This window comes from Chenopodium album, chromosome 27 (assembly GCF_948465745.1).
Source record: "Chenopodium album chromosome 27, dcCheAlbu1.1, whole genome shotgun sequence".
Taxonomy (NCBI): Eukaryota; Viridiplantae; Streptophyta; class Magnoliopsida; order Caryophyllales; family Amaranthaceae; genus Chenopodium; species Chenopodium album.
In genome coordinates, this window is record NC_137860.1 from 24,137,080 (window position 1) to 24,281,258 (window position 144,179).

Genomic DNA, 144,179 nt, shown 5'->3' on the forward strand with positions numbered 1-144,179 from the left:
ATTTTTTTTAAAAAAATCTGCAAGTAATAAATTTATTTGTCTTAGGCCTTGTTTGGCAATTGGTTGTTGGCTGTCGGCTGGTTTGATTGGCTGGTTTGACCGGCTGTTTGTATTGGCTTTTTTGTTGGCTGTTTGACTTTTTATTAGTCTAAAAACATGTTTGGTAAAATTGGCTGTTTGATGTTATTAGTAACTTAGGTAGCCAAAAGCCAAAAGTCAAAAGCTACTCCAAGTAGCTTTTTCATTTTGGCTTAAAAGCCAGCTTTTCAGCTGGCTGAAAAAGCCATTTACCAAACACAAATTTTGGATGTTTGACCAAATGAAAAAGCCAAAAGCCAAAAGCCAACCAAAAAGCCAATGAAAAGCCATTTACCAAACAAGCCCTTAATTTCTGCTAAGTTATTATGGACTGATAGGTAAGTGTTAACTGCAATAATGAGCGTAAAATGAAAAATGTTGCAAGTCAAAAGAAGTACAACGGCATTAAATCAATACTTCTGCCGCTCTTTCTCCACTTGTTCATGCAAAATCTCAATCAATAATACTACAACTCAATTGTATGGACAAATGTCGAGAATTTTCTAACAATAATAACGTTATGCTTCGAATCACCAACAAATGTTGAATATATTCTAACATTAAATCGTGAGGTCCAAACAATAAAGACAAAAGAGTTAAAATATATGCATTCAAAAACAACTACACTGCCAACAAAACTAATTGCTATAGTTTTTCAAGGCCAAAACTAGGTAATAGACTATTAGGTACCTTCGATATCGCATTCATCATAAATTGATCTATAAGTTATTATTCACCGTATATTCTACCTAAAAATTGAGCACATAAATATGGTCGTTGTATGGCAATTTATAGTATTAGTTGCTTCAAAATTTGTAGCATGATCATTTGTTATACATCATGTGACTTGTAAAGGAATGTTTGTGGTATAGACAAATGACCAATGAGGCGATGACAATAAGGTTGTTAGATCAAACGGTAGAATAATGTGCAACGTTACACAATGTTGTGGCTTGATCGATTACTTTACAAGTATTGAATTGGTTGTTTTGGTGTAGGGAGAGTTATATGCAAATGATTTGATTAGCAATTATAAATTGCGAGAATGATAATGAGTTTTTTGTGTAAATTTCCAAGTCTATATACATTAATTTACTCACAAATTCTAACTCATAAATTTTTGGTAGGACTTATAATATAATGATGAATATAATAATAAATATTATGTTACAGATATCTTTGTGAGTGATAATAGACGGTAATAATGAAATTTTATGAAGAAATTGAGGTACGTAGTGGAGACGGATTCACATTACATACCATTTGATGATGACAATAAGTCTTTCTTAGAAAATTTACTCACAAATTTACTATCAAACTTAATTACAACACTTACCAATATAGAGTATTGATATAAATGAGATTCAATCCTTAGTTTTGATACCAACTTTGTCACTCTGTATAGATAACTAAGCTAGATGTTGGTTATTGGTTGCTATTGGTTTGCTACAAGCTAATAAATAAAATATGGTCGTGCCTCCATGCCATTGGGTTGTAGTTTCTTCCTTAAATTGTCATCATCGACTATTTTCATTTGTAACCCTATAATTAAATAAGAAAGTTTCTTAAGGAAAATATTATGTGGATAATAAACTCAAATATGGAGAATCCAATAAAACTATATCCTATTATAAAAAAAAAAAAAATCAATTCACGAAAATATAACCCTTGTTTAAGATAAGTGAACCAAAAAAAAAAAAAAAAAAAAAAACCCAAACAATTAACTATATATAAATGCATGAGTGGAATTTTCAATCACAAATTAAGGCAAAGCATTGAATTAATAGAATGTGGCATGGACTTATTAATTTAATAGCTTTCTTAATTCTTTATGAGTACGTTTTGCGTGAGACCGGACTCACGTGAGTCCGGGCTCATTAATTAAAAAGGCGCGGGCCTGACCAACCCGACCAAAGCCCGCGTGCCATTTTATAAATTGTCTTAATTTTGTCGTTTTCATCATTTTAATCATTTTCATAAAATTTCGAGCGCCGTCATTCACTGAAATTCAACCACTTCATTTTTCCAAAATTTCATAAAATTCAAATCTGCAAAATTCATATAATTCAAATTTGCAAATTCCAGAAAAAAATGGAGAAATCAAACAATAGGATGATGATTGAAGGAGATTCTGATTCACCTATAAAATCAATTTCCAGCTCAATTACTGCTGAAAAAGGTACAATCTAATTCATAATTTTCATTGCATGTAATTTCAAATTTCATATAATATTGATTTCGATTTATAATTCGCATGATTTCAGATTGTATTATACCGATTTTGAAATATGAATTTCGACTTATAATTCGCATGCAAGCCAAATTGAATTTCAGATCGTATTAAATTTCAATTTAATATCAGATCGTATTTAAATTGGAGTTAATTTCTACTTATTATTAGCAATTAATGCCAATGGAATTTCAGATCGTAGTTAATTTCAACTTATAATTTGAAATTTGAAATCAGGCCTAATTTATTTTCAGATACTCAGTTTACTATAGTATTCGATCGAATTCAATTTCAACTTATGATTTGCATGCAAAACTATTTTTGATAATTTCAGATTGAAATTCAAATATACTAACACTAATGATGAATGCAGCAGATAATGTTATTCTAGAAGAAAATATAAATGAAGAAAGAGATGATGCAGAAAGAGATGAAGATACTGCAATAATAGGTATACAGATAATTAAATGTTCTGTAAAAGTATACTCTGTAATTTAGCAATCTCCTTGTTTGAGGGATCTAAACTTGAGGCTAGCTTCAAATCCCAAAATGCCAAATCTCTTCTATGAAGCTCAATTTCTGCCATTGTTCTTCTAAACAAGGCTTTAACATTAGATGGGTTAAAGTCTAATATAATTATCTATTTTCCTGACTAATATAACTTTATTCCTGAATATTATAATCTAATTTCTGATTCGAACATTATTTTGATATTTTGACTATTTTTTAAAATTAAATTAATATTATTCCTGATTGAAACAAGTTTATTCCTGAAGCATACAATTTAATTTCTGATATATTCAAATTAATTCCTGAATAAAATTTAAAATACCTGACGTACATATTTTATTTCCTGACCAAAGAAATCTTAAAGCTGACAAACGTAATCTTATTTCTGATTGAAACAATTTTATTCCTGAAATATATAATCTAATTCCTGATATCATAATATTTTAATACCTGACATACAAAATTTAATTCTTGACAAAACAAAACTAATAAGTGACATAAATAACCTAATTCCTGAAAAAATAATCAACAGCATATTATAATTAGATACAAATATTATTATTTCTGACTTATATTATCTATTTCCTGATTAAATGTAAACATAATCCTGACTGAGATCTTTTATTTCGTGACTAGTATTTAGTAATTCCTGATTTAAATAATGTAATTCCTGACGACATGATGATACTTAAGTATCATAAATTTAAAGAACATTTATTTACTGTGTATAATATTTTATTTCCTGACACAAAATAAATTATGATATGTTTCATATATACTTTTCTTGCAGATTATTACAAATATGAGAAGGATGAAAACATAAGTAAATGTCTAGCAGGTTATACTATATCAGACTACAATGAGGGATTTGTTTTATACAAAGCTCATTCAAGGACTGTTGGTTTCAGTGTCAGAAAATCAACAAAGAGAAGAGATAATAATGATCAATTGTATGAGTTTTATTTTAGGTGTTCTAAAGAAGGGCATACAAAGGGTAAAATGAAGATGGCAGCTGAACAAAATTCAGTGGAAATACCCATGTTGGGTAAAACTGATGAAAAAAAGAGAAAAGATAGGGAGGTAAATGAGACAAGAACTGGTTGCAAAGCTCATATTCGTTTCAAGAAAACCAAAGAAGGAAATTTCGAAGCTGTTACACATGAGTTGGAACATAATCATGAATTGGTTATAGCAGTTCAACGTAATCATCTAAGATCAGAAAGGCAAATATCAGCACCAATGGGTGAACTAATTGAAAGCATGGTTGAAAGTGGTATCAAACAATGGATGCTTACAATTATATCACCAATGAAGCTGGAGGAGAAGGATGTGTAGGTCATACTAAGAGAGATCACCTAAACTATGTATCAAGGGTGAAAATGAGTATGGTTGAAGGTGGAGACATGCAGAATGTATTGGATACCCTTCAAGAGAGAGCAGATAATGATCCTTCACTCTTTTATAGACTGAAATTTGGAGAAGAAAACAATGTGGTGAGCTATTTTTGGCGTGATTCTCAAATGCTTGAAGATTTCAAAGCCTATGGTGATGTTTTAATCTTTGATACAACATACAGAACAAACAAATATGGGTTGATATGTGCACCATTTGTTGGTATAAACTGTCACTGGAGAACAACAATGTTTGGATGTGCATTCATAAATGACGAAAAGACTGACACATTTGTTTGGCTTCTTAAAATTTTCAAAAAGTCGATGTGTGGAATCGAACCAAAATCAATCTTCACTGATCAGGATCTTGCAATGAGTAACGCCATACCAGAGGTATGAATTTTATTCTTCATAATATATTGTTCCTGGATTAGAATAACTTAATAACTGATAAAAACAGATCAATACCTGACAGAAATTATATAATTCCTGATAAATATCTGTTTAATTCTTGACTAATAATATATATTTCATGTTCATAATTTAATGTAATATAATTCCTGATCAAAAATATATTAATTCTGATAAAATAAAGGCAATACCTGACTAAGATATATTAATAAGTTAAAATTATTTAATATTGATTGACAGAATCTTATTCATGATAGTAAGATTCTTAATCCTGATATAAGTTTTCTAATACATGATTGAAATTAAGTCATTACTAATTCAAATTTATTTAAATTATTACCTGATTGAAAATGTTGTAATTACCTGATATAAGTCTGTTTATTTATTTATTACCTGATTGAAAATGTTATAATTACTGAGTAAAATATTCTTATTCCTGATTGTGATAATTTATTTATTTCTAAAATAAATATGGAATATATAACAAATAAATAAAATTCCTGACTAAAATAATATAATTCCTGACGAAAAATTATTAATACTAAAAAAAAAATAATCAATATATGAATAAAAACCAACAAAACCACATCATTTTAAACCATTACTAAATAAATCTTTTGATAATAAAAACAGGAAATACAGAAACATAAACAAAATAGCATATCATATTTTCCATATATTTTAATGATATTGATTGTGACTAGAAATTAACAGAAAAAAAAAATAAAGAAAAAAACCCTAAAATCATAATCTTCTTTATGTTCTTCCTCAGATATTAACCTTGTTTTTTCTTTTGATCTTCTTTTAGTTCTTTCTCTTCCTTCTTGTGTTGATCTTCTTCTTTCTGCTTTTTGTTCTGGGTTTCCTGCCATATCACTTGTGCTTTCTTTCTCTTGCTTAGTTCTTCGATTTCATTCTTTTCAACCTTTTCATAGAGCTTCATCAATGCATACTTCATTCTATCTCTTCTATCCAACAATTCATTTAACTTTTTTTCAAAGTTATCAATTGCATTTTCTTCTGGATCGTTTGTTGAGGTAGAAGACTGAGAATTGTTTTGCATATTTGACAAATATTGAGGATCGTTTGATGAAGTAGAAGACTGAGAATTGTTTTCCATTTTTGAGGAATATTGCAAAAAAAGTTTGTTGTAGGAGAGAGAATATACCAAAGTACAAAAACATGCAAAATGTATGAGTAAATAATATTTTTATAGACAAATAAAAAATATTAAAAAAAAAGATAATTTTTAAATATATTCCTTTTTATTAATATTACATTGTTTTACCTATTTTATCTAATTCCTGAGGAAAAGTATGTAATTCCTGACAAAATAGTTTTAATTCCTGATTATACAAATAATCAAATTGCTAATTTCTAACTCTTATATTGTTATGCCTGAGAAAAATATACTAATATCTTGCATAATTTATGTAATTTCTGACTAAATGTTTCTAATTTCTGATTATAATAGTCATATTACTGACTACAGTAATTTTAATTTTGTTGCAGGTTTATCCAAACTCAAGACATAGGCTATGTCTATGGCATTTGCAAAAGAATTTTGTCTCACACTTTGGTACTCTAAAAACAATTCCTGAATTCAAAAATATGTTTCACAAATGCTTAAGTGGATGTGATTCTGAATCTGACTTTGAAGATTGTTGGCACAAGATGGTTCAAAAACATGGGCTAGAGAAAAAAGAATGGTTTGATAGGTTATATGGTCTACGAGATAAATGGTGCACAGCATTGAGCAAGGATATTTTCTCAGCTGGAATTCTTTCATCTCAAAGGGTAGAAGTAACAAACAGAGCAATTTCATTTAAGGCCAACAAAACCACAAAGCTTTTGGAGTTTTTTCATATTTTTGAGGCTACTGTGAAAAGATGGAGAAGCACTGAAAAGAGTGACAACTTCAGATGTACTACTGAGAGACCAAGAACAACAACAAAGATATTAAAACATGCAGCTGAAGTTTATACTCTAAACTTATACAAGGATTTTAGGCTGGAATTTGAAACAAGTCTTGGAGCATATGCAAGAAAAAAAGCCACTTCAATGCAATATGTCAAATTCTTTGATGTTTCTCTTGATGAAGATTATATGCACACCTATCAAGTCATATATTACACTCAAAACAATGAGTTTATGTGTTCTTGTATGTGCTTCACAGAGACTGGATTGCTGTGCTTTCACATTATCAAGATAATGCAAATGTACAGCATACATGCTATACCAGAGAGATACATTCTGAAACGTTGGACCAAGCTTGCTAAATCAAACATTTGGGATGGCAGTGAATTAGGTACGTACATATTTTGTTATTTTAAAATTTATTTCATGTTTATTTAGTATAAAAAAATATCTTTATTCCTGAGATAAACATTTTAACTACTGTCATAAATAATTTGCTGACATAGATTTTCTTAATGTATAATACATGAAAAAGATAATAATATTCCTGATTGAAACAAGTTTATTCCTGAAACATACAATTTAATTCCTAATATATTCAGATTAATTCCTGAATAAAATTTAAAATACCTGACATACATATTTTAATTCCTGACCAAAGAAATCTTAAAACTGACAAACTACATCTTATTCCTGATCCTTTCTAATTTATAATAACTAATTTCTGATTGAAAAATTTTTATTCCTGAAACAATCTAATTCCTATGTAATCAAAAAAATTTAATACCTGACAAACATAATTTAATTCCTGACAAAACAACTCTAATAAATGAAAAAAATAATCTAATTCCTAAACATAATGAACACTGAACAACATGTTATAATATTATTATTCATGAACAAAATATTATAATATCTGATACATTTATTATTATTTCTGATATAAAATCAGATTTATTTTACACATAAAATGATATAAATATTTAAAAACTTATACATTGGTACCACTTCCTCCTTCATTAGGAAGTCTTTCAGTACCATCAGCATTAAAAATTCTAATATAAATGTTATAATGATCATGATAAACATCAAGTCTGTCTCCAACAACTATGTTGTTTGCAGCTACAAAGTTTTCCCATTCACGATCAATCAACATACCACCACAACCTGTATTTTCTGGTATGCTTAAGACTCTTACTTCCCAATGTCTATCTTCTCTGCCATTCTTCCCAGCAAAGACTCTAACAAAGTTCTTGAATTTCAGAAGAAAAAATTTCCAATCATCGGGAAGACCCTGAAAGAAAAAAAAAAATCAATTTTGATATCATTTAATCTTTACTAAAACACAAAACAAATTTATAAATTTAAAAGTTAATGTAATATATTTACCATACTAATGCGATCAATTGGTTTAACAATAATTGTACACTTCTCCTTATTTGCGTAGAAATCAGCCATTATTTTGATGATAGATTAGATGAAGAAAAATATAAGTTATTTTTACAAGAATGCACCTTTTATAGAACACAATAGAGATTGTTATAATATAACTCTTTTAATAGAAAAAACTTAATTTAGAACATCCTTTCAACAGAAAAGAGTTATGTATGAACAGTAATAATTAATCTGTAATTTAACAGAAAAATTTATTAACTTAGTCAAATTAGAATGACTTTTTAATGATGCAATAAATGACTTTTTCTACATTATAATGAATTTTCAATGAGGCAATAAATTACTTTATTCTGTTTTGTAAGACTTTTTGCAATAATTTGACATTTCTACTGACAATTAAAATTTATCAGGAATAATATCAATTTTGTCAGAAAATTTATGGCTGAAACAGAAAATAAAAATATTATCACATAGCTCGTTGCTGACTTTTATTTTCATAATATAAATAATTATATTTCTGATATTATAATATTATTATTCTTATTAATCACAAAAATGTAGTAATCTTTTATTTTTTATTTTTTTTTTATTAGGAAATTCAACCACAGATCATTCATTAATAAACACTCCTTGGAGGCAATCAATAACAAAGAATTTTTACAACCTTGTGACAGTATGCCAAGGGAATGAAGAAGCATCAAAAATATGTGATGATGCTTTGGAACAAATGTACAAATCTGTAAGGAAAGTATTCCAAACAAATGAAGAAAAAATTCGTGAACTTGATGAAGAAGAAGAAAGAAGAAATACAGTTAAAGATCCAAAACGACCAAAAACAAAGGGAAGGCCAAAGAAGAACAAAAGAATTAGAGGACATTTTGAAAGAAGAAGAACAGCAACAAGAGATCCAAATGAGTTTGGAACAATAACTCTTAATCCACAACTCATTTAATTCATCCCTATTGCTGCCTTCTCCTATCATAAAGTCAATCTTCAAATTTTTTATTTTATTATTCAAGATAATTGTAAACAATACTATATTTTGCCATTTTGGGGTTTGATTACTCCTGATTAAACTAATTTTAATCCTGATTTACACAATTTCATGCCTGATTTAATTTTTGATAACTCAATTTTATTACTGACTATTACATTTTAATTTCTGATAACCGAGTTTTAATTCCTGAGTTAATTCTTGACTTCTAGAATCTTATTCTTAAATAAACTAATTGTATCACTGACTAACACATTTTAATTCCTGATTATAAAAATCTTATTCCTGACTAACTCAAGTTTATTCCTGACTGACTCAACTCTATTCCTGACTGACTCAACTCTATTCCTGATTAAAAAAATCTTAATCCTGATTAACTCAAGTTTATTCCTGACTAATTCAAGTTTATTCTTGTCTAAACAATACTATATTTTGCCATTTTGAGGTTTGATTACTTCTGAAAAAAATTATTTTATTTTCTGATTAGATAAATGTTATGCCTGACTAACCTTACTTTATTACTGACTTTAAAAATCTTATTGCTGAGTAACTGAAGTTTATCCCTGACTTTAAAAATCTAATTTTATTCCTGACTAAACTAATTTTAATCCTGATTTACACAATTTCATGCCTGATTTAATTTATGATAACTCAATTTTATTACTGACTATTACATTTTAATTTCTGATAATCGAATTTTAATTCCTGACTTAATTCTTGACTTCTAGAATATTATTCTTAAGTAAACTAATTGTATTACTGGCTAACACAATATCATTCCTGACTTTAAAAATCTTATGCCTGACTAACCCAAGTTTATTTCTGACAGACTCAACTCTATTCCTGATTTAAAAAATCTATTTCCTGATTTACTCAAAATTATTCCTGACAGACTCAACTCTATTCCTGATTTTAAAAAACTAAATTCTGATTAACTCAAGTTTATTCCTGAGTAACTCAACTTAATTCCTGTCTAAATGAAGTTTATTACTGACTGACTCAAATTTATTCCTGACCAACAAAATTTTATTCTTAACCAAAAGAAATTTATTGCTAAAATAAATAAAGTAATTTCCGAGAAGAGTAATTTAATTTATGACAAACATTTTATTAATTTTAAGTTTGATATTTAAAATTTTTAAAATTAAAATTTGATATTAATTTCTGACACAAGTATTTTAATATATGACTAATATATACATGCATGATTAACAGAAAATGGATTTAATAGAAAATATATACATATATAAAACAAATTTATAAGTATATATACAAAAGAAAAATAATGCCTAACTACAAAAAAAAAAAAAAAAAAAAAAAAAAAAAAAAAAAAATATGTACATGTATGATTAATTGTTTAAAAAAAAAAATCTAATCTTCCTCTTCCTCTTCCTCTTCATTTTTCTGAAGTTGTTGATCAATTTCCAATTGCTGCTTCTCTTTTTCATCTTTTTCTTTTTGTTTTTTCATCAACTTCCACTACCTCTCTTTTTCCCTTTCAATGGCTTCCTTTTCTTTCTGATATTTGGCCTCTAGCTTCTTTCTTGCAGGTTGAGCTTTCCAAATTTTAAGCTTGTTAATTGAAAACTCAATGCAATCATTCCACAATTTCTTCCGCAAAATATTCTCTTCTCTAGTACCCATCTGATAAGCAAGTTGGCATCTATATATCTTCCGATTTTGCTTCTATAAATTTATATAAAAAACAATATAAGAACACTAAAAAACAATAGTTATAAATCCAAAAACAAAGGAGAAAAAATACTTACATATTTCAAGTCGACAAGACCTCCAGATATACCATTGTACTTTTTCATACACATTAATGTAAAAAGGCCACAATCCTCATTTTCATGGCTTGTTTGCCATGTAAACTTAGGTTCATGCCATTCCAATTCTTCCAAGTTTGTGTCACCATGTCGATGTTCATGCTTTTTCAGAAAGATACCAACAGCTCTAATCTGTAATTATAAATATATAAATTATAAAATTTAAAAGCATCTAAAAGTATAATTTTCACAAATTTAATTTAAAATTAGCTTACCAGCATTCTGTCTATTCCATTTAATCTATCTCGATCAATATCAGTCTTGTTATTTATCCAATCTATTCTTGGACCAATACCATCAATGAAATTGAAAACCAGCAGAGTATGATGATTATCGAACGCAATGGGAAAGAATAGCTGCAAAATAAATAAAACATAATTTTCATAATAAGTAATACATTTATTAACTGAATAAAAGAACCAAATAACAGATTAAAAGATCATATTATCTGAGTAAAATATTTATATTCCTGACTTACAAAATTTTATAACTGACTAACACAATTTTTTTCCTGACTAAAACAATTTTATTCCTGGCTAAAACAATATTATTCCTCACTAAAACAATTTAATTCCTAACTATATAATATTTTTTCCTTGCACAGTTTAATTACTAACATAAATAAATTATTTCCTGATTATAGTAATATAATTCCTGACTTAAAATAATATAAAATCTGACTAATAAAAGCTTGAATCATACTAGGTTTAGCTTATTCCTGAATATACAATATATAAAGAAGAAATAAAGTTAAAAATTTACCAAATCGGCTTCGGCTATGTTGAATGAAGGAAAACGCCTAACCCACTTGCTAATGCAGTCATAAATGTCCTCACCTCTATGCATATTCAATTTACAATCCATCTCCATTTTTAACAATTCCTCTTTAAACTTATTATACTCCACTGGGTTTTTCAAAGTTTTCAAAATTGCCTCCTTTTTCTTTATGTTAGCAACTTCTTTTCTGTAAACTGCCCTTTTTTCTAAGTACCTCCAGGTAACATTCTACAAAACAAAAAAATATATTAAATACAGAATATTATAAATAAAATTGGTTTCTGAATGAAGTAAAGAAAGGAAAAAAAAACTTACAGCAACTTCAGTTTGAAAAACAAATCTTTTATACTGAAAAACTCCTCTGTTAGTTATTTTACACTCTTCAATGTTGAGCACAGTAGCCCAAGTATCATGAATAGCAGAATTAACCCACTCAGACGGACGAAGGGAACAGAATTCCTCCTTTACCAAAATAAGATCACTCTGTTCAGGATCTTCAGTGGGAAACTGACAGATAACAGTTCCTATATCCTTTACGTAAAGACTGTTGTTACGCCTCTTAACTCCCTCATCCTCACCAGTAGGATCTAACTCAAGCTGCTCAAAATAGTGCATAAAAAACAAGTAATCACACATGTATAATTCATGTTCAGTCAATCTTTTTAGATACAATGGCTTTTTTTCTTGCAAATTCCTACACACAATCTTGTCTTTCATCTGAATTGGAATCTTGTGAATAGGTGGTAGAACCCAATCTAAAACACCAGCTGCTGCTACCAATCTCTCCTCCTACCTTTGCTTTAATTCATGAATTCTATCAACATCAATTAAGTCAATGTGTGTATCATCAATACTAGGAGGAGCAGGAGTTTTATCTATCTGAATAATGTCACCAGTAGCAACAGTAGGAGAGTCCAAAGGAATAGAAACAATGGGAATAGGAATAGATTCAACAGCAACAGTTTTATTCCTCAGCAATTCTAAAACAGCACATGCATCCCTAGGCTGAGGTTGTTCTTCCTAAAAGAAAAAAATATATATATATATCAAACAAAAGTCTTCTAAACCATGACAATAATAATCTATACTACATAATATAAATCATAATAAAAGTAATTTAATTTCCTGACTATGACAAATTATTCCTGACTAACAAAAACTATTTCCTGACAATGACAAATTAATTCCTGACCAAGGTTAGTTTATTCCTGAATAATACAATCTAATTCTTGACTTCCACAATTTTATTCCTGACTAACACAATTTAATTCCTGACTACCACAATAACAGTGACTAGTTTATTCCTGATGAACTCAATTTAATTTCTGATTAACTCAACATAATTCCTGAATACAACAAGTTTATTCCTAACTAACTCAATCAAATTCCTAACATAAACAATGTAATTCCTTATATAAGTAATTTAATTCCTGAAAAAGACAATTTTATTCCTGACTTACTCAATCTTATTCTAATTCAATCAGTATTCCTTAAAAAAATATATAATTTTTGACATAAACCATTACCTGATGACCTTGATAAATAGCTAAAGCAAGTTCCTCTGTAGCTTTAGACTGAATAACATCATCAGATTTAGAAAAAACCTGAAAGCATATGAATAATACAAATAAAAATAAATACAATAATATAGAATAATAAACACATTTATTTATATAAAATATGTTAGTTAAATACAATAACTATTAAAATAAATTATTGAGTTAAAATACAAATATTACACCTTAGATGTGTTGTCATCTTCTTTGTTTTTATCATTTTCTTTTTCAGAAGTTTCTTGAACTTCTTCTTTTCAGTAACTTGTGCATTTTCTTCTTGGGATACTGGTGTATCTTGAGAAGTAGGAGGAGTAGGAGTAATTAAATTAAATCTAGGCAAAGAAGTATCTCCCTTGATAAAACTCTTCCCTTCTTGCACAAGCCTAGCCTGATTCTCATTCATAGCAGATGTATAAAATTCATTGAGTCCTTTGGCTTTCTTTGGTGTTCTTGGAGGTGATGTGGAACTAAATAGACCTTCATTACTAACTGAATGCACCTCTTTTTCTGATGGTATTGTGCCTTCAGCTAATTCGGGTTCTGCGGTTGTGACTTCAACATCACTTCCTTGAACATTATTCAAACCAAGATCTTCTGCTTCTTTTTCTGGTTCCATAATTCCTTGGTTTGCATCCTCTAAATTCTGCTCTGCATCTTCAATTAGATCTTCTTGCAAACCAAGATCAGAAATAACATCATTCACCTATACAAAATAAAGAATAATATCAGATATATATCTAATATGATTTTAATAAGTATAAAAAAATGATAATAAATATAATCAAACTTACAATTGCATCAGATTTAAGAATTGTTTTATCAAACTGATCCAAATCAGTAACTAAAGTTTTAGTCTGCATTGCAGCTTCAACTATTGCATCAATTTTTGCTAAAAATTCAGGATTTGAATAGTAATCATCCTCTCCTTGAGATTGAGATTCTTGTGAATATGATTTTGCTTCATCCTTCAAATCAATAGCAAAGTCTATTTGATTATCTGATACAATCTTCAAATCTCGACCGAATTTCATCATTTTCTTCTTCACAGGCTAATCAACAAATAAAATAAAAAATAAATAAGTAAAATGTATAAAAGGAACATAATTGTTATTCCTGACTAATAGTTTCTTATTAGTAAAATGTAAAAAAATAACATAATTCTTATTGCTGATAATAGTAATCTAATTTCTGAGAGGGTTTATGTTATTCCTGACTATAGTTTTTTATTTTTGACAACCAACTTAATTTCTGATGAAAGGAATTTAAATCCTAACAAACAGATACTAATCAAAATAAATCAATAAATTTAAGTATAATATTAGATAATGCTAATTTCTGATAGAAAGTATATAATTCCTGATAGTATGGTAGAAAATCCTGGCAATAATGTATTGCCAAATTACAACAAAGTAAATAAATCAACAATAAACTTAATATATTAATTTCATTTCCTGACCAAATTTACAATATTCCTGACTGATAGTTTCTTATTACTGACTAATAGTTTCTTATTGCTGACAAATACAACTTAATTTCTTATGAAAAGAATTTAAATCCTAACAAACATATACTATAATCAAAATAAAATATTAGAAAATGCTAATTTCTGATACAAAGTACATAATTCCTGATAATATAATGTTAAATCCTGACAATAATAATACATTATCAAATCAACAACTTTAATATATTAATTTAATTTCCTGACAAAAGTTACCATATTCTTGACTAACAATTTATTATTCCTGATAAAAGTATTCTACTTTCTAACTGAAATTATTAATGTTGAATAGTCTGATAACAGTTTATTATTCATGATAAAAATATTCTAATTTCTAATTAAAGAAAGCAAATAATAAAAAATCTAAAAATATAATAAAAAGATGGCAGTTTAAACTTACATCGATATCCATATTATCAATTTCAGCATCAGTAGGAAACTCTTTGGGAATCTTGTACATTACATATCTAGCTTTGTCATCTATATCCTTCAATTCAAAGCTAGTTGATTGTACAACCTGATCTTCCTTCTTTTTTTCCTTTTTTTGATCCAAATATTCATCTTCATCACTGTCTTCAATCTTAAACTCAATACTGTCAAGCCTTAAAGTTTTAAGAAGAGCCTGTTCAGATTTGCCAGCATATTGTTTTGGTGAAGCAGCAGGGTACAGTCTCACAGTACCATAATCCATATTTTCAGCAACAGACTTAATCCTCTGGTTCAAACTTTCACAGGTCCAGTTCGAAATAAACGGCTTGCGATGTAAAGTTGTCCCAAACTCAAACTTTTGTAAAAATGCAATTACAAAAGCAACTAGACAGCCATTTACTTGTTTAGATTTTGTCTTCAACTCCTTCCCTTCCTTTTTTTTCAAAACAAAGGCTTGAAAATCTGTTATTGACGCACATAAGAAGTCCATAACATAACCAGCCCAGTTGAAAGCCTTAATGAAACGCACATCTTCTAAAGACTTAATGATATTAAAATTAGGAGACTTATCAGCAATTGGAGCCAAAAATGTAGACACAGCAAACATAACAAACAGCTTTTTAAAATCAGCACCACCATCTCTATATCTCTCAAACATCATCTTATAAGTAATAATATTGACATATGTCTTCTTCTTCTTCCTACCCTGAACAGCTTTTTCTTCTGTTTTCCTCTTCTTTTGATTCTGTGCTTCATATTCATTTCCCTGTTCAGAGTCATCCTCTAAATCCAAACCCAAGAACCTCCTCCACTCTATCTTCAAATATTCATCAGGATTGATTGATTTCTTCATTTTAGAAATCTCTTTCACAGGTATATCAGTAAAAGGAATACCCAAGACATCAACAATATCAGAACTATCAATATGAATTGCATGTTCCTTTTTACCAACAATAAGATTTCTAGCATGAGGATTAAAATGAGTTACTATATAGTTGTACAACCGATGACTGATATTGTCCTGCAAATTCATTTGAAGCAATCCACCAAAACCAATGTCTATAACATCCTTCTTTTGCTCATCACTAAAATCTTCTATAATTGTACAAAGATAACCAGGACCAGATTTAGCACCAATTTCAAGGTCTGAAATATCATCTTCAGTAAGAGCACTGAAAAACAAAAAACATGAATAAGACACACATATTCCTGAAAAAAAATTATGTTATTTTCTTAGCATAATTATCTTTTAAAACATTTAATTCCTGACTATTATAAAATTTAAAATATATAATTACTGTATGTAATACTGATATTACAATTCCTGACTCTAATTATCTATTTCCTGACTAATATTATCTTAAACCTGACTGAGTATTATTATGTGAATATTATTATCCTAAAACTGACTATCCATATCTATTTTCTGACAATAACTATCTAATTCCTGACTAATATATGTTAATTTCTGAGTGTTATAAATTTTAAAACATTTAATTACTCTATATAAATACTGATATTACAATTCCTGAGCATAATTATCTATTTTCTGACTAATATTATCTTAAACCTGACTGAGTTATAATAGATGTGAATATTATTATTTGTAAACTGACTATCCATATCTATTTTCTGACAAGAACTATCTAATTTCTGACTAATATATGCTAATTCCTGACTAATGTTATAAATCTTAAAACATTTAATTACTCTATTTCAATATTGATATTATTATTCCTGAATATTATTATCTATATTCTGACTAATATTATCTTAAAACTGACTAAGTTATAATACATATGAATATTTTTATCCTAAAACTGACAATCCATATCTATTTTCTGACAATAATTATCTAATTCCTGACTAATATATGCTAATTACTGACTAATGTTATAAATCGTAAAAATTTAATTACTCTATTTAAATATTGAAATTATTATTCCTGAATATTATTATCTATTTTCTAACAAATATTATCTAAAACCTGACGAGTTATAATGTATCTAAATATTATTATTTTTAAACTGACTATCCATATCTATTTTATGACAAAAACTATCTAATTCCTGACTAACATAATGTAATTCCTGGGTATAATAAATTGTCAAACATTTAATTACTGCAAATTATATTGGTATAACAACTCCTGACTATTATAATCTATTTCCTGACTAATTTTATCTTAAACCTGGCTGTGTTAATTTTATTTCTGAATAATATATCATAATACCTGATCTATAAAATCTAATTCCTGATATGCTAATTCCTGAGTAAGATAAATTTGAATACAGACAACAACAACTTAATTTCTGATGAAAAACATCTAAATACTGAAAAACATATACTATTAGCAAAATAAAATAATACAATTAAAGATAATATAATAAAATGCTTATTTCTGATATAAATAATATAATTCCTGACTATATAATAGTCAATCCTCAAAATAATCAAAATTACAACTAATGTAATTACATCAAAAATAACAAAATCCTACACAAGAATATTCAAAGTAAAAACAAAAATTTACATTTCATCGAGCACCTGGCGTGCATCTGAATATACAAAACAATATTTTTCCGAATTTAAAAGAATTTATTTCGAATATCACACCTCACAGATCGACTTCTTTTAGAACCTTGTTTAGGACCACGCTTCTTAGAATGCTGTGAATCATCCCTACAAAACAAGAACAAGAATAAAAAAAAAAAAAATTACTGACAATTGTTTTCATAAAAAACGAATAAGCAAATAATAACTAAAAAATTTATTAACCTTTCTGGCATTTCAACTATCTTCGGAGGCTGTTTTGATGATCGTTTAGTTCGTTTCATATAAACTTTTAAAGGAGAATCATCAGTAGGAGGAAGGCCAGCCATTAATGTAGGTGAGGAAGACGGAAATTAGGGTTTATGTAAAAAAAATGAAAATTAAGTACATGCAAGTAAAATATAAGCTAGAAAATGAAGAAGTGATGCAAATTTTAGGGAAAATGTAGTTAAGTTTAGAGTAATGGAGTGTAACTGCAGAAAACGTGGGGAAGAAGAAGGAGGAGAAAGGCGGAACGTTGGAAGACGTTTTTTTTTTTTAAAAAAAAATCAAAAAATGATTGATAATTAATAGTCGGGCCGCGCGCGGGCCGAACTATTAAAAGACGGGCCGCGCGGGCCTGTAAGTAGAACGGACTCACATGAGTCCGTTCTACACAATATTTTTCGATTCTTTATTGTTAATTTAGATTCTATGTTTAAAAATATTATTTTTGTGAAATTTGCTTGGTTCACATACTTAATTACTCTATATTATTACTAATATTAGTATGTGTTTTTTTTTTTATATATTTTTATTGAACATTAGTTAAGTACTCCGTATATGCAAATTTATAAATCATTTAATTTTTTTGTTGTTGGAGGGGGTGAGATTTTGAGAGTGTACATACAATAATAAATTGTGATCGTTTAAAATCTACCAAGAGGGCAAAGGGTTCTTTATAAAAAGCTAGAGCTTTCATTATGTATGTAGATAGATAAGAATATTGAATATAAATGGTCCAATTTCATTAATCAAAACCAAGGATACCTCTAAGGCTATAAGAGTACATAGGTTTGCTCATCACCACATATAGCACCTACCTTGATTCCATTGATTCCATCAACATACATTATCTTTTTCTTATTCATTCTACACAAATCAAATCTACCATCAAGATTTATAAACACTCTATTCCTAATTAATAATTCAATTCGCTTAGCTTTTATTTGCATGGTACATAACGCGCGTCCTTGTCGATTTATATCTTTAATTATACATACTAATGTAGGTGTAATTATAATTATGAACATTTGCATTAAGATACATTAACAAGATCTCTCATATATTAATTATTTTCTATTGTAGATTATTAATAAATCCTAGAATATGGTCAATATTAAGTTATTTGACCACATAATTAATGAGTTCAACTTTTAGAAACAAATGTATTGTGTATGTGTGTGTAAAACACAACTAATGTACAAATTTTATGGTTTCGTGTATAAATTTCTAATTGGATCCATCATCCATGGGCACCCTTTAACACTTGAAAGATTTTTTTATTTTAAATATTTTTTTGAAAAATAAATGATCGTAATGCTTACTTAACCCATTGATGTAGACTTCTTCGGTTGTGAAAAGGGGGCAAGTTGGAAATTATTTCATACCTAATTAACTAATAAAAATGAAGAAGTTTATAAATTGCTCTTTAGGGTTCACCATTTTCTTATATATCATCTTCATCACTCATCATCAAAAGAGTTTTTCAATTACTTTGACAGCTAAGCTAACAAAACATATCTATTATTGTAACTTAACATGTGCCTATGACTCTATGAGTATATCTTAACAAAAAAACCCATTGACTAAGTGCTGAGTTGAGAGGAGCAAAAGATAGGTGTTTGAGCCTTTGGGGTAGAATAAAAGAAAATTTGACGGGAAAATACAAGTTAATCTGCCAGATAAACAAATTATTGTTAATCTGATGGCATTTTTGTAAATATATTGAAAAAGCAGGATCATTTATTAAGTAATGTATAAGTACTGTTCAGTTACTGTTTGCTTTTTGCTTTTACTGTTTGTTGAGGAAATTACACATGTACCCCTCAACTAGTACATGAAAAGACGCATATACCCCTCTACTACTACATAAAAACACAATTATACCCCCAGATAAACAAATTTGTTTATCTAGGAAATTGACTGGGTATCCCTCAAATTTGACTAGTGCAAAATTTTAATAAGATTGACCGGTTAATTGAAAGCATAAATATTATTGATCAAAAGAATACTCTGTTTTTAAATATTTTACACAATTGACTTTTTACCAGTATATATTTATATACTAAGTTTGACCATACTTTGTAATAACGTACATATAAACACAAAATTTTTATCGGATCATGAAATATATTATTAGATATTAATATAAAGTTTCATAATATCAACTTATAATATATAAATATTTAATCATAAACTTCTTCTATTTCTATTTACTTGACTCATGGTGTTTGGCACAATATTTTAGGAGAGGAGAGAAATAGTAAATTGTGACCCTTATTTGTAGGGTGCTTTTATGATGCGAGTCGAGTTCAAGTTTGGGATCGCTCGACTCAACTTGCTAACAAATCGAGTCGAGTTTTGACCGAGCTTTGACCGAGTCGATCTCAGTTTGGCTTTTGTATTATTATACATAGTATATTCTCTTTGTTTTTAGATAATTGAAACGGTTAAATTTGACACATTGCATATTGTAATGCACTATTTTGACCTCAGATATGCTTCTTTCATTTTTATTTACTTGACTAACATTTTTAAACTAGATATGTCATATTACTTGACCTATACTATATTTGATAAGCTTTTGGTAGATAAATTCTCTAAATTACCCTTATAATTAAAGTGCACATAATAACAACTTTTGAGGGTTATAAGGTAAGCCATGTGCAACAAACAAGTAGGGGTGTTTATGAGACGCGAGCTACTCGAGTTCGACTTGGTCAAAACTCGACTTGAGTGAGCTCAACTTGAGCTCGAGATTGACTCGAAATGTTAATGAGTCGAATTCCCTTATATAATGACACGAAAGCTCATGAGAAGCTTGAATTCCTTTATATAATATTCCCTCCGTCCCTTAATACAATACCTCTTTTGAACATTTATTCCTCACATAATAAAGAGAAAGAGGCATTGTATTGAGGGACGGAGGGAGTATTAATCACTAAAAATTATAATATTTTGATTAAAAAAAAACTATATATATATATATATATATATATATATATATATATATATATATATATATATATATATATATATATATATATATATATATTATGAGGAATAAATGCTCAAAAGAGGTATTGTATTAAGGGACGGAGGGAATATTATATAAAGGAATTCAAGCTTCTCATGAGCTTTTGTGTCATTATATAAGGGAACTTGACTCATTAACATTTCGAGTCAATCTCGAGCTCAAGTTGAGCTCACTCAAGTCGAGTTTTGACCAAGTCGAACTCGAGTAGCTCGCGTCTTATAAACACCCCTACTTGTTTGTTGCACATGGCTTACCTTATAACCCTCAAAAGTTGTTATTATGTGCACTTTATAAGGGTAATTTAGAGAATTTATCTACCAAAAGCTTATCAAATATAGTATAGGTCAAGTAATATGACATATCTAGTTTAAGAATGTTAGTCAAGTAAATAAAAATGAAAGAAGCATATCTAAGGGCAAAATAGTGCATTACAATATGTGTCAAATTTAACCGTTTCAATTATCTAAAAACAAAGAGAATATACTACGTATAATAATACAAAAGCCAAACTGAGACACAACGAGATAGTATAGCCCGTCCATACTATAGTTTAATGGAATTCGCCGGCATAATGGCGGGATCGTTGGGAAAATCATTGTCTTTTTCGGCAATTGTATTGCACCGGCAATTGCCAACTTATCACAAGATGACATTTGTCGATATTGACATCAACCACTCCCTTTACTTCCTTTTTTTTAAAAAAAAGGAAGAAAAAAAAAAGTATTCTCATGTACAGATACTAATATTTTTTTTTTAATGCTAATGTTGTAATAGACTAATGCTACTATAATTAAAATCAACAAAGTCGTTGTAGTATAGTGGTAAGTATTCCCGCCTGTCACGCGGGTGACCCGGGTTCGATCCCCGGCAACGGCGTTATATATTTTTGTCAAGTTGAGGTTGGAGGTTCTGTCCTCATTAGAAATCTTTTGAGGATAGGGATCTCTTATCCTTTTCCATCACCTTTAGAGGGTGTTTGGTATAATAATTTTAGATTTAAGAAACAGATTCAATCAAGCGTTTTCAATTCTAGTTGTTTGGTATGTGTTAAAAGTAACAAATACCCTTTCCTAAGGGTAACAAACTCCCCCAATTTGTTACTCTTGACAAACTAGTGGAAACAAAATACGTTTCCTTACTCAATCACAATCTACTAATATTACTCCCTCCGTTTTTAAATACTTGCTTCATTTCTCTATCAGCGGAGTTTTAGGAGAAATTGAAGAAAATAATAAAATATGGAGGTAGTGTGGTTGGTGGAAGAATAAAAAATTGTAAGAGGCAAAAGTAGTAGAGAAATTGGAGGATAAAGAATATAAAATTAATAAAAATATGATATTTGTTGGGTCTACTAGGTGAGAAAATTGAATTAAATATCATAAAAGTTGTCCAAATAAGGAAATATAGCAAGTATTTAAAAACGAGCGAAAAAGAAAAGTGGAACAAGTATTTAAAAATAGAGGGAATATCACGTAGTGTCGTATCGTGCCGTGCTTAGTGACGAGCCAACCTATTACTAGTACCAATTTATATTTCATCCACGTGCATCCATGAAATTTTTTTTCCCATCCACGTGAATCAATGGTTATTAACGAACCAACCTAATTCCAAATTATTTTCAACCTAATCCCAAATTATTTTTAAACCACGTTATTCATTGATTATACTCCCTCCATTGATTATACTCCCTCCATTTTGTAATAATCGCAATAGCAAGCTTTGCACAAAGTTTAAGGAATTTTATGGGGATTAAAGGGTGAATTTTATGATATAAAGTATAGTTGGTGAACATATATACTTCGTATATAATTATTAGTAGGAGAGAGAAATAATATTTAAGTAGTATAACCGGGGTTTGTGAGAGAGAGAAATAATAAAATAGTTGTGAGTCCTTATCAAATTAAAAAGTGTTGCAATTATTATGAATCAAAAATATAAGGAAAGTGTTGTGATTATTATGAAACTAGGTTAGTTCCCGTGCCATGCACGGTTATTTTAATTACCCCATATTTTCTTTTGACAAATTAATTTATTTATAGCATAAAATATAAAAATTGTTTAAAATATTTTGAACAAAATTGAATAAGAATGGTAAATATTATTGCTCATTTTATATAGTTGACAAAAATAAACATTTTTTTAAAAATAATTTCCTTAAATAAACTATACTTCGTAATAATTAATTATTAAAAAACAATATATTAAGGATACACCATAAATTGACATGTGTCATTGCTAGTGTGTCTATTGACCTTTTATTATTATTATTATTATTATTTTAATCTTTGTTAAGTCTTTTATTGAAGGGTATCCTTCTTAAGTCTGCATATTTAAAATTGAATTTTCCTTTTGTTAAATCAAAGATTTTTTTTAAGGGAAAAATTGCATAATTATATATCACTGTATATATGTTAGGATAATCATGGTATATTTAGTAAATATTTTCTTGGTGATTATTATTGTTTCCTTAATTCTGTGAGATATGGTGTGTCTTTTAGTATATAGTTATTGATTATTGATTGATTGATGGTGGGAGTAGAATCAGTAGATACAACTTCATGAGCTTAGATAGAGCAACTAGAGGTGATCAACATCGACCCAACCCACTAGCCCGAGCCGATTCGGCTTGGAAATTGGGTTAGTTTGGGCAAGTCTAAAAACCTAAACCCGTCCCATAAAAAGCCCGAAAAGCACGTTTTGACGTGATAAGCCTACTACTTTTTCGCGAGTTTGAACACAACGTATCATATTAAGGCTCTGTCTAATTTTTTGATCACCTCTAAGATCAACCCATTAAAGTGTATCCAAAACTTTTTACATTTCCTCTCCAAAGTCCAATCATTATTTAAAAAAAAATAAAAACTTATAATAAAATAATAATCATTAAAATAAATTACGCGGTTGATATAGACAGCAAGTGAGAAATTGCCTTAGCTAAAAACCGCGACTATAATTAATAAAAATTAAAAATAAATAAATAAATATATAGGACCCACATTTCCTTTGATTTTTCACTCTCACTCACTCCCTATATATACCTCTCCACCGCCCCTTTCATTTTTCCATCTCACACTCCCTTTTTCCCACTCACACACAGAGAGGAGAGAGAAAATCCAAAATCCCAAAATAATTTTGTTAGAGAGAGAAAGCTTGGTTAGAGAGAGAAACGAATCAACAATGGCGTCCTCTACCAGAGTAGATCTTGATGGAAATCCGATTAAGCCGCTTACTATTTGCATGATCGGTGCTGGAGGTTTCATTGGCTCTCACCTTTGTGAGAAGCTCATGTCTGAAACTCCTCACAAAGTTCTTGCTGTTGATGTTTACAATGATAAGATCAAGCATCTTCTCGAACCTTCTACTCTTCCTTTTGCTGATCGTATTTCCTTTCACCGGATTAATATTAAGCATGATTCTCGCCTTGAAGGTCTCATTAAGATGGCGGATCTGGTATTGCATTTAATTTTTCGATTCATTTTTAGGTTTTTTTGTTTTTTCTTTGTTGATTTTTTGTTTGAATTTTGATTAATGTTTGCAAAATATGAAATATGTGATTGTTTATTAACTTGATTTTCTCGGATTTGTGAAAATTTATTTTGTCGGTGATTGAATTTTTGCTTGATTAGCGCATTTTTGTTGAATTATTCGGCGAATTGAAGCGCCAAAACTTTCATTTCGACGAATTTTGGTGTCGGTGTTGCAATTTATGCTTGATAAATGCAGTTTATTAAATGATTTGTTAATTTGAACTTCTGATGCAATTTTCTATGAAATTAATTATCGACATTGCTGTTTATACTTGATTAACACGATTTTGGAGAATCATTTGATGCTTAGAAGTTGCGATGTTTCACATTTTTACTCAATTTTGGTGTCGGCAATCAGATTTGTGCTTAATTTCGTATAATTTGTTGTTTTAGACCATCAATTTGGCAGCGATCTGTACTCCTGCTGACTACAACACTCGTCCACTCGACACAATTTACAGCAACTTCATCGATGCATTGCCAGTGGTACGAGTTGAATTATTTTAATCTCATTTTCGCCTCGAATACGATGACTGAATCTACATGATTTTGATTTTGATGACATTGATTTATGATAATGATATTGTAATGTAGGTTAAGTACTGTTCTGAGAATGGCAAGCGTCTCATTCACTTCTCTACTTGTGAAGTCTATGGAAAAACCATTGGTTGCTTCCTTCCTAAGGATAGTCCTTTGCGCCAGGTAACACGTTAGCCTTTTGATGCAGATCTGTGTTCTTCCTCATGGCTTGTATTATCTCATATTCCTGCCACACTAGCTTTTCTGTAAAATGATGCTTTTATAGATTTGATTTTTTAATTTTTTATTTAATTTGGTCACTTTTTTTTAGTTAGCTTTGAGTGGGGTTGACTACTAGGAATATAATATATGGAGGTGTTTACTGCTTAGATATAACTAGATCATATAGAAAATCAGATACTAGTGTTTTTATTTGTAATTAAGAATTATAGTCATTACTCAGCACAACCATTAATCAATTGGATTCGCGATTAGCTTAGATTCTATAGCCAAGGATTGGATCCTTAGACGGAAAAAATTATTGGTGCAGTTGATGGATAAGTCTCACTCTTGGTCTGATGTTGGAGTGGCCTTATTGAATCATGCTTTTAATTAATTCCGAAGATGCTTTCCTGTGGTTGGTAGTAATAATACGAGTCACACAATGCTAACTTATAGTCTTGATATTAATACTATGTGATGAGGTATTGGCTGGATCATAGATCTAATGAATTAATGTGGAACATAAACATAAATAAAAAAAAAAAAAATTTAAATTAATAAAAATAGATCTTTTAGCTACAACTTGCATGGCTCACTTATGCAAGAATGGAGTGGCTTTGTTTGCCAATGCTATTAACTTATACATGCAGGTTGCTTCATGACATTTTGAATTGATTTGATTTTGTCATACCTTGTGCCTCAAAAATCTATAGACATGATTCACATATCAAAAATTATATTTTTAATCATATAGCCGGGCATATTGCCAACATTAGTGCAGCAATATAATTTTAACATCAACCAAAGCTTATTATTAATCATATAACTGGACATATTGCCAACATTAGTGTCACAATCGAATTTTTAAATCAACCAAAGCTTTTTTATCCTTCCTGAGTATGTCCTTGTCCTTGAAATTTTTGAACGGAATTGGTCTTGTTTTTTCATGGTGATGTTTATATTATGTTTGTGTTTTTTTTTTTTTTTTTTTTTTTTTTTTTAATCTAGTTTGATTGTCTAGACATGTTTGTTTGTGTGGTCAACAAATGTATCTAAATTACAAGTTAGCTTTTTAAAGTCATGTAAAAGCTTTTGCTGCCAACACTGAGGTTTTTATTTTGTTTCTAGAATTTTAGGGGCATGCAGATGTCAAATAAGTGAATGATGTCATGGCTTTCCTATGCCTGTAATTGTGGAATAAAGGTCGTTTACTTTTTACCTTCAAAAAAGGTGGTCAATAAGTCTTTTTGAGGCTTCATTTAACAACTATAAACTGGTATACTCTGGTAATGCATGTAAGTTCTGATAAGAAGACAATTAATTTAGATCACAGAAATGTAGGAGAAAAGATAGAAGCCACATTTTTTTAAAAAAAAAAAAAATTTCCCGCTGCTCTCCTACCTGATTTACTTGAGATTTAGTTTCAAGGATCAAAATTTTGTGAACCTTTATAAAAGTTACTTCTTTTCCCCAGTTTCTTCTTGTGGGGGTGGGGGAGTATAAGTGGATTTCCACCACAACCTCATTTCTATATCCGAGCAAGGGAATACAAATCATCACTCAAATTTTCCTTTCCCCTCCAAATTCATCAAACACTATGAAGTGTAAAGCCCTACCTTCTCTATTTCTCTGGTTGACTGTCACATCATGTATACATATTTTTGGGTCGTCTTGTCTCGTGGATGTTGAATTGAGCAAAATTAGTAAGATATCTTTCTAATACTTAGGAAGTGATGGAGTTGTATTTTAAGGAGTTTAGAGAAATGCAGATTTGTGTATATATGGGGAATGGAGGTTGCTTTAGATATTGCCTGAAATGAATGACAGAAGGGTGTAAAATAACTTTCTGAAATAATCTGTAGAACTGGTTGAATATGAGGCCATTGGCTTGTTCCAGTTTATTCATCCTTGTATGTTGTGGCAGGATCCTTCATACTTTGTTCTCAAAGAAGATGAATCTCCCTGTATCTTTGGTCCCATTGACAAGCAGAGGTGGTCCTATGCATGTGCAAAGCAACTGATTGAGAGGCTTGTCTACGGTAGATATTATATCTCTAAAGTTTTTCCTTCTGCTGGATATTTTTTCCTGCTTTGAATCCTATTCTTCATCTCATTGATTTAATCTTCTTATATTTCTGTGCTACAGCGGAGGGTGCTGAAAATGGTCTCGAGTTCACAATTGTGAGACCTTTCAACTGGATTGGCCCCAGGATGGATTTCATTCCCGGGATTGATGGACCTAGTGAAGGTGTTCCAAGAGTTTTGGCTTGCTTTAGCAATGTATGTTATCTCATATTTGCATTGCTTAGATTCTGTACTGTTCATTTTTTGACATCTCATCTCTTAATGGTTAATCATGGTTTTTTCTTTCAGAACCTACTGCGTCGTGAGCCACTGAAGCTTGTGGATGGTGGTGAATCCCAGAGAACTTTCGTTTACATCAAGGATGCCATTGAAGCTGTACTTTTGATGATTGTATGTTGATATTCAACCTTAATGATTTGTCCTCTGAAATTTTGAAGTCGTTAAGTAATCTTTGCTTGGGATCATTACTGAACTATGGTGTCTTTTTCCAGGAAAATCCTGGCAGGGCAAATGGGCACATCTTCAATGTTGGCAACCCTAACAATGAAGTTACCGTTCGACAACTTGCTGAAATGATGACCAAGGTAAATGTTGTTTCCATGGCTCTAGTGCACATCTTGTATGTGTTTCATACCGAGCTTTTGGCCATTAGATTGTCGTGTAATTGATCCTCTTCCAATTATTTTTTGTAGGTCTACTCGAAGGTGAGTGGAGAGTCAGAATTGGAAACACCCACTGTTGATGTTAGCTCCCAGGAGTTCTATGGTACAGGATATGATGACAGTGACAAGAGAATTCCTGACATGACCATCATCAACAAACAGCTTGGTATTATATCTTATTTCTATTTTTTCTTGATAAATTTCTTCCATGTTGTGACATTGTCCCAAGTGCTGCAAAATTTAGAATATGAGATGATTTACAATAGTTGAATCACCCATATCTTAATTCATGTAGTGGTTTATTGGAAAATCTAAGTATTATATAAACTAAAACTGTATATCGCTTATTCCAGATAAAAGAAGTATATGTTTCCACCCTCATCTCTTATCTGCACAAATAATTGAAAATAACTTTATTCCACAAATTTCAGGTTGGAACCCCAAGACATCTCTATGGGACTTGCTGGAATCGACCCTCACATACCAACATAGGACATATGCAGAGGCAATCAAGCAGGCCATATCGAAACCAGTTGCCAGCTAAAGATAGAAGAGAGAACAAATTTCATTATGCCTGAGTATAAGTTGTGATGCTCAGGGGGGTCACGCTTTGTTTAGCTGCTGTCTTTAAATTCTTTTAGAACTCTGAAATATGTCTAAAATGGTTGATTCACATATATCTTAATTTTTTCCCCTTTTTTTTTTTTATTTTTTTTTATTTTTGTGTCGTTCTTATGTGGGTAGAGAGTCATGTTCGTGTTATAATCAGTTGTAATCTGGGGAGGGTACTTTTAAAAATTAGGGGTACTATAAGAGGTGCTGTAATGTACTTGATAGGGGACTAGGGGTATTAGAATGTTGGCATAATTGGGGACTATATGTGGCGAAACTGCTGAAATGTTATTAGTCTTCAAGAACAGGGTCGTGTTTATCTGAGATATCAGCTATATCTGTTTGTCGCATGGAGATAAGAAATGCAATGTACTACTATATATTTTGATTACGTTAAGAACGGTGTTCTTTCTTTGATCATGAATTGTAGATAGATAATGTGCTTCAGATGACTTTCGCAAGACATATAAGTAGTTATATATGTGTCAATTCTGTTTGAAATATTATAGCAGATGGTGTTTGTAACTTCTTATCTGGAAAGTTAGTGACTGTTTTCCTTTCAAACTAGTCGGTCTAACCTAACTAACTTATGCTTTGCTAATTTTTCTTTATTATGATTTGAGTCAGTTTTAAAATTTAATTTAAGTGTTTTAATGTTTTATTTTGATGGGCACTCTTGTAAGTTGTAACTGTTGATTAATTGTTGACTACTGGTTGGTGATTACAGTCAAAGGAGCTAGCATGACGGCTTTGTAGTCTATTCTCTCCAATTTATTTCGTTAAGTTCAAATTATTTTTAAAAAACGTTACCAATCTTATTACAATTATTACACGGTGTAGCCACATTGGTTTATGATTAATTTTTATTTACTTTCTCCGTTTCTTTTTACTTGCAACACAGCCTTATGGCACGTGTTTTGAGGTTGGGTTTATGTAATGTAAACGGATAAATTATTCATTATAATTTTTACAAATGATACTTAACCCTATTCTAATCTTCGTGTAAAAATTATATTGATAAAATCGCTCGTTTACCCTCACTAATCATCTCCTAAAACTGCGTGCCTAAAAGGTGTGTTGCAAGTAAAAGAAAACGGAGGAAGTATATGTTTAAGTAATTTCATTTTTTTCATAAGAGTAACCCCTTGAATAACTAATCCCTTTTTTTAAAAAATTGAAAGTCACGCCCGGTGGGACTCGAACCCACAATCGTCTGATTAGAAGTCAGACGCCTTATCCATTAGGCCACGGGCGCTTGATTGTATCGCTTTCTCAAAGTAAATACTACCTCCGTTTCGCATTATCTGCAACAAAGGGGTATTATTTGTGAGATATAAAATATTCCTTTGTTGCTGATAATGCGAAACGGAGGTAGTAATTAGATTGTCTATGTGGGCTTGAGTAAAATGGCTTAGCCCGAGTTCATTGGGCTTGGATTTTCTTCTAGCAAAGCCCAACACAGTTAGTGAATTCAATAAGGCTTGGCCTAAGTTTTAAAATCAATATGCATAATGCCATATAAGTATTTAACCATCCATTATAAAATTGATCATAATTAGGTAATATCAATAATTGAAGTTATATACTCATCATTGAGGTGTCAAACTTGCAATTGGATAGGCATCAATAATTTACCCATTTTAGGTAAGTAAAGATATTTCAGCTTCAAAATGTGCATTGGGATACGTAAATCCCTCGTAGTGTAATAAGAGCAAACGAATGAAGTAAATGAGTTTAACAAACTCTATGGATATCACACTACTGTAGTGTTTCTATATCTTTCTCTTCTCAAAACTTTTGATCATTGGGAAATTCGTTACTCTATCAAATAGAAAATCAATAAGCCAATTACACAACAAACGCATAATATTTATATACGAAGTATATTTTTATGACGATTTGTATTATACATTGTAAACATGTAAAATTACTTCATTCGTTGAGCCCGACCCGATTTTGGATGGGCGTTGGAAAACTTTTTCTGGTCCAGAATTCCGGAATAGGGTCAGGCCCTACCCAGCCCGATTTTTTAAAAATTTTGGGTGGGCTTGGAAAGTCAATTTTATGCAATTTTAGTTGTTTTTTTTGCCCGGCCCGAAAAGGCCGCATGGCTCGCCTAGTTTAGATGGGTTTGAACACACATTTTTCGGTCCGAAGTTTGGTCCGCTCGATCCGATAAATAGGCAAATTATTTTAACCTTGGCCCAGCCCAGCCCACCCATTAATCACCTCTAAAAATTCTCTACCTTCCCCATTCTTGCATAAATGCATTAGAAATTTCCTATATGATCATCACAACTTTTATGGTTTAATTTTAACGGGCCAAATATTTGAAAATAGAGGTATGATAAGGTTTCACACTCTCACACAATAGATACTCCCTCCATTTTTAGACACTTGTTTCACTTTTTATTTTCGGTCGTTTTTTAAATTCTTGCTCCATTTTCTTATTTGGAAAACTTTTACAATATTTAATTCATTTTTTTAACTAATGGAACCCAATTAAATTATATTTTTTTTACCTTTAGGTTTTCTCTCCTTCAGTATACCTTCCACTAACACCACTACATCCATATTTTATTACTTTCTTCAATTTCTCTTAAAATCCGCGCATAAAAAAATAGAGCAAGTATTTTAAAATGGCGGGAGTACAAAACAAGTACGTACTTCGTAATCCCTATATTTTTTAGGATCTTGCTAACGAGTTAAAACATTACCTAAAGTGGTATAAATTTGAGAAAGTAGACAAATTTACGCGTCGAGCCGTCGATCAGTGTAATTAATATTAATTTTATTTAACTCTTTCGACTTTTAGCGAACTTATCCACCATCGGGGCGTTCATTAGCGTTTGACATTCGTATTTAATTTTTCAAATAAGGGGAGGCATACGGAACTTAATTAAAAAAAGGAGCGTGACATGTCGATGTTGGTCGTCAAGGATCCACATTACCTCACCACCCCATCTCAAATGGACCCACCTCTTCTTATATTTATGGAAAAATCCACGCGTCATTTTTTTCCATTTCAACCTTCTTCTTCTTTCACCATTCTCTCTCTCCTCTTGTCCTTAAACTTTTTTTTCCTCCCTAAATTCGAAAAAACAAACTTATTACTTGGGTTTTCTTTAATCAAATCAAAATAATATAAATAAAAATGATTAGAATATTCAAATAATTTCTGCAATAGTTGCTTGTTCTTCTCAACATTCTTCAATAAAAGTATAAAACCCCACCTCAATTTTCCATTTTTTGTCGTTGCTGTAAAGTTCAACTCAACTTCCTCCCCACTAAACTCTCTTCTTCTTCTTCCTTTTTTTTTTTTTGAAAAACAAAAATAAATAAAAATGAAAATATAGTTAACTTCTGGAAGGGGGACCCCGAGTTGACTCAGTAGTGTGATGTTTGTTGGCTCAGACAGACATTAAAGGAAGTATTAATAAATAGCATCTTTGTTTGATTTTGTAATTAAATTCCAAAAATACTTTCCAAATTTATTGGTATTGTTTTGGGTTTTTGGTAGTTTTTTTTATTTTTCAAATGTGGGTCTTTTTGTGGTTGGTTGAATATTACTTGATGCTTTGGTGTTAGAGAGAGAAAGAGAGAAGGTTTGATTTCTGGGTTTTTGTGTTGAAGAATGGCTGAGTTTCAACGTGAAGGCAGTGATTGGTACTTTCTCTTTTCTCTCTATTTTGTTTTTGTTTTTGAACCTTTAATTCGTTTTTTTTTTCCATGAAATTTATTGGATTAAATTTTGGTTATTTTTGGGTTGAAATAATGGGTTTGAATTGTGTAAGTTTAGAATTAAGATTGAGATATCTGTATTGGATCCTTCTAATTGATACTTCGTATCAAATTTATTACCGCGTACTAAACGGGTCGTTATATATTTTGTATTTAAGCCATGTTATTTGTCGGAATCACGGTATTGAAGTTCTAAGATTGTCTGATGGTGTGTGCGTGATTAAGAGAGTATGATTATTATGATATTATTATTATTATTTTTTAACTAGAAATGGGCTTTTTGTGTTAAATTATTGAACATATTAGGTGTATATTAATCATTTATTATTAATGTGTGTTTTTGTAATGTTATTTTTCATGATTATGACAGGTTCTGCAATGCAGGTTTGCCAAGCGATATTACTGTTATTGTGGAAGGAGTAAATTTTCATTTGCACAAGGTAGTAGTCACTCCTCTTTTTATTTATGTCTATATTTTTGCTAAAGATTGGATTTGTGCTAGAGCTTTGTTACTTGGACTTGGGTACTCGAGTAGGACATGGGAAATTAGTTAATTGCCTGACTGCCCGTTTGTGAAAATTTTGCATAATTTTGGCTAAGAATGAAGTTTCGAACTAGTCGAAGTGTCCCTACTCATGTCAAAATATCGAGGTTTAAGTGTGAAATGAAGAGTCTAAGTTGGAGTGTTGATTCTTCTATTCTTGTTTGATTGTATATGAATGTGTGTTATTTTTAGGAGTCTATGTGACATTATAGTCGTTTCGTTGGGTGTTCCAATGAGTCGGCCTAGCTATACATAGTACTAATGGTGTTAAAGCGAAATCAGATTTGGGTCATTTGAGTGTAATAATAAATGTAATTACGAGTAATGATGCCTTAAGAACACATGTAGGGCCTGTTGTAGTTCTGAAATTTTTGTGCAGCTTTCTTCATGTGAAGGTTGCTTCAAGTTCTTTCTAAGTCTTCAGTTTGCAACTTACAACTAATCATTTTGTCCTGCTGCTTGCTTTGTTTGCTTTTTTGAGCTTGCTTTATTTTGAAGGATTCTCTTTACTATTAACTAATATAGATAAACAAATGATTACCCATAAGGCAGGAATATTGTTCTATTTAATTCACATACTGTGATATGTAACTGAGTATATTCTTTATGGGATTAGTTTCACTATGGAATGTCAGAGCAATAGGTTCTTGCTGTTCATTACTTTCCTGTTGTCCAAGCTTAACAAGAGTGGGCCATTTTTTTTTTTTTAAAAAAAAGAAATTACTATGGTGGCTGCTTTTTCTTCAAATGTTTTCAATCGCTTTACATTATTCTTATGTTCCATGAAAAACAAAGAATCCCCTAACAGACATATGCAATGGTTTGTCTGATGGGAAAAAAACATAAGAGAAACTAAAGGTACTGCAGGAGTTCGGTTGAATGTTTCTGTCACGATATAAAAAACTTTTTCTTCTTGTTTTTCCTGTGTAAATTTGCATAATTCTTTTTCCTGAAGAGCAACGCCTTGAATTAGAACAGAATTGCAAGAGATGACCGTGGAATTGACATTGTTGTAATTATATTTTCTATCATCCGAACTTGTTGAATTAGAACACTCAAGGGCTCTTTGTTTTAGTGGTAACTGAGTTATAGGAGGGATAATTGCATATTATATGGGAAATTTTTGTGTATTTCTTTTTAAAACATTTTGTCAAGTAATTTCTGAAGCTATCTCTGTCTAGTAAGATATACTCAAAATGAAACCACTTTAGAAACCCCAGTCATCCACAATGGCAAAAGTTACAAGAATTTTGGATGCTATCAAACTGATCATGAGTTTTGGGACTTTCTACTAATGTTTGCATCACTGTCCTGCAAATTCTCTACATTTTATGTCAATACTATTGATTTGATACTTTGATAGTGATTTAATAAAAAGTGTCGATTTGTTGAAATCTATAGCTTGTTTTCTGATACATTTTACTGCTTTATGGTTTCATTCTGTCATGGCTGCCAAGATGGTGAATGTGTTGCTCTTATTGTACCTTTGAGTTAATAATTTGTTTTATTCTCAGTTTCCTCTTGTATCAAGATGTGGGAAATTGGATAAAGAATTTGAAGCATCACAAAATATACACAAAGAATCATTCACCATGTTACTGGAAGGATTCCCGGGGGGCCCCGACACTTTTCTCATAGCTGCTAAATTCTGCTATGGACTTCGTATTGATTTGACTCCGAGGAATATTATGATAATCTATTGTGCTGCGGACTATCTAGAGATGACAGATCAATATGGCTCGGATAACCTGTTGTCTAGGTGTGACAGCTTTTTCCATAAGAACGTACTTCGTAATTGGAAGGATTGTATTGTCGCCCTTCAGAGTGCTGAACCTGTTATACCATTGGCAGAGAAGCTGCAGCTAATTGATAAATGCTTGAATGCTGTATCCACAATGGTTTGCACAGATCCAAGTTTGTTTGGATGGCCTATGATGATGTATGGTAGCTTACAAAGCCCAGGAGGGAGCATACTCTGGAACGGAATTAACACTGGAGCAAGAATTAGAAGTGCAGAGTCTGATTGGTGGTACGAAGATATATCATATCTTTGCATTGATCTATTTGAAAAACTTATTAAGACAATGCAAGTGAGAGGTATAAGACCTGAAAATATCGCAGGTGCTATAATGTACTATACTAGGAAATTCCTACCAGGCCTCGGACGATGGCAGGGTGGGCATGGTGGTAAAACTCGAACAGTTGCAAGCTTTAGCTTGACTCCTGTAACTGTTGATCAGAAGGTTCTGTTGGAAACTATTGCAAAGTTGCTCCCAGAAAAGAAGAGCAAATCTTATTGTCGCTTCTTGCTGGGAATTCTTCGCACCGTATTGATTTTGGATGTTAGTGAAGAATGCAAGGACTATTTGGAGAAAAGAGTTGGAATGCAACTTGATCTAGCAACTTTAGATGGTCTACTGATTCCTACTTACTCAGACTCTGATACCTTGTACGACACAGATTGTGTTCAGAGGATTATCCAGCATTTTGTGTCAACAGAGCCAAGAGTTCCAGCATTTTCCCCTTGCTCACCAGATATGGAAGCATCACCATCATCTGAATCATTAAGGAAAGTAGCGAAGTTGGTGGATGGCTATGTTGCAGAGGTTGCTTCTGATGTGAACTTAAAACCAGACAAGATACGTGCCCTTGTGGAGGCTCTTCCAGAAGATTGTCGACCTTTCCATGATGGCCTATACAGAGCTCTTGACATATATTTCAAGGTTTGTCTCTTAATTGAGGTTTGATGCGCTGTCACAAAATGCTTTATCACATCTGTTCAACCATTTTGCACGTTTAAAGGGATTTAATCAATTAGTACAAAACTGTCAAGGTCCTAAGATTTCTATGAGTATGGATACTTGTATTACAGTTCCATTAACTGTAGGAATTCTGTAACCCAAGACGTGATTGTGGCACTCACTTTTACGGTCAACATAGCTTAGTATTATGTAAGGGTATAAGTGCTGCTCTTATAATATTTCCCTTCCCACAAGATTTGCTTATTCTCTATTGCCTTGGTTTCAGGTTCATTATGGAAATTTATTGATAATTATTGAATGATGCAGGATCATCCTTGGCTTTCTGACAAAGAGAAAGAACTACTTTGCAACATGATTGACTACCAAAGACTCTCCATTGATGCGTGCACTCATGCATCTCAAAATGAAAGACTGCCCCTTAGAGTTGTTCTTCAGGTCCTTTTCTTTGAACAGATGCATCTAAGAACTGCTATTGCTGGTTGTCTCCATGTTGATGACCCTGAAAATGGCCCAACCAATCTTGATACAGCCCAAAATGCGTTGGTGGGCCAGATAATTCAGAGAGATGGATGGGTTTCTGTTGTGCGTGAAAACCATGGTCTTAAAGGAGACATGGACAGAATGAGATGTAGGGTTCAGGAACTGGAAGAGGAATTCAGTAAAATCAAGCAGGAGATGAGAAAAGTGAGTAAATCACATAGTTCACTTAGCTCTCCCCGCTTTGTTGCTTGGAGAATTGGTTGCAAGTTACTCCCTCGATCTTCTAATGCTCAAAGAGATGTAGTTGAAGTTGCTGAACCCAGTCCAAGGGCATCAGTCGACCAACCTAAATCTTCCCGGTCTTTGAGGCATCGTAAAAGTCTTTCTTTCCAGTGAAAACTAAAAGAGGCATTACTGGTAGACATGTCAGGTGGAAAGAGTGTATGAACAAGAACACCTGGAATTCTTTTGGTGAAATCTTGGTTTACAGGGATTTGATATGAGTGATAACTCAAGTATGGGAAACATAAGAATTTTTGGCCTATTTCAGTCAAACTACAGTTCTCATGCAAAAGATCCATTGTGGGAATAGCTGTGTGCTTGCCTCTAAAGAGGACTGGATCGAAAATGGAGTTTTTTTTGTTTTGTGGCTGGCTTCTGGGTCTGGATTTGAGCGGAATTATTGGCGTCGTAAGCCTTCAATTCCACTTAATTCCATTTCCAGCAGGAATGAAGTTATACATTCAAAAAGGACACCTGTAGCTGTGAAAATTTGAAGGTGTTGAAATGTGACTTGGGAAGTTTACATAGGAGCTCATGAACTATAGCATTTTGAAAAATAGATACACATTTTTCGTTGGTGTGAATCGTGTGAATATATGCTCTCATGTACAGAACAATTGCACTTAGGTATTTTACTTGTTCATGAGATAATAAGATCTATAGGAATGCTCTTGTTCTCGCAATCTTGCATTTTGCATCTTTCCTGAACTAACTATACCAGAGTTCTTAGAAATTTTCAGTTGGAATTAGTAACCAAACAATATTATTGTGTGCGTTTTATATGCTAGATTTAGCTGGCACGGGCTTATTTGAGTGGCTTGCATATTTATGGAATATTAAAGAGTTAAAAGTATGATATGATATTATTTGGTAGTACTTTTTTGAGTACCAAATTTGTTAAATTGCAACTCGAAATCTAGTAGGGCTGAATTTGAACGCTTATATCTCTCAAACTACAACTGATTTTGAGGTGATTCAAGTTGGAAGTGATAGCTTGGTTCAAGAGCTTTCCAACGATAGGTCATATGCCCAATTCCGATAAGAAACGAGAAAGTTATGACCGTTTTACGAAAACCTAACGAAGCTGGAAATTTGCAACGAGGCTGCGAGCTATAGCTCTATGCGAGTGAGCTATAGCACGGCCCTATGAGGACTTACTGCAGGCATGAGCTAGCTGCCGAGCTATAGCTCGGTAGTTAGGTTATTTAAGGATAATTGATGGAATATTTCATAAAATTATATCTTTTCTATGACGGCTATTTGAGTATACTTGGGGAACAATCTTAGGGTTTTATTAGGGTTTCCTTGTGTTATAAAAGGACCCTTTAGTTGATCAATTAGATCATACCTTTTGAGCCATTAGATTTAGGACTCCTTGTATTATTCTCTTGTTTCTTTCTCCATTATAGTGAAGAAGCTCTCGAATCCCCACCCGTGGATGTAGGTCTATTTTGACCGAACCAAGTAAATCCTTGTGTTCTTTGTTTGTCATCTTTATTGTTTTTTCTCTTCCTTAATTTAATTGACTTGTTCCGCATTAATCAAACACAATTACACCCAAATTTCCTAACAAAATTATATGATTTTGGTACAAATTGGCGCCTCTCCCTACTCTTCATGCATTACTATCAATTTTTATACTCACTCAGGGTGAATAATTGAATTGAACTGAAGTGATTGGAGCTGAATAGAACTGATTGGAGCTGAATTGAACTGAACTGAACTGATTGGAGCTTAACTGAATTGAGCTGAAATGAATTGTTTATGAGAGAGGAAAATGAAGAACTGAACTGAACTGATTGGAGCTGAATTAAACTGAACTGAATAGAGCTGAAATGAATTGTTTATGAGAGAAGAAAATTAAGAATTGAACTGAACTGATTGGAGCTAAACTGAACTGAAATTAAGCTGAAGAGAACAGGCCTGAATCGCTCTATCATTTTTTTTTCTCTTTTCTCCTATGTCATTTGTACATGATTTTATACAAGTGAAAAAGTATATTGAAAAAAAATAGGTGAGTGAACGTGAAACCCAACTTAAAAGAAAAAATAGGAAAGAAAAATTTACTCCGTAAGTAAGTAAATGAGTTGCATGTGGTTAATCACCAAGATAATTCGTTTAACAATTTGTTAATAAATTGCAAAAAGAAAAAAAAAAAAAAAAAGAAGTGCCAAATCATTAAATAAATATTTTTAATTAAAAAATGCAAATAAAAAAATCATCGTTCACAACCATTATGACGAGTTCATGAGAAGCTTCAATGGAGAACACTTCATCTTCGTCCGGCGATCCCTACCTGCCTTCATCTTCTTCTTCCACCTCCGCAACCAATTCCGATAATAAAGTCGCCAAATTAAACGAAATTCCTAAAAACAGATGGATAAATGAATGACATACTTAACCCCAAAGGTAGGTGTGTCGTCCTCTTGAATTAATTTTCTCATCGAAGCCTAGTCGTGAGCTCCACTATAGCTTCTTCGATCATCCTTTCCTCAATTCTATGTAACTTTCAAAATTGACCTTATATTTTACGGGAAAAATTACAAAGTTACCCAAGAATAAATACTAGACGTTTATCCGGTGATTAACTTGTATTTTTTCATAGTAAATTGAGATGAAGGTAATTATCCCTATAGGCCTCATTTCTGGAAAATAATTTTCACAATTTTTTTGTTTGGTTTGTAAAGGAGAGGAATTCAATTTTTCCAATAGTAGAAATTATATCCTTAATGGTGGAATACATTTTCCCTTACCTCTTTTTTTTTTTTTTTTTTTTTTTTTTTTTTTTTACTTTCCTCTCCACTATGCTCACATTTTCACCCCTATTTATAATTTCTCTATAACTTTTCTTGATGGAACCAAATAAAGGATTTATAAATTATAATTGTGATTTTTCATTGAAAGCATTTTACATCAAACCAAACTTGTTTAGGCCCCGTTCACTTCACCTTATTTTTACTGAACTGAAATTATTTTTAGTGAACTGAAATTATTTTTGCTGAATTTAAATTATGTTTACTGAACTGAAATTATTTTTACTGAACATAAATTATTTTTGCTGATTTTCTATTTTATTTTTTCTTTAAGTAAACTGAGTTTTGCTGAACTGAAATTATATTTGCAGAACTGAACTTATTTTAATGAACTAAAATTATTTTTATTGAATACTACTTTTTTTTTTTTTTTTTTTTTTGGGGGGAATAGATTAATGGAGTAGTTAGTAGAACTAGTTTGACACTTTGACTATGAGTGTCCCACATTAAATTAATTAAATTAAATTAATTAATAAAAAAATAACCACACGTTTTTAATAAAAACCTCATAACTCCGGAAGTGTTCCTAATTTGCCCCTCAATACCCCTCATCGCCGCCGTACTCACTCACTATTTCTACTTCCACACTTCATGCACCCCATTTCCTCTCTGAAACTTTCAATCTTTCCCATTTTCAATCAACAATCAATCAATCAATTATTCCCCCAATTTCTTCATCAAATTCAATCCAAAACCCTACATTAATTCCCAAAATCATTCATAATATTCAACACAGATTGCCATGTCAGTTGCTTCATTGAGCTCCACTCTCCCACATCTCCCCAACAATGCAATCAATCAATGGAGTTCCAATTTCATCCTCCATTGTAGGGTTTCTGGGTTTTCTCAACCCAGACCATTTTTCTCTCTTAAACTCGTGAATTCGGCCAATTGGAGGAGAGAGAAAGTTGGGTTTATCGTCAAATCGTATAACTCGGAATCTACTGTGACGATTCCAGATAATGATGTTCGGGTTTTGGAAGAGAATGTTTCGGCTCGGCTCGATGATGGTGGTTCTGACAATGGTAATGGGAAGTTACCCCCTGAAAATGGCGGAAATGGCGGAGGTGGTGACGGAGAAGGTGACGGAAATGGGGATGATGGGGAAGAGAAGGAGTTTGGTGCGATATTGAAGTTTGAGGAAGTGATGAGAGAGACTGAGAAATATGGGGCGACTCTTCCGAATGATATTCTTGAAGCTGCGAAAACTACGGGGATTAGAGAGTTGATTTTGATGCGGTATTTGGAGTTGCAGGTGATTTGTTCTTGATTAGTTAATACGAATTCGAGTAGTTTTTAATAATACTTCCTCCGTTCTTTTTTTATTGCAATGTTCGGACGTGTACCCTGTCACATACGAAGTATATATATTCAAAATATCGACTTTTTATAATTTAAACTATAAGATGATTTAAAGGTGTTAATGGTATAGAATGTGCATTGAGTAGCTTGAAACTGTAAACATTGGAGTGGTATATAATTTGTATTTTATTGATTTGTATTCTTGTATTATTATTATTATTATTATTATTATTATTATTATTATTATTATTATTATTATTATTATTATTATTATTATTATTATTATTATTATTATTATTATTATTATTATTATTATTATTATTATTATTATTATTATTATTATTATTATTATTATTATTATTATTATTATTATTATTATTATTATTATTATTATTATTATTATTATTATTATTATTATTATTATTATTATTATTATTATTATTATTATTATTATTATTATTATTATTATTATTATTATTATTATTATTATTATTATTATTATTATTATTATTATTATTATTATTATTATTATTATTATTATTATTATTATTATTATTATTATTATTATTATTATTATTATTATTATTATTATTATTATTATTATTATTATTATTATTATTATTATTATTATTATTATTATTATTATTATTATTATTATTATTATTATTATTATTATTATTATTATTATTATTATTATTATTATTATTATTATTATTATTATTATTATTATTATTATTATTATTATTATTATTATTATTATTATTATTATTATTATTATTATTATTATTATTATTATTATTATTATTATTATTATTATTATTATTATTATTATTATTATTATTATTATTATTATTATTATTATTATTATTATTATTATTATTATTATTATTATTATTATTATTATTATTATTATTATTATTATTATTATTATTATTATTATTATTATTATTATTATTATTATTATTATTATTATTATTATTATTATTATTATTATTATTATTATTATTATTATTATTATTATTATTATTATTATTATTATTATTATTATTATTATTATTATTATTATTATTATTATTATTATTATTATTATTATTATTATTATTATTATTATTATTATTATTATTATTATTATTATTATTATTATTATTATTATTATTATTATTATTATTATTATTATTATTATTATTATTATTATTATTATTATTATTATTATTATTATTATTATTATTATTATTATTATTATTATTATTATTATTATTATTATTATTATTATTATTATTATTATTATTATTATTATTATTATTATTATTATTATTATTATTATTATTATTATTATTATTATTATTATTATTATTATTATTATTATTATTATTATTATTATTATTATTATTATTATTATTATTATTATTATTATTATTATTATTATTATTATTATTATTATTATTATTATTATTATTATTATTATTATTATTATTATTATTATTATTATTATTATTATTATTATTATTATTATTATTATTATTATTATTATTATTATTATTATTATTATTATTATTATTATTATTATTATTATTATTATTATTATTATTATTATTATTATTATTATTATTATTATTATTATTATTATTATTATTATTATTATTATTATTATTATTATTATTATTATTATTATTATTATTATTATTATTATTATTATTATTATTATTATTATTATTATTATTATTATTATTATTATTATTATTATTATTATTATTATTATTATTATTATTATTATTATTATTATTATTATTATTATTATTATTATTATTATTATTATTATTATTATTATTATTATTATTATTATTATTATTATTATTATTATTATTATTATTATTATTATTATTATTATTATTATTATTATTATTATTATTATTATTATTATTATTATTATTATTATTATTATTATTATTATTATTATTATTATTATTATTATTATTATTATTATTATTATTATTATTATTATTATTATTATTATTATTATTATTATTATTATTATTATTATTATTATTATTATTATTATTATTATTATTATTATTATTATTATTATTATTATTATTATTATTATTATTATTATTATTATTATTATTATTATTATTATTATTATTATTATTATTATTATTATTATTATTATTATTATTATTATTATTATTATTATTATTATTATTATTATTATTATTATTATTATTATTATTATTATTATTATTATTATTATTATTATTATTATTATTATTATTATTATTATTATTATTATTATTATTATTATTATTATTATTATCATTATTTCATTTTTCTGATAATGTATTGGGGATTGATTAATTGTAGGGAACAGCTGGGCCGCTAGGATTTTTGATGAGACATTGTGCTATGCTCCGAAATCGAATGTTGGCTGATCCTGCATTCTTATTTAAAATTGGGACTGAGGTAAGCTAGATTTCTCCATTTAGTTGCTAGAATTAAAGGTGTTGAAATGATGTTGATGAGCTTGTTGAGGTTGAAGGAAGTATGTATATGGGAAGTAGGAATTACTCGAAATGATGCAGAGTGCATATATGCTTTACTTCGAAAACATTGGTAATGGACATGACAATGAATGTTTGTAATCTTTGTATTGGTGTATAAGAATAGACTTGTACTATTGCATTAAAATTTTACATTGGCAATGACATCCAACAATATTGCATTAATATTATGACAGATGATGTGGAATAAGAAAATCTGCTTAAATAGTCAATTTGTTTTGAAATGGCAACTGATACATGAACATGTTGAGAGATAATTCTGACCAGGCTGGTTTATGATGATGGTGACTACCTGCTTAATAGCTGGTTGTTAATAATGCTTGAATCTGATTGTGCTATATGAAATTGATAAAAGCTTATGACATGTATTATGCCATGTTTGTTGGAACCATGCAGATTGTAATTGATTCCTGTTGTGCAACATTTGCGGAAGTTCAGAAAAGGGGAAAAGATTTTTGGACCGAATTTGAACTTTATCTTGCTGATCTTCTTGTCGGTGTGGTTGTAAATGTGGCCTTAGTTGGCATGTTAGCGCCATATGTCCGTATTGGGAATCGATCTACATCTGCTGTTGGTTTTCTTGGAGGCATCAGACGTGCTTGTAATGAACTTCCCAGTAGGTTAGTCGAGCTTCCTGAGATCTTAGGATATAAGGCGCTGCATTTATTTTTAAAAGTTCTAAATTTCTAATTATTCTGTATAGATTATCTGCTTAAGTTAAATTTAAAGTTTAGAATCACTGAAATTGAGCCTGTCTACTATGCTTTTGTGCTGTATCGGTTGGGATGGAACAACAGGTGTTTACAAAAACTAATTAATTTACTTAATCTTGGCTTTGTAGCGTCTTTGAAGCTGAAAGGCCAGGAAGTCGATTTTCAGTGAAGCAGCGGATGGCTTCATATCTTTACACGGTATTGGGACTACATATGTTAGAAGTCTAAATACAGTTTCTGTTATCCTGGATGATTGTCATGACTTGCATCAATTCTGACTTTTATTATAAATGCCAAGGTTCAGTATTTAAACATGTACATCTTGTACTTCTCATTCCAGAAGTCCTTGCAGAAGTTTGCAAGGACTAAATCATGCACCCTGCATAACTGAAATAGTGATATGGCTTTCAATATATTTCCTCTGTTTTTTAATAGTTGCAACACACACTTTTTCACGTTATATAAGAAAAGTGGGGTTTACATGATGTAATACACTTTAAAATAGGGTGAGAGGTTTTTTGGAGTATAATTTGGTGGGCCATGTTCTTTACATAAGAGAAATAGTACAACTTTTTCCCAAAAACCTTTCCATTTATAGTGAGTTGCAAGTATTGTGACATTTCCATCTTAGGGAAGTGTTGCAAGTATTAAAAGACGGAGGAAGTATGTCTTTTGGCCGTTTGGGCCTTTGCTTCACTAGTTTAATTTATTGGTTGACATTTGAGAATTGAATCCTCTAAAGTTCTATATACATACTCTTAATAGTTCTAAACAGTTTCTTAGAGTTCAAGTTCCTTATGGGCTGTTTTCAATGTGCATTTGGGCTTATTTTGAGGTTTTTCTGAGAAGAAGTTGTGCTGATCTTATTATTTCTTATTATTGGGACTAAGGCTTTGTTGTTGTTGTCAAGCTTCAATTATTATTGTAATAGGGTGTCTGCTCTGCGAAATGGAGTTACGTTGATAGTTGCAATGTAATAGGGTGTCTGCTCTGCTTTTTAGTGTTCATAATGTTTCTTGCAACTTTTGCAATACGAAGTATAAACTATTAAATTGTCCTTACAGGGAGTACTGCAAGGGGGAGTTGGATTTGGATGTGGCATTGTTGGCCAAGGTATTGCAAATCTGATCATGACTGCTAAAAGGTAAGCTTTCTAACAAACTATTAAGTATTAACATTTTATACTATGATCCAGTGCACTTTTCATGTATCATTGCTACATCTTGGATTGCAGATATAAGTCAATTTGTTCATTGTAAATGCATTTTGTTTGCATATATGAATTGATGATTGATTGTGATGTTCGTTGAAATGTTGGAAACATATGTTATTAAAATTAATTGGTCTTTGTCAAAAGCTACTTGGATTCAGACTTAAACTTTGGTATTACAAAGTTTGAAGAAGGTTGAGGCACTTCATAAGATTCCGTCACTCATGAAAATAAATATCCGAGCATATGTCTATCTAGGCTGGTGGTGAAATGTTGGTTTTGTGACTCAGAACATGTGGTCTACTTGTTCTCATCATGCAGTCCAAAAATATACACTGGCTATTTTAAATGTGAATCCAATAGCTTACTCTTTTTTTTTTTTTTTTTTTTTGGCTGTCGAAAGGTAATGATTTTAGAGTTACATAAGCTTTTTACACCAAAAGAGAAAATTATTAGAAAAAAGAATATCCTATCTGGTACTTATGGTTGGTAAATATTACCATCTTTTTGTTTATATTTTTTATGAGTTGCAGCATATTATACACCACTTTGGAAATCATCAAATAATTCCCAAATTCCCCATATCTCTTACGTCCTTCAAGGTATAAATGACAATTAGGTAAAAGTATGGAAATAATAATGTTAGTCTTTGCTCTCTGCGCATAAGTGTTGTATTACAACTTTTTTTAGAAGGTTTTATATAATAGCTAAATTGAAAACAACCAACTTGTGTGTGGGTGTGAAAATTGAAGAGACGTCAACCATTGAGGTTTCATTGGGGAAGGTTAGCTACCTTTAATTTATTTTAATCTGAAAAGTTGATGCCTTGAAAAAGGGGGGAATAAAACTGAAAAGTTGATGTACAAAAAAGTAAAGAAATTTGATTCCAGCTCAAACTTGTGAAGTTCTTTGTCCAAACACCAATGCAGTAACTCTATTCATACAATGTCATACCAACTTTTAAGGTTCACCTGAATGAAGTCGAACTCTTAACATATGATGAGATTTCTCAAACCAGGACTAATTAACCTAAGGTTAAGACATCAAACCAGGGCTAATCAACTGAATTTTCTTGCTAGAAAACCATCATTATTTCATAAGCTGCTGGATGTTTTACCTATAGTTTGGGTTAGATTTGCATAGATTATTCTGGTGCAATAACTGCAATCTTTCAATTGTTATACTAGTAATTACCCTGAATTGATGTTCTTGTTATAGTACTCTTTTTTGGTGAGATTGAACTTTTTTAACATCCTTCTGTTGTTTTGTGTAATAGGAGCATAAAGAAGTCTGATGAAGATATACCAGTCCCACCTTTAATAAAAAGTGCAGTACTCTGGGGTATGTATGATCTAACTTGGCTTACCAAACTCTTCATTAATCCTTTTTCTTTGGTTTTAGCGGACTTTCATACATTATCATTTTTTTATTCTTGAAATATATGCATTTTTAGAATAGTGATCAGTGAATATCTACTCAATTTTCATTAAGAGATAGTTTACATTTTTAACCTTAAGTTGCAACATCTGATTCCTTTTCCACCTCTTACGAATACCAGGTCATTTTTTTCTTATTTAGTAGATAAACTTTTAGCTTTTGTTGAAAATCCAAACTGTTATCCCCGTGTTGTTTCTTATAAATTTAATCAATGGAATGAAGATATGAAGCATCTAAAAAATTATTCGAATACTGTGCTGTCTAACTTAAGACATGATTCTCCCATGTGCATGACTAATGTTTCATTATTCCCCTTAATATTCTCCTCTTGCCCCCAATCCCCTGGTCCCAATAATATCTTTAGTTTGCCTTGTATTTGGGAAATCTGTGTTGTTACATCTCTTGGCCAATCTTGTGCTAGGTTTAAATAGCTGTTTGTGCATTTTCAACAGGTGCATTCCTCGCCATTTCATCCAATACTCGTTACCAAGTTATTAATGGACTGGAACGAGTGGTTGAGACATCACCGTTGGCCAAGAATTTTCCACCGGTTGCTTTGGCTTTCACTGTTGGTGTGCGATTTGCCAACAATGTCTACGGTGGTATGCAGTTTGTTGATTGGGCTAGGTGGAGCGGTGTACAATAGATTTTCCCTCTCATCATATGGGCGATCCCTCAACCCCATCCCAGCCCATGCCCTGCCCCCTTTCCTCCAGATTTGACGACACTACTACTTGAAGCCTGGGCATCATTCCTCTGCACATGTACACTCAGCTTTGGTAATGCTACTTACATTGCTGATCACATTGTACAAGAGCTTGTAACACCCACTGGGCAAAATTCTCATGCAATGCCGGAATCCAAATGGTGAGATGCTCATTCTTTCACCGAGTATCTCCCAATAAGAATCTGCTTTGTCCCTAAGAAACAGGCAACATCAGCCTTATCTTTGAGCTGTATTATATTCAAGCCTATTAGATGTTCAAAGTTTGAGCTTCTTGAATGTATCAAGCCCTAGGGTTCTATCTATATTTAAGACTTAAGAGTACTGGCTTCCTAATTATGAGCTTTATTACTCCGTAGTGATTAGTTGAATCAGTTAGCAATAAATAAGGAAGCTTAGATATCAGCTCCTTTTAATTTAAAGTTCGTTGCACTTATTATTACTTCCTCTTTCTTTAATTGCAACATAAGAGAGTTGCATGGTATTTTAGGAGAGGAGAGATAGAAAGAGAAAAATAAAAGGTGAATCATAGGGAGAGAGAGAACATTATTGTTGATTGTCCAAATAAAGCAATGTTGCAATTCATTTATAACTTTTCTGAAAGGAATATATTGCGATTAATAAAGAACGGAGGAAGTATTACAAATACTATTGTTTTATTGCAAATATTACCTTTGTTACTTTTTCGTTGCAACAAAAGGGTATTATCTATGTGATATAAAATATTCCTTTATTGCCACTAATAAGTAACAGAGGTAGTAATAAGAAACGGGGGTAGTATGTAGAATTATTGTCTCGATCTTTGCATCAAATAATAATGCACGACTGAATAGGCTTAGGCACTAGGCAATGTAATTAGGCATAGTCGACTGGGCCATAGGGCTCGAACAACTCGGCCCAAAATCCGTTCTTTCTGTATGGGTTTAAGCCCATGTCCTTGCAAAGTTGATCATAATACCAAATATGCAATGCTCCCATACAGAATCTTCTGAAGTAGCTGCCAGAGTATCTCTTCATGAAGTTGTTCCATTCTAACACATCTTTCTCCATGTCCCGAATGCTCGGCAATCTGAATTTTCCATCAAGTAGCTCAAATAACCAACGGCATCTCATTTGTGAAGTGAACAAGTTTCCGGCACTCTCCGAAAAACCAATCACTGCTACTTGTAAAATCCGTGGACGGACACATTCCCTACAAATATTACTACGTATTTAGCATTATTAATAACTAGCATTGAGACACTAGTCTAATTCGTTTTAGAATAGAACTTCACTCGCGATATTATATCTAATCCTCCTTCATTCTTAACAAAACATTAGACATTCACTATGTTATTTATTTTTATGTGGAATTGTTCACAAGACGTATTCCTATATTAGCCATATATAATGCTTTCTCCGTTTTTTTTAGATGCACCACTTTTGAAGTAAAGAAGTTTCAATTTAGATGCATCACTTTCCTTTTTAACTAATTAATTTTTCCTATCTCTCTCCTATCACATGAACCCCATTTACAATTTCTCTCTACCTCTTTCGACTCCAAAAATTGCTTGTGAGTCTGTGAAAACCAAAATGATGCAATTAAATAAAAACAGAGAAAGTATATATAATGTACTCGTATTGATAACGGACATGTACAAAGGAACTGTATTGGAAGGGGAACCAAATATATAATCTTGAAATATGGAAGATGCAAATATGTCTTTGAGCTTCTGATCCCCTTTGTATCCAGTAGCAAAAATAACCAAATCACATTTAATATGAGTAGCTTCTTCCATCTGAACAAGAGTATTAGTACTATTTTCAAGTAAAACACCCTCTTTGTAGAAACTAAAAGTTTTTTATCTTTTCAAAATGATGCTTCCATTCTCAACTTCATCATAGAATCCGGCTGGGACAGTCGCCACCGAATAAGAGTTCATCTCTTGTAGGAAGCTATGGTCTGGCATCATGCCATATTTCTTTATGGGACGCATTTTATTAATGTCATTCTCTACAAATTTACTAATACCCCATCTCTGCTTGTAAGAAAAAAAAAAAAAAAAAATTATAATTAATGCCCTCTTCTATATTCTTCTTACCCTTCACAAGGTCACAAAAACTCTAAAGGAAAATTTGAAAATAACACGTATGGAGTATGAACGAAATTGAAAGTGTATAAAACATATTCCTGAACGTCAACCGTCAATTTAAGATGATTGATTGATTTGAAATTTATAAAGTTTTACACAAGCTTAAACTGATGGTTGAAGTGTGGAAAGATGTTTTATATTCGATCAGAAATTTTATATTAATTTGAAAAATTGAAATTTTTATGTATTCTTATCTACTTTGTTAGAAAATTATTTTGTTTGGAACTTATATTTTCTTTATAAAGTTTTTCCTCCAAGTCAAGAAAACAAATAAATACTCCCTCCGTTTTTTTTTAATGGATCATTTGAGATTTTACACTATTCATATGTTACCCTTACTCAATTTTATACTATTATAAAATTTATAAACATTATTGCTGAATTTGTTATAATGTCTACTTTTATAACAAAATTTTGTTTTATTAATTTTTACTAATACCTAATTAAATATATTAATGGTTATAATTATGCCTCAATAAGTATGAAAACTCAAGTGATACATTTAAAAAAAAAAAAAATTAACCAAAAAAGGGTACAAAAGCTGTGTAATTATATACCAACAATACTTTAGATTATTTATGCAATTATTCAATAATTAATGATGATAAAAACACTCATATGCATACATAGAAGTAATGAGGTTATCATTTTGATTTTATTTAAATATATATTTTTTTTTAATATGAAAAGACTACATACTAACATACCAAGGGAAAGTAATGAGGCAAGTATTGTTTTAACACGCATCGTTAACAAGGTATTAAAGAATTCTTGAAACCTTCTTTTATAAATTGTCTATCTAATTCTGACTAGATATGAAGCATTGAAGATACTTGCACAGGTACGTCATACTCATTCGAATTGTGATGAACTTTTAACCATGGAAAAGGTGTCATTGTCAACCTAAAAATCTCAAAAGATTTTAAAAAAATACAGTACATATTTGTGAAGAATTATTGTTAGAAAATTACAAATCACTCAACACAAATAAATTAACTAAAACTGCATACAATACAGAAATAAAATGACAAAATTAATGATAAAAATACCCAATAACTTTGGAAAATAAGATTCTTAATCATTATCTTTTCAAAAACAGGATAACTAAAAGTAAAACTTATTCGTAAAACTTTTTTGTCAATTAACAAATTACGTAAAACTTGTATAAATCTTAATGACTTTAAAAATATTAATGGACCATCCACATGGTCATTGGGTCCGCATATAAAGCTCGGATTGGATCCAGTTAAGTATTTTGGTCATAACTTCCTTATCATTCATCGAAATTAGACAATTGGTCTTATGTGCATGCAATAAACTAGGATTCTGAGGTAATTTGTATTAAACAGTAAAATAGAGAAATAGAGGAAAGCTTGAAGGATTTGATTGAAATTGAAGATAACGGCTACAATGTAGAACAGAGTACTACAATTCTTGAGAGAAACTCTACTACTACTACTAGGCTAAGCTATTATCATCCAAAAACATGCCCTCTACTGTTGCGTTGCATATCCTTATATATCAAGCTTTCCCTACAAAAGTACTCTTTACATTAACATTCTTTGTCATCTACTGACCGCAGACTATTCACCCCCCCCAAGCTTAGTGGAACATTAATTTCTTTTGTCCTCTTCCTGATAAAATTGCTGCAGCCCTTCCCCTTGTTCCTTGTCCTTTCGCTTGTGCCTCCTTGCATAAACCTTGAGTGGTTGCTGCCCCTTTTCCCGTTCCATTGCAATACTCCCCCCCGGAACATCCACCTTGTCCTCAAGGTGGAAGGATGGAAATCTGAGGTTGATCGCATCAAAGTCCTCCCAAGTAGCCTCGAATTCAGGTAGATCCCTCCACTTAAGTAACACCTCAGTGCGGTACTTGCCTCCTGTACTCAAACTTCGCACTCCCAGCACAGCCTCAGGCTCTGTCACCATCTCTAGCTCCTCAGTGATTTGAGTGGGAAGGGTTGGATGGACAGGAACACTCCCTACAGCTTGCTTTAATTGAGAAACATGGAACACCGGATGTACTTTACTCTCTGATGGCAGTCTCAATCGATAGGCCACCTTACCAACCCGTTACAAGACCTCAAAAGGTCCATAGAACCGAGCAGCCAGCTTCTCATGTGGCCTCTTGGCGATGGTTTGCTGTCGGTATGGCTGAAACTTCACAAATACCCAATCTCCCACCTCGAATTCCACATCTCTTCTCTTGCCATCAGCATTCAGCTTCATCAATTGTTGGGCTCGATTGAGGTTCATTTTTAACTCGTCCAAAATTAGATCACGTTCCAGCAGCCCTTCCTCCAAACTCTTCACACCAGTCGCACCTTGTTTCACTTTCCATATTTTAGGAAGGTCCCTCCCATAAACAACCTTGAACGGGGTCATCTTTGTAGAGGTGTGGGGGGAGGTATTATAGGAATACTCCGCTCATGGAAGCCATTGAGCCCAAGACTTCGGTTGACTAGCTACAAAGCACCTAAGGTAGGTCTCCAAACACTTGTTAACCACCTCGGTTTGGCCGTCCGTTTGAGGGTGGTACGTCGTGCTCCTCTTAAGGTGGGTGCCTTGCAATCGGTATAACTCCCTCCAAAAAATACTCATAAAAATCTTGTCACGATCCGAGACAATTGATGAAGGAAACCCATGTAATCGCACCACTTCCCGAACAAATAAATCAGCAACCTTAAGAGCATTATACAGGTGTTTCAAACCCAAGAAGTGGCTATATTTGGACAACCTATCCACCACGACTAAAATTGAATTCACCCCCTTCGAGAGAGGCAACCCCTCTATAAAATCCATGGTGATGTCGTCCCAAATCGCCTCCGGAATTGGAAGAGGTTGCAACAACCCCGCGGCAGCCTGTTGCGACGGCTTACTTTGCTGGCAGGTGGTGCACTGCTGCACATGCTCACTCACCTTCTTTCTCATGCCCGACCAAAACCAGTCACTAGCCAATCTCAAATAGGTCTTCACTTCCCCTTCGTGACCACCTGTGGGTGTATCATGATATTCTCTAAGCAGAGCCGTGATAAACTGGGAATTCTTGGGAAGAACTACTCTGTTTTTATACAGGACACGATCCCCCTCCAACTTAAATCCTGGATGACTGTTAGGTTCACTTCTCAAAGAATCCCGCAACCCACACAACCATGGATCGTGTGAGAGTTCCCTCTCCAACTCAGCCCAATCCACTAGAGGTGTGGATATCAAGGCCCCAAGCTGGGCTGCCATTTTTCGCGATAGAGCATCAGCTACTCGATTAGATGGGCCAGGCTTGTATTGGATTTCAAAGTCCATTCCCATCAACCTTCTCATCCACCGTTGGTATTCACTGCCCACTTCATGCTGCTGAGTTATGAACCGTAAACTCTGTTGATCCGTTCGAATAATGAAATGCCTTCCAAGCAAATAATGCCTCCATTTAGTCACTGCCAAACTTATTGCCATCAATTCTTTTTCATATATTAACTTGGCTTGATTTCTCACCCCTAGAAGCTTGCTATAATATGCGATCGGTCTCCCTTGTTGCATCAACACGGCACCAAGACCAAATCCCGAAGCGTCCGTTTCCACTACAAACTCAAGATTAAAATCCGGCATACGCAGCACCGGAGCACTGATCATGGCAGATTTAAGGGCTGAAAATGCTTCGGTTGCTTCCCTTGATCACCAAAAGCTATCTTTCTTCAATTGAGAGGTAAGTGGCTCGGCAATTTGTGCATAATTGGACACGAATTTTCTGTAGTACCCTGTTAAACCGAGGAACCCACGCAACTCCTTCAAACTCCTTGGTTCCTCCCACTCCATGATAGCTTTCACCTTGTCCATATCCATGGCTACCCCTTTTTCCGATATAACATGCCCCAAATAGGCTACCTCCCTTCTTCCGAACTCACACTTCTTCAAATTCGCATACAACTTATGATTCTTCAACACCTCCAACACTACCCGAACATGCTCCTTGTGCTCACCTTCCTCCTTGCTATACACAAGGATGTCATCAAAAAATACCAATACAAACTTCCTCAAATATGGTTTAAACACTTCGTTCATGAGAGATTGGAAAGTGGCCGGGGCGTTGGTGAGCCCGAAAGGCATTACGAGGAATTCGTAGTGGCCCTCATGAGTGCGGAACGCCGTCTTATGAACATCCTCCGGTTTCACTCGTATTTGGTGATATCCGGACTTCAAATCTAACTTGAAAAACCATGTAGCTCCATGCAATTCATCAAGTAGTTCATCTATGATCGGAATAGGAAACTTATCCGGCACGGTCTCCTTATTCAAGGCCCTATAATCGACACAAAATCTCCACGATCCATCCTTCTTCTTTACAAGGATCACCGGGCTTGAGAATGGACTAGTTGAAGGTTGGATGATTCCAGCTTGCAACATCTCATGTATCAATTTTTCAATCTCATCTTTTTATATTTGGGGGTACCTATAAGGCTGCACACTAATTGGATCACTCCCATTCTTCAAGACAATCGAGTGCTCGTGCTCTCTTTGGGGTGGCAGCCCCGATGGCATCTCGAAAACAGAGTGAAACTCACTCAACAAGCCCTCCAAAAATGTTGGAGTTTGACAGAGCTGCTGACTTCCTGCCCCTATTCCTCCACCTCAACTCTATTCATCTCCACCATAATTCCTTGCCCTTCTTTACACAAACTCCTAATCATCGCCTTCAAACTGACCCGAGTAGTTTCGAGTGACGGATCGCCGGTGAGAGTGACGGGCATTCCCCCCACCGTGAACTTCATAATGTGCGACTTCCAATTAGTAGTCACTGCTCCAAGCTTCTCTAACCACTGCACACCGAGAATCACATCCGCATTGCCAAGCTCGAGAGGTAAGAAATCCTCAACAATGGTGATTTCTCCATTTAGCTTCAACCGCACCCCTTTACATACCCCATGGCCTTTAATCACCTCCCCATTCCCTAACGCCACTGCAAATTCGCCCCCTTTAGTCACCGGAATTCCCCGTTTCCGAACCACCTTCCCCGCGAGGAAGTTGTGGGTGGCGCCAGGATCTATCATCACCACCACTCCTCCGCCGTCGATCTCTCCCTTCAACTTCATTGTCCTGGGATTCGAAATTCCTATCACCGAGCACAGTGAAACCCCCGCTAACTCCTCTTCTCCGACATCCGCCTCATCCTCCGACGGCGTCTCTTCCTCCCCTGCCACCAAGAGCACGCTCATTTCTTTCCTCTTGCACCGATGTCCGACCCCCCACTTCTCGTCGCACCTAAAACACAAGTTCTTCGCCCTCCGCTCTTGAATCTCCGCCTCAGTTAGGTGGCACGTGTACCCAGATCCGCGGCTCTGCAAATTTCCCGAGGACGGGTTGGTCTGACTTACCGATGCTTGAGATTCAAGAGGTTTGGTCCAAGTTTTTGCTGGACCCGTATGGCTAGGAACCCCATAAGTTTGGATCAATCCGGATCCACTGGGTTTAGTTGGGTTAGGAGTAGGAAATGAGCTTTGGGCCGGCCCAAACTTAAACCCGGTAACCCGCTTTGACTGATTGACCCGATTCTTCTCTTCTATCCGACCCGCAAGTTCCATAGCACCCTCCAGGTTAAACGGATTTAGCATTCGGAGCTCCGTTTTCACCTCCTCTCTCAGCCCGTTGATAAATTGCGCCAACAACACCGCCTCTGGAAGTCCATCTAACGGAGCGGCTTTTTCAATATAGCTCCTCCTATAATCCTCCACCGAACCTCCGCCTTGACTCACCGCCAGCCACTGCTCGTACAACGACCCGGAGTGTGAGGGTCGAAATTCGTGCAACAACCGCTGCTTCAACTCCAACCACCCCACTACTGGCCTCCTCTTCTTCTCCCATTGATACCACTTTAGGGCGGCGCCATCTAAAGCCACCACTGAAGCTTCAAGTTTCTCCTTCTCAGACAACTGATAAAAATCAAAAAACATCTCTGCCCTCGCTATCCAATTATCGGGGTCAACTCCTTCAAAAACCGGCATCTCCAGCTTGCGGTGTCTCCACTGTCCTCGGTTATCGCCACCGCCGCCGCCCTGCCACTGCCGGGACTCCGGCTGTTCCTCTTCTCCACGGTTTTCACCTCTCCAACCCCTCATAAAGGTGCTGCGCACCTCTTCTTCTCCGTTGTGGCTTGCCTCGGCGTCAAGGTTGAAAATGGGCTGGATGACGGGCTGTGGTATTGGTGGTCGGTTGCCCTGACCTCCGGCTGCCAGTTTCTTCAGCTCTTCCCGCAGCTTTTGATTGTTTTCCCGTTCTACCGCCGCCATCCGTTCATGGTCATTCCGAAAACGATCCACTCTCTCCTCTACCCGGGCAGTGGTCCTCGCCAGAGCCTCCTCTGTCCTTTTCCTCTCCATCTCCAGGATTCCGGCCACCGCCGCCTACACAGCCCGCTCTATGGCGCTCTCTTGCGCACCCATCTTGTCAGCAATACTCTTGAGATGGGTCTCTTGAGCATCAAACTTCCCCTGAATCGCTGTGAGTTGCGTTTCCAGGATCTCGAGTTTGCCCTCCATGGCATCAACCCGAGTCGACATACTGCCCACCATGATCGTACCGCTCTGATACCACTTGCAATAAACTAGGATTCTGAGGTAATTTGTATTAAACAGTAAAATAGAGCAATAGAGGAAAGCTTGAAGGATTTGATTGAAATTGAAGATAACGGCTACAATGTAGAACAGAGTACTACAATTCTTGAGAGAAACTCTACTACTACTACTACTACTAGGCTAAACTATTATCATCCAAAAACATGCGCTCTACTGTTGCGTTGCATATCCTTATATATCAAGCTTTCCCTGCAAAAGTACTCTTTACATTAACATTCTTTGTCATCTACTGACCGCAGGCTATTCACCCCCCAAGCTTAGTGGAACATTAATTTCTTTTGTCCTCTTCCTGATAAAATTGTTGCAGCCCTTCCCCTTGTTCCTTGTCCTTTCGCTTGTGCCTCCTTGCATAAACCTTGAGTGGTTGTTGCCCCTTTTCCCGTTCCATTGCAGTGCAGTAAGGGAAGGTCCAAAACGCGTGGCCCAAATTAATAACCCAGACAACATATCCGTGATCCGCCAAAATTAACACTACGCTCTACAAAATGAACATTTAGTAAAAAAATATGAACATGAAAAAAAATGAACATTTAATAATAAAAAATGAACACGAAAAAAAAAATTGAACATTTAATACTTATAATGCATATGTTTCATACTCATATTATTTTTTATTTCTTCAAATTTTTATGTTAATAATTAAATGTATTATATTTATAATAATATTATATATGTTCATATATAATTTCAAATATTCATAATGTAAATATGTGTTTTTATGAAATATTAATAAAATTTGTTTATGTATATGTTGTCTTTCTTAAATGTTTATGTTCATATTTTTTACGTATATGTTCACTTTTTAAATGCTTATATTCACTTTAAGAACACTAATGCTTACGTTCATATTTGTTAGGATTTTTTGACATTTGCTACCACTAAAAACGCCTCTCTTCAGATTCAGTACCAATTTTTAAAAAAAATTTACTTTGCTACCACCCTAAACAGAGTTTGTTAGAAATTACTACCTTATGCCTTACACCGTTATAATTTCCGTCAACGGGGCTGTACCACCTTCTTGCCACCCTCCCACCTTCAGCCACCCTCCCACCTTCAGCATCCCTGCTACCACCAACAATCAACCACCACCAATGACCCTTGTCTCACCACCGCACACAACACCTCCCTCCACCGTCACCACCCTTCCATCACCACCGCAAAATCTTGCAGCACCATAGCACCCACTTTCATCGTTGAGGCAACACCACGCACCGCACCTCCTCCATTAGCACCAGCACCGCAAAACACCACCACGCACAGCGTCACATCCCCCCTTCGGCAGCAGCACCAACATCGTCACCAAATTGAACCAACCACGAATCCAACCCCCCCCCCCCCCGAAAACCCGATCCAAGCCCTGATCCCAGCCCCTTCCCCTTGAATTAGGGTTTGAGATTTGCTCAATTAGGGTTTTTGGCTGGGATCAAGGCGAGTTTTCGAGGGGAGGGGTTGTTACAAAATTACAAATAACAACACATGTATATTTTTTGTATCATGTATATTTTTCCTGGGAACAAGTAACAACACATACAGTCAAGGTTGGAATTGCTTACTAAACTTGGCAGGGATCAGTCAAGTACTCAACTAACTCGACTACTAGAGTATAAAGCATGGAGAAAATAACAGTACAGTACATCTAGTTTTTTGAAATCTCTCTATACAGCAATGTTTGGTGTAAATTGTTCACATGAAATTACAACCCCCTGCCCAGAAGAAAATAAATAAATAAAAATATGTATATAAATAAAATAAAAATAAAATAATGTGAAAAAACTTGCTAGTATATGGTATATCAGCCTGATTGTTTGTCCTACAAAATCCTATCCCTGTAACAAGTTTTTCCTTCGCTAATGCTGAATCCCAATATCACATTACTACATAATTAGGAGCGCTGGTACTGAATTTGTAACTTCTGAGGATATAACAGAAAAATCCTTCTAATAGACCGACTGGTACTGCACCCTCACACAGAATTCGAAGGATTTTCCTTTTTCCAAAGATATGATGTTGGCCATGATACTTGCTCAAGTTTGAGTTGGAAAACCTCAGAAAATTCCTGAACCAGTGATTTCTGGGCCATGTCAATTAGTACAGAATCATCAGTACCAAGTTGATCCACGTTTGATTCATGGTGGGATGCTTGGACTTCTCCAAGTAGTTGCTTGATGCTTCCAACTTCACGGTCTCGTATTCCACAAGGTACAATGTGTTGGAAGGGTGTCAGGTCTACAGAAACATTCAGTGCTAGTCCATGGTATGCTATCCATTGAGATACCCGTATCCCAATCGCTGACAGCTTCTGGTTTCCTACATTGATGTGAAACTGCAGATTAAAGAGGATTTCTATAGGTAACATGGAGACTGAAGACCATCTAACAAAAATGATATTGCTCCCTCTGTTTACAAATGTACTTAAGGGGTTTTTCCAGTGCCAAGAACATATAATTAGGGAACAACTAGACAATGGTACCTGTATTTTAATAACTATACAAAACATTACAGAAAAATCGACTTATAAATATGAAGCTATGCTCATAGTAGATGATTGCAAGGTCTTTACAAAGGCTAAACTAAAATGATGAACCATTATGCATTATAAAAGTCAAATGTCCATTTCATTCATCTTATCAAGATCCAAACTTCGACTACAACATTATTAAGTTATTAACCAACATTATCAAGCACAGCAACACAAGCATAGTAACATATATTGCTCAAATATACTGGATGCACCCTATTGATGAATGACCTGGATAATAAGGTAAATCAGTTTAGAGGATACAATTCATACCAACCCAAACACCAGTAAAGCCCTTGAGTCGAGAAGCCTCGATTGAAAAAGTTGAGGAAAGAGCACGAATCACCACCTCCTCAAGAGCCCTTAGGTACCAATGTAGATCCTTCTTGTGATTTCGAAGATTGATAATAGGGTACATAACCAACTACATTAAAGATGAAAGAGTTAGAATCAAGACAGGGATGATTTGAATTCAAATAGTAATTACAAAAGAAAAAAAAGTACTAGATACATCTATTGCGCCAAACAAAAAAAATTATTTTTAAAACTTGCAACCAAATATACGTGCAGAAATCTGCACATTCTTATTCTGATTTCAAGTACTTTTCGGACTTTCATGTTATCTCTTAACAGAGATATTGACATTATTGTTAGCCCAAGGATGGAATCTTGGTAATGTAATTCAAACAAGCAAAAAATAAATGCATAATCATTGTCAGGAATGAATACAATTTAACACATAGCACAAGACAAATTTCAACAATAAAAGACATGATACAAGAAAAGGTTACAGAAAAGAGACACATTCAGTATATTAAAGAAGAAAAGGTTACAGAGAAGAGACACATTCAGTATATTAAAGAAGAAAATGTACCTGTCCAGGTCCATGATAGGTAACTTCACCACCACGTTCAGTTCTAATCACATCATAAGGGGAACGTTCCATATTAAATTTCAAGAACTCCTCAGAGCTACCAGTGCCCAGAGTATACACAGGAGGATGTTGCAGCATAATTAGAGTATCAGGGCACTCTTCATTCCTCTCAATCAAATATTTTTTTTCTTTCACAATGGCTTTTTGCAACGCCAACGCCTCACCATAATGTACAAGATCATTGTGGAGGTCAACATATTCACATTTTTTGGACAATGGTGACTCTACCAATTAAGAAACAATGTTAGCTCCAACAAAGTTTATCAAATCAGTATATTAAGCTTGACAAAATGAGTATTGAAGGTGTTTAACATAATCTCACCTTTTCCCAATGGAGCATTTTGACAGAAAGTTTTTACTAATGGAAACCTGGCTTGGCAGCGTGTGCTCAAACGACAAGCATAAGAATCGCGGTTACACTGTCATTGATTGTGAATTGGGTACATTATTACCTAGTCAAATCACTCAAATGTATGTTACACACGCCATAGCAAAACCCTGTTCCGGCCCGAAACCCCATTAATTGATCACCATCATAACCAAATTGGAACCACACAAAATCAAATTTGCCAATAATATTCAAAATATGATGGAACTGTACAAAAATTTAAGCTCAAATTCAATTGGAAACACAGCCATTATTCATTATTTATACAATTTGATCTCCAATTTCATAATAAGTCTGCATTTGCAATGAAAAATTCACAACTTCCACTAAAACAATCAATCAACGGCCCAACTTAAAACATTCTAATTTCCCCAAACATTTCCATTGTTCAAACATCACCAAGAAAAAAAACGAAAGATGAACAACCAAGATCAAAATTCAATATGCCTTTACAAAATTGACAACTCACTGTTGTACAAATAAGAATTGCAACAAGCATCCCCAAATTGAGCTCAAATTCTAAAATTTACACATCAAAATCACTAAATAACTGCTTAGAATCTAAAAAAAAAAAGTCGAAAAAGATAACAAATTTAAAAATGAGAACCCTAACCTTACGAATATTTCCGAACTTCTTGTCAATCGTAAGACGTTCTTGCTCTTTATTCTGGCAATTACGAATGTCGCTAATGAAGACGGAGTGACCTCTCATGCAGGAAAGCGCCATGATTGGTGAGAGTAAAGGAGGAAAGAGAATGATAGAAACCTAATCTGCGAATTGTCGTCGCATTTTTTGGTTCCTATAGGAGAGGAGATCGGAATGGAGTGTGATGGAGGAGCGAAATTGGAGGATCGTTGGAGAGAAAAATTCCAAGTCTCTCAACATTTTTCGAATGCCAAAGACTAATTGAAAGTCTAATTAAAATACTCCGTACAAGTTTATGTCCGTGATAAAAATTTTAAAAAAAAATTGCATTAATGCAGCCATTTGAAGTTAGTATTTTGAAAATTGCAGTTATTATAAAAAAATTACAAATTGAAGTTCAAAAGTTATTACAAAATATAAATTGCAACCTAATTCAATCTTTTCATCGGTTTACGTGTCGAAAAATGTTTGTTTAAAGTTTTAGGGACCATCTGGCCTTAAGGATCTGAATTGAGCTCGGATCGAAATTGGAAAAAATATAACGTAAGTATCTTGTTTTGCATAACAAAAATGTATCGTTTTGTGGGCAACTTTTTTTTCTAGTAAAACGAGACACTTACGTTAATTTTTTGTCAATTCCGAGCTCAATTTAGGGTCTTAAGGAAAAAAAATGGTCACTAAAACCTTGACCGAACATTTTTTTGACACGAAAACCGATGAAAAAATTGAATTGAGTTGCAATTTACAATTTATAACAACTTTTGGGCTCAATTTGCAATTATTTTTTAAATGGCTGCAATTTACAAAATACAAGTTTTAAATGGCTGCAATAATGTTTATCTAGTGTCATTTCTATAAATCAATAACTTTTATTATATGCGGGTTTTATAAATGTTGGTTTATTTACAAAAAATACCATGCTGAATGAGATATTTTGTTGATTTATTTACAAAAATGCCAATATTTAACAATTTTTTTGTTCATCTCAAAAATTAACTGGGGCTCCCTCGTAAAATCGCTATTTTGTTTGGCATCATTTTTTGTTGTTTTTGAAAAATAAAAAACCAAAAACAAAAAAACAAGAATAAGGAAAAAAAATGTTTTTAATTTTCTATTGTTAGTTTTAAAATTATTAAATTAATTTTTAATTCATTATAGAACATATATAATACTCCCTCTGTCCCCTTTTGATAGTCCCTTATGAGCATTTTTCACGGGAATTAATAAACACAAATAAGAATAGTAAAAGTACATTGAAGAAGTAAATTGACATTGGGTATGCAAAAAAGTAGAGAGAGAAAGTAATAAAAGTACATGGAAAAACAAAATTTACAGAGTAAGTATTACCCACTACCAGGTATGGACAATACTACCCAATACCACAATATAATTTTTTCAATTTTTTTCTTTTCCCTTTTTTTTTCCCTTTCCCTTTCCTCTTCATCTTCTTCCTCCCTTGAATCCTTTACCCACCTCCATGGATAGCTCCCATTGTCGACCAAACCTCCACCCACCACACCTTCACCTCCTACAGCAAGAAACTCACCCCACCAGCTACTACCTTGGTCGAAATTCAAAAACACGCAACTACCTCCGTTAAAAATCACCGGAAATCACCCGATAAAACGTAATCCAAAAACGAAAGACACAAACTTATGGCTATAGCCATTAAAATCGGTGAGTTCTATGCTGGAATCCGTTGAGGTCGGTCGAAATTGACGACGGTACTTGTTTGTCGGTGCTCAGTTATTAGTAATTTCTATACAGTTATTATTGGTTTGTGTACTGTTATTCTTTGGTTGTATACTATTATTCTTAATTTGTATACTGTTATTGAGAGGAGAGAGACTGCATTTTTACAACATGGGTAGGTAATACGTAAAATTACATTTTTGCCCCTGGTATGGACCCAACAAGCCCATACCTGGTAGTGGTCTATCACTACTCAAATCTACATGGGAAATTTAAATTTGCACAAGTATTGTTGCAAATTGGAGGGAATTTTGGTATAAAATTAATATTAATGGTTGTTGGAAAAGGCAAATGGGGTAAACATTTTGGGACTAAAATTTGCCCATAATGGACTATCAAAAGGGGACGGAGGGAGTATGATTTTGAAAAACAAAAAATTGAAAACCACAGTGATACTAAACGAACTCTAAGGGCTTGTTTGGCATCATTTTTGGTTTTCAGTTTTCAGTTTTTTTTTTCAAAACTAAAAACCAAAAACAAGAAACAAGAAAAAGGTGTTTCCACTTTTTTGTTGCCAGTTTTCAAAAATATTATGATTTTAATAAGTTTATATAATTTTTGATTCATTATGTGGCATATATCATATACTTTCATATAACAAAAAACCAAAAAACAAAAAACCACAGCAATTCCAAACGAATCCTAAATTAGCAGTTTTACCTACACTTATATAAATTTTACCACTTGGTTTTATTTTATTTTTTTTTATGAACTCTTGAAAACAAATTTTGTTTCTCATTTTAAGAAACTGGGCGGCCTCCGTTGAAGATGAGAAAATACAAATTATTCAATAGGAAAAATTTGTACTTTCGTAGTATTGTTTATCTCAGGGTATTTTCGATATTTTACCCGTGTTGTATGGGGGCATGTTTAGAAATCGAAATATTTGGAATACGGTAGAAGTTGACAGTGTTAACCTGAAATCGAAGCAACTTTTATGGGAAATTGAAGTTCACGAGCTACAACAATAGAGAGGAACGACACCCCTATCCTTTGGGATTAACCATGCCCTTAATTTCTCCATTTGTTCTTAGGATTTTCGTTTCATAATGGTTCTTGGCATTGTCTCCACTTAAGCGGCTTGAAATAATGAGGTTTCACCCTCCATTGAAGTTGGTTATGACTTATGAGTTGTGGCTTACAGGCTTGAACGGAGGCCATGGGAGGGGGGAAGGGGTGAAAAAAGAAATAGGGTTAAATAAATTTACATATATTTTTTTAAGGTTAAAATGGTTAATTTTGTTAAAAAGGTGCGCTTGTTTTTGCACATTGTTACAAGATTGGTATATATATATATATATATATATATATATATATATATATATATATATATATATATATATATATATATATATATATCAATTACCTATACTAAAAGCGAACCTAAAATGACACTTGTCATAATGTCATTAACAATTTTCCCGCCCATTTTACTTTCCGTTTTTACGAAGATTCTGTAAGGAAATCATTTTATAATAATGAAATATATCTTTCTTCCAGTTAAAATTCTTAACAATAATTACTCTCCATATAAACCCAACTAATATATTTTTATATTTACTTTTGAATTAATATTATGAGTATTTTTTTTTATATAAAATTCAATACAATAATAACTCTTTAAAAAATTAATAACAACCGTGCATTGCACGGGATTTAAACTAGTATATATATATATATATATATATATATATATATATATATATATATATATATATATATATATATATATATATATATATATATATATATATATATATATATATATATATATATATATTTATATATATATACATATATATATACATACATATATATATATACATATATATGTATTATATTATCGTATCTTGTTATTGTATTTAACTAGACCTTATTTTATTATTGCACTTATGAAAATATTATGGTGTACCTGGAAAGAACATGAGACATATCTTAAAGAACATGGACAAAAAGAAGAACATGCTAGTGTTTGAAAAAGAACATACTTGTGTGACAAAAGAACATCTTTGTGTGACAAAAACATGACATTACAAAGAACATAAAGTATTTACAAAAAGAACATGTTATTTTTCATGGTTACTCGGGTGGTTGAAGTGTTTGAAAAAGAACATTATATTTGACACACACACACAAAAAAAAAAAAAAAACATGTTTGTGTTTGACAATGATAGAGGTGAATATTGGGCAGGTCGGGCCAAGGTTAAAAAATTAGCTCACTTCTCCTGCCGGGCCAAGTTTTAGGCCGAAGTTTTGTGCTCAAACCCGCCCAAAATGGTCTGGTCGTGTGGGCTTTTCGGGTCGAGTAAAAAAAAAACAACTAAAATGCATAAAAACGGATTCTCAAACCCGCCCAAAAAATTAAATTTACAGGTCGAGTCGGACCCGATTTGGGGGGGCGAAAAATTCTGCCCAAAACCTGTCCAAAATCGGGTCGGGCCGGTCTAACTTTGATCACCTCTAGCCAAAAAAACATAAAGTTTTTACAAAAAGAACATGTTAATACATTAAAGAACATGTTATTTTTCCTGGTTACTCGAGTGATTTTTTTTTTTAATGTACATTGAAGAACATATTGTATAATGTAAAGAACATACAGTTCAAACTCAAAGAACATAATAATCAAACTTAAAGAACATATCATGCTCACGATCTATAACGTTCTTTTTTTCGGCCATGTTCTTTTAAATATATCTAATGTTCTTTTCGGGTGCACCATGCGTATGGTACACCCGGGTGCACCAACCACACATTATTGCACTTACTAGACCTTATCTTATTAATGCACCATACTAGCTAGACCTTATATAAGGTGTTATTACATCTTCTTGGAACTTATTAACCTTTATCCTACGTTGTTATAACTTATCGTAGTTATCGACCCTTATTTTAGGGATCACAGAATATTTAAATTTATTAGGTCATCTGAATTTATTACCCTTATACGAAGTACTCCCTCCGTGTTTTTTTAAGTGACACACTTTCTCTTTTAGAAATTCCTTACATTTTAATAATATATCTTCACCCCACTATCTCTTACTTTATCATTTCTCACTCCTTTCATGGTCCCCACTTCCTCCCACATTCTTTTACTTTATCATTTCTCACTCCTTCAACCTACCCCACTAACATCTTATTTTATTAAAGTCAATAAAATCTCCTAAAACTTCGTATTGGTCAAACTATATCACTTAAAAAAAACACGGAGGGAGTATCATCTTATTTGAATTTATAAATCTTTAAACACTACAGTGTACGTAAGTTAAAATAAAATGAAGAGAATAAAGCCTAGGTACAACCTCCATGCTTACCACTTACCAGTACTCAGTATCTCATTTAAGCATGTCGCAGCAAAGGCAAAGGGAGCTCCGGGTCAAATTTGGCGCTTGAAATATTTAAGTACTCCATTGACTCGGCTACCTATAAAAAAATTAAAAAGTACTCCATTCACTTAATTTTCTAACAACGTCAAATTTCTTTAGGGATTATAAAATTTCTAATGATGGATTTTGTTATAATCTGCATTGCTACTTGATAGTGTGTCCATTTTCCTAGCTGGAAGATTTTAAATTTTTGGTAGAAATGTAGAATCTTAGCTGGAAGTTAATTTTCTTGTTAGAAACCTTAGCTGGAAGCTTTTAGCTTCTTTCTATTGCAAAAATATTTTAGACAAACCTTGCCCAAGTGACAGATGAGTAACAACTACTAGTAACACTTTTTATCATAGATTTATACCAATAGATAGTTGTTTTTGGTTTGTTGCAAAATTTAGACTCTTTATATTTCCTTTGTTGTTTTAATACATACGAAGTATAAAATTAGAGGTGTCAAAAATCTGACCCAATCAACATGATTCGAAACCGACTCGAAAATTATCCGATTCAAATTTTAACTTATATAGACACCAATAATTTAGCATAACTCAAGTTTGAAATTAGACCTGACTCAATCCAACCACACTAATCCCGACTCGAACACCTGAATTGACACCTCTACTTATTACATTACTTTTAAATACATGAGATGAGTGCTTTAAATTTCAATAACATATTAATCCTTCTGTTTCCATTTTTTTGCCCCATTGCAAGTAAATGGGACAAACTTTAAAAACTTTGATCATAAATTTTCACTAATCAATAGTAAGAGATAATATAATCATGTGTGGTCTTGTTAGATTCGTCTCATGAAAATGGAGTTATATACATTTTAAGACGCGTTTTGGAGACTATAAAAAGTCAAATTAGGCAAATAAAATAGGAACAGAAAAATCCTCTATCCCACTTTTCATGTTCCATTTGTGTTTTACTCATATTGATTGGTTGTCATAATTTTTTTTTTTTGTCTATTAGATTTTGAAAAGTAGATCCCTGTAAATTTGACAACCAATCGAATTAAGTGAAACACAAACAGGGCATAAAAAGTGGGACAGATGATTTAAACCTATAACACATATGATAAAACAATGTATACTTATGAGTATTAATGAGGTGCAAGTCTAATCAAGTCTAAGGAGTTAAGTTTAGATGAAAAAATGCACTTGAAATTTTTAATGATACACAAGTAAGAGTGTAAAATGTTTTAATTAGATAGGTGTGCCTCAGCCCACTGCTATTAATATCACCCTATCCCGACACTACAATCTTAATTAAAACTAAAATCTTTCGTTTGGCATCACTATGGTTTTATGTTTTTTGCATTTTAAAGTCATATGATACATGTCATATAATAAATAAAAAATTAGTCAAACTTATTAACTTATGATAATTTAAAAAACTGACAACAAATAATTGGAAACACCTTTTTCTTGTTTCTTTTTTTTTTGTTTTTAAAAAAACTGAAAACTAAAAACAAAAAACAAAGCCAAACAAGCCCTTAGAAAGAAAAAATCATAGTCTAAAATAAAAAATCAATCAAATTACTAATTAAGTTACAAATGATACTTAATTCTTTAAACAAAATAATTAATTTGCAAAAACTACCAGGGACCACTTGATGATGGCCTTGTTTGGTAAAAAGCTTTTGGAAAACTTTTAGCTTGTTAAACACAAACAACTAACAGCTACTCATATCTATTAAAGACTTCTACATCACAAGCAACTATTTACAAATAGCTAGTCAAACAAACTAATGTAACCAACTAGTCAAACTAGTTAATATAACTAACTATTAATCAGCTACCAGCTAATTACCAAATAGGATCAATGACTGACATGGCAACAAAGAAGGTCGACACACGACACAATTCAACCAATATTAAGCCCAATTTGATTTCTTAATTTTTTTAAAACCAATTTCTAATTAAAATGTTTAACGTTCGACTTTAGTTGGACAGGGGCAATGGCAATGGCTATGGCTATGGCTATGGCTGACAAGTGACAAGCTAAGCAATCTAGTAGTAGCGACCATGATGGTGGCAAGTCTGGGGAGGGGATGGAGAAAGAAGAGGTTAAAGGAGAAGATAAGGTGGAGATTTAATTGATAAGAGAAAGTGAAAGTTTGTTATTGCTAATAGTGGTGGAAATTTTATGTTTTGAGGAAAGGTGTAGGATGAGGATGAGAGTAAATAGCTTAATCATGGTTAACTAACCTTAGATTCAAGAAAAATTTCACTAATGTCAGCACGTAAATGTCAAAAGTAAAGTTCTATCGATCATTTTTTTTTCAACCAATGAAAAAAGTAAAAAAAAAATATATATAAGTCTACCAATGAGAATTTTCTTATTGACTTCTAATTGAAATGATATTTATGAATATTTTAAGCTATAAATTACTCCATATATTATACGTAGTACATAACTTTAATTAAAAATGTAATTTCAAAATCTATTCAATAAAATGTTAACTTTCCTCATTCCCTACCTCTCGAGGCAAACCTAATTGATATCCTATATTAACAAACTATGTTAATATCACCAATTTTTCCTAGTCTTCTTCCTCCACCACCACCAAAATTTCCTTCTCTCTCACCCCCTCCCATGGCTATGCCGGCAATGAACCACCTTGGCAACTATAAATTGGTCGGTCGGCCAAATAAAAGACACCCTAATTGCAAAGCTGTAAAGTGAGCCCATATTAACCCCTTAAGGAAAAAAAATTTGCTTGTGAAATGGTATTAGCTGTGCGGCGGTGCTTACTATCGTGACGTGGTGCGAATGATGGGTGGCTCTAAAGGTCGTGCAGTGGTCGCGCGATGGTGTTAATGGACATGTGGTGGTCGAGCGGTGGTTCTAGTGATTGTGTAGTGGTCGCACGGGTGGTGGCTATGGTCGTTATGTGGTGAGTGGTGACGGTGATGGCCTGCGGTAGTGTAGATATAGTAGAGAGAAAGGTATGGTAGTGTAGATAGAGGAGAGAGAAAGGGGATATTGGTTGTGAATTTACAAAATTATTCCTAATATTAACAACTTTTATTAATAGAGGATATCAAACTATATTTTCTCCTACCTCCCTCTCAGTCTTAGCCCTTCCTACCACCACATTGTTCTAATCACTCTAAAAGTCCTCCCAACAACAAAAGCCATCACCATCAACCACAAATCCCAAATCCTCCCCCCTCCCGGAAATCCCACTCAAACACAATTTTTCCCTCAAGTGTGGTGTTTGTAAGTGTACTAGAGCGGAGCTGTTGGTGGTGATGAGAGGCCTAGTAATTACTTGGAATGCTGGACATCGTAGAGTGCAAGTTCGAGTAGACTCGGAAGTAGTAGTTCACATGTTAGAGGATCCTATTCAATCTAACTCTCCATATATTCACATTCTCTGAATGTATAAAGCCCTAGTTGCTAGACAAGGATGGGAAATTACAATCGAACATTGCTACAGGGAATCTAATAGGGTAGCTGACTGGTTGGCTAACTATGGAGTAACCATAGAGCATTCTTTGATTATCTTTGAGACGATCCCGAAAGATCTTCAAACCGTTTATTAGAGGATCTAAGAGGTGTAGCGACTCCGCGAAGGGTGGCTAGAATTAACTAGTAGTAATTTGTTTTTGTTTTCTTTCGTGTTCTTTTTGCACCCAAAAAAAAAACACTCACTCATTCATGCACATGCCACTTCACATTCTTATTTTACCTTCGCCCTATCACATATATATACTTCCTCTGTTTTTTTTTTAGTTGACACGTTTGTATTTTCACGCTTGCCAATGCATGTGTTTAACGATCAATATCTCTAATTATCAACATTGTAAAACTATAAAAAGTGGATATTAATAAAATATACATTGAACCGATTCAAACAAAATCTCACATGAATATGTTTTATCGTATCTATAAACTACAAAAGCGAGTCAAAACATGTTGTGTGAATAGTGTAATCCATTTGCCACTATCCAATAATCACCCCCTTAAAACATCAAGGCCACTGTGTCACTGTTATTCCCAGTGACAATAAAAACTATTAATACAAGACTTGATCTACAGCTCACCGTTGATTAAATATGAATTCCTACATTCATAACTATCTGTAGTTATAATTTCTTGTTCCATTTTTTTGGAAAAAATTTCTGCTTAAATTAAGTTGAAGTGGATGAGTATTTTTTTTTAACTAATTCTTGTATTTGATTTATTTATTAATCAATAAGGGGCTGTTCTCTTCCGTTGAAATTCAGTTCAGTTCAGTTCAGTTCAGTTCAGCTCAGTTTAGTTCAGTTCAGTTCAGTTCAGTTCAGTTCAGCTCTTATGTCTAATGATATTGCTAATGATATAAAGCCAAATTTCATTCTTTTAACCTCTTATTACAACGACGCAACAAATAATAATAATAATAATAATAATTATTATTATTATCAATAAATAATAATAATAATCATGAATAAATAATAATAATAATAATAATAATACTAATAATAATAATCAATAATTAATTATAATAATAATAATAACAATAATTAATAATAATAATATAATAATAATAATAATATCGATACAATTCATTGTTCAAATGGTTCTATTTTTTTGATACACATTTCTATTGTTAATCTTATTGAGAAAATTAGAGTACTACACAACTTAAACTAATTTTCATAGTCAGTTAGTTCTTCGTCTTCTTCTTGTCCACCAAGCTCCTCCATTACCTCGGCATTCCTCTGAACTGACTCCCATATCTGATCAGTTATTTCTTGTCGGACAATATCCATAGCTGCTTTTCTGCTACATGTAAGTGTTTTGTATTCTTTTGTCATAATACTATTTTATTTTAAAATTAAATAGTATATGTGTTTAAAATATTTAGAGGTTTCAAGTTTTTAATATATTTTCCATAAATTTATAATTATGTCATATGAAATAGTACATTTGTATATACACATAGGTATAGTAATATATAATCAAAGACCACTAATCCGTAGTTAAAAATCACTAATTAATAAGTTCAGTTCAGCTCAGTTCATTTCAGCTCAGTTCAGTTCAGTTTAGTTCAGTTGATTTCAGTCAATCAGAACAGGCCCTAACTTTCACCTAACAATTTTTTTTTTTTTTTTTTGAAATCATGGACATGGTAAAAAAAATCAATGAAATGATGCCAAGTTGGAACTATTGGGATTTGGCAAAAGTTTTAAAAAAGTAAAAATAAAAAAGTCTCCTCCTAGGCTCATACTCTTCTCTTCTCTTCTCTGTCCGACGGCCCATTTTTTCCCAAAATTTCCAAATTTTCTCTCTCCTCCCCCTTTCTCTCTCTAGATCACAGTCCTCCATTGTCATCTCCTTCTTCAAACCTCCATTGTTGTTCCTTCTTCACTGCAATTCCATCTCCTACGATCCTCCATTTTCTCTCTCCTCCATTACACTCCACTCCGATCTCTCTTGAGGAGAGAGAAAAGGCGTCGACAATTCGCAGATTAGGTTTCCGCCATTTTTCTATCTATTCCTTGGATCTGAGCTTCCATGGCGCTTTCCGGCATGAGAGGTCTGTCTGTCTTCATTAGCGACATTCGTAATTGCCAGAATAAAGAGCAAGAGCGTCTTAGGATCGATAAGGAGCTCGGCAATATTCGTACCAAATTTAAAAATGATAAGGTTAGGGTTTTTATTTTTTTAATTTGTTATTGTTTTTGATATTATTTGAGATTGTAGGTAGTTAGTTAAGTGATTTTGATGTGTAATGCTGTTCAATTTGGTGTAAATTATTCAAATTTGAGCTCAATTTGGGGAATTTTTAATTGTAGAATAGTGAATTGTCGATTTTGTGGAGGCGGAAGTCGGCACTGATGCCTGAATGCTTGATCTTGATTGCTCTTATTCTTAGTGATGCCTGAACAATGGAAATGTTTGGGAAAACTAGAATGTTTAGAGTTGGTATCCTTAGATTTTGGTACTTTTCAAGCTGTGCTGCTGTTATTCGGGCATTAGATCACTTAATTACTTTTTAGCTAATCGAAATTGTGACCAGCAAGGTGGGGAGGGGGAAATTGAGCTTTATAAACACTTAAGGTTTAGTACTTTAGTGTTTTGATGATGGCATTTGTGAATTCATGTAGTGTATGTATGTATTGCACATTCCCTCCGTTTAAAAATTAAACCTCGTGCATACTTTTTGGAATGTCTGGAACGATGTTTAATTTTTAAAGATATAGATAGAAAAAGATTATGGTAGATTTTCAAACATACTTTGTTGGGAGATGTAGAGAAGGAGATAACTATTATAATGGGTATATGTAAATTATGGTAAATGTATAATTTTTTTGATGTTTTTATTACAAACTTACATTGAAAAATAAATCTCAAACAGAGGGATTACATGCCCTTAGATTTCAGATACATGCTTTGAGACACCAAAAATTAACTTAATTTTAGGGTTTACATTATGAGATGAACTCCCGAGCTGTTTTGTGAACTTAAAGAGTGGCAGACAGAAAAGTGAGTCTGTAGCTTCATCTTCATCCAATATATTCTAGGTAAGGACTAGGCCTATTAAACTCCACCCTCATGCTGGCAGCATATGCTAAAATGCAAAATTGCTGAATTTCATGGTGCATTTTTAATTTCTACCAGTTAAGATCTAATTGAGAGAATGTGAATTCAGAAATGTGGGGAGAATCTTGTGGGATACTGAAGATCTAATCTTACCAGTTAAGATCTAATTGCTGAATCTTTGTCGTTAACCTTTAGTTTTGGCAGATTGGCATTTGTATTTTGCCAAACAACAATCAGTTGTGAAAAAGTTAGGAATGACTGAATAAATAGTGCAAAGATGGATCCATCATGTGACTTGGGAGTTGGGGTGAAAGTCATATCTGTTATTAGTATGGTACTATGGTTTATTCTGATGTAAAGACAGTGTCTTTTGTTATTTCCAGCAATCAATCTATCAAATTTCTTAGGGTTTTTTGTTTTCTCCCCATTTTGGAGTAGATTTTGAGGATTCGATGGATAGGAGATGTATCACAAGAGGATTCTAGTGGTTAAGATGATCATCTGTCTTTGGGTGGCCATTAATGAAATCTAATTTTTGACTGTGAATGGTGTCTTTGAAGGGCCAAAAGGGTCAAGTTATCTTATGGTAGTTGTCAATCTCTCTGCTTTTAAGGGAAGCATTAGGCCCCCCTTTTTGAACCTGATTTTGGAAAATTGATGGATAGAATCTATATCATAATGGGATTCTGGTGCTTAAGATGATCTTCTTTATTTAGGTGGCTGTACAGTGTTGTAGACAGGGTTTTAAGTAACATGAGAAATTTTCAGGGTATTATCCTTTTCATCCACCAAACAATGTAGTTGTGTCATCATTTGTTTGGTAAGCAATTAATTACTTTCTCGGTTCCCCTGATATTGCAACATGGAGAGAAGGCACATATTTAAGACAAGGAGAGAGATAGAAAGAATTAAGAGGCTCTTGTGATGAGGAGATAGATAAAGAGAAAGCATGTGCAAATAGGGAAATGTTGCAATGTTAGTGAAACTTTTTAAAATGGTAATTGTTACAATATTAGGGGAATGGATGAAATATTTTGCAAGCGCTTAATCCAAGCCTTTTTTACAACCTAAAGCAAATTAGAGTGGTTAACTAACATTCTAGGAAGGTCCCCCCACCAACACTCATGCTACCCAATTAGCAGGCCTTGTCAAGGCAAAACATGCTAAGTTTCATCTTCTTTACAATTGCAAGAACCACTCTTTATCCTACTATTTACCTTTCTTTCTATCAAAGAACTAATTTTTTGTAAAATAATATATTCCAAGTAATGATATATTGAATGTGCTTTACAAGAATCTCAGGCCTCATGGCAGATTGTTTTCAAAGCTAGTTGTTTCTAATTCTCCATATGCTCTTTATAGTGCAGCAAAGCCAACAATAGCATTTAGAGCCACTTTCTCATCATAATTAATTTCATCAAAGGCTATGCAAATGACTAATTCTATGCTAGCGTTGCTTTCTTTGTTTTTCATATTCCTATTCGCCTCGGTTTGTTGTATACTTGGCCCTTTTATCAATTCTTAAGTGTTTTACATTCATTTTCTTTTTGGTATTGTCCTTTTATTCTTTTGAGTTCCGACTGTCAACATAGTTTTATTTTATTTATGATCTTATTTCCTATCATTGCTAGCTACTAAGTTTAGTATTTGTGAATTCTAGTAGTTTGCATTGATTGTGATTTCCTAAATTACTTCAAGGAGTTTTTGAGCAAACATTTAGGGGGCATTTGATTTGATATTAGGTATGAGGTATGAGTTTGGAATGAGTAAAACCTATACCTAATGTTTGTTTAAGAAAATTTCATTTTCTAAACTCATACCTCAAAACCACAAAGTATGGGCTTCAGAAACCATGAAAGGAGGTGGGTGTGGCTCATACCAAACTTCTAGATGTCAAATAAAAAATAAATAAAAAATCCGACATCTAAACACAAGGTATATGAATCAAGTTCCAACCCTCATACCTCTTTGATTTCATTCCTATTTTCAAAGTCATACCACTTTGTGAGCCAAACGCCCCCTAAGGGGTTTTGAAAGTAAATTGTGCAACTTTTTGTAAACATGTGGTGTTTGGACATTATACAATTGATGGTTATCCGTTGTTGTTTGCATATAGACCACAAATATTTGTTGAAAATGAGTATAACCCACATAACCATGAGGCTCTGTTGTGTCAATTTTGTTTTAGGTTGTGGCTAGTTGGCTACTATTAGTTTTTAGTTTGTTATATCCTATGTTCCATAGTGGTTCACTGTTGGGATTGTCAAGTAGATTAAATATCTGTTAAATACTTCAATGAAAAATTGAAAAATTGAGAGAGAGTGTGAACTTAAATTCTGGGATGGATGGAGTAGTTCAATTGGATATACTTCCCTAAAATGTACCAAGGTGAGCCCTTTTGTCAAACTCATGCTTTATTGGTTTTATGCCAAATGCAAGCTTCCTGATTCAACAAAGAAGAATTCAAAGACCATATAGTGGTAATGAAGAAAAAAATAGGCTCTGGAAATCCTCTTTTTATATATGGTATCATCCATGCGGATTTTTCTTTTATAACCTATAGGGTCAAAGACATATCTAAGACCACAAAGTCAAAATGTACAAGTTTTGTGATTTACTAAACTTACTCTTATTTTCTTCATCCTTGTATCTCTACTTGGACCCATAGATTTGACTTCCTACCACCCAAGTCTCTTCCTTTTTATCTATGTTCTGCATAATCCCTACTTTTCTTTCAATTTTATTTTGTGAATCAGCCCTATAATTATCTAATTGTATTGCCTCTTTGTGTTTACATGCACTCACTTTATGCCATAGTTGCTGTATGCTGCTGCCTTGCTGACCGTGGCACATCTAGGATTGCCACTAAATTCAGACCTATGTTAATTGGACACAACATTTGGCCACTGTACATGTGGCTATGATCTAACACCAATCTGGCAAAATACGGGTCGGGTTAGCACTCATATAGGGGTGGGGAGGCATGAAGACTTGTATCTAGCATTTAATTGACCTAATTTTCCAAATCTAGGTTTAATGAAAAGATCTTAGAGCTACAAATTAAAAGTATTTTCCATCATATCAAGAAGACAATTTTTGGGGCTTTTGTTCGCGGGGCCAGGTAAATAAAATGCAATGGTTGATACTTGTGTATTGACGTTTTGTTCTCAGGTGACGGCCATTGTTTAAACTTTTCAATTTAATAGTTTCTCATACATATAATTCTTTGAAAGATTTAAAGATGATGTACGCGTCCATGTTCTAAATTTTACTCTCTTTGGTTTTATTCTATGTTATTTTTTTCGTTAAAGTGCATCCCTTGTCACAAAGTTTTAAAAGGTTGATTTAAATGGAGTTCAATTTTGTCTAATAGCTGGACTTTACACTATTCACCCACTCTCCTTTGACCATCAATTGTGATTTATACATATGGAAATATATAGCCTGGTGAGATCTTGTTAGATTCGCCTTAATATATACTTCTTCCGCTTTTATTTATTTGCAACACATTTCTTTGACACGCATTTTAAGGGAGATATTAGACTAGATAAACGGATAAATTAAATCGCAAATTTTTACCACCGATAAGAAGAAAGGGATAAGTTGCTACGGTTAAAATTTCATAGCTTAATTAATTCGTTTACCTAGTCTAATCACCTCCTCGAAAAGCGTGATAAAAGGTGTGTTGCAACTATTAAAAAACAGAGGAAGTACATCATTGGTTAAAGTTGTGTTGGAAAGTGTAGTCAGCATGTTGCAATATTAAGGGAACAGAGGAAGTATTATTTGATGAGATTCAAATAAGAATTTGGGTCATTATCAACAACCAATTGGGTTCACTTGATCTCATATTATACGATGTAGCTCCACCCTTGCTTCCTAGTTGCTGTCAGTCATCAGACTGATGAATCAAGCACATCATATCATATTATCAATAGTTTGAAAAGTGTTTTGCAAATGAGGCGGCATCTTTTGGGTCAAAATGATTCCGTTTCCCACCCTAGTTTCTTTATTTGATGACGTTAATTTTTCATCAACCACCCTGCTCTTTTGTTCTGCTCATGCTAAAGAAACTTTCAGTTCACAACCTATTCATATGAACTTTTATCCTTAAGCGTGTGACATTTCTAAATTTGAGCTACCACCTTTTTTAAATTTGTAGGTAGTTGTTTTAATCTCATAATATTTTTGCTTTGACAGGTTATATCTCCTTATGAGAAGAAGAAATATGTTTGGAAAATGCTTTACATTTATATGCTTGGTTATGATGTTGATTTTGGTCATATGGAAGCTGTTTCTCTGATATCTGCACCAAAATATCCAGAAAAGCAGGTAATCTTGTCTTCTCTTTCTTCCTTCTTGTATACTTTGTGCAGCCTGCACAAAGGCACTAGATTTAATATATTGTGTATTCGTTCAGTCTGATAAAATTATTGGCTTTCATTCATGGTTTATTTGGAGGAACTAAATAATAATTATATTTGTGTTCGATTAAGCATGTTGCATTGTTTGTATCATTTTTATGTCTTCTGTTGGATATTGTAGGGTATAGCTTTATAGCCTCACTCATTAATGCCCGTGTATGATTTGGTTTCAAGCTAACCACATTATTTGTATGCTTTCCACAATAAACTGCTGATTCTTTGAGCCACTTTTGTTGATGACTGATCTGGTTCTTTATGGCTGCAGGTTGGTTATATTGTGACATCATCTTTACTCAATGAGAATCATGATTTCTTACGGCTAGCTATCAATACCGTACGCAATGATATCATTGGACGCAATGAAACATTCCAGTGTCTTGCCTTGACCTTGGTATGTTGCTTAGCTTGCAGTATTTAATTTATTATTTTGCCATAATTTACAATTTTATTGGCTTTCTGTTAAGGGTTCCAATTTGGGCTCACTACTAGTCTTCAACAGAATGCTAGGGCTTCTGTCTGCAGTGGATACATCTTTTATCTGCACTCTTGCATCATGTTTCAAATAATAAATTAATTGTTATACGAGTAATGCCAAACTGCTTCCTAGGATTAGACTATAAATTCTTCCATGAGGGTGTTTGGTCGAGGAATCTAATTGTAGATTGGACCCTGAAAAGTAGATTCGACAAGTCCATCATCTATCAATGGTTTTTGGTATCTAATTGATTGTATGTAGCATATCACGATTATTTTGCTTTATAATGATTATAAGTTATATTGAACAATTACTTGTTTAAATGTAAATTAGTTTTTTATTTTCTATTTGCGCATAACCTGGTAACTAAGCCTTCGAATGGAGGCATTGATCTCATAGCTACTCCTTGATGGAAAAATGATATAACCCTAGAATATTCTGTCTTTATTATGGCTGCCCTTTACCATTTCTCATTTGATTTGATTAAATTTTTAATCAAATCCCTAGTCCATTCCAAATTATAATCCTCATTTGTATAGCAAATTGTTTTTGAAAAAAAAAAACAGAAAAAAAAAAAAAGGTTAAACAGTAGTTACTCAAATAGTGATTTAACCAAATTTCAAAAACCTAACAGAAAAGATTAGTGTGTATAAGAGTGTTGTATATAGGTTGATGGAGATAAGATTAGTATGAGAAAAAGTGAAATTATGTGGGTGGGTGTAACTTGTAAGGAAAAGGTGAATAGAGTAAGAGAGAGTGTATGAAAATTTGTAAATACCGGGAGGTAGGAGGGGTAAGATGGTAAAGGGAGTTTGCCAAACTAGAGTGAGGTAAAGTGAGTAAAACTAAAGGCACAACCATAAAACCAGGTACACCCTCTGTTTCTTTTGTTCCTCTTGTATTCCCTATTAGGAAAAAAATTCTATCACTCACTGTTTTTTTAGTGCATCACTTTTCTAAATTGACAGTTTTTTTTAAGTGCATCACTTCCTTTGTTGGACATCTTCTCTTATTATTTTTTATATATCTTTCTCCTCACGTGGTCCCACTTTTTTTTTTTTTTAATCATGTCTCTCCTCTCACATCCCTTAGATTTTAATAAACTATTACCCCACTATATCTTTTCTAATTAATGTTAATTCCCATCAAACCCTTCTTAATGTTCTACTCCATTCAATTTACCTTCTTAAAATACTTGCCGGTTAAACCAATGCACTTATAAAAAACGGAAGGAGTAGGAATTTTCTTACTATTAGCAAATTTTTGGACCGAAATAGCCTTATTTATTTTAAATTCTTATTATTTTAGTTTTAAATGCACCATTATTTATGGTTTCCTCTATCCCTAAGTGTATTAAATGCACAATTATTTACTTTTTCCACTATCCCAAAGTGCATTAAATACAGTTGTTCTCTTCTCAAATTATTAAGTGGAATCTATATTTTATTTTAATTTTTTTTTTTATTTGAACTCTTTACCTGATATTTACTTAACTTAAACTACTTTAGCTGAACTTTACTTATTTTTATTGAATAAAACTTATTTCTAATTGCTTTACTAATATAATCGCTCTCTACAGTTAATTAATTTTTACTGAATAGTATATTTGTAAGGTGAAGAGAACAAGGCTTTACACGCTTAGCACTCAATGTTTTTAATGATGATTTTGGTAGTCTTTTGCACATAAACTTTACCACAAGTTTCATAATTTTACCGAATTGCCCAAGTACATACCAGTACATAGATAAGATAACATCAGAAGAGAGTTCATAGATCAAAGATGGAGAAAAGAAAGAGAAAAAGTTGAGTGGGTGTGGATGTGGGTTGGAAGCTGCTCCCTCTGCCCCAAAGATATCTGCGGCCTTTCTATTTTTATTTTGCTCCAATTTGTTGGACTCTCTGTTGAATAATTGTATGTTTTTAATCAATTTCCCTATTCTCCCTATGCTAATATGCTACTGGTTGATACCCACACATATGTAGTCTGCAATATTTGTACATGTCAACGTGGACAATATCTCTGTGACGTAGTAATTTTATCATAGAACTTGTCCTTGCAAGTGGATTCTTATTCTGATGTATATATCCAGTTTTGTCAATTTTGTGAACTGGATCAGATTTGGAATTTAGGTCATAAAAAAGGTAGAATATCCAAGGAGTTTTATAAAGCTAAATCAGATTGCTGAATCTCTGAGTTGTCTTTTCATTTTTTTGTCAATGTTGATTTCTGTTGTTTCTATTCAGGTTGGGAATATTGGTGGCAGGGAATTTGCAGAATCTTTGGCACCTGATGTGCAGAAACTACTGGTAAAATGCAATTAAAATTTCTGCATTTTCAGCTTGGTGGTGTTCCAAAATTCTTGTTTTGACTGTTAGTTTCTCTTAAGATGTCAAGCAGTTGCAGGCCCCTTGTGAGGAAGAAAGCTGCTCTATGCCTCCTTCGGTTGTATAGGAAAAATCCAGATGTTGTAAACGTAGATGGCTGGTATGCCTCTTCCCAGTATCCTCTTTACCTGTCCTCCTTTCTATCTGTCCTTTGTTCCATCTTTGTGGATTTGGGTAGAAATCTTTTAAATTTTTTTTTTTTTTAAATCTTAGGGATGCTGGGAGATTGGAACGTGATTAATTTATTATTTTGATTGCTTGTTTATAACACTTATGTTATCATATTATCAGGTCAGACCGAATGGCACAACTTTTAGATGAACGTGATTTAGGTGTTCTGACAGCTGTTATGAGCCTGCTGGTTGCTTTAGTATCAAATAATTATGATGCATACTGGAGTTGTGTTCCCAAATGTGTCAAAATCTTGGAAAGACTTGCTAGAAACCAGGATGTTCCACAGGAGTACACATACTATGGCATCCCATCTCCCTGGGTTCAGGTTTGTCTTCTTTCTTTTTCGTTTTTGTTCTTTTTTTTTTTTTAATGTATAATCTATAAAAACAAGGGGACAGGGTTTTTAACTGGCGACAGTTGTTTTCTCGCTCTCTTCAGCCTCCGGCCTGCGCTATTGCTTTTCTGTCTTCCTCTTTTGTTTTCCTCTTCCTTTATCTAGCCTTTAGTCTTCTTGCTTACTCTCTTCCAGTAAAGGTCTCTGGTAGCTAATGTTACTCAATGTTTGATACTGGATCTGTTGTAATATGCTGTCAAGTACAAGATTAGCTCTTTTAATATTGATGTGTGTTCATTTTGGCCGTTGTGGGGTAGGATTAAATTTTCTGTAGGGAGTCCTTTTCCTTGGGACCTGTTTTATGCTCTACTCCTTTGCCTCTAATTGATAGTCCAATTCAGAATCTTTTTAGATTCCAATGAAAATGGAATACACACACTCTTGATATATATAAGAGCACTCATGTGAGATATTACTTAATTCTTCTCAATATCGAGTTTCACAGTATCAACTTTTTTTAAATACATATTTAAAGACATTTATGCATACACTTTGAAATTGTAAAAAAAAGTATCTAATTTTTCTGTTGATAATTGTTGTTAAACTTGGTGCAGGTTAAGGCTATGAGGGCCCTTCAATATTTTCCTACTATAGAGGATCCAAATACCCGGAGATCATTATTTGAGGTTAGTATCTAATGATGAGCTTGAGCCCATTTCTTATATGGTCGATCTGACATCTTCTTTTTGTAGGTTTTGCAACGGATATTAATGGGGACTGATGTTGTCAAAAACGTAAACAAGAACAATGCGTCACATGCTGTTCTCTTTGAAGCCCTTGCCCTTGTAAGCATCTTTTTTACTTACATAGATTATAGTCAAAGCTGTGGGAAAGTGCATTCAGAATTTCAGGTTACCTTTGCTTTTCTATTACTTGATTCTATTACCAGTACCTGTCTGTGTGTTTAGCTCACAAAGATTGACTTACTAATGACAGCCAAAAAGGGTGTATGGCTTTACCCTACCGTATGAAACTTTGATGTCTGTGAAACTTTACTTTTAGTAATAAGTAACAAGGTCAACGTGAACATATATTGTAATTTGGAGTATATGTTACCTGTTACAAATCAAATTACTGTTATCTGTAGAGAATTAATAGTTGATTCTTCTCTTTTCGTTGTCTTTTCTGACTTTTCTCTATCACAGGTTATGCATCTTGATGCTGAGAAAGAAATGATGTCGCAATGTGTTGCTCTGCTTGGGAAGTTTATTGCTGTTCGTGAGCCAAACATACGATACCTTGGTTTGGTAAGTCCTGGGACCTGTAATTTGTAATTCTTTTCTTTATGTATGAACTTAAACTCTTACGGTGTGATTGGATTGAATGAAATGGAGGGAAGGGAAGGGAAATGAAGAGATGGTTTATCTTTCATTTGGGTAACAAATGAGGAAGGAAGGGAATTGGAAGAGAGAGAAATGGAGGGATTAAATTGTAGGAAATTGATCCCTCCAACAATGGAGAGATTTGGAAGGAAAACTCACCATTCTTCCCTCCCCTCCCTTTCCCTCCCCGCCTCTTCTCCTCCCTCCCCTTCTTTTCCTTCCCCTTTCTTTATCCAAACACACTGTTAAGGATGACTCCAGTCAAGCTCCAAGTGAGCTCGTTGTGCTTTTCTAACGTCATATCATTCTTGGAATTGCTGTGTTGTAGGAAAATATGACCCGAATGTTGATGGTTACAGACGTGCAAGACATAATTAAAAGGCATCAAGCTCAGATCATTACCTCACTGAAGGATCCTGATATCAGGTTGAGCTTCAATGAGTTTATTTACTCCTCTCTGTTCCTCCCTTTACCTCTTTTCCTGTTGTGTGCAATATTGGTTGGCTGCCAATTTGCTTTCATCTGATTGTTACTGCCTGCTTTCACTGCTGTGAAGTTTAAGTAATAATTTCTTAATTAAATCAGATGGAAGACGTCAGTCAAATCAACTTAGGGGTATTTGGTTATTTTCTTTGCTAACCTTTGCAGTCTGCTATATCTATATAATGATAGCCAATGAAATGGAAAAACATATTAAACTATAAAAGAACTTTAATCCAACCTCTGCTGTTTCTTTGTCATAGTACAGGCTTGTGATATCTGATTCTATAATTTGTATGTTCCTTGGTTAATTCAGAGTTTATATGCATTCACTTTCTCTTAAAATGCATCTATGAAGCTTGAAGCCTATACCTTTGGACCATGTCACATAGTTGTGATTCTTATATGTGCATTTTCTTTCTTCGCCTTTTTTTTTTTTTTTTTTTGGTGGGGGTGGGGTGGGGTGGGGTGGGTGGAAGGGGCTAAACAATTGAGCAATTGACAGTATTCCCCAAGAAATAAAAAGTACTCCAAAGAAATAAACGAACAGTGTTAAACTACCATCACGAGGACATGTTTTCTTATTCAAGTGCTTAATAAGATTGTTTATCTTGCCAGCATACGGAGGCGTGCTCTTGATTTGCTGTATGGAATGTGTGATGTTTCAAATGCAAAGGACATTGTTGAGGAATTATTAGAGGTTTGAATAATTTTTTATACCTTTGATTCAGTTCTCATTAGCTAATGTATATTGATTCAATAAACCAACATCAACCTTGAACACCAACTTGCTCAAAAACACATGCTCAAACACCATTCTAAAGCTTGTTACAATTCCTTCATCAGTATCTCAGTACAGCGGAATTTGCTATGCGGGAAGAATTGGCTCTGAAAGCTGCCATACTTGCGGAGAAGTTTGCGCCTGACTTGTCATGGTTAGGCCTCTCTTTATTGTGTCTAAATGATGTTACAAAGCATTATATAAATAATATAATAGGGATTTTAGATGGATGAGTCTCTAAAAGGGAAAGGTGCAGTTTAAGTAAACTGAGGTTGTTTATCATAAATCAGAAATTTATAGTTTCTTTGGATTGTTGCTAAGTATAAGCAACTTGGTTAAGGATTATCATTAAAAGATGTCATGTAGAATTAGAGTACACTTTTATTTAGTGCTTACTTATGCTTTCTCCTTTGATATTAGTATATTACCATGAGGGTACTTTTTCTTTGATTTTGGCAGAAGCAATTAAAATTCTTTTTTCCTTTTACTATTTTAAACAACTAATTCTTTGATGAATCCTATTGAATTGGGGCCAGATAATCGACTCAGGTAGCCTTCTTGTATTTTTTTTTTTCCCCATGACACTAGATGATTGCCTTTTCCTTTAACATAAAATTTAGAGAGATTTTAAATTAGCTGAAGGCCATGGTGTGTCATTCACTCATACCTTTTGTATTTAGACTAGATTAATGAATGTTGGATGTTTCTAACTCAGCACAGTCATTGATATGATGCTGTGTGAATATAATACATATACAAGGTTCATTTTCTGTAGTTGTATATGGTGTATATAGGTTTTTCCTCTGTCGTGATTCAATACATATTCAATCCAGTATCTTTGCTTCGTTACTATTCCTAAGGTTTGGCTGGATTCAGTGTTATGCTGTCAAATTTTAAGTCTCTGTTTTCTTTTGAAATTTATTCAGGTATGTGGATGTGATCCTTCAGTTGATTGATAAGGCAGGTGATTTTGTTAGTGATGACATATGGTTCCGAGTGGTGCAATTTGTTACAAACAATGAAGATTTGCAAGTGAGCACTGCATTACATATACTTTGCTGTTTGCATTTGGTTGGGTATCATTTTCTATGGAAATAGAGTTAACTTTATTTACATTCTATATTGTTAGTCATATGCAGCAGTGAAGGCCCGGGAATATCTTGACAAGCCTGCTATACACGAGACAATGGTTAAGGTGTGTTTTCTGACAGCCAACTAAAATAGAAGAAAAGTGAATATAAAGAGAGGTGTTTTTGTTCCTTGAAGATGTTATTGTTACATAGAAAGTATTTTCTGGATAAGTATGCACTGTGGAGAACTCAATAGTTCATTTTATTTCAATTTTCAACTGACAGAGTATTCTAATTATAAAAGCAGCTCAACAGGTTCAGCTTCTGAAATGCTTGTAGAAATTAGGGTCGTTTGACCTTTGAAGTTTGAACGATCTATCAGTTCTTGCTATGTATTTCAGGGAAATTTTTAGTAAAGTTTTGCTGTACGCCTTTCTAATTTAAAGCTTACTTATCTACCGTAAAAAAAAAACTCCTTTTCTCTCCTGATTCTGATCCTTTGAGTATTCACTATTACTACTTTACTAGTACTACTGCTGTGCTCCTTTCTCCTCTTTAACACATTTGCTTTTTGGATTTTGCCTGTTACTGTCTCTCTTTTATTTCTTTTATGTCTTATAATTATTCAAACTTATCTAGGTTGGGTAGCAGTTGTGTCACCTTATCTGAACGAACTTCTTCTGAAACATTTTTGACAGGCGAAAGAAATCCCTCGTAAATGTGCATATAGGGTTTGTTACAAATGTTAAGTCTATAATATAGGTAAATCATAGCATGTGATTGTCAAATTATTCCAAATCTAGACAATTAGGACACTTGACATTCTTAAAGAGAGATAGAGAGAGGAGATGTGCTAAAAGATTATTTTTGGGACATCTGCTAAAGAAAGATTGAGTATTGGGGATGAAAGGAGTAAATGACATCTATTTTTAATTCCCCTTTCTCCTTGACTCCCTTCTTTTTTTAAGAACAACTTCTTGCTGAAAAGAGAACTTATTGTACTTAATGTCTTATGGCTTCTTGCGTCAGGTCAGTGCATATATACTTGGAGAGTTTGGCCACCTTTTGGCCAGAAGGCCTGGTTGCAGTCCCAAGGAACTTTTTAGCCTTATTCATGAAAAGCTTCCTACTGTATCGTAAGAAAACTCAACCTTTTTTTCTCTTATGTTTATTTGTAATCAATGTGCCTTTGTATCATAATGCTGAAGGAGGATATATTTTCAGAACTTCCACCATTCCTATACTGCTTTCAACATATGCTAAGATTTTAACGCACGCTCAACCTCAAGATTCCGAATTACAGAATTTGATTTGGGCAGTGTTCCGCAAGTGAGTGGTTGAATAATTAAATTTCAGTTAACTTTAAATTTCCTAGAAAGTTTGAGTTTGTGACTTTTCTTTTTTTATTTCAGATATGAGAGTTGCATTGATGCAGAAATACAGCAACGTGCTGTAGAGTATCTCACATTGAGTAAGAAAGGAGCTTCTTTGGTGGATATAATGGCTGAAATGCCCAAGTTCCCTGAGCGACAGGTACATGCTTTTTTCAATTTTTTTTTTTTTTTTTGGCTCTGCGGTAAATGTTCTATTAAAGTACTTTTCCTATTGTGAGAGAATCCAATCTTGATGCTGACATTGGCTGTGTATACATAGTCTGCTCTGATTAAAAAAGCTGAAGATGCTGACATTGACGCTGCTGAGCAAAGTGCTATCAAATTGCGGGCGCAGCAGCAGACGTCAAATGCCCTTGTCGTTACTGATCAACAGCCTGCCAGTGAAGCCCCTGCGGCAGTACCGCTTACCCTTGTAAAAGTACCTAGCATGAGCACTGATACGGTTAGAAAGTTCCAATGAAAGCTTGCTTTTCTCATTTCTTTTAGCCTTCAAATACTCTTATTTTTAGCTATATTTGATTTAACACTGTTGAAACTTTTAAATAATAGGATCATCAAGGTGCACAAAGTGCACTACCTCAATCGAATGGGACTTTGAGTGAAGTGGATGCCCAACAGGCTGCTCCATCTCCTGATCTTCTTGGTGATCTTTTGGGCCCTCTTGCTATAGAGGGCCCTCCAGGTGCATCCGGGCAATCAGAGCTAGAAGGGGTGCCAGGAGCTGAAGCTTCTTCAACTGAAGTGGATGCTTTGGCACTGACACCAGTAAATGAGCAAATAAATACTGTTCAGGTATCGGGTCCCTGCATGCTGCTTAATTCTAAACAATTGTGAAACAAAATATTATTCACTTTATCTTATACTTCCTTCATTCCGAATTAGATGACGAGTTTTGACTTTTGACACTATTTTTTAACTTTTCTTTGATTAATATGTGTGATTTATATATATACAGTCATGTGGGAATCTTTTTAGATTTGTTTCAATGTGTACTTAATTAAATTCAATTTTTAGTATTTTTTACAATTAAGGTATAGGCTTTTCCAATTGAATTTTTGCATTGGCAAACATGATAAAAGAAACGTGTCATCTAATTTGGGACGGAGGAAGTAAGAATCAGCATATGGCTTTGTTTATCTGCAAGGACTGCAACTTTGAAAGACTTTTTTTTCATAATTTATATCCTTTATATGTTGCCTAAATTTTAATATATCCTATTTCTTCTTTGTTTATTTTGTGTGTGGAAATGTTGGTAAAGAGTAGTCCCTGAGCCACCTTATTGTTTGGTTTTGTATCCTTATCAGACATTTGACTCTCCCACAAGGTTACAGAGTCCTTATTCAATTCAATACTATAGTGTTCATCCATACTCTTCATAGTGATAAATGTAAAAAGAGTGTGAAAGATCATATAAAGTGACACTCCCACAAGGCTACAGAGTCCTTACATGATACTTCATGGATACAATATGTAAAAAGAGTGGAAATGATTTCTGAAAAATGTGATATATGGTCACTAATGGGCTTGAGATTATACCATTAACAAAACTAGCAAACAAATCTGCCCAATGTGTGTGAGTGTGTGAGTGTGCGAGTGCGCGTGCACGTGTGAGTGTGTGCGTGCGCACGTGTGTGTGTGTGTGTGAAAGTTACATACAGAAGTCTTTCAAAATCAAGATTATGCTTCAAAAAACTGCCATTTCTCCACACCCATGTCTACTTTTAGAACTGTCTCCTCATTTCCAAACCTTTGGGCTTTGACATGCCTGACAATTAGGTTTGTACCATACTTAACATTCCTACCCATGGTCTAAATAACATAGATTATGGGGACTGCATTCTTTGAATCGTTTTCTAAATGCAGTAACATAGCTTGTCTCTGTTCCTAGAAGTATTGCTTTTTGAGCAACTCTGCTAATAAGATATCCTGAGCCTTCTATTCTGTGGTTTAGATATACCTTTTTCACTAACTTTTATAGCCTTGATAGCTGATTGCCTATTTCTATGTTTTTTCATGCAGCCCATAGGAAGTATTGCTGAAAGATATCTGAACTTGTGCCTCAAGGATAGTGGCGTATTATACGAGGATCCTTACATTCAGGTTGGAAATTTGTTCTAAAGCTCCCTTGAGTTCTCCATTATTGACGTTCAATTGCCCCTTTATATACATATATATATATATAATATATATATATATATATATATATATATATATATATATATATATATATATATATATATATATATATATTAAAAAAAAACAAAAACAAAAATGGGTTGGGGGGTGGGGGTGGTGGGAAGGATTATCATTAGGACTCTAGACTTAAGCTGACCGATATTCCTTTTTAACAGATTGGAACTAAAGCAGACTGGCGAGCCCATCAGGGTCGCATGGTCCTTTTCTTGGGAAACAAGAATACTGCTCCGCTTGATTCAGTTCAAGCAGTAATCTTGCCTCCTGCCCATCTGAAAATGGACATTTCACTGGTACCTGAGACTATTCCTCCTCGGGCTCAGGTGATCTTAAATTATAATTCGCTGCTTTCAGAATTTGTCCTCTCTTGTCTTTATATTCTCAATAATTATCTAGCACCTAGTTGTTGACAACCAAAAACATATGTTCTTTTGTGCTGTTATGTTTCGTAGGTGCAATGCCCACTTGAAATTGTGAATCTCCGTCCAAGTAGGGATGTTGCTGTTCTTGACTTCTCATACAAGTTTGCAACCTCCATGGTACATCTACTTGACTCATATCTATTCAATATGTCTTGGAATATGCGATAGTTTGTGAAGATCCAAATTTGTAATAATTCACTCCTGAATCACAGGTGAATGTGAAACTCCGCCTTCCTGCTGTCTTGAACAAGTTTATGCAGCCAATACCTGTCTCTGCAGAAGAATTTTTCCCTCAATGGCGGTCACTTTCAGGACCACCTTTGAAGCTCCAGGAAGTGGTGCGCTTTCAAACAGTGTTTTTCTTTTATGTTATTTTATTGTTTCCTGCCATTCTTTAACCGTACTTTTTTTTTCTTTAACTGTACTTGATTTCAGCTAAATTAAATGGATAAGGTTTTACTGAATATTTATGTAGCCAACAGTTAAATTATTTTACTTTTGGGGGCTGAGTTTCTAGGTTTAGGTTGCTGACAATAATGATTATATATCCAATCTAATTATACCTGGAATCTCATTTATTTTAGAAGTGAAGATTCTATTTAAATTGATTTAATGGTAGTGTTTAAACAGAGGATACATATCTGATTTAAAAAAAAAAAAAAGTGTGTGGTTTGTCATTCTATCTATGATTTTATTACTATGATCAAGTTAATTTACTAGTATAGAAACTGAAAAGCAGACAAAAAAGTTTGCAATCACTGCATAGTAATGCAATGGGTTCTAAAAACTGTAAAGCCATTGTTTATGGTTACTATATAGGGGGCTTCATTAGAAGTCTGACTTTCCAATGGGCTGTTTCCCTTGTTTGGTTGGAGCATATTGATAGAAAATTCTCTAAAAGTTAACATTATTTATAACTACTCTAGAAGAGTTACTCTGTATAACATGATCCCTGTACAATTGTAGAAATGACCATTTGCTGTCTGTTACTGGGTCTTTGGCAAGCAGATGTAATTTGTTTCTACATTCTACAGGCCCCTCCCACCACCACTTCTCTTGCCCCCCTGCCCCCCTCACCCACAGAATCATTCTGGATTTTTTTTTTTAGGGGTGCTGTGCATGACTGTGTATAGACCAAAGATTATTTTGCAAATTTGATGAGATTTTCTTGAATTTACTGCTTTAACCCTTTTGGTGAATACTGTTACAGGTGAGAGGTGTTAGACCTATGCCATTAATGGAGATGGTAAATCTGTTCAATAGCTATCACTTGATGGTTTGTTCAGGACTTGTAAGTTCCTAAACTCTCTTTTTAGCTGAACTGTCTTCCATAGGGTGTTATTATTAATTTTGTTTTGCGTTTCAGGATCCAAACCCTAATAATCTAGTGGCAAGCGCAACATATTATTCAGAACATACAAGGGCCATGCTATGTTTGGTATGATTTCCATGTGCTTATTATGTTATTCGTTGATTCTGTTCCAGATTCAAGGCCCCTCTTGTGTACCAATTTTTTAATTCTTAAGGGTACTTACAGCTTTGTCAGCTTTAGTTTCTTCTCTGGTAATTCAATTGACACCTTTTCCATGATATACAGATTAGGATAGAAACTGATCCTGCCGACAGAACTCAGCTGCGTATGACAGTTGCCACTGGAGATCCCACACTGACTTTCGAGTATGTTTGTAGCATGAGATTATTAACATGTAACTTAAAACTGGCAGATTACTCACTGGTACTATTTTACAGGCTGAAAGAATATGTCAAGGAACAATTAATTGCCATCCCAGCAACTTCCCGAGGAGCGCCAACTACACCAGCACCTCCACAGCCTACTAGCCCCGTGGCAGCATTGACGGATCCTGGAGCTATTCTTGCCGGCTTGCTGTGATAAAGGATGCAGCTATTGTGTTTAGATGATCTCTTCGTAATATACATGTACAATTGATTTACAACCAAGCCTCAATTCATCTAATGAACAAAGAAGTGATATTAAACACCATCATGCCAGGGCTGGCGGAATTGAGAATGAGCTTATTTGTGGTCAGCTACATCATTGGATATAAAAAGGGAAGAGGGGGGCGTCGGGGATAGAATTCTTTCTTCAAGGTGCTTTGGTGAGATTTCTTTCAGCTTAGTTTTCCCCCTCTTGATTTTGTTTTATCATTTTTTCCATTTAGGATGCATTATTGGTGTTGGTTCCTGTAATATTGTAGTACTTAGCTTGTAAAAGAACTGTCGTGCGGTTTTTTCTTTTTTTTTTTTTTTTTTTTTTTGCCCCTCAATTTTTGGGTGAGAAAGGGTGTTGTAATTGGAAATAGAGAATTAGAGTGAAATATATTTCTTTATTATTGCCAACCATAAAGTTGTAACCAGCAAAATTTACCTTAGAAACATTGTTGGTACGGAGTATATTATCTACTAGTATTACTGTTTGATATCGTAGATCAATGGTAAAAGGAGTTTTTATCCAAGTTCTAATTTGTGTGCGTGAGGTAATCCACTGATAAATCAAAAGTTAATAACGGCATAATTATTTTGGACATTGTGTTTCATATGTTACCTTCCAAAAAATGACAATGTGCTTTTTGAATACTGAAGGTTATTGTTTTATAACCTTTCGTTAAACAAAAACTATTTACATTATCTAGTACTCTCTCAAATTGTCTTACCTTCCCTCCACTCACTAAAATTTATCCAGTTTGCTAACTTGAACCGGGTTGACCTGTGAGGAGTTTCGATGGTAGGGCCTTTTATTGTATATTGAAGACTTTGAGATAAATTTCATTCAATTAGGTAACTTGGCAGAGTTGGCACAAATGTTATCCATCAAATCAATTTTCAAAATGTATGGTTTTTGTTGACATGAAAATCTTCTTGATAACCATCATTTTCCTTCAGTTGTGGACTTGTGGTCTTTATTATAAGGAGCAAATTGCTCTGTTTGCAATGTGTCAAAAAAATGGGGAGATGGCAGAGCGCTTTCTTGGCTTTGCACATGTGCTTAAATATGCAATGACATGATTTATGAAGCATAGTTTTATTATTTTTTTTTTTTTTTTTTTTTTTTTGAAACATATGAAGTATAGTTTAGTACTTCTAAAGTTGAGACAAAAGTTATGGTAGATCGAGCGAGAAATACAGATCGAGCAATCTATAAGCTCAATTAATGATCTCAAAACATTAAAATCATTCGTTTGTGTACTTACTAAATCTCTTGTTTTGCTTATCAACTCCGGTTGCTATTCAATATTTCTAGAACAAACTCCGTTTGTATTTATCAGCTCTCCTTGACATAACCATTTTTCGACAAAAATAAACTGAATGATTGTAGAAGGCTTCTTGTGAACTTAATTCAGAATTAATTGATAACTTATTGGGGATCTCAATAAAAGATGAAAGAGCTCACCATTATAGGGGATTTTTTAATATTACAATTTTTTAGTCTCACATAAAAACAGAAAGGAAGAGAAAGAAAATACAAGCTAATATGGGATCAAGAGTTTGAAAATTTTTTAAACTGCTTGCTCAAATGTTTACTAAAACCCATAAACTGGAATTGGTGTGGAGGACTTAACTGATTTAACTCTTAGACTTTTTTTTTTTTTTTTTTTTTTGGGGGAAAGAACTCTTAGACTTAACTATAGTGTATCTATTTGTACTATTTATTCTATACTCCGTATGTTTTAGCAAACAAATTTTAACCATTTGACTCCATTGCAGCTTCATCCCAGTACTTAATTTATTTATTTATTTATTTATTTATTTTCATATTCACCCACCTATTTATCTGTGCCGATTTCTTACACCTACTCACTTCTATAATTAAGAGTACATTAACTGGGTACAATTTTTTACAAGAAACACTATTATAACAAAGATGATGTGAGTAAAAACTCAATTGCTCGATTTGGTGTAATATCACAGTATCACTCAAGAATACAGTGATATAATTAATCCAAACAGAATCTCAGATGTCATTAGCAAAAAAATTACTTGTGATTTTCCATGATCATATTACACAAGTAACTCAAGCAAGATAAGCACACCAAAAACAAGCTTATCTTTGAGTATAGATTAACATTAGGCATCACCCAACACCCCACCTCCAGGAGAGCCAAAAATCTAAGCTAACAATTAGTGCAACCCATTCCCCACCCGACCCACCTCCCCACACCCCGACCCCTCTCTATCTCCTGTTTGCTCTATCGAGAGAGGCCCACATTTCAAGAGTAACACACCAAAATCCCTTAGAACATCCATGTATAAAAGCCTGCCCACTATCATCAGAAGAGTAATGAGTTATAACCAGGAAGACAACAGCCGGCTGAGGATCTATTGAGTGACATATGATCTATCAGAGCACAAGCATTCACATCAACCCCAAAAACAGTATTGAGCAAAAATTTCCAATTGGACACCTACTGACGTTGGAAATTCTGCCATCCGTCCAGCTTCCTAGTGCCCCAAAAAAGAAGCAAGAACTGGATCAAAAATCTGCATCTCTAGGAGACCTTGATAATCAACACCATCCCCTGCAATTACCGCACCTCCAGCTGTCACCCTGAGAGACTTCTTCCAAAGGTGAGCATTGGCTGTGAATCTGTAAACCACATGTATGACAGGCAAGATCAGGAGCCGGTGTTGGTTGTGAGCAGATATTACAGCTAACAGCTGTTGCAGATTCCATACATGTGGCTGGTACATGATCAATAACGGGCTCCATTTCATAATGCTCTGGGAATCCGCTCTGAGAATATTCACATTGCAAATCCTCCCAGGCATCTCCAGACATATCAACTCCTTCCAACTGATTTCCATCATCAGCCTCTAACAACTCTGTAAAAGAGAAGTAGGTTTGTGGTTCATAATCAGTGTTTTCATAGTTGAAGTTCTCATAGTCCAATGCTGTTCCATCTTCAAAACTACCATTAGGGACATCCCACTCAGAATGAAAATTGGAAATGGTTTTTGTCTCATCGGATGTAGGTGGCTGTACAACAGGATAATCATTCCAGATAAGCCCATCATCATCCCTCTCATTCTTTATATGCCTTCTGACCGGAAGCTTTTGGGGGCCTGGCCCAAAAGGAGCGTTCCAGTCAAACTGCAATTCTTCTTGTGGCTCAGGTATTTGTTCAACTTTTGAAACAGACATAAGAAGTGGATCATCCACTGGAATGAAAACATCATCCTCCATCAGAGACATTGGAGTTGAAGGTACCGATTCAGCTTGCTCTGAAAAGGCTTCGGAAACAGAATCGGCTAGCACCGTCTCTTCCTTCGGACCTTTAATGAGTATTTTCTTTATCTGCGGCTTTTTGTCTGCGTATGGGCACGTTGGAGTCTTAATTCTGCGACAACGGCAACACTTATATCCCAGCACATTGGAAAGTTTCGACTCGTCAAGTTCAACAGCATCAGCATGGTGCCAATCTGCAAAAGCACTTCATTATAGATTTTTACATTTAGAGAGAGAGAGAGAGAGAGAGACAGAGAGAGAGAGAGAGAGAGAGAGGGAGGGAGGGGGGGGGGGGGGCTGCAAAGAAAAGAGAGCCTTCAGAAGCTTACTTTGGCATGATTCACAACGGATGTACATCAAATGTGGAGTATATGGCTTCTGACACAATTGACACTCTGGGCCTACTGAATTCATACCATAAGCGCCCCTGAAAAGAATATTATTAGACCGAAATTCAGATCCAGCACCATCTACAGACTTCTTCTTCCAGATGAGACCCCAGTGCTGTTGTCGTTTTCGATTCTTAGACAAACTAGAATCAGATGAAGCAGGTTTCTTGTCAGTCTCCAAAGTTCCAACAGGTGGCAGTACTTTGCCATTAGTTTTAGCCTTTGAACTTTTGGAGAGAGTCATAGAATTCTGATGATGTTTCAGCTTTGCACTTTTAGCAACGGTGGCAGAATTCTGATACTCATGCCCCTGCACCACTAAAGGACTTGTTGGCGATTCAACAGTGCCATTGTTTAGAGTAAGAGGTTTGCCAGAAGAACACTGCTTGCAAGTGGTTACGAATTCAACATCATCATTTGTTAGGACAGTTGAGCTTATGGTACATCCCTTGTGGCAAAAACCTGAACAAAGAAATCACAGTCAAAAGCATCAGAACAATAGCAATAACAATATAACTATGAGGAAGTCAAAAGGGTTTAGTGCTTTAATTGAGTCAGTCATTCATAGACATCAAAGAGTGCATTTTATATTGTTTGTCATGAAATAGACAACTCTTTGTGGCATGGATTAGGAATAATAGTGTCAAACTGTCAAAGGTGCATGGAATTTTTAACTCAATTTAAGTTTCAGTATGAGGGCGACAAGAGATCGACAAGAAGGCGCAATCTCAAGCTACACCAATTGCCATGACATGTAATATACAATGAGGCGCATTTTTGTTATAAAAAGAGGAGTGCTACATGGTGACATTGTAAGAGACAATGCCTTATAAATCTAAAAGTACAAAATGACGGGTTAAATCATGTGTGACCTTGAAATGACAAATGACAACAAACAAGGAAAATTGACAATATTGAGACCTAAAACAAGAAAACAGCTCAACATAGCTTACCTTCACAAGCACTGCACACAACAGAAACCCTGAAACCACAACAGATAACTTATCATCAGTATACTAGAGCCTGTCAAAAACAACCTTAAAATGTCAATAGACAGTTAAGTGAAGTGAGGAAGCTTACCCAAGTAAAACATCTCGGTGACAAGACGCACAAAAACACATTTGCAAGTCATCTCTCTTTCGTGTAAGATAGAGAAATACAGCTCTCTTACGAGAAGCTTTCAGTTGTCTCTTTTGATGTTTGGTATAACGATCAGGTTTCTTCGAAGGTGGCAGACAAGTTTTCTCTGCATTTTCCTCATACTCTTTAATCAGATACAAAGGAATCCGTGTTTCAATAAACCAATATTTTTCCTTTCCATCTTCGGTTTCTTCTTTCTCAATAATGCTCTTCAAGAGGCGAGAAGAAAGATGTTTCTGATGTCCAAAGACTACTCCGTACAAAATCTTATTTTCCACAATCTTCTTGCCACAGACCCGGGCATTTCTAAAAGCAAAGGCTTCTGTTTCTGGACCCTTCCCATCCTGAAGATTTTGCTCGGGACGAAGAAGATCAGTCCACTTTATATGATAATCTAAATATCTCACCTGTAGATGTCATTTATTTCAGCTTATTGAACTACAAAGGAAAGTTAATTGTGAAATACTATGACATTATTCTATCTTCGTCAGGAAGTAATTGTCACATGTTTTTATAGAATGTCTGGAAAAAAGGAGTTACGTTTCATAAAATAACAGGTGTTTACAATATAAATTCTCCAGAAGTCAAGATAACACCCCCCCCCCCCAACACCCACACACACAATTAAAAAAAAAAAATTTAAAAAAAAAAGAGAGGTGGATAGAGCAACCTGTTAAAAAGACAATTTCAGTAAAATCAAGCTATTAAATGGCAGGTTCAAACAATGTGACAACTACTTTCAGGAGTAATTTAAAAAGAGCAATAATTATTATGTACAAAATATTAAAGATGAGTGACCTGGAGTGCAAGCCCTGATGCATTCATAGACATCTCAACAGCTGCTCTCCATAAATATTGTCTGCTTCTCTTAGGAACGTCGGATCCTTCTGTATAATATATTCCTGAAATCCGCCTTGAACCGCCTAAAGAGTGAGTCAAATTAGCATTAGAGATCTGTCTGAATAACTCTCCTTAATAATGCTTAAAATCAGAAAACCCAAAAACTAAGGGCTTGTTTGGCATCATTTTTGGTTTTCAGTTTTCTGTTTTTTTCAAAACTAAAAACCAAAAACAGGAAACAAGAAAAAGGAGTTTCCACTTTTTTGTTGCCAGTTTTCAAAAATATTATGATTTTAATAAGTTTATATAATTTTTGATTCATTATGTGGCATATATCATATACTTTTATATAACAAAAAACCAAAAAACAAAAAACCACAGCAATGCCAAACGAACCCTAAATGAGCAATTTGTACTTGAAAAGGTATAATAATACCTTGACGAGCCACTTTCCTAAGGACTGAACGAGGAAGTGTTGCTCTCTGGAATACAAGCTTTGATAGCTTTCCACTCCTCCAGTTTATATCATGCAAACTGTCATTAGAGTCCTCCGTTGTAATTTCAGCTGTAGCAAGATGCTTCCTACGTTTCCCGGGACCTCGTTTCTGTATCGACGCAGTTGCACAAGCGCTTTGAGACACAGATGATTCATCCATCCAACTATCTACTAGCTTAGTCCAATCTGAAGAGAGTGCATTGATGCAGAGGTTTTCCTCGAGCTACAGTCACAAAACAAAACATAAGGTCTCATGAGTAATGGTAGATATATATATATATATATATATATATATATATTATATATATAATATAATGTAAAAGAACAAGACAAAATCAAGTCAAGACATCAATTCCATAACAGGATTAATTTGACAATTTATTCATAAATTTCACTTTATTTTGCTTTTTCTCCCAAACGAGAAGATAGAAAAGATTTAATACTAAATATATTTAGGTATAACGCTCCTGAATAGCACCGGAAGCAGAAACTACAAAACCGTTGTAAATGCTAAGTGTAAAATCTATTTGGAAATTCATGAATGCATTAACGTATCAAAATCCATGTAATTACTCCAACCAATAATATAGTGCCCGATTCTCAGTTTTCACGGATATTAAGGATAGTGGTGCCTAAAGGAAGTGTGTAGTATTCTTAAATGTAGGGGTATTTGTAAGGGAAAGGTGAATACTAAATAATGGCATTTAATAAAAACTTGAAATATATGAGAATTTATATGGGAAGGATGAAAAAACAAATAGTGCCACGAAATATGGGGAAACGTAGGGTTATTTAATACGGGAAACGTTAACAAAAGGTAATTGAATTACAGTAGAGGTACAAGCACAATATTTTGGGACACCCAAAAAGGAATACAGGCACCAAATGATGGGAAGGAGGGAGTATACAGTTTTTGACAATTTAGTGGCACCTCACAGAAATCCTGTTGCTAAAAATTGAACCATAGATGTTTCCTATTGTTTCTCCCTCTTCACAAAGCCTAATAAGATGTGGAGTCTTTAAAAAGCAAAATTAAATAGTGAGTGTGTTTGTAACCTACAACACATAATGGATTTTAAGGGAAAATATGGCAATTGAAAAAATACTAAGCTTGATCCAAGCCACAAACTAAAAACAAAGGCGGGCCTTAAAGTTTCATTATCGTTATCATTAGCAGATAAAAAAGAAAAAAGTTATAGATGCAAATTTGAAAGACAAACTTACTTCAAGCAAAAGAGATTTCATTTCACTGCAGGTAGAAGCCTGCTCAACTTTCTTACGCCACAGTTTTTCATAACTTGCACTATGAAATGGTCCAACTATTAACCCGCGCAGGCTTTCTTCCAAGTACAAGGTATATGCTGCTATACCATAAAGGCCACCCTCTACATTTTTCACCAGCCTAAGGCCAGAGCAGAATTTCATTGCTGCTCGTGTAGCATTCAGTACAGCTTGATTTAGTAAGCAAGCCTTTCTGCTACAGCCAGTGGCTTTGCAGTTAAGACACCAACTACAGCGCTCTCTTGGAATTTCAAATAATTTTTTTTCGGTACTAGGCCAGAAAAACCGAGCAGCTGCAGAAGAGAAAGCTTTTGCCTGCAGCGTAACTTTAGCAGACATGACTTTCCTGGGATCGGATGCATGAAGTTCAGAAGATTGATTTTCATCAGATGAAAGCGCCGCAAAATTAGCAGCAGCAGATGCCGCAAAGTTTCCGTGCACATAATGATTTATGTACGCAAGAGGTTTAAAAACAGATCCAATGTATAAGCAATTATCCTTCGGTCGCTGAACTACTCTGCCACCAGATTGATTACGATCTTCATTTCCGTGCAAATTAACATTTCCAGGCAGACAAACACCATTCTTCAGCCCTGCACTACTGCTGTTGTACCCATAGGTGACCGATGAAATTCCCGTCTTAATAGATCCATCAGCAAGCCCTTGCTGTGATGAGCAATGAAGCTCAGCATGCTCAAAAACCTTGTTGGGCATAGTTGAAAGCTCATTCATTGCAACACCATCCATTTTTGGCACAGAAATATCTTTTTGTACCGAAGCACCCAATGAAACATCATCGCAAACAGGTGTAAAAGCACACTTTTCATTGCTTAATTCAGACACAGAATTTAAAGCACGTTCCCCTACAAAACTGGCATAGTTTTCAAGTTCACCCTTGTTAAGAGCCTGATTTCCAGTCTCATCAATAAGCAACACGAAGTCGCCATCTTTCTTTTCCAAAGTCAGGGTTGGTTGACTACTTATAAGAGCTGGAAACCAAACCTGCGGCAGTTCCCAGTACTTCAATATTGCCTGACAGATGCCTGAGTAAGAAACTGCATGATACTCCGATGAACAAAGGGATGCTACAACATTAGGAATATCATTACAATTGTAGTATCTGACAAACGACGATGCCTTTAAGGAGACTTTCAGCCTGCAATAGTAGATTTCCAAAAAAAGGAAAGACAACATTAGTTTACATATATGTATGCCGAAAAGAAATGACGTAAGTAAAGAATGAAAGAGCGGATATTACGCCAAATTTATTCAGCTGCATAACAACTATATTGACAATGCCGCAAATCTAAATATTCTGCTTTCCTTATTCAAATTTATTAGTATTGATTAATTAAAATACTTCTATTCTCCAACAATAAATACAAATCTAATTATTAGGAATTTACAGAATACTCATACCACAAATCTTTCCTCACATACGTTCTTAATACTAGTTATATATACCATATACAAATTTCACATCTTCACACTTGTACATGTCTATTGTTACTAATTATGTCAACCACGAAAAAGTTTAAAGTATATCAGAATCCATTAACACTTCAGTCTTTTGTTAAATTTCAAAAACAATAAGGAAATCATGTAGAGATATGATGAGCTATGGGGAGCTAAAAACCTACACCATCAAGTGATTGCAAGTACCCAAGAACAGCTGTCCATATGGATCGACACCAAAAATTTCAGCTCCTCTCAATGATGTTTTCATTGTGATGGGTGGACTGAGCCTGCTAATTTTACATTCAGGACAAAACCAGTTCCCATCAGGTATAGATAACTTGTTCACACCTATACATCGAGAGTGATAAGCTGAAGGGCAGCCATCACAGCAAAGCAAAAATCCGTCCATTCCACAAAGCCGGCACTCATCCCCATTTACATCCTCATTAATGCTATCAGGCTTGGTATCTTGATCCTTGCCCTTCACAGTCATAGAATTAGATCCAAACGAAATACTAGTTTCTGCCTCCGGATCGACATTTTCCCTGTTCTTGCTAATGGAAGTTTTGGCAGATCTGGGATACACCTTCCTAGGCCCATTCTCAAGAGGATTTGATAAAATCCCATCAAAATCAATCCCAACTTCAGATTCCTCCCGCTCATCAATATCTGCCCTTATTTCTTCAGCAACAAGAGCATCATCACACAAAATCTGTAGAACCATCAACTTTGTCCCAATAGACAAGGTACAATAATCTTTCTGCAAGGCATCAATGTAAAAACCTTTCCACTCTTTTCGATCCAAATGCCCCATTCCCATCAAATAATGAACCAAGTAAACTGACCAAGTCAAGATATCAAGCAAACCCCAGTCAATGCATCTGCAGAAAGAATTAGATATAACAGTATGAGACGATGCATGGAGGGCAAGTAAATAATTTATAACTATAACTAAAATAAAAACCATTGACATCACTTTCTTGTAAAATTGTACATGTGTCGCTTAACTATGTAAAATTTTCCCGCCTAAATGCACAAATGATGTCATCTTTTTCCCTCATAACTGATTAGGTTCTATTTTTTGAAAAAGAAAAATTACAGAGCACTAATTATGATAATCTCTTCAGAATTATTTAAACACACATTCAAACTACCCATAATTATTCAATATTTAGCTAAAAGTTTATATGTTCATGTTTTTTGTCTAAAAGAAATCTATCCTTAGATCAAATTGCCACTTGCTCATACGAGTATATTTTAATCTTACAGATGTGTTTTTATAGCTTACCTTGCAACCGAGTAGCAAGTTTTACCTTAAAATAAAATCTCAATTAATTTTGTAAATTGTGCATTGCATGAGACTAATCTAGTTCATCTAACAAATTGACCTCCAAACAATTATACAGACCTCCAGTATAAATGAATTAATGTAACTCTGTGCTTTTGGAAATAATAGTGAAGTTAAACAGAATGATAGGTCAGCATGTGGAGCAATATAGCAATATACATTACCTCAGGCATTTTGATGCAAGCTCCGATCCATCAGAAGCTTGCGCTTCAAGATGTCGTTTCAAGGCCTTCAAGAGAGCAACATGAATAGCATCCAATAATGTGTTTGGAACAGTGCATCGAAGACAACCAACGAGATCATCCAGAGTGAAGGGGCTCAAAAACAAGCGAATGCTAAACGAGCGAAGAAACCCATAAACTGAAAAAAGATGTGACACATATTCCTCTGGCACACCAACTGACCCAGAAGATGGGGGCAATTCTGGAGGGGGGATGTCAGGGATCTCAGTCTCTGCCCTGGTGTCCCAACCCTGACCATATTCACACGAATCACTAGAAGAATCAGAAACATCGTCGTCATCATCATCATCCACTTCACTCCCGCCAACCTCCTCATCAAGGCGCCCACTTGATGTTGGCACCTCAACCTTCTCTGTATCATTCATCATATTTACAGAATCCGGCTTGTCAATAATATCAACTGGCTCTGCCACACTTGCCTTCCCCGATTCATCTACCACCTTCCTAACATCCTCCTTTTTACGACCACTTTTACGAGCAACTTTACGATCAGTTTTTGACTTTCCACCTGTTTTTTGAGCAACATTCTCATCTGTTTTCGATTTCACATCAAGTTTTTGGGCAACATTCTCATCCAATTTCTTTTTCCTCTCCAACAATTCACCCACAAACTTCTGCCGCTCATCCCCAATCAAAAACTCACGCAATTCCCCACTATCCAAATCCTCGAAATCCCCATCTTCATAATCAACCCTATACAACCCAGAATCATAAGAAACAATCTTACCTAAAAACACACCATTACCCTCAAAATCCTTCAATACATAACGCCCAACCACTGCATCCCCTTTAACCTCGACGGCCCGCCTCTTCGGAGGCCGGCCTCGTTTACGAAAATTCCCGGCATTCTTACCATCCTCCCCTTCATTATCACCATTACTATTTTCCACCATATCCTGCACATTTCCTTCACCATCAACATTCTCCCCATTTTGCCCATCTCCCCTTCTCCTCTTTCTCGGCCGACCCCTCGGCTTACCCCCTGAACATTCCATCCCAATAATCCCAATCCCTAACACAATCTAGGGTTTCAAACACAAATTCAAAATCGACCCTTTTAATCGAATTACACTATAAATCGATTCGGATCCAACAGATCCTGAAACACGAAAAAGCAATCAAATTCAACCAAAATTAAGCACAAATTCAGGAAAACAACAACAAAAAATAGTAGATGAAAAATTCAGCAAAAAAGGAAAAAAAAAAAAAAAAAAAAACAGTTGTTGTGACGAAGAAAACGTGGTTTCGAAAAAAGAGGGGGGCATACCTTGATGTTGTTGTTGACTAGATGTCGAAAACCGCCATTGAAGGATTGATTGGGAAGAGAGAGAAAGAGAAAGATAAAGGGAATTGTAGAGAGAGAAAGGTGGTGTGAAGTAGGAAGGACTCTGTGGAAATTTTTTAGCCCTAATTTTTTTTTTTTTTTTTGAAGACACTACTTTGAATTTGGACTCTCTTTTTTATTTTTACACTGAGTTGTGAGTTGTGATTTCCTGGTTGACTCGGCAACTCACTCAATCTTATCGAATCGACCCGGCTAATGGCTCACATCATCAAATCTACTATTTTTTTTTTTTTTTTGAAAACATCAAATCTACTACTTGTACTAGGCTACTAGCTTGTTTATTTTATCCTATTTTTTATTAAGAGTTTTTTTTTAGGGAATAAATTAGTTTAGACAAAATTATATCAGATGAAATAAGTTTTAGGAAAATAATATCAAATAAAATAGGTTTGGAAATTTGTTCAGACAAAATAAAATAGATTCAAATAATTCTTCAAAAAAAAAAAATAGATTCAAATAAAGTAGTAATATTTAGTATGTAAATCAAATAGAGCTTTCAACCTTAGTATTATTTCTAATGTTTAAAAACTAAGGAGTATCATATCTATTAACTATTACTAAAACAAAAAACAAAAAATATTGACAATTACCACTACCCACATGTCGCTCTCTAATGATGATGTCAATTTTTTTTTTTTTTTTTTTTTTTTTTTTTTTTTTTTTTTTTGTAGAGCTACCACATTTAACATTTTTGAAATTTAAATATTAGAAACTTCTACATTACAACTAAAACAATATAAATTATTAAATTATAAATAGGTTTTATATAAATCGTGCTAGCCTAGTATGACTCTATTACTCCTTATTTAACTATTGCATGTGTTCCACTTTTGGAATTCCGATTCCTTGATTAGTTATTTAGTTCTCCATTATAGATTTTTATTTATATATAAAGAAAATTATGATATTTTCCCAAAAAAAAAAATTATGATATGACCTGTCGTCTAAGTAGATATAGTTTCACACTGTTAACTTTTTATAATCTCTAGTCTTATACAGTCTTATATGGAAATAAATGAATGATGAGATTTTAAATTTTGGAGCAATCAAATTAGTGTTTTTGGTATAGTATTTGAAAAATAGATGATTCAAATTAGATTATTTTGGAACAATTAAGGGTCTATTTACATTTACTGAACTGAGCTTAACTAAACTAAACTGAATTAAACTGAGGGCCTATTCACATTTACTTAATTTCAGTTCAGTTCAGTTCAGCTCTAATCAGTTCAGTTCAGTTCAGTTTCAATCAGTTCAGTTCAGCTCTTAATTTCCCTCTCACATAAAATATTCATTTCAGCTCAGTTCAGTTCCAATCAGTTCAGTTCAGTTCAACTCCAATCAGTTCAGTTCAGTTCAGCTCAGTTTAGTAAATGTGAACAGGCCCTGAATTGATTGGAGCTGAACTAAAATGAACTAGACTGGTTGGAGTTGAACTGAACTAAATAAAGTTGAAATGAATATTTTATGAGAGAAGAAAATTATGAGTTGAACTGAACTGATTGGAGCTGAACTGAACGGATTGGCTAGATCAGCTTTTTTTTTCCCTTTTTTTTTACAACAAGCAACTAAAAGAAAACTAAACAATAGTAAATCAGCTTTTTGGTATTGTAAAATAGATGATTCAAATAGCTTATAAAGTTATAAGAGTTTTGTAAATATGTTCATCCATATCCCTACCTCCCTACCTTGTAAAAATAAAAAGTATAAATTAAAACTACTCTTATGAATAGTGTGCTGCCAATTATACCCTTAAAAATATGCATTTACATATTTACTTAAATTACTCTTATTAATAGTGTGCTGCCACTTATACCTTTCAAAATATGCATACATGTTCTCCCTAATTAATATGTACAAGTTTTTATTATGCATTCATTTATGTTAATTGTTTTTTTGCCTTTATTAATGTTGATTGCTTTTTAATTTTAAGTATTTAAATTAAAATAGTGTGCGGACATTTATATCCCTAAATTATTGTATACATATTTTTCTTCATGCATTAATGTAACCAACAATTTTAAAAAACTTCCCGAACAAGGCTAGCTATGGCGCGCTAGCCACCCTAGTGACTCTAAAAAGTTGTTCAACATAGTTTTCCATATGAGATGTAGTGTTGACCAATTCTGGCAATGAGTTATAATTTGATGACTGATTTGCACACACAAGCTAATTGGCCTCAACAAATATAATTTGAGTAACTAATGTGAGAATGCATTTGTGTCATGGTCTTTCTATGGAATGTAATTAATGTGTCTACGGTTATTTTCTATTTTGACTTTTTCATGGGATAATCACTATACAAATAGGAAAAACTTATAATGATAGACAAATGGACTGATGGAGTATCATATATAACATGATATTATTAATAACCTTGATTAATTCACTTATTTCATGATCCTATTCCTACCCTCAATGACCCTGATTAATTCACTTATTTCATGATGTTATTATTCATTTTTTATTTCAAATCGGCCAATTAGACAAAAAAACAAGTTTAAGCAAGAAAATTAATAAAAAAAAAAAGCAAGAGAATAAAAATTTATTCATATGAGATTAGGTTACCAATAAAGGTCAAAATAAAGTATGTGAATACATCACTGCCAGTCTGCCATATGCAACTGAAAAATAGAGGAAGCATATGTATCACACAAATTGTTATTAAATACTTTATGATGAATAGAAAAACCAGTGTTATGTATTGCACTACAAATTGAAATGTGCAAAAATGTCATTGAATCAACCAATGAGGTCTTGACCTAGCGATTAAGCTAAAAGCCTTTGTAAAACAAGTTACATGATCAAAATACCCCATCTTAAATTTATAAATTTGTATTGCTCTTGTAACTCATTCAATTCACACAAAAAAGTCATTCCTCTACATTTGAATAAGTGCATTACTTTAACTTTTACAATTTTTTTAAAGGAAACTTTAGGGCTTGTTTGGCATCATTTTTGGTTTTTAGTTTCCTGTTTTTTTGAAAACTAAAAACCAAAAACAGGAAACAAGAAAAAGGTGTTTTCACCTTTTTTGTTGTCAGTTTTCAAAATTATCATGATTTTAATAAGTCTAAATATTTTTTTATCCATTATGTAACATATGTACGTAATACACTTTTAAAAAACAAAAAACCAAAAAACAGAAAACTACAGCGATGCCAAACGGACCCTTAACTTTTACATTATTCACTTACTAGGCTTAATTCTTTTACTAAAATCTAAAAATCAAATGTTATCATGTTAACTTTAGTTGGACTGTCAAGATGCATATTTGCACTCTATTATTTTTTATAATTTTATTGCATGCACAATATAAGGTATTATTAACTATCAAGTATGTGCACCAGCTAAATAATGCATTTATTTAGATACAGAGAGAGTAATTTATAATCAAATATTGAAAATTTGAAACAAAGAATGTGAAGTTTTTTTTGCCTAAAACAGTTGGACCGGTTGATTTACATACAAAATAAGTATAGAAAAATAAGAAGGGACCCAAACCGAGTTTAGTATGTCACACCGAGTTATATTATGGGATCGTCCGAGTCAATACCATAATAAAACATGCAAATGTGATGCAAGTCATTTGAAAACGTGCCAAAAATTAGTTACACAAAGCATAATAATAGTAAGAGGCGGGAAATCTGTTTTATTTTCAATCCTATTACCCGCCACTAATATTTGGTCTTTGAAATTTTCATTGTGCTCCTTCTTTGATGTTATTGGCGCCAACCTATTTAATTTGTTGACTATTTAAGTACAAAGTACTTAACTTGACAACTTTCTATAGGTGACTTGAATTATCTACTTTTGAATTTTTGATGTGTACATTATTATGATCAAATATTTCTAAAGAAGAAAAAGAAAGCTCTCTCGACTTGAAAATAATTATAATAGTTTGTCCTGATACAATTTTTTATTCACAAATTTGACTATAGTTAGATGTAATATCGAGAATATTCCAACATATTACAAAATAAGATTTGATTTTACATGTTTATTCATTTTTTTTCTTTCATTGACTTACCTTTTAACAGGATCTCTCAGGGCGTATTTGGTGCTAGTGTTTGAGTAGCTTTTAGTGGTTTGACTTGGTTAGACCACTCTGTGAGTGTTTGGCAAAGTAGTGGTTAGAGTAGCTATTAGTGGTGGAGCCGTGAAGGTAGCTTTTATGAAAAGTTATATTAGCTTTTAAAGTTAGAGGTAACTTTTGAGATAGCTGTTGAAAATTTAATCTATATTTTAAAAACAAAATATTGATTTTTATATGTAACAGCTAGTCAACTGCTACTTTATCGAACTATCATACCTAAATTATTATCTTCACAACTAACAGCTTGTTGACAACTAAAAACTACCTACAAAACTAACAACTACTTTCACTAGGGGTGAACATGGTCTGGTTTGGTGCGGTTTGAATTTTGGTCAATTTTTCAAACCAAACCAAACCATATTAATTAGTATAGAAACCAAACCAAACCAAATACGGTTTGGTTTGCGATTTATGATGGAACGACATTTTTTTTCAAAATATTGTCAAATAATACTTCATTAAAGGCCCGTTCTCTTTAGGCTATTTTCAGTTCAAATAAGTTCAGTTCAGTTCAGTTCTTATCTTAATTTCCTTATCTCATAAAATATTAAGTTCAGTCAATCAGAACATGCCCTAATTCATAATAAAGTTTGAATAATTAGTCCAAAGAGATTAAATTGTACTACAAAGTTATAATAAAAATAACAATCAACTAATCAAGTGCTAACACATAATAAAAATAATACATAACAATCATAAATTCATAATACATTTGTCAAAAAAATAAAAATTAATTCATACTAGATTATAGTCATTAATATTTGGCAGCAACAACAATTTGGATAATATTTGGCAACAACAACAACAAATTGGCAGCAAAATATGACCTATGGTTATTGAAGTATTGAGTTTACTGCATGTATAGTCTTTTTTTTCATGTTTTTTTTTAAAAATATTTTTTATAATATATAATAATTAATTTTTATATTTAAAAATTATATAAATATTAAATACGGTTCATTGGTTTACGGATTGGTTTGGTTTATAATTTTTGAAAAACCATTCCAAATCGTAAACCGTATTTACAAAAAATTCGAAACCAACCACTAAAATACGGTTTGGTTTGGTTACAGTTTTGACCAAACTGTGTACAGCCCTGGCTTAACCTTCATAGCTATATTTTGCCGAACACACTGTTGGTTTATTCATATATTTGCCTACAATTAGGGCATGTTCTCTTCAGCTTAATTTCAGATCAGTTTAGTTCAGTTTATCTTTGTTTAGTTCAGCTCTTAATTTCTTTCTCTCATAAATTATTCATTTCAGCTCTATTTAGTTCAGTTCAGTTCAGCTCCAATCAGTTTAGTTCACTTCAAATCATGCCCTTAATATACAAACATTCTCCTTTGTCTTAATTACTTAATTAGTGTTTATGTAGTAAGTAAGATTTTTTCTACTCCCTCTGTTTCCATAAGTGCTACTCCCTTGCATTTTATGTGGTCTCCATTGCACTAAGCTACTTTGACCATTAATTTTTGACCTTATATTAGTAAAAATTATACAAAGTTGATTGATATATTGAAAATTCATAACAATATGAATCTAATAAGATCCAAATTGATTATGTTTTTTCCTGATATATACATAATTATATGTGACCAAAATTATAAAAACAACTTAACAAGTACATTGGATAATTATTTAGGAAAAATAAGGTATTGTGTGAGGTCGAGCTCATAGTGAGTCTAATTTATGGTATCAGCATTAGAGTTTGATTTTTTTAAACAGGTTTTGTTTATTCCATATCATATTTAGGCCCTGTTCTTTTCACCTTAAAAAAAATAATATTAAGTAAAAAAAATTTCATTTCAGTAAAAATAAGTTCAGTTCAGTAAAAATTAATTTCAGTTCATTAAAAATAAGTCTAGTTCAATAAAACTCAGTTATTTTAAAGAAGAATTATAATAGAAATAATTTCAGTTTAGTAAAATTAATTTAAGTTCAGTAAAAATAATTTAAGTTCAGCAAAAATAATTTCAGTTCAGTAAAAATAATTTCAGTTCAACAAAATTAAGGTGAAGAGAACGGGGCCTTAGAAGATTTTACATCAAATTTTAGGGTTTTTTTAAACAAGATTTTGACATTCTAATATTAAATTGACTTATAAAAATCATAATTTGATATTTTTTTACATTAAATTTTGACTTCTAGCTTTATCAGATTTTGATATTTTAATATCACTTTTTGACTAATTTACATCAAATCTAAATTTTTTAATTTCAGATACATTCTAATGCCAATTTTTAACTTCATTATATATTTACATTAGATTTATATATTTTTATATCAAATTTTGGCATTCTCATATCAAGTTTGAAATAAGCCTCGTGCATAATCGGTAAATTCAAGGGTCCAAATCTACTAAGTTTCAATGTTTTTTGTTTTAAGTTTGCAAAACAAAAAAAAAATTGAACTTTTATGGCATGAACTAGGGTTCATCTAGGAAGTAATCTTTATTAGGATTCCATACTTGAGGTCCTTGATCAATGAAACTCAAAGCCTTATCTGTCTAATTTATGCAATTTCTATGTTCAAAGCTCGAGTATTTAAGGGGTTGTAACACCCAAAAATAAAATTTCGTTGATTCGCGTTAACCTTGACATATTTAGGGGAGATCCAAAGGGTTGACTATAAATGTGGGGTATTTGACTTTAAGTATTGGATAATCCAACGTTGAATGGACCATCGTTATTCAAGAGAATGTTGAATACAGTATCAATAACGTTGAATGGACTTACGTTATTTTTTTGCTAATTCCAAGCTCAATTCGGAACCTTAAGGAATAAAATGGCCCCTAAAACCTTAACCGAAAATTTTTCGACATGTAAATCGATGAAAAAGTTGAATTGGGCTGCAATTTACAATTTATACGAACTTTTGGGCTGCAATTTGCAATTTTTTTTAAATGGCTGCAATTTGCGAAATACGAACTTTAAATGGCTGCAATTCGCAAATTTTCCTTATATTTTTTTTTTTTTTACAGAAATCAGAGACTTTTATTAACTAGAAGTGGTAGCATCAGCAAGTACATGGCAAAGTGCTTCTCGAGGAACTTCCTCAATCCACACCCTTAAATCCCCATAACATCTACTAAGGCGAGCAAGGCAATGAGCCACCTTGTTACCTTTTTCTGCTAATGTGGGAAAATTTAATGAAGTTTCAACATTTTGCAATTTCCAGAATATCATAAACTATATGGCCAAAAAAACTTGCTTCCTTAGTTTCCTTCTCATGATATTTGAAGAGCTTCAGGTTGTCCGTCTCGAGTTCGATTTGCAGAAAGCCAGCCTCCACCGCAATGCTGATGACGTGCCTAGCAGCCAATGCTTCTGCCACGCCCACATCACCATTACCCGGCATCATTACACAAGTGGAAGCCATAGGGTCTCCCACTCGACCCCTCATAACACCTCCCAACTCAATTCTACCACCTTCGAAAACCGCAGCATCGGAATTCACTTTGTAATTGCCCAAAGAAGGAGGCTGCCAAGATTGTACACTCACAGCAGGGGGGAGATAGAAACAGCAGCTGACTCAATAGCTTTCTCATAGTCCCCGACAATACCAACAACCTTTCTAATAACCTCACAATCCTCAAGTCTCTTTTATCAAAAACCCAAGCGTTCCTTTTCATCCACAAACCCCATAACAGTGACCAAAACATGCTCCACCAAAGCTTATCAGAGTGAATTTTCTCTAAAGAACTGAGACTCTTTACAGGAAAACATATTACAAGTGCTAGTATCAAGTCTCAGGGGGAAGCATACCAGAGCGATTGAGCATTTCTACACTTAAACAATGCATGAAGAAGGGTCCCAGGCTCAATACAACACATAGGACACATTTCATCCACACTCCTACCTCTTTGCTTCACGTTTGCTCTAACTAGGACCCCATCATGAAGGACCTTCCAAGCAAAATTTTTTATTTTTGGTAGGACACCAGCATCCCACACCTTCTTCCAGATGCTTTCATATTGCTGAGCTGACATGGAGACTTCAGCATTTTTCCTCGCTTTCAGTTCATGCAGTGAAGTAGGCACTTCTCACACTAAATTCCCCATTTTTTGTATGGTACCAAGACCATTGATTCATGGTCGCAAACTTCATGACAGGAATTCTGCAAATAGCATCGACTTCCCACTCAGAAAAAAGGCTATATTCAACGTATCAAGCTTCCAACCATTCTCATCAAACAAATCAGAAACCAACTTAGGGCCATCATCATCACTGCTTGATCAGATAGAAAATAAAAGAGGAAAAGTAACTTAATTAAGAAATAAAGGGGCCTTTATATAGGCAACAAAAAAACTAAATTCAACTAAAATAAAGGAAAATAAAGTGGGAGCATAACCCACGAAACTTACTGCTATGCTAATACTTAGGAAGTAATTCTTAGGATTCCTAACAAATAAAAAACCACTAACTTATTAATCCTAAATTAAAGCAAAGTCAAATAGTCAACTTTGAAGCACTACTTCCACTAATTATCCAACATAACCCCTTGATTCAAAGTTGCATACTCCCATTTGCAATCTGAAGTATTCTTGTTTCATGGAAGCAAGTGACTTAGTAAGTATGTCTGCTACCTGTTGATTTGTACTACAGAATTTCACTTCAATATCACCTTTTGCTACTAAGTCGCGAATGAAGTGGTGTCGGATGTCAATATGCTTCGTACGACTGTGGAAAACTGCATTTTTCGTCAGATTGATTGCTGATTTTGTTGTCACTGTATAACTCAGTAGCACCTTGTTGCTCTTGAAGGAAGTCTGCTAACAATCTTCTTAGCCAGATTGCTTGATATGCTGCTGAAGTTATGGCTGCATACTCTGCTTCAGATGAAGATAAAGCCACTGTACTTTGTTTTTTTGATGACCAAGAAATAACTCCAGACCCAAGAGTGAAGACATAGCCAGACGTGCTTTTTCTGTCATAAATGGAACCAGCCCAATCACTGTCACAATAGCCGACTAGCTTCATTTTATCAACCTTCGTATACCAGATTCCATACTCGGATGTACCCGCTATGTAGTGAAATATTCTTTTCACAGCTCCAAGATGATACTTTGTTGGACTATGCATAAATCGAGAGACAAGACCAACTGAATATGCAATGTCCGGTCTTGTGTGAGATAGATAGTTCAAACCACCTACCATGCTTCTGTATAGCTTTGCATTTGCTGCACCTGTATCATCATTAGCACATAATTTCTCATTAATATTCATAGGAGTACATGCTGGAGTGCACCCTGTCATCTGGAATCTTTTCAGAAGGTCTTCTGCAAATTTTTTTTGAGATAAAAAAATGCCATCAGCTTCTTGCTTCAACTCTAATCCGAGAAAATAATGCAATAACCCCATGTCTGACATCTCAAATTTCTTCATCATACTACACTTAAATTCAGCAACAATTGATTCACAAGACCCCATATAGATCATATCATCAACGTACAAACAGACAACCAGAAAATCAGCATTACCCTTCTTCTTCAAATAAAGTGTAGGCTCATTTTCACTTCTTTCAAAACCATTCTCCAAAAAATAAGAATCAATTTTTTTATACCATGCACGCGGGGCTTGTTTAAGGCCATACAATACCTTCCGCAACCTATAGACTTTGTTTTCCTTATTTTGAACAACAAAGCCTTCAGGTTAAGCAACAAAAACTTCCTCCTTCAACTCTCCATTTAGGAAAGCCGACTTTACATCAAACTGAAAAACAGGCCAACCAAGTTGAGCAGCTAAGGCAAGAAATGTTCTTATAGTTTCAAAACGAGCCACAGGAGAGAACATCTCATCATAGTCAACACCTTGCTCTTGTGCCTAGCCTTTAGCCACTAAACGAGCTTTGTGTTTTTGCACACTTCCATCAGCTTGATACTTGGTACGGAACACCCATTTCAACCCGATTGCATGTTTTCCTTCCGGAAGATCAACTAGCTCCCATGTTTTGTTCTTCTCTATGCACCTCATTTCTTCTGTCATTGCATCTTGCCATATTTGTTCCTGTGCAGCATCATCATAGTAAATAGGATCTGACACTGAGAGAGCAAAGTTAGTTGTCTCATATAATTCTCTGAGTGAACGAAACCTCCGTCGAGATTCTGGTGTACTCTCTGGTGATGAGGTTGTGTTTTTGTCAGATTGTGAGCTTGGACTTGCTGGAGGAGTAGTGTTATTGTCCCCTTCATGTGTAGCATCAGGTACAACACTCGCAGGAGCTTCACCATCATCAATAAAAGGAACCTGCTTTCCTGCGTGATCAGAACTCCAGGACCAACTAGCAGACTCGTTAAATAACACATCACGACTGATAATGATTTTGCCACTTATTGGATTGTAAAGCCTATAAGATTTGGATTTCAAGCTATAACCAAGAAATATACATTTTTCCACTAGGCGAAAAAAGGGGTTGGCCACCGGTTCAAAACCCCCCTTTGCCACCGATTTTGAACCGGTGGCCAGTGGGGGGGTGGCAAAACCTAGGACAAAAGGCCACCGGTTCAAAACCGGTGGCAAATTAATTAATTGCCACCGGTTAACCGGTGGTATTAATTAATTTGGCCACCGGTTAACCGGTGGCAATAACCCTTGGCGCTTTTTTAGGTCAGGTTTATTGGCACCGGTTCCTGTTCAAAACCGGTGCCAATAATGGCAAAAAAAAATAAAAAAAAAAAATTTTTTTTTTGCATTTTTTTTCACTTAAATTGATGTATAAACACTAACATATACATAAACTTACATATTTTTATTAAAAAATGATGTAATATTACAATTTTTGTCCAAAAAAATAAAATAAAATATAAGGTTACAAACAAAGTGGCTGCACAGTAGCAGCACAGCAACACAGAAGCAGATTAGCATAGAGCAGATTAGCAGCAGCGAGAGTCGAACAGCAGTGGTGTAGAGCATAGCAGCAGCATCAGGAGCATAGAAGCAATAGCGTAGAAGCATGCAGCAGCAGCCATATGATTATAAAAAAATTAAATGATTAGCATACCAAAAGTTAAGAAATTAAAGCCATATGATTAGCATATGATTATAAAAAATTAAATGAGTAGCATAGAACCTGCAGCATACCAAAAGTTCCAATCAAACATGAAGCCATATGATTATAAAAAATTAAATGATTAGCATAGAAGAAAAAGAATATACGAGGAAAATAATATAGGAGGAAAATAATGGTCATACAAGAGGCTATAAAAGCCTAAAGCTAATTCTCTCCTCTCCTAAAACCCACCTCCCCCTCCTCCCATAATTACTTTGCCTTCCTCAAAGGTTATAGATTAACAATCAAGCAAAACAAGCAGCCTCGGCAGAGTAGTAGCAGTTGCCGCCTTTCTAGGGATGCTGCAACAGCAGCCTTGGCAGGGCAGCAGCAGCTGCAACCTTTCGAGGCCAGAACAGCATCAGCAACCTTTCGAGGCCAGCAGCTGCAGCAGCCTTAGCAGGGCTGCAGTAGCTGCAACCTTGCCAGGCCTGCTACAGCAGCAGGCTCGGCAGGGCAACAGTAGCTGCAACCTAGCTTGCGAGGCCAGCTGCAGCAGTAGCCTTGGCAGGGCAGCAGTAACTAAGTCAGCAAATTCACCCAATGAGTTACATATAGCAAATTCAGCAAGATAATTTTTATTTATTTATATTTTTACCAGAAATTGAAGTAGCAAGAATTAGTATCTTATCTCAAATTACACTAATTTCTACAAAACTTAATAGAAAAAATCAACAGAGCTAACAGAATTTCAAAATGCATCATTAACACATGTTAATAACAATAAGATGACAAGCCAAATTGAATGTGATATTGGCATTTACTCAACTCAAACTATACCAAAGCATAACCAATTCAATTTCATGAGAGCCAAATTACACCAAGCATAACAATTCAATGTGATATTGTCTCCCTTTCTACTCAAATTACCACCCCCAAACAATTTCAGGAACTTTTGCCTTAATCACAATGAAATGAACTACTTAATATTATACGAAGTATGTTCTAAAGCTAGAATTCACAATGCACGAAGGACAATTTAAACAAGAAAAATTGACTCTAAACTTACAAGACATGATAAAATCTGCTAAAGATAAAAATTACAAGTTTCATTTCCCTTTTGCATGTGTTCTAATTTAAGGAAGGTGAATAAAGGAGAATAAAAAAAATGACCCTTTACAATCCTTAATATTTGCAAATCAATAATAGCCAGAGTCACCACTTTGCAATTTTTTTTTTTAAAAAAAAAACACCCGCTCATGAAAGAAAAAAAAAAACAACAATAAGTTACATTATACTACGAGTTATATATTTTACTATAAGAAGATTTGATTACAGAAGAGATATCACAAAAAAAAAAAAAATGAAGGCGAAAATGTAGTTAGTAATCACACTTATTATGCTGGAGAAGACTAAACAGCAATACAATAAAGAATCCAAGATAAGAAATTTACCCTGCTACAGCAGGACCAGCACTCTCCATGAGCCTCGCCCCTTAAGTCCTTAACGCCTCATTTACTTTTGCAGGAATCTACACAATAATCCATTCTTGAGTAAGGAAGCTAGTCTGATTTGCTACAAAATTTATTACTCTCAAGAATACTGCTTTAGAAATTCCTTAATTATACAGCTAGAAACAAAACTTCAATCATTTTGGAAACAAAATCTAATAGATGCGAATGCTTTCTGTTCGAGGTTCAAAGGAGTTGTACATGCTAGTAGAATAATAAACTTCATATGCTTAGTTAACACACAATGCAGCACCATAGAGCCATCCTAAGCTAATCTAACTCCTGAATAACAAATCATCTCCTCAGTACCCACTAACACCTCCTACCTATTAGACCGTGTACGGGTGGGTGCATCTCATCAGTTCAAAAAGTTGCATTTTGTTCATCAAGCGAAGCTTAATTTAGAATATTATTCACAATAAATCATGATCTAAGATAGTTTCTGCCAATACTCCGCTTCGATATGCATGCTCAATCCAATGACAATGAAGCCAATTTCACAATAAATCAAACAACACAAGACCAAAAACAAGCTTAATTCAGAATATTATTCACAATAAATCAAACAATATAAAATTTCCACCTTCAAATAAATGCAAGCAGCATAAAGATTATATCTTTAAATAGACATATTGAACAAATTTCATACAAACAAATGTACAGAAGAGCTTAATTCAGAATATTATTCAGAACATTTCAAATAAAATTCAAAAAAGGCAAAGTCAATAAATATACCTTCAAAATCTTCATCATCTTCAATAGGAAAATCCAACCAAGTCCCAGATGATGCGCAATATTCTCAGAAAATGTCAAAACCTCAATAATTAATCCCACGGCTTTAGTAATCCAATTATCATCCTCAACTTTCTGCAATAAACACTAGGCCACACATACATCAATACCAATCTGCACAAAATTAATTATAAACTAAGGAATGCTCAATGAGGACAAGTATACATTCCACAAAAATCAAATTTCCAGCAAAAAAAATACGAACTTACCTTCTGAAAAATGGGATATTCAGCACTAAATCTGGTACAAGCAAAATTTGCAGCATCTTCACTTGTCCCAGGTTCTTGCTTGAGAAATTGATTGCAAGGAAAAGCCAAGACTTCAAAACCTGAGATACCAGATGCAAAATAACTTTTTCAATTAAAATGGGTGACTAAAAAGTTTCAGCTGAGTATAAGGAGCTCAAAATGAGAAAATAACTTCTCTGAATAAAGCACACCTGATTTAATAAAAACAAAAACAATTTCGATTCACAATCACTCGCCTACCTTTCCTAATCTCTTTTTGTGTCCCTTCACATGCCTAGCTCTCAAATGAAGGCATTAACCTCCTCTTAAGTTTAAATTAAAGTGAGTACCAAGATACTAAAATGTCAATTATCATTTCAGACATCCCCTTCAACCAGCCAAAGTAAAGAAAAAAAGAAGAAGAAGAAGAGATATCTATTATACATCTAATAAATTATGATTTCACATGAACACACTAGCTGGCTAAGTTATTTGACCAAGAAATCATTCTTTTCATGCCTTACATCTATTCTCTTAAAAATTAGTCACCGCCAATTATTAAAGCCTTTAAAGGCATAATTAAGCATCTTCTATTCTTAAAAATAGCAGCCCCTAGTAAGATTACAGCAGCATATTGCATAACAAAATTGCTTACAACCAACCTCAAATCCATAATCAACCTTAACCCATTAACATACATACTCTAAAAACATAATAGGTCATGATAGGCACAAGATTAGGCATAAAAATTATGAAATAAATCAGTTAAAACCATTCAATTCACATAGTTCACTAATTAACCTGACAGCAGCACTTTTGCTTAGGTTTAGGCTCATAATCATATCGAAACTTACCCAAAACATGATAATTTAACTTAGAGATATATCTAACATGATGCTATACCATATTAGGCACAAAAACAAACTAAATAAAGACCAAATGAGGCTGTAAACCCACTGAACAACTACAGCAATTAGAGCAGCAAATTCGTGAACATTATAGTACAATTAATACTTAAAAACCACCACAAAACACTACAATAATTAATGGTACCAAAGCTATATATATATATGTATATGTATATATATATATATATATGTATATGTATATGTATATATATATATGTATGTATATATATATATATGTATATATATATATATATGTATATGTATATATATATATATATATATATATATATGTATATGTATATATATATGTATATGTATATATATATGTATATGTATATGTATATATATATGTATATGTATATATATATATATGTATATGTATAAATGTATATGTATATATATACATACACACTACTTCTAGGCATGATTATACAACATAACAACCAGAAAAAAATAAGTAAATTATTAAATAAAATCAGTGTAATTCGTAGAAAAAGGAGCTTACAGTGTAAATTAGATCAATGATAACAGACTCAAACTATTATTAGCTAACAAGAGGACAAAATCGAGCTCAAAATCAAACATCACATACAAACTCAAACCCAAACACATCAACCACATCACAAAATCCAAAATATAACCTTATAACTCAATGAAATCGAAATCAAAATCAAAATTCATATTATCAGCTGTAAATACCCCAAAAAAACCCACTAAACACTCAAAAAACACCCAGAAAAATGCCATAAAAAATCGAAACATGTCTGTCACACATTAACACAACAACCTAATCAATTCCAAATCAATTCAAACAAAAAAAAAAAATCAGAATTTCAGTAAATTGAAGCCCGATCTGAACCAGATCCTAACCCTAAAAACACAATTCAGCAAATAAAAAACAAAAAGAAATCGAAAACAATCGAAAAAATTACAAATACAAGTACCTTATTCTCGGATTTAAGCAGAGGACTCGAGAAGAGATAGAGATATGGAGTGGGCTGGCGGATCGCGACCACCGTCACCATAATCACCTTGGCGCCGTGAAGAGAACAACATGTTCATCAACCTCATCACAACATAACCCCAACTAATTCAATCAAACGCCCTATTCATTTCAATTGTTCATCATTAATTACAAAAAAAGTAAATAAAAATCAGAAACCCTAGATCTTAAATCGAAGAGCACATACCTTCGTGAAGAATTCCACCACATCTGCAAAGATCTGGCAATTACGATGGCGGCAACAACATTCACCACCGCTGTCATCCTCAAATCTTGAAATTCACCACCGCCGTCATCCTCAAATCCTCAAAGAAAGAAAGAGTAGAGTAACATTCACCACCGCTGCCAAGAGAGAAGTGAAAGAAAGAAAGAGTAGAGTGGCGGCGGTAGATGGAGCAAGAGGAGGCAAGTGAAGAGAGAGAAAGGAGGGTTTGAGTAGAGAGAAGAGAGAGGAGACGGAGAAATCAAGAAGCAAGAGAAAGAAAACAAAGGAGAGAGTTAGAGAGTACGAGAAGAGAGAGAAGGCTAACCTATCATTAATTATAATGAGGCGCGGTTTTTTTTTTTTTTAACAAAACCACCGGTTCAAAACTGGTGGCCTTTACCATTTATGCCACCGGTTCGGTTTGAACCGGTGGCAATTTAAATATATATAATCCCGCCCACTTTTTAGGCCACCGGTTTTCGAAAACCGGTGGCCATTGAGCGGTGCCCTTTTGTATTTTTCTACTAGTGTTCTGATTTATTTTCGAGTTTATGACGAGATGATTTAACCAAAGCATAGGCAATACAACCAAAAACTTTTAAGTGGCTTACCATAGGCTTCACCTCATGCCAAGCTTCGTATGGAGTCTGATTCATGACTGCCTTTGTAGGAGAGATGTTGCGAAGATACACAGATGTTGCTACTGCTTCTGCCCAAAACTCATCAGGAAGTCCTCTTGCCTTCAACATGCTTCTAGCCATCTCTACAATAGTTCGGTTCTTCCGTTTAGCAATGCCATTTTTCTCAGGAGTATATAGTGCAGTGAGCTGCTTGGAAATTCCAAGCTCCGCACAAAAGGCATCAAAATCATTTGAGCAAAATTCACCACCATTATCTGTGCGTAGCTTCTTAAGAGAACACCCTGATTGCTTCTCTACAAAGGCTCTAAACTTCTTAAACATGTTAAGTGCCTCAAACTTGTATGTTAAAAAGTAAACCCAACTCATTCTAGTATAATCATCAGTGAATAACAAGAAGTAACGACTTCTATTCAAGGACTTTGTATTCATTGGCCCACACAAGTCAGCATGCACCAACTCAAGACATTCAGATGCTCTCCATGACTTCCCAACAGAAAATGGTTTCTTACTATGTTTTCCCAAGACACAACCCTCACAAAACCCCAGAGTATCGATGTTTGGAAGCCCCAAAACCATCTCTTTTTGACTTAACAATTTTAAGCCATTACGATGTAAGTGACCATAACGCAAATGCCATAAGTCAGAGTCACCACATCCCTTAACAATAAGAGCTCGGTTTTCTACAGTGGACACATCTAATGGGAACATTCGATTTTTAGTCATACAAACATTCACAATATTCAAACCAGACTTCTTATCTTTGATAACACACTGACTATCATCAAACACAATAACTAACCCACCATTCATCAATTTTCCCACACTCAACAAATTATGAGCCAAACTAGGAACAAAGAAAACATCATGCAATAATTTCTTTTTACCGCTACTAGTACAAATAGCAATAGTACCTTTCCCTTCGATATGTACCTTCTTGTTATCACCAAGTCGAACCTCTGTTTTTTGTGAGACATCCAAGCTCTCAAACAATGAACGAGAATTGGACATGTGGTTGGAGCACCCACTGTCAATGAACCAGACATCTTGAGCAGGAGCGTTGCTGGAAAAGTGTGCCATAAACAACGTCTCTGATGTTTCTTCTTTCTCAACCAAATTCGCCTTTGGTCCCTCAGCCTTCTATTTTGACCAGCAATCTGCCTCTTTGTGGCCATATTTTTTTGCAATAATGGCATTGAATGGAGCTCTTGTGGGTAAAGTTTCGTTGCTCCGATGATCGGCCACGTCCTCTGCCACCAGTATAGTGACCACCGCGTCCTCGACCATGGTATCCACCCCTGCCGGTTCCTCGTCCACCCGAATCAGATTTTTCTTTATAGGCCTCCCCTTTTACTTGGAATGCCTTTTTGTCAGTGCTCTCTTTCCTTCTATTCAACCTCTCTTCATGATTTTGCAAAGAACTCATCAATTCCGCAAAAGAATAAGTAGAGAGGTCATGGGATTCCTCAATTGCAGGAACAATAAGATCAAATCGATCATTCAGAGTGCGCAAAATTTTTTTGACAACAGTTTGATCAGTGATGGTCTCTCCATCAGACCTCATTTTGTTGACAATTGAGCTGGCTCAAGATAGATAATCTTGCACAGATTCTTGCTTTTCCATGTTTAAATTGGAAAATTTAGAATGAAGAGATTGGAGCTTTACCTCAATCACCTTTTTAGAGCCCTGAAATTCAGTTTTTAGAGACTGCCAAGCGTCCTTGGCTGTTGTTGCAGCAGCAATCCGTGAGAAGAGAGAGTCACTCATTGCTTGTTGAAGAAAAAATAAGGCTCTAGCATCCTTTTTCTTATTTTCCTTCAATTTCTGCTCATCCTTTTCCTTGGCATCATACCCATCTTCAATATACTCCCATAAATCTTGGGATGTGAAGAGAGTTTTCATCTTAATTGACCAAAACTCATACTTATCCCCATCAAAAACGGGAATTAACGGCTGGGAAGTGGTGGAAATCCCATTTGTTGCCATTGATACTCTCAATTTTGTGGATAATCTCACTGTGTTTCACTCAAAGAACCCAATTGAAACAATGGCTGCGGTGCCCACTTGTTTCTCTCTCTAACTGTACTCTTTTCTCTCTTTTTCTTTTTATTTTTTTATTTTTTTTGGTTAAATGAAAGAACTAACCTGGTTTTTTTTAATTCTTTGATAGTGGATGAAAGAACTAACCTTCCATATACTAATCAAATTTCCATTTTCGACAATTCAATGCTTCTTTTTTAAGCACATCTCTTGCCTCAAGGATCGCTCTCTGATGAGTGACATTTTATGTCACTCTTTTGCTCTCTTTTTAGAGTGTTTTTCCCCACATTATCCTTTTGTTTGTGCCATTTAGTGCATTTCTAGTACTCCTCTCTTTAGCACCTTTTCTATATGCTTTGTACGGTTTTAGATTCGTTTCTTGTTTTCATTTGTGTTGCCTAGGTATTTTTGATGATACTCGAGGTTTGGATGGCACCCTAAGCTCACAATTGGACTCCAAGAATGAGAAGAAGAGGAAGCAAAGAAGAGAAGAGATATCAAGAAGAAGAAAGGAATCAAAGAGAGCTCAAAGAGAGCCTCTTTGGTGAATCGGGCTCCTAGCAGGCCGAAGCGGGACGCTTCACCAAAGAGGGCCGCTTCGAATCAAAAGGAGCTTCCCCAAAAAATCTCTGAAGAGAGCTCCAAGCGGTCCTGAATTGCGAAGCGGGCCGCTTGGAGGAAGCTTGAAGCCGGACGCTTGGGAGAAGCGGACCGCTTGTTTCTGGGTTTGAAATTCCGTACCCAGACTGAAGCGGGCCGCTTCGTTCTGTTATTGCCCGATTTTTGAGACTTTTATAAATACTTTTCTTCTTCGAATTTAAAGGGGGGATCGATCATTTTACAGCTTTGGATCAAAATTTTAGAGAGAGAAACTCCATTTCTAGAGAGAGAAACTATTAGAAATCTTGTTTTAGTTGGATTCAAACTTCATTTAATTAAGAAATTTTGTTCTTTCATTTGGTAATCTCTTTCCATTTCTCTTTCATTGTTATTTGATTTTAGTTTTTACTTTTCTTGAGTAGTTTGATCAATATGCTTATCTTTATGCTTTCAATCTCTAATTCTCTTGTTAATTGTTTGAATTGGATATAATCTTGATTTTAATATAGTTTTTGATATAATCTAGCTATTATGATGATGGTGATATTGTTTGATTGTTTGATTTCCATTGATATCATGAGTTGTGAGTAGTTCCCTTAGCTAGGGATTAGGTGATGGCTTGCCTAATCTCTTGAGATAAGCTAGAATTAGGATTTGTGATTGATTGTGATTAAATTCTCCTTTTGAACTGATTTCTACCAATTTCTCATGTGATTTGCAATAAGCATGTTATTTTTGGGTAAGTTGAACTAGGCTAAGAACCGAAAGGCCGGTCTAGGGACGCTTATTAGGTGATCGGTATTTCTTTACCTCTGTTTGATGCGCTTAGGACCGAAAGGATGAGTGTAGTTGAAGTTGAGAAGTCAATTAGGCTTGAAAGAGCTCTAGATTGAAGTTTAGGATTACCGAATTTATTTCGCTTGGTTCAAATTCAACTCGCATCTCCTAAAGCTAGTGGAAGTTCAAGAGTCAAGTCAAGTCTAGCCTAATCTCTAGTGTTTTTATACCATCGAATTTGTTTGATTTTTGCCTTGTTTTTACTTAGTCTAGTTTGCTATTAATCTCTCATAAAATCGCTTTGAATTAGCTTAATCAAAGGAATTAATTGATAGTGATTTGTAGTCTCTCCGTGGTTCGACCCTTACTTACTACTGTACTTGTGTGCATTAGTTTTAGGTTGAGGTTTATATAAATTGTTTTGATAGCGTGTTTTAATACGACATAAAATACCTTTTAAAAATTGGCGCCGTTGCCGGGGAGGCAACATCCATTATAGTTTTAATTCCTCAATTGAGTCTAGTTCATTTTACTATTTGATTGGTTTTGATTGTGGTAGTCATTACTAACCCTTTGCTTAGCTTTGTTGTATGCAAAGCAGGAGTGACAAATCTCAACAATTAGTGCCAATTAATCCGGAGATAGAACGATTTCTTGCTACTCTTAGGAAGGAAGCAAGAAGCAAGAAGCAAAGCATCATTGGTTCGAGTTTGGGTGATAGTGAGGAGATTGAGGTTCCTTCTCCAAGCATAAACCCGAATCAAGAAGCTACGTTTGATTTTGGAAGTGAACAACCCAACATGGGTGATCAAAAGAGCCTTGAAACAAAGAGGCACTCTCGATCCTTACACGCCCCAATGTGGAATCCTTGCTCCAACCACCGAAGCTAATAATTTTGAGATCAAAGCTAATTTCATCCAACTAATCGAGAGGCGGCAATTCTTGGGTAACAAGTCGGAAAGCCCATATGAGCATCTCTCCGAATTCCTCAAGTATTGTGACACGATCAAGGCAAATGGGGTCACTCAAGAGTACATTCGGCTCAAGATGTTTCCCTTTTCATTAGTGGGAAGTGCCGATCATTGGTTAACAAAAGAGGTGCCACCCGGATCTCTCACAATATGGGATGAAGTTACCGTTGCTTTCCTCAAGCGTTTCTATAATCACAAGAAGACTTCGGAGGCCCGGTTTAAGATTCAAGGTTTCCGCCAAAGGGGAGGAAAATCATTGTGTGAGGCATGGGAGAGGTACAAAGATCTCTCATTCCCAAGCCACCTTCCTTCTTTGACAATTGCACTTTATGCCAAGCAATCCAAGCTAATCTCCTCTCCTCCTTTTTTTTGGCCCCAAAAGAAATTCCTACAAAGCTGTTCCACCTCATTGAGAATGCTAACCGAGAGTAAAAAGCATTGCATAGCATACGTTGGTATCGCTTGAGAAATGGATTTTATTTAAATTTCCTTTCCCGCTTGGGATAAAAAGTCTTCTTTCCAACCTTTAAGCTTTTTCCACACTCTATCCTAAATAGATTTAAAAACCCGTTTCTTAGAGCTTCCAAGATACATTGGAAGACAAAGATATTTTTCATGTGTATCCACAGCCTTAAAAGTGAACTTCATCTGAAACAATTCTTTTTTTTTTTTCAGAGCTCACATTTCGGCTAAAAGACACCTCGGATTTTTCTATATTCCGTTTCTGACCGGAATCCGCCTCATAAGTCGAACGGACATCTAATACATTCTCAACTTCATCTTCATTCGCCCTTCCAAAAAGCAAGCTATCATGCGCAAAAAAAGATGAGAGATCGGTTCAAATTACTTCCCAATTTTCACCCCATGTATCATTTTCTTTTCTTCCGCATATCTCAAAAGAGTAGACAAACCCTCCCCACATAAAATAAAGAGAAACGGAGACAAGGGATCCCCTTGTCCAAGTCCTCTCGTTGGAGCAAAATGGCGGAAAGGCTGCTCATTCACAAGAATGGAAAAGGAAGCAGAGCTAACACAACTCATAATAGAACTAACAAAACGCCTAGGGAAACCAAGTTTGAGCATCATCTTTTCAAGGAAAGGCCATTCGACTCTATCATACGCTTTGCTCATATCCAACTTTAATTCCATGTAGATCCATATTTTCCTTTTTTCTTCTTCCGGAGATAGTGAAAGAACTCATACGCTACCAAGATAATATTATTGGTAATTAATCTACCTGGGACAAACCCACTTTGCGATTCGTGAATAATCAGGGAGAACTAATTTGAGCCTATTCGCAATCACTTTAGCCACAATTTTATACAAGACATTGCACAAACTGATCTGTCTAAAATCAACAGTAGACATACATTCCTTCTTTTTTGGGATTAACACAATGTGTGCCTAATTAATAGACACAATTTCACCATTATAATTCAAAATGTCAAGAACTTTATTTATCACATCCGCGCCAACTATATTCCAGAATTATTTTGATAAAATAAGGTGCACATACCATCCGGGTCGGGGGCTTTAGTTAGGTGCATTTGACAGAGAGCTTCATGAACTTCCTGATCACTGTACGGGGCAGAAAGCATTTCGTCCATTTGATCAGTGAGAACCGACTTAACTTTGTCAATCACTGGCTCCACATCACCTTGATTTGAAGAGTCGGATAGCTCTTCAAAATGTGACACAAAAAGTTCAGAGATCACATTCTTGTCCTCGCACAACACACCAACCTCGTCAATGATAGAAGAAATCTTGTTTCTTTCTAGCCTTTGTTTTGCCTTCGTATGAAAAAAACTAGTATTCTTATCCCCGTGCTTCAACCAATTCTGCCTGCTACGTTGTCGCCAATACTGCTCTTCACGTTCTTCAAGCTCATCCATTCTCTCGTCCAAGGCTCTCATTTTCGCTAAATTTATCAGCTGTTTGTGGTTCTTCCATCAGCTTTCCCATACTCTGCCTGTTTTCACACATCTCTTTAGCAAAGTTTCCAAAGGTGGCTTTACTCCAAGAACCAAGTCTGCTTGCAGTTTGTTTAATATTGGACAAGACATCTCCACCCCCTCCCAAGCTTTCTCCACAATAGTCGCACACGAGTCCTCTCTCAACCACATCTCTTCGAATCTATACATATTGACTCGTTTTTTTTCTCTACCTGTGCAATTCTGCTTCGTATACTAAGTAGAATAGGCAAGTGATCCGACTTTCTCTTCTCTAAGTGAGTCACATAGGAGCACGGGTACATTTCCTTCCATACTTGATTCACAAAAAATATGTCCAGTCGTTCCTAAAGGTTATCTACCCCTCCGCTATTATTAGTCCATGTGAATTTATGACCAATAAATCCCAAGTCCTCCCATCCACAAACATCAACATCTTTTCTAAGGATAGCCGCCTCACCAAGATTAAAATCATCACCACCTTGTTTCTCGGTCGACCAAAGAATGAGATTAAAATTACCCCCACATAACCAAGGTGTATAGTTGTCCTCACATAAACTTTCAAGAAGAATCCTAGTCTTATATTTTTTTCTCCTCCGGGAAATCGTAAATGCCAGTGAATCTCCATTCATTAGAGTCATTGCATTTGATCATCACATCAACATGGTTTATGGAATAAGACCGCAAACTCACCTCCCAACCACTTCTCCATAGAAGAGCCACCCATCCACTTCTTTTTCTACCTACACCTTCACAATCAACTGCCACTATACCCACACATTTCATCTTACATTTGGTTTTCTCCATTTCACTGCTTTTAAGTTTAGTTTGTTGGAGGAAAATCAAAAAGGTTTTCAGTCAAAACAACGCGTTTTAGAGCATTGACTGCACGGGGGATCCCCAACCCCTTGCAGTTCCAAGAGAGGACATTCATTCGTCACCGAGAGCCCTATGAGTGGGGCCCGCCACATTTAGAGAGAGCAGTTGGTTTTGATCATTCGCCAAGATCAAAGCAGAGGCATCAAGAATACGTTTCTTTGAGATGTGCAGGACATCTTCCATCACAGTATCCTCACTAGAAGGAGCTTCCATAGATTTTCTAGTGGTCCCAGTCAACACTTACTGTCCCCCTTTATCTCCTTTTCATCCTTTAGTTTTTTTAAATCTCCTCCCTTTTTTATGATTCTTTTCACTTATACCCTCCCCTGTCTCTCCACTCTCACAGTGTTTTCCCCCCACACCTAAGCTCCTACCTCCCTCACTAATTATTTTCCCCTCCCCTCCTTTATTATTTCCCCCCTTATTTGGATCTTGCTCAGTTTCTATCCTCCACACTTAAACTACAAGAAAAACTCTTTTGGGCAAAAAACAAATTTGTCGCCCTTACTTGTTAATTCGTCACCCATACTCTTGGGCAACGATATTCAGGTCTTCGTGGGCTCGTCGTACAAGGGTCGACGCCCATTCTTATTTGGGTGACGAAAAGGTAGTTGGTTGCACATAACCAAGCATGGGCTTCGAATAAGGTTGTCGCCCTAGTTACAACTTTGTGCTACGAATTCTTATTTTTGTTGCCTTTGTACCTGCACTTTGAGCAACGACTAACATATTTTGTCGCCTAAAGGTGATCTTGTCACATCGCAGACAACGTTAGGGAAACCATAATGGCGTCGCCCAAAACTATTTTTGGCAACGCTAAGTTACCTTTGTTGCCCAATTTCATAATGTAGAACCAAATTTAAATTGTAATGTGCGTCGATTTTGTTGCCCAAAACCTATAATGGGCAACGAGTTATGTGATTATTGTGTTGTCCAATAAATACAATATTCGGCAACGAGTTTTGTGTAGTTTTTCAGCTACTTTTTACCTTTCTCCAGCATGTTTGACATACATAATATGCATATCATTATACTATTCATATAGGAAAATAGTAATGGCTCCCTATTTCAATACATTTATATTTCATAGATCAAAGTTATGGCATAAAAACCCATAACAAAAAGTACATGAGTTTCTCCAAGTTCAATCCAAGAAAATCAAAATTACATTAAACTTGTTTTACTAAAAAACATATGTAGTGACCATTTAAGTTAAATTCAATAATCCTAAGAAATTACTAGATGTAATAAAGAGTAAAAATATAAATGTAAGTCCCACCTTTGTTACCTTTGTTGCCCTACTTCTTTATTTTTTTCATGTAAGTCCCACCCACCTATCTTTTCCACAACCTCATCTACAAAGTTATTTTCAACATCTCTTACACTCATCTTCTTCTTTGGTTTGGTTGTGAATAATTCTTTGGCGCACTTCAAAATTTGGCTGGAATTCTTTATTGCACCTTCTAATATGCTTTGCTTCTAGGGTGAAGCTTTAATCCATTCGCCATATCGGTTTTAAGCCTCATCTTTATCTCTAAAATCTTCACAGCTAAGCATGCTTTCTAAAGAAATATAACGATTAAACAACTTACTTTGTTGCCTCGTATCTCTTTCTATCAAAATAATACACACGTTAGTAACTTCAAGGAAAAGTATTAAACAGTAAATCTAATCAAAGAATTGAAATAAGATTTGGGACCAAACCCTCAGAAATTATCAACCTTTGACGTCTAGTGCGAAGGCAACTTCGAACTTGGCTATGTGTATCTACGACTTGTGAATTCGGTATCGTGTTTGAAAAGGGTAGTCTTAGAAAGAGAGAGAAAGAATAAGCTTCTAGCTTAGAGAGAGAGAATTGATGATTATTTGAAAACGGAGAAATATGCCCCTATTTATAGAGAAAACATCCAGAACGCTTAGAAGAATTTGACTCGAAGTAAAACAGCCTCTATTGCAATGCGATAGAACTATCGCGACGCGACATACCCTAACGCGATGCGATAGGCTCTTCGCAGCGCGATGGCGCGATTATGATAAAAATCCTGTACGGAGTCCTTTTCCCAATATAATTAGGTAATTAGACTCCGTAATTATCTTAATTAAAATAAGTTTTATCATTTAAAACACTTGTTTTATTTCAAATTAAATTCTATATCTTTTCTAACTAAAATAGAAGTATAATTATTAGACAAATTGCTCCCATTAATCTGAACTTTGCCTCGTCCGCCCAAATTAATCAATACTTTCGATTATTATTATCTATCACTCCTAACTTTAGGGGGTATTAATTTCTATTGCACCCAACAAGTCATCCAACCTGATGTAGCAGGTTACCTAGACACGTGTCAGCGTATGATTGGCTTAATTTTTTTTTTAAAAAAAAAACAAAAAAAAAAACCCACAAACCACCCATGCCCAGCTCCATCCCCGAAAACCCCTCCCCTGCTGCCACCACACCCCACCCCCACCACACCCCCACCTCACCGGAAAATCAGCCCCACCCCCTAAAACCCCTCCCCTACTGCCGGAAACCGCCGCCCAGCTCTCCCCCTCCCTCGAAACCCACCCCTTCCCTTCCCCCACCCCCGAAAACCCCTCCCTCGATCCCAAAAACTGCTGCCCAGCCCTCCCCCTTCCCTCGAAACTCAGCCATTCCCTTTCCCCACCCACGAAAACCCCTCCCCCACCCCTGTTTCCTCCGTCGCTGCCCTCTCCCCCGCCGTTTAAAGTCCCCTTCCCCTTCGTTTCCGACCCGAATCCACTTCCCCTTCCCCTTCGTTTCCGCCGTTTCCCCCCTCCCCGCCGTTTCCGCCCCCTTCCCCTTCGTTTCCGACCCGAATCCGGCCTCCCCTCCTTTATCCTCCCCGAATCCGGCTGCCATTAACGGTGGCTGCCGTTAAGGGGTGGATGTCGTTTTGGTTTGCTGGGTTTTTTTTTAATTTTGTTTTTTTTTTTTAATTTTGTTTTTTTATTTGACCATTCATGTAGTGACACGTGTGCAAAAAAATCTAACACACAAATGTTGACCGGATTAACCGGTTGCAGGTAAGTTGGGTGCAATAGAAATTAATACCCCCTAAAGTTGGGAGTGATAGATAATAATCGAAAGTATGGATTAATTTGGGCGGACGAGGCAAAGTTCAGATTAATGGGAGCAATTCCTAATTATTAATCATAATTCCATTAGAATTTAAAAGAACCTCCTAGATTGTTCTAGAAGATTAAAGTCAATCCTAGATCATTGGGCTGCATATAAAATTCATTTTGGGTCCAGTTTAGTATTTTGGCCATAACTTCCTCATTATTCATCCAAATTGGGCTTATAATATATCGTTGGAAAGATCTTTTTGAGCCCCATCCAACTACACCATTTTTGGACCCTCATCTTGGACCAATTAAAGGAACCCAATTTGCTGAATAAGGTCCACATAAAACCAATATGGGGCCTAAGGAAGTGCATCGCTGAGGAATGGAGTCAATCGCTTGCTTCCACATGCCTTCGCAACGCGCTAAGCCGCATCGCGATGGAATCGGGTTTTTCGGATTTAAACCCTTTTTCCTCATTTCCGTTGCTGCTTGTTTCAGTTTTTCGTCTTTTGCTCGAAATTTTCAATTTGCTCGTTCTTTCTCGTTTCTCAACGAAATTCACTCAAACTTCTTGCAAATCAAAGCTTGTCATCTCTACTTTGCCGATATATGTAAGTTTTGTTCAAACTCACTCTATTTTGTGTCAATTCCATGTGTTTTTGCTCGCGGGTTTTCGAAAATTTCAAAAACAATTTTGCTAGTTTTGCTTTGTTTGTTGAATTTCTTGCCATGAAACCACTTGTTTATGTTTGTATATTGCGTTAGGAGTATTTTGAAACTTGTTTGGCTTAATTTGGCGAAGAAACGAGCAAATTCCCATTGTTAAACACCTTGAGTTCGTGAAGACAATGTGGCTTGTTCTTCATGTTTGTGCTTGCTTTTCACTCTTAATTTGTCACAATATTTGTCATAATATTGCAAGAAATTGTTTGATTGCTAAAAAATGCTTGTTATTGTCAAATCAAAAACATATTCTGTTTTAGTATTACATACTCTGTTTTGACGAACATAGTATCATGCAGCACCTTAGGTACTATAGAACCATTAATTTAATGTTTTTCATGTCTTAAACATAATTAGAATGACTCGTTGTCGAGGTTTTGGCTCTCGTTCTCGCGGGGCTCACTGGGAGGATGAGCCTGTCGACGCAGGCGAGGAGACTTCCACTGGAATCGGGGAGTTCCCTGAGTGGGACGGTCGTACTTTGTACTTTGCGCCCATGTTCCATATCTCATAGCGTGTCTGGCGCGGTATGACCGACGAACGAGTTCGTTGCCATGGTTCGGGAAATGATACCATTGAGCACTTGTACAACACCTATTTCACGAACAACGTGGAGCTGCGTGCGTTGTGGGAGTCATATGGTCTGACTCCTTTGCTGCGGGCCACTAGGGCTCTATATTCTTTGCGTTCGAGCCGCTTCATCATTCGAGGTTTGGTAGAATTCTTTTGGGACACCATCAACACGTTCCATTTTCCATGGGGTGAGATGACCATCATTCCCCTCGACTTTTCTGTCATTACTGGACTTGAGTTCCAGTCGACTGCGGTTCCTTTGGGTAAGGATATTACCCTTACGTCGCTAGAGGTGGATGAGCTGCTTGGTCATATTGTTGTTTGGGCCTGTGCTGATTCGAGATCAGTGTGGATGAATGGTCGATCTATTCGTTGGGATCTACTAGTAGAGGCCTTCCGAGATGATGTGACCACCCTTGAGCAGCGGGTGCGCATCTTTGTTTTGATTTTGCTGTAAAGTAACTTTTCCCCTAACAAGGGTAGCCGAGTGTTACTCTAGTATTTGTCTGCTCTTCGAGTCCTATAAGAGGTCGGGTCATTTGATTGGGTCAACTTGGCCTATGCTGACTTCCTGCTTGGATTGCGACTCGCCTGTCGCCATCGAAGCTACGAGGAGGAAGTCACACTCTCTAGCTTTTGGAGGATCGTAGAGGTATATTCTACTATAGAGACTTATGTTTGGTATATGTTAGCTTTTGCTGACCCTTCCCTGTTGTTACAGGTGTTGTTCTACGAGTATCTTCCATCCTTGTCGCCAGCCAGGCCTTCACCACGAGGGCTACCTATTGCTGCTAGTTGGGGAGGTTGTTATCCTAGCCAGACCACTGCCAGACTCGTTCGAGAGGCACTTCTCTCGGTATGCATTGTTGTCGCTATTTCTACTTATTTTGTTCAACATGATTCTGACTCATGGATGTCACTTCTACAGGACCCTGAGCCTTTCTTCCGTCCATGGGCTGAACTAGACGTTCTTGCGCGAGCTGTCGCGTATACAGATCAGCGTCATTATTCCAGAGGACATATGACGATGTGGTGTATTTGGGCGAGAGGGTAGCGATTCAACACTCTACAGAGTTTTTTGTGGTTCCGAGGCGTCCCCCACCTCAATGATTTGATCGTTAGAGTTTATTTTTGCAGGCTGCGATAGCGGCTGTTGCGGAGTTTGTACCTCCAACTATGTCCATCACCTACCAGGGGTCCTTTGGGCCTATAGAGGAGATGATACCTCCAGCCCACGAGGAGTGGCGTCTGGTGGAGAGATTGATTCCTCGACGTCAGACCTCGGTAAGTTATTTCTTGTCTTTTTCTTCATGTATATTTTGATTGTTTTTTACCTCTTTGGCTTTTGCAATTTTCTCGCGAGGTGATGACAAGGATGGCGAGAGCCATGGATGTCTTTTGCTACCAGCTTGTGAGATTGAGCCACCAGGCTTCATGTCGTCGTGATGGCGGTGTGGCAGAGGCATGTCTTTAAACTTGTATTGATTTAACTTTAGTTATTTCTCTGTATTTGACTTGGCTCATTTTTCAGCCTATTCCTCCGACACGTACTTGTACGAGATCTGAGGGTAGGAGGGAGAGATTTGGATCTGGATCGAGGCGTCGTCATACCTCGGTTGAGACTCAGGACCGAGGAGAGGGATCAAATCGCACTATTGTCTTAGAGGGCTCTGGTTCCTCGATCTATTGAGGGGGAGGTGAGGCAGCCCCCTAGTCCGGATACTTCGGTGCCGCTTCCTTTCACGGCTGGTGGGACGTACGAGGTTGGTTTGTCGTCGCAGCAACCGCCTCGTCAGGAGCCGCAACAAGGTGAGCCCGGATGGACTGGCCCTACTCTTTCTTTTCCGACTACTGGTGATGATGATGTAGGAGAGGGGGTGACTCCTCGGACTTTTCAGTTCTATGATACTGTAGACACCTAAAAATGTCTCCCCAAAACCAAACCCGATGATGAACTACCTTTCACCGCCATTATTGGTCGGGTTGAGTATTTAATCTTGGAGTGCTTAAATCCATATTTCCATTTTATAAACCAATCCAATTCCTAACCCATTTCACCAAACCATAACTTATTTTCCTCTTTTCGTGCCTTTAAGCCCAAATAATTCATTTCGTGTCCATTAAAATCATTCATTTCGTGTCCTTTTTATAAAAACGTTTAGACCAGTTTATTTTGGTCCATAATCTGGGTCCAATGATTAAATATTTGGATAGGGCTTTAAAAGATCTTTCCAACGATATATTATAAGCCCAAATCCGAGTTGTAACGAATAAGTTATGGCCAAAATACTAAACTGAGTCCAAACCGAACCTAAGCCCACCTTACCTACGACCCAATGATCATGTGGAGGGTCCAAAGGATTTAATCTCATTCCTAATCCAATTAGGATTAATTGGAAGCTTCTATAAGTTTCTAAAATATCTTAATTATCCTTTTTGAAAAGATAAGATTAAAGAGTTTGAAATTGAATAAAAGTTTTATTTTTGAAAGTCCTAATTCTATTCGAATTGAAAGACGTTCAAAGATTGACAGATATTATTTTCGTTCCTCACTGTTTTTATCTAATTTTTATATGGTTGGATAGCTCTTGAAATTATCTTTCCAATGGTATATTATAATATTAATTCCGAGCTATAACGAAAAAGATATAAAAGAAATACGAAACTCTATCCAAAACTGATACCGTCCCACTATTTCGGCCATATCTTTTATTATACAAAATATTTTAATCTGATTCCAATTGGGTTAGAAAGTAGACTTCAAGAGCTTTCCAACGACATCTTATTCATCTTATTCCGATTTCTGGATCAAAAGATATGATAAAAACAAAAACCGCAAAAGCTGCTGTCTATCGCAAGAGTTTTATCCGATTCGAATTCTTATCTTTTCTTGATTCGACCCCCTCTTTTTTCCCTATAAATAGAGGTCATATCTCCCCTTTTTCAATCATCAACAAGCTTGATCATCAAATCCTTCTCTCTTCCTCTCTCCCTACACCAAAAATATTCTCTTCTCTCTCATATTCTAAGCCTTAAACCTATATTATTCTTTAACACTATTCTTCCCTTAAGCACTCTAAGGAGTCCATACAATACCCGAAGTTCTATACTTAAACCAAGGCGTGAAAGGTATAATTAACTAAGGGTTTGGACCAAATCAACTCTACTTTTTATTTAATTTAATTTCCATTTGATTTATTATTTATTGAAGTTACTAACAATTTATTCATGATGTATCAATTTAAAGGAACGCGCGGAGTGTGAGTAATTAATTAATTTAATTACTTATTTTATTCTCTTATTGCTAATATCATGATTAGGATTATTTTATTTGATTTGGACTAACGCTATTATTGTTGAATTGCTTCCAATATTAATGTTTGTTCTATTATTATTTATGATCACCATATTGCATGTTTAAAGGGAATATGTAATTGAATATCACGCCTAATAAGATAATTTGGACGATCGGTTTAGGTTCCTTTAATCTTATTATTAATTGAAGTGATCACTAATATTTTAGAATTATGTGTTGCATTAATATTCAACCAATATAGCTTAATAATAGTTTGGAGCGAATTGAATTTTGTTTGTATGCCTTTGAAATCGCAGGAATGCTTTTCAATATAAGAATCAAGTAGAGGCCAATACGGGCGAATGTGACTCCATGAATCACTTCGTACCATCATCCCCGATCCTCCTTTCGTGGTTCCGAACCATATGGAGTTAGTAATCTCATGGATTATGAATGGGGTGTAACCTTCACGGGTCAATCGTTCTTGCCTATCGTTGTCCCTTATCGTGGTTGCCTTAAATGATCCGTGAACGGTTTACAAGTTCCTTAAAAACTTGTTGGCGGCTCCCTACTTTATTTGTCCCTAATCGTTGTCCCTAATCGTTATGTCAATTCCCACTTCCTATGAGTGCCAAGCATATTCACAACATGCTTACGTAGGCGCGCTTCGAACGACGCCTACAGATACCTTCGGTATTCGCCCTCCAGGATCATAGATGTACATGTGTTTTTTTTTTTATTTGACTATGTAGGACTTTGCTATTTGCGTTGTATTGTTAACACTTATGTTAGACAAATTGTATATACATATTTATTATGTTTGTTTTATTTTTTGCATTTTACTTTATGTGCATGTGAGTGTGTGACAAAAGGTGTGACAAAATTTTTTTTTTGCGCAAAAGTTTCCGTCATTTTTATTACTAATGGAGGGTATCTGACTTACTCCCCCAAAAGAAACAATGAAAAAATGAAATGAAGTTTGATTAAAGATAAGCTTAATTAATTAAACTTAAAAATAATCAATATGGGATAAGTGCTTGAGGGGAAATCGCCAAAATAGAATTGGATAAGGCTTTAAAAGGACCAAAAACCGTAAAGTCAAAGTACAAATCTAAGTCGAAGTTGGAAAAACGCAGCAACATAACGCGTGGCACTGTCGTAGGCGAGAGCAGGCTATCGCGGCGCTATAATGCTATCGCGTTGCGATAATTTTAATTTCCTGAATCCATTCAGGATTCGGTTTGCGTTAATCCCTGTTTATAAATAGCCCCAAATCTGCCGATTTCAGCATAATTCGAGCAGATTAAAATACTTATTTTTTAATTTTCAACCAAGTAGTCATGGCTAAGACTTTTAGTGATTTTACTCGTGAGTGGTGCCGGTCTTTAACTGCTAAGGAGAGGAACGAGCTTGACTTTTTTCACTTGGGGGGTTTATATGGTATTAAGGGGGTAGATCTTGATATGGACTTTATTCATACCGCCTTAGAATATTGGGATTCAAATACCCATTGCTTTAGACTAGGTTATGATGAAATTTTCCCTTTACCAGAAGAATTTGGTGTCATTCTTGGCTTTCCCTCTTTAAATCTTTCGGTAATTCCTAAGGTGAGCGAATATTATTATTAAGATTTTGAGCGTTTCCTTAACATTTGGGATAGGGACTTGAAGGATATAGTGCATGGTAATGTGATCAATTTGAAAGAATTTGCACGTTTTTATTTTGATAGACCACGATCTGAGTCTTTTCATGTTTATAAGAGGAGGACTTTCCTCTTTTGCATGTTTAGCCAATATCTCCTCACTAGTGGAAATATTCATGAGGGTCAAGCAAGTTTGGTATCTGTCATGGAGCAAGTTGACTCAGGGAGAACTCCGATGCCATTAATTATTTGAGAAACTATGCTTAGTTTGGATGAATTAAAGAAGGACCCAAAATCACCTCTTCGAGGTTCTCCAATTTTATTACAGGTAGAAAATAAATAATTTTAATTACAGAAATAAAAAATATTTAATTTTGTATAATAATACTAATTATTTGCATTGAATTTTTAGACCACGATCTGAGTCTTTTCATGTTTATAAGAGGAGGACTTTCCTCTTTTGCATGTTTAGTCAATATCTCCTCACTAGTGGAAATATTCATGAGGGTCAAGCAATTTTGGTATCTGTCATGGAGCAAGTTGACTCAGGGAGAACTCCGATACCATTAATTGTTTGAGAAACTATGCTTAGTTTGGATGAATTAAAAAAATACCCAAAAGCACCTCTTCGAGGTTCTCCAATTTTATTACAGGTAGAAAATAAATAATTTTAATTACAGAAATAAAAAATATTTAATTTTGTATAGTAATACTAATTATTTGCATTGAATTTTGCAGTCTGGCTAATGGAAATTAAAGGCTTGAATTAATTAGCCCTCCTGACAACATTGAAAAGTATACACCAAATTGTCTTGTAAGAAGAAAAAAACGTTAAAGATGGGTCGTCGGGAGTGGAGTAGAATCTTTGAAACTTGCGACTTCTCCATTAAATGGGTTGTTCCTTAGTGGAAAATCGAGAAGATGATTGGTGTCTAACACTCAACCCTTTTTCCTCCTTCCAAGCTTGTCCAAGTTAACTTTTTACTATCCTTGTAGAGTAAGGAGACAATATGGCCTTGCTTAAACCATTCCTTTCGGGGATCTTTGTCGTCCTTATGAATTTTCTGTTTCACAAGATGTAGAAAGATTTGACGACTATTGGTGTACTAGACCTTTGTGGGAAGTTGTTACCCATAAAGTTCCTCCTCCTTTGTCTAGAGATGTGAAGCAACGGCTACTTGGTAGATCTCAAAAGGACAAGACCAAAGTCCAAAACATGTACAAAACTAGCGTTAAAGATCGCCTAGGAGATAAGAAAATTCCTCCTAAAGATCGCCTAGGTGCAGGATTTGAATTCAAGACTCCTATTATGCCTAAGAAAAAGAGTGTTGCAAAAGGCAAAGAGAAAAGGAAAACTGACTCTACGGAAAAGAAAGCATGGGTTGAAAAGAAGATTGGTGTAATGGCTAAAGGAGAAACTATCTTTACAAAAATTGTGTGCAGATCATCCAAGGGATCCCTACTGGTGAAAGAGATGGATGATGAAGAGGAAGCGGACAAAAATTTGAAGATGACTAGAGAAGACAGATTAGAGCATTGCTTTACTTCAATTTATTAGGCATTTATTGTTTTTAAGTCAATTTTATTTTTAGGTTTTTAATTCCATCAATAATGTAATTTTACTTTATTAATTATTAATGCAATTTTTCAGCTTTTCAAATTAAATTAACTTTTTATAAATTTATTTTATTAAAGCAATGAAAACGACTTGAATAAATTTTGAAATTTTTCGAGTACGGAAGTCGAAAATTCCCGAAATACACCGAAATTTTCCCAGATCGACGAAAATGCGTTGGAGCTGGGATTTTGAATTTATCGCAGCGCGACAAGCTTGTCGCGGCGGCTGATCTTGTTGCAGCGCGATAGGTTTTTTCGTGGAGCGCTGGTTTTGAATTTTGCGCGATGTTCGTTCTGTGTTGGCGTGCTAATGTAGAAGTGTGAGGTTTGTAGAAATTAAAGTGGCAGCATCCCGTAAAGGGCTACCTACGTATCCTTTCCTTAGGAATCAGGCCAAACGTAGCTCTTTTTTAGTATACTACTTAAGTTATCATGGGTAGAATTTCTTAAGTTAGTCAAGATTTGTCATATTTGAGAACTCATTACCATCCATATCAGTTAGTTTTGCGGCACCTCCTAATAGGATAGTTTTGACGATATATGGCCCAGACTAATTGAGCCTAAATTTGCCCCTTGGGTCTAGAACAATTTTTCTTAATGCTTTTAATACCAAGTCTCCTACTTTGATATTTCTTGTCTTGACCTTCTTATTAAAGTGTCTAGCCATGCGTGTTTGATAGCATTGAGTATGATGTAGAGCCTCTAGTTGTTTTTCATCGAGTAGAATTAGCTCATTGTATCTCGCTCTAGTCCATTCAACTTCATCGAGTTTACTTTCTAACACGATGCGTAAGGAAGGTATTTCCAGTTCTACAGGTTGTACGACATCCAATCCATAGACTAAGGAAAATAACGTATTTCCTGTGGATAAACGAATTGATGTGAGATAACCCCAAAGAGCGAAATGGAGTTTGTCAGGCCAATCTTTGTAAATTTCTGTCATTTTTTCGATGATAGTCTTTAATTAAGTTTTTATTGGCTGCTTCTACTACGCCATTTGCTTGAGGTCTATATGGGGAAGAGTGATGATGTTGAATGTCGTATTTTTGAAACAATTCTTCACATTCTGCTTGAAACACTACTACGAAAAACCCCTAATAAGTCGGACTTTTAGAGTCACCTGTACATAAGGTGCGACTTATAAACCTATCGAGTCACCTCATACCTATTAGTCGATGTAACACCCCCAATTCTCCCTCTACGGAAATACCAGTTTAATACGTATAGCTATACCGTAGAGATAGACTTAGGAGTGATACCGCCGCGCGTGATTACGCAAGGCTACTCAAAATACTTAACTCATAACAATAGTAACATTGTTATGAGTACTCAAAATAAAGACAAGACCAACATTCCTAAACTACGTGAGGAAAATCCCGGGACTCCCATATGCTCATTAATGACTCCACCTAAAAATAGTCAACACTGCTAACCATTACGGTAAATAGGGCGAACCAAAACAAATAGGAAGTACGGATTAGCAAAATATGCTAAGTACGATAAGTGCAAGATAATGTAAACTCAATTTATCTGCAAACATGCTTTTAAAATCAATTCCAATAATTAATCCAATAATTTCAAACTCAACGATTCCAATGATTCAATATTCAAAATAATAGTTAATAAAACCAATTCCTTTATTAAGAACCAATTTCTTTTAATCCAATTCCTCACCCAAGTGTGCACAACCCCCCAAGCTAGTCTCCTTATATTACAAGGCTATTCTTGAGGAAAGACCTGGTCATACAAAGTCCAAGGCCTTATTATCAATGAACCAAATCCGCATAGTGGGATTACCAACATGCTTATAAAGCATTAATAATAATAATAATTCAATGGTTCAATAAATCTTTTTAATATCCAATAGTTCCAATATAATTCAAAATCCTTTTTATTAATTCCACATGCTTTCAAAATCAAACCTTGTAAATAAATACTTGAGAATAAAATCTCATATTAATTAATAGTTTTTCAAAATCAACAACTCTTCCTTGAAAAATCTTTATTTAATTCAACAAACCTTTTTAAATCAAATCCTTTATTTAAACATGATCAGTACTTCAAACTATTCAAAACATGATTTAAAAATCAATCATTCAAAATAATTTTATCAATACCTCCAAACATAGTTTATTTCAAAATCATAATTCAAATTAATTTAATTCAATCACCAAACAATTCATATAAAACATGTTATTCAAACCAATCACTTTCAAAGGTATCTAGCCACCTAACGTACCTTGATCCTTGCTAGCAAAACCACACAAAATAACCTCAAGAACCTTGATTCCAAATATCAATCAATATTTCGCACTTTCAAAGTTCAATCATGAATACGCCTTGCAAATAACATAACCATAAGGTTACAACAACATAAACTCAAATCTAATGTGCATAAAACTCTTTAAAAATAATAATTTAATATAAAATTATAGCTTTGAAATAGGTATTTGTATTTTAGAAAACTAACCATGAATAAGATAAAGGAATAGGATTAAAGAGAATTGAATTTTCGTTGGAAAGAATAGGCAAAACTTTCAGAGGCCATAACTCCTTCAATATAACTCCGAATTGGGTGATTCTTAAACCTTACCTCAAGGATTTTTTGAGAGGAACACTCTTTTGTGAAATGTTAATACCCCAAAAACTGACCAGAAGTGCCCGAAAACTGGCTTCAAAGATAAACGGGATGATTTGTGTAAAAAGAGGAGAAGAAAAGTATGAAAAAGTTTAGTGAAAAGAAGAAGAAGAGAGAAGAAGAGAATTGGGTTTTTGGTGTGAAGAATATGAGAGGTATGAAGGGGTATTTATAGGCTCATGAATGAGATAATTATGGTAGGAGAATGTAGGAAGAATTACGGTAAAAAGAATTAAGGAAATTACTTGGAGAAGTCATGAATAAGGAAATATGGAAACTTTTGATATTAAGGTGGTTAAGAATAATAGAATTTAGGAAAGTGTGTTTGTCATGAATATAATATGGCAAAAGAGATTACTTGGGGAATAATCAACGATGAAATAAGGTACGAAAATAAGATGATCAAATCTTTGTGAGATGAAAAATAGAAATTAAGGAAAATAAGAGATTTTAAGGAGATAATTAAAAGTACAATTTACCAAAATAAATCACCCAAAAATCCATCATGGTGGCCGAAAATTTGAGCTTTCCTAAGCTCATATTTTCGGACCTCCCTTAAGATATTTAGGGAAGTAATTTGCTAGTTTTAAGGAATTAAAAATAATTGTGTAAATAAAATATATTGTATAAAATAATTTATTAAGAAAATACCAATTATTCACTAAATAAATTCACTAATAAAAATCAGATTTTCTACACTTAGAAAATCAAAAAATCATAGCTTATTATTTAAGAAATTCGGACCTCCTAATTAAATAATTAAAATATAATTTTTGCTTAGTTAAAATATCTGAAATATATAAATAATCTGGTTTGTAAATAAAATAAATGGATAATAAATATTATCCAAAATCTAAAAATAATGATTGAGTTTTTAAAATACTTTTGGCGCCAAAATTCAAATATTATTTTGGCTCCAATATTCAATAGTAAAGTAAATTACTAAAATACCGTTTTTAAGAGAATACTAATTAATTTAATGATTAGAAATACGTTTTAAAAATATGGGGTATTACAGTCTACCCCCCTTAAAAGAAGTTTAGTCCCGAAATAATAAAAACAAATCAATTTTAAATTCTTAGACTCATGCACATCCTAACCAGACTCAAGATCATAACTAACTCAAGAAAGACTCAAATTTACTAAGAAATGACTCGAAAAGCAAACGCGCGAAACTCTATCGCCCTCTACCCCCCTTAAAAGGAGTTACACCCCTGTAACTCGACCAACACTTTAACTCAATAAATCAACTATTTTAACACTTTTTCCACAAGAATCAAGATAAGTAAGGAAAACCAACAAGTTACAAACATCCAAAGAGCTTAGGTTTTAAAATGATTTGCTTACAAAAGTGGCTAGTGAGAAAACTCGTAAAATATTTTATGAGTCATTCAAAAAAATTTAAAATACTTACATTAGGAGAAATCATTGAAAACACTATAAAAGTCTCCTATATATTTAATTACAAGGTATAAACTAAAATCTATGAAAGTTTTCAATCTACACAATTATTTAAAAACAAGGAATACAAAAACTTTATCCTGATTGTCATTACTCCAGATGTGCACAAATCCAGAGTTTTATTGTTCATCCATCTTGCACTTTACGTGATTTACATGTTTAGACTTGGTGATGACTCATTTGCAAAACAATACAATCAATCCAATATCAATTCAGTCAAGTAAAGCAAGCTTCCAATTTCAATTCTTGATTTATTAGTGACAAGCTACATTTATTATTTATTCCTTTAACTACCTCGGTGTATAAACACCTTGAGTGCATAAAGCACCCCACAATCTTAACCTCGTCATATAAGACTTAAATAAACTCCCTCTACTCAAATCATAATTAATTCATGAAAGAGTATTAAAAATTAACCTCATGGAACCATTATCAAAATTAATTCCACTTCTAGACAACCAAGAATCCATAACCTTTAATTAATCATAACATATCCAATTGATAAGCCAATCACTTATACATCACCCACAACCGTAGTAATATACTTATATCTTAAACATGCCTCATACACAATATACGGAAATAACAATGTATAACCAAACAATTTAGCCCAGTCTTCTCTATACATGATACTAGGTTCTCGATACATCCCTAATCATGCATCTAAAGGCAAAGTTTCGTAACTCGTACGTACCTTGAGTAAGCGAGTTGGTATGCCACTTTACTAACTAGAAATCACCTTCAATAAAGTCCTCTCCTAAACCAATCAATAACATCTCAATCAATACCCATTCAATCAAAATTACAGCAATACTAACTTACTTTAAAACCTACAAAATCCAAATCAAACAACACTTTAAAACCCTCCCTTTAAGTAAAATCAAAAGCTTATATATAGTTCTTTAAATTTTCTTCAAAATACCTTAAAATACACTACTATATATGAAATTACAGCAAGTTTAAAGTTTAATAAAAATCTGAAAATTTATTTTATACATGAAACCTCAAAATTATAGTAATCTTTGAAACTACTTACATTATATGTTAACTTAGTAGGCTTTAAACCCAAAAATTCACCAATTCAATGCATTTAGAGGCTTCAAAAACAGTAACCTAAAATCTAAAAATTTGATTAAGTAATAAAATGTATAAATACAACAATTTAAACTTGAAATATATAATTGGAATTCAATTAGTTTCATAAGAACTTAATCAAACCTTCAAACTTCACAATTTAAACCCTAAAATATACACAATTAAAATCTGAAAATTTATAACATAAATAAAATCTGAAATTATAAGTTTAAGCTATTAAAAACATGAATTTGATACTAAAAAAATAATCTTTATACTATAAAATCAAAACCCAAAACTAATTATATGAACATTAAGAAAAAATAAGAAAACAAAGGAGGAGGTAAGGGGGCAGCCATGGTGGGCCACCGGCGAGCAGAGGGGCGGCGGCAGGGGGGTGGGTGTGCGCCGAAGGTGGATGGGCGGTTGTGAGGGCCACTGTGAGGAGTTCTCACCTAAGAAGAAGAAAAAAAATAAAGAAGAAAAAAAAAGAAAAGAAAAAGAAGAGAAAGAAAAAAAAGGGAAAAAGAAAAAAAAGGGAAAAAGAAAATAAAGAAAGGAAAAATAAGACTAACCTTTTGTGTGGGAAAATTTTTGGGGATTTATGGGGTATATATAGGAGAGAGAGTTGTAGGGTAAATAGGAAGATTGGGCCTCATAAAAATAATGGGTTAATTAAGTAAACAAATGGGTTAGGCTTGTTTGTTTGGACATAACTTGTAGAACGAAAGTGCATAAAATAATTTGTTCAAATACTTTTCGACCCAAATTAATAATTTGAAAGTTTTGAAATTAAATTCCGGAAAATAACAAATAAATATTATAAATAAAATAAAATTTCATTTATAAAATATTTAAAAAATACGGGGGATTACAGGGAGAGCAGGGGGGCCGCGCCCTCGGTGTCTACAACCGCGCCCGTGGGTGGCTGGGCTGCGCCAGCGGTGGCTGTAGCCTGGCTGCTCGTGGGTTGTGGCCTGGCTTCTTGTGGGGGGCTTCTTGGCTTCTCCTTGGGCTGCTGCTTTGGGAGATGCTCGGGCTTGCTTCGATGATGCACGTTGCTTGCTTCATAGCTCACTTTGCTTCAAGACATTCTTTCATCAAATTCCCGGCCTTTTCTTGGGTCATCAACAACGAGGAACGTGCCACGAACCTAGACAAATAGATCAAGAGATAAAGAGTGAAAGATCACATACAAAAACACGCAAAAGAAACTAAAATCGAGCCAAATGCATATTATTGTAAACTAGGGCCTAAAAACATAAAGTAAAGCATTATTAACTAAAACGAGACAAAAAGGACAATAAATAACGAGAAAGACCAAAATAAACATAAAACAAAAGGAGAAAAACACCCTAAAATGTGTCATAAATGACACTTATCAAATTCCCCCAAGCTTAGCTCTTGCTCGCCCCCGCAAGACAAAGACAAAAGAGAAAGGGAGAAATATTTATTCAAGCAAGACTAACACACTAAAGAGGATGAGAATATACACTAACTCACTTTCGTAGGAATCACAGTCAATTTTAGCAACAAAAGACAAGCCCTTTAAACCCCTAGATCGCCCTAGAGGACGAATGTGCTCTCGTGAGGGTTTCCTAAGAGCTTGACCTACAACTCTAGACAAAAACCAAGGCAAGGCAATAAAAAAAAAAAGAAAAAGAAACATAAAAAGAAAAAGAATACACAAAGTTCATATTTGGACAAGAGATAAGAACAAGCACCAATGAATGCAAATCTTTCTAAATAGACAAATGTATGCACGTTCCAAGATGTCAATGGTTGATTGAAACATAACATATGCTAAGCATAGAGAACTAATGAGAACTCAATTCACCCTAGCCCCAACCAATCGGGCCACATTCTCTCCACTAGCTTCAAATCAACCCTTAAGCTAGCTTCTCATGATTCCTCGAAGGAACCCCAAAAAGATAAAGAAATGAAAAACTTTGAGAAGGTTACCCCGACGTCTTAGCCATGCACACTCTCTCCAAAGGCTTGACAACTATCTCCCTCCACCTATATTGACTCAACCCTCAAGGGTCTAAGGGTCTTTTATTGGTTGTAACGTAAGTCTAGGGGTCAAGGCGGGGTAAAAATTTGAAAAATTTGGTGATATTTCCTAAGTGAAGCAAAAGGGTGATCAAACCTCAAAAACCAACTCAAGAAGGCACCAAACATCAAACAAAAATACCAATAATTCCATCTCCCCCAAACTTACTCAACACCAACACAAAATATATACAGAAACGAAGGAACGCTCTCCCCCCCAAGCTTGAACAAAGCATTGTCCTCAATGCTTAAACAAGGGAAGAAAAGCGAAACCAACTAATTTTTTTTTTACTCTTATTTGATGTTCTTGCCTTTTTTAACTATGGATGGCTTTTTCTTGAATGCATTTGCTTTACTACACACAAACTATACAAATTACTTTATTGCTTGGTCCAAATGAGCATATTGCTTTCTCATTTTCATTCAAACCATCACAACACAAAACAATCTCTCAAACCAAAATGCTTCACAAAACTAATGGTTAGGGAAACGAAAGGTCATAAGGCTTGTAATGTGGCTCATAATCAAGAAAGGGAATAGGCTCAAAGGGTTAGCAAGATAGGCAAATGCAAAATAAAAACAAAATTTGTAACAAAATAAAAAGAACAAAAAGAAAATGAACAATGCCCTTGTCTTCCCCTAGAGAGGCTTGGTCATGGTCTCGGGAAGCTAGAGGTCAAACCAAAGATTAAGACATGCATAGCTAAGGATCCTTAATTGCCGCTCAACAAGGTGATGAAGGCTATAACAAATGAAGCTCACAAGGGATAAATAGCAATTACCAACCAAGGGTTTCAAATCCACTATGAAGAGCAACTCCATCTTACCACATTCCCGTGAACTAAAGCTTCATGGAACCCAAAAGTTCTTAAACCGGCTACCTTAACATAGAGTATCCTAGAGTCAACCAATGACACTCTCAAACCGTGCATACATTTACCACTTAGGAAGAAAAACATTCATGAATACAATTCCCAAAATAGAATGTCCAAAACAAGAACAAACAAGACACAAATTGCCAAAATTACCTTGAAAGTAAACAAAAATCTTTTTGGATTTTTTAGAAATATAAGAAAAGACATGGAAATGCATATACTCAAGTGCACGGCATACATGAATCAACATCCCACCAAACACGATAGAATACCCTCCCCCCAAGCTTGAATGAGA

General features: G+C 34.0%; 7 protein-coding genes, 2 non-coding genes and 1 pseudogene across 10 annotated transcripts; 6 read left to right on the plus strand and 4 right to left on the minus strand.

The window, feature by feature from the left end:
- Positions 1-2,671: 2,671 nt before the first annotated feature.
- LOC145619813 (protein FAR1-RELATED SEQUENCE 5-like) lies at positions 2,672-9,836 on the plus strand (annotated as a pseudogene).
- An 11,837-nt stretch (positions 9,837-21,673) lies between these two features.
- On the plus strand, positions 21,674-21,745 carry TRNAD-GUC (transfer RNA aspartic acid (anticodon GUC)). The gene has a single exon. It is a non-coding gene; the product is annotated as a tRNA-Asp (tRNA).
- A 2,187-nt stretch (positions 21,746-23,932) lies between these two features.
- Positions 23,933-28,914, plus strand: LOC145619131 (UDP-D-apiose/UDP-D-xylose synthase 2-like). The gene is made up of 9 exons (XM_081673734.1): positions 23,933-24,319; positions 24,790-24,882; positions 24,991-25,098; positions 27,062-27,176; positions 27,284-27,417; positions 27,511-27,612; positions 27,714-27,806; positions 27,915-28,050; positions 28,316-28,914. Exons 1-9 carry the CDS (start codon positions 24,047-24,049, stop codon positions 28,426-28,428), a joined length of 1,167 nt encoding a protein of 388 aa, XP_081529860.1. The 5' UTR covers positions 23,933-24,046; the 3' UTR covers positions 28,429-28,914.
- A 764-nt stretch (positions 28,915-29,678) lies between these two features.
- On the minus strand, positions 29,679-29,751 carry TRNAR-UCU (transfer RNA arginine (anticodon UCU)). Its single transcript has one exon. It is a non-coding gene; the product is annotated as a tRNA-Arg (tRNA).
- Positions 29,752-31,638: 1,887 nt separating this feature from the next.
- On the plus strand, positions 31,639-37,087 carry LOC145620789 (BTB/POZ domain-containing protein At3g44820-like). Of its 2 annotated transcripts, none has more exons than XM_081675499.1 (4): positions 31,639-32,162; positions 32,608-32,677; positions 34,296-35,504; positions 35,850-37,087. In XM_081675499.1, the coding sequence occupies exons 1-4, from the start codon at positions 32,131-32,133 to the stop codon at positions 36,417-36,419; spliced, it is 1,881 nt and encodes a 626-aa protein (XP_081531625.1). In that variant the 5' UTR covers positions 31,639-32,130; the 3' UTR covers positions 36,420-37,087. The 2 variants fall into 2 exon arrangements, with proteins under 2 accessions (XP_081531625.1, XP_081531626.1); XM_081675500.1 differs by having other exon boundaries at positions 32,622-32,677.
- Positions 37,088-39,650: 2,563 nt separating this feature from the next.
- LOC145620656 (protein RETICULATA-RELATED 1, chloroplastic-like) lies at positions 39,651-47,393 on the plus strand. Its single transcript, XM_081675360.1, has 7 exons — positions 39,651-40,373; positions 42,782-42,880; positions 43,375-43,598; positions 43,820-43,889; positions 44,756-44,835; positions 46,178-46,242; positions 46,791-47,393. The coding sequence occupies exons 1-7, from the start codon at positions 39,861-39,863 to the stop codon at positions 46,982-46,984; spliced, it is 1,245 nt and encodes a 414-aa protein (XP_081531486.1). The 5' UTR covers positions 39,651-39,860; the 3' UTR covers positions 46,985-47,393.
- Positions 47,394-47,917: 524 nt separating this feature from the next.
- Positions 47,918-48,840, minus strand: LOC145619815 (putative flavin-containing monooxygenase 1). Its single transcript, XM_081674507.1, has 2 exons — positions 48,701-48,840; positions 47,918-48,254 (listed from the first exon to the last, which is right to left on the minus strand). The coding sequence occupies exons 1-2, from the start codon at positions 48,838-48,840 to the stop codon at positions 47,918-47,920; spliced, it is 477 nt and encodes a 158-aa protein (XP_081530633.1).
- An 8,521-nt stretch (positions 48,841-57,361) lies between these two features.
- LOC145621116 (octanoyltransferase LIP2p2, chloroplastic-like) lies at positions 57,362-59,762 on the minus strand. The gene is made up of 4 exons (XM_081675846.1): positions 59,591-59,762; positions 59,209-59,490; positions 58,608-58,758; positions 57,362-58,123 (listed from the first exon to the last, which is right to left on the minus strand). Exons 1-4 carry the CDS (start codon positions 59,606-59,608, stop codon positions 57,780-57,782), a joined length of 795 nt encoding a protein of 264 aa, XP_081531972.1. The 5' UTR covers positions 59,609-59,762; the 3' UTR covers positions 57,362-57,779.
- A 10,900-nt stretch (positions 59,763-70,662) lies between these two features.
- On the plus strand, positions 70,663-89,927 carry LOC145619049 (AP-2 complex subunit alpha-1-like). Its single transcript, XM_081673646.1, has 27 exons — positions 70,663-71,071; positions 76,169-76,300; positions 76,658-76,783; positions 79,112-79,174; positions 79,255-79,352; positions 79,544-79,751; positions 80,375-80,446; positions 80,513-80,605; positions 80,966-81,067; positions 81,471-81,568; positions 82,241-82,322; positions 82,469-82,557; positions 83,330-83,435; positions 83,533-83,598; positions 84,503-84,609; positions 84,698-84,802; positions 84,886-85,006; positions 85,127-85,309; positions 85,417-85,659; positions 86,887-86,967; positions 87,219-87,383; positions 87,513-87,599; positions 87,695-87,820; positions 88,693-88,773; positions 88,849-88,920; positions 89,080-89,159; positions 89,232-89,927. Exons 1-27 carry the CDS (start codon positions 70,940-70,942, stop codon positions 89,371-89,373), a joined length of 3,060 nt encoding a protein of 1,019 aa, XP_081529772.1. The 5' UTR covers positions 70,663-70,939; the 3' UTR covers positions 89,374-89,927.
- Positions 89,928-91,372: 1,445 nt separating this feature from the next.
- Positions 91,373-101,360, minus strand: LOC145619230 (DDT domain-containing protein PTM-like). Its single transcript, XM_081673877.1, has 10 exons — positions 101,186-101,360; positions 99,841-101,017; positions 98,511-99,209; positions 96,814-98,026; positions 95,530-95,812; positions 95,052-95,176; positions 94,194-94,660; positions 94,067-94,095; positions 93,054-93,575; positions 91,373-92,918 (listed from the first exon to the last, which is right to left on the minus strand). Exons 2-10 carry the CDS (start codon positions 100,911-100,913, stop codon positions 92,005-92,007), a joined length of 5,325 nt encoding a protein of 1,774 aa, XP_081530003.1. The 5' UTR covers positions 100,914-101,017; positions 101,186-101,360; the 3' UTR covers positions 91,373-92,004.
- Between the last annotated feature and the right edge of the window lie 42,819 nt (positions 101,361-144,179).

Bases quoted from the DNA above. Each gene is read 5' to 3' on its own strand.
- LOC145619131 (XM_081673734.1), top strand. From the start codon at position 24,047: ATGGCGTCCTCTACCAGAGTAGATCTTGATGGAAATCCGATTAAGCCG. The intron at 24,320-24,789 runs GTATTGCATTTA...TTGTTGTTTTAG, and splicing joins TCATTAAGATGGCGGATCTG to ACCATCAATTTGGCAGCGAT. The intron at 27,807-27,914 runs GTAAATGTTGTT...TATTTTTTGTAG, and splicing joins TTGCTGAAATGATGACCAAG to GTCTACTCGAAGGTGAGTGG.
- LOC145620789 (XM_081675499.1), top strand. From the start codon at position 32,131: ATGGCTGAGTTTCAACGTGAAGGCAGTGATTG. The intron at 32,163-32,607 runs GTACTTTCTCTT...TGATTATGACAG, and splicing joins CAACGTGAAGGCAGTGATTG to GTTCTGCAATGCAGGTTTGC. The intron at 32,678-34,295 runs GTAGTAGTCACT...TTTTATTCTCAG, and splicing joins TAAATTTTCATTTGCACAAG to TTTCCTCTTGTATCAAGATG.
- LOC145620656 (XM_081675360.1), top strand. From the start codon at position 39,861: ATGTCAGTTGCTTCATTGAGCTCCACTCTCCCACATCTCCCCAACAAT. The intron at 42,881-43,374 runs GTAAGCTAGATT...GGAACCATGCAG, and splicing joins TATTTAAAATTGGGACTGAG to ATTGTAATTGATTCCTGTTG. The intron at 43,890-44,755 runs GTATTGGGACTA...TTGTCCTTACAG, and splicing joins TGGCTTCATATCTTTACACG to GGAGTACTGCAAGGGGGAGT.
- LOC145619815 (XM_081674507.1), bottom strand. From the start codon at position 48,840: ATGGAAGAAGCTACTCATATTAAATGTGATTTGGTTATTTTTGCTACT. The intron at 48,255-48,700 runs GTACATGTCCGT...TAATATTTGTAG, and splicing joins CCTTCCAATACAGTTCCTTT to GGAATGTGTCCGTCCACGGA.
- LOC145621116 (XM_081675846.1), bottom strand. The intron at 58,759-59,208 runs GTACATTTTCTT...TCTTTAATGTAG, and splicing joins CCTATCATGGACCTGGACAG to TTGGTTATGTACCCTATTAT. The intron at 58,124-58,607 runs GTATGAATTGTA...ACATCAATGTAG, and splicing joins CTTTACTGGTGTTTGGGTTG to GAAACCAGAAGCTGTCAGCG.
- LOC145619049 (XM_081673646.1), top strand. From the start codon at position 70,940: ATGGCGCTTTCCGGCATGAGAGGTCTGTCTGTCTTCATTAGCGACATT. The intron at 71,072-76,168 runs GTTAGGGTTTTT...TTGCTTTGACAG, and splicing joins CCAAATTTAAAAATGATAAG to GTTATATCTCCTTATGAGAA. The intron at 80,447-80,512 runs GTTAGTATCTAA...TTCTTTTTGTAG, and splicing joins CCCGGAGATCATTATTTGAG to GTTTTGCAACGGATATTAAT.
- LOC145619230 (XM_081673877.1), bottom strand. From the start codon at position 100,913: ATGGAATGTTCAGGGGGTAAGCCGAGGGGTCGGCCGAGAAAGAGGAGA. The intron at 95,177-95,529 runs GTATTATTATAC...CTCACTCTTTAG, and splicing joins TAGGAAAGTGGCTCGTCAAG to GCGGTTCAAGGCGGATTTCA. The intron at 94,096-94,193 runs GTAAGCTTCCTC...TTGTGGTTTCAG, and splicing joins CACCGAGATGTTTTACTTGG to GGTTTCTGTTGTGTGCAGTG.